We start from the raw sequence: 144,179 nt of genomic DNA, 5'->3' as shown, positions 1-144,179 counted from the left end.
TTTTTCTTTACTGCTTTATTTCTCTGCTGATAGAAATTCAGTTTGTAACTGGTTTAGAGGGAGTCTTAAATTGTTGGGTATACACATGAATGATTATATTTTTCCCACGTGTTGCTTCCAAACTCTGCTATGATGATTCCTTTCTCTCAATGGGTAATGGCTCCCTTAATGGCATCTTGGCTAGATTACTTAATTTTCAACAACTTTTGACTAATAGCACAGTCTAATTCTGTTTTTAAAAATGTAGTTCTGTTTATTTAAAAACCAAGTTTCTTTTTCAAAGGCATACCTTTCATCTATAAAATTTTTAGTGGAAATTTTCAAACAGGTACAAAACACAGGGAAATTCTATTCATTTAAAACCTCAATCTTATATCAGTTTCAAAGCTCTTATCCTCTGGAGGCTAGGTGGGGACAAGTGGGGGACCTATGGTGTCCTGCTGGCAAGGAGCTCATTCCTGAGCTGTGTCCTCAGGGCATTTGTGCTCCCTTTGGAGATTTGATTCTGTCTCTGGCCCCTCCCCACTTGGTGGCGTCATGCATCCCTCTTGATGCCTGTGACTCTCCATTCTCCACTCTTCCCTGGCACTGGAAACACCACCCCTCCCCCCTCCCTGCCATATTATCTCTGAGCCCATCTTCCATACTTCTCAGGGACTCGGATCAAAGTGAGGACAGCACCGCCTGACCTCTCCCCCCCACCCCATTACCCTCTAGTTCTTTCTTCCTGCTCCCTTTACCCCCTACCCCTCTGATTTCTAACATCATTATACCTTGTTTATTTATTGATTTATTCCTTTGTTTATTCAACAGTGTTTATCAAGTACCTACTATGGGTCAGACACTTGCTCAAAGTGGTGAACAGGTAGACATGCTTCTGCCTCGATGGAGCTCACAAGTCCAGCAGGGAAAACAGACAGTATGGTACTAGCTCCAAAACAGAAATATAGATCAATGGAACAGGATAGAAAGCCCAGAGATAAACCCACGCACATGCACATATGGTCACCTTATCTTTGATAAAGGAGACAAGGATATACAATGGAGAAAAGACAGCCTCTTCAATAAGTGGTGCTGGGAAAACTGGACAGCTACATGTGAAGGAATGAAATTAGATCACTCCCTAACACCTTACACTAAAGTACGTAATGATACTAAAGTGTGATGCTATATTACACATTTTACACACATAGATGTTCATCTTTTAAATTCAGTTTAGACATTACCTCCTTTGGGCGGTCTCTCCAGATTCTCCTGGCTGGGCTAGGCACTCTCCTATGTGCTCAGTTGGTATCCTATAAATATCTCTCCCATAGCACTTCACACACTGCCCATCACTGTGGACGGGCCCGTCTTCCCCACAGTAAACGGTGGGTGTCTTAGGCGCAGGCATTGCCTCATTTACTTCTTAATCTCTAGTTCAGTTTCAGTACATAATAGATTCCAAAAAATGCTAAGTTAAAGGCTGACTGAATAAACATTTCCATCAGATCCTTCCAAGGAGAGTCCCAATAAATAACTCTCTGAACAACTTGAGAAATAAGTCAAGAGTAAAAACACAAGCCAAATATCCCCTTTAGTAGTGCTAGATGCTCTGCTGGAGGACGTAGCTTAGTTTGAGAGCCAAGTCGGTCTGTCAGGGAACCATAGTATTAGGCATTTGCCCACCCAGGTGAGGGGCCATCAGGAGCCAGTAGGCAAGGTTAACATTCCTTCTTAATCTTGCAAAGAGTCAGAATGACCTACTACTTGGTAACTCCTTAGGAGATAACCTTCCTTCTTAACCTGGTAAGGGGTCATGATGACCCACTACACACTTCCTACATGCTGATCTGGATTGCGTAAGCTGGCAATATGTCATTTGACCTATAACCCTTTGTCTCAAAAACTTACATAACTGTGCTTTGACCTCTAATGGGCGGAACAGTCCTCAGAGCTTTCTGAAAGACTGTCCTGGGTTATAATCCTCAGGTTGGCAAATAAAAGTTTCCATTTCTTTCTTAGATCAACCGTTGATGAATTTTTTTCATTGACAGTATCAATCATTTTGCTAGACCCTTCTGCTTATGTTAGATTGTTCAATCCATACAGAGGCAGAGAGAGGTAGGTATTATTCCCATTTTGCAAAACACGAACCCAAGCATCATATTGGCTAAGTCACTTACCCGACAATGCAAATCAAGGAAGTGGTAGAGAGAGCCTGGATTCAACTGTATTATTAATAATTATGGTTGAGACTTGTTTAGGTGCTTATTATGTGCTAGGCTCTGGGATAAGTACATCAACACATCTAATCCTCACAGCAACCCTATGTGGTAGGTTTTTTTTTTTTTAACTCAGTTTTGTAGAGGAGGTAATTTAGGCCAAGGTCACCAGCTCAGGGCTGAGATTCAAACCAGGATCTGTCCTCCAAAGCCTCGGTTTGCTTCCAGACTCTCAGGCCATTCCTGCCTCAGGTAGAACACATAAGAAAATCCACAGATTACCCCAAACCACAGGACAGACGGCATCCCCTAAGGCAAAAACTCATTTCTAGGATGGAAGTCAAATCTCCAGGGTCTGGGTTTGAATCTTGCCACTTGCCGGCTGTGGGTTTCTGGGCCAAGGCCTCAGTTTACTCACCTACCAAGGGAAATAATAACACCCCCATCACAGAGATGGACAGACACAGGAGAAGGGGGTGAGCTTCCCAGCTGGCACACAAGGCACCTGGTTAAGGATTTGGGTGAGTGCTGGCCCATGCCTTAGGCAGGAAACAGGCTGACGGTTTATCTCGCCTCCTTGGGAGCTTGGTTCCTCTCTCTGTGCTTGTTTGGCCCAGTCAGGTGCCTTGCCCGTGTCTGAGCCTGGAAGGGATGCCAAAGGGGGAAGGAGGGTTCTCTTAGCAGAGGTGACACTGGGGTCCTGTGATAGAGAGCAAAGGACAGACCCTAGACTGGGAAAGGGGCGCGCGATGGAGTGGCTGAGGCGGGTTGAACTTCTTCCTGGAACCCCGGGGATGTGGCCCTTAGTCCTCCCAGCAGACCTGAAAGGCAAGCGTTAGCTCTGCTCTTCAGAGAAGTGAAGGGAGGGTACTGAAACAGAACCAAACCGAACAGGCGACAGGAGGAGCTGAGTAGGATCTGGGGCTGGTGAAGGAGGATTAAGGAGAAAGGGTGAGGGAAGCAATCACTTACCCACTCTGCCGGCACCCTCTCTATACCAAGGGTGTCCTGTCTTCTGTCCCACAAGGAGGAAGGAGGTGAATTCTGGTTGTTGGAGGTCTGGGTGCAAATCTGGTATAAATGAGCAACTATTTGCTCATTTATGAAGAGCCCTTGGCCCTGTCTGAGGCCCACAGCTGGGGGGTGTGGATGAGGGGCTGGCACTCAGGCTGGCCTGACCCCTGCCCTCGTGGGGTCTGTTTCCCATATGCTCGTTACTTAAAGTGTCACCAACATTAGCAGCTTCAACCTCACCTGGAAGTTTGTTAAAAAGGAGGAATCTCAGGCCCTGCCCCTGGCCTCCTGGCCAGAGTCTGCCTTTCAGCCAGATTCCCAGGTGATTTGAATGCCTTTACATTTGAGAAATCCTGTCCTACACTGCCTCTAGGTTATCCCAACATTCCTTCACAGCTGCTGTCCACGCAGCAAAATCAACCCCTTCCATTGCTCTACTGCTGTCTGCAGACCCCATCTCATTCTGAGCTTTACAGCAACTCTTTAAAGTGGGTTTTATTATCAAAGTCAACAAGAGACTTGCCCAAGTTTTCAGAGCTAGTTTAGATCAAGATAAGAAGCCCTCCCAAGCCTCCTGTCTCTTCACCTCTTCCCCCCAAAAGAAAACTGCACTGCCAGCTTGGAGGTACTGAGACATGAGTATAGTACATATATTTTAAAAAGAGGACATGAGGGGGGACTTCTCTGGCGGTCCAGTGGTTAAGACTCCGTGCTTTCACTGCTCAGGGCGTGGGTTCCATCCCTGGTCCCCGAACTAAGATCCCGCATGCCACGTGGTACGGCCAAAAAAGAAAGAAAAAAGAAGGCATGAGGTTATGGCTAGTATCAATCTTCTGGAATCCCTGCTAGCCTGCACAGATCCCAGTGCTCCCAGGAGAGCGGCCAGTTCCGAGGCAGGCTTTCCTCTGCGCGCAGGGATCTCTCATCACTCCAGCTGAGGAGTCCTGAAGAAACTAGCAGCCTTGGCCTCCGGCCTCAGCTGTCACTCACTGGCAGACTAGGGTGAAGTGAGCTTACGTGTGAAGCACTCAGCTCTGTGCCAGACACAGAGACACTCAGCGGCAATTCCTGTTGTCCCCGGGGCCTCCGTTTCCTCACCTGGAAAATGGTGTTCTCCTGGAATCAGTTGTTTTCAAACTGTGATCCAAAGAGCTTTGGGGCTGTCAGTTTGCATCTGCAACCGGGTTTGGGTTGAGATAGAAAAGAGAAAGCACACAGATTCCTGTGCTGCCCCTGATTTTAACCAGAGCACCGTGACTTTTAATCCATTTTACCTACAAGTTTCCTAGTGAGACTTCCTCTAAATATATATATATATATATACTCTTCGGTCTAAAATAATTTTGGAAACCATTGTGCTGAATATACTGGGGTTCCTTCCAACTAGTACAGATTCTGATTCCAGGCCTGATTGGGATTTATTAAGTCAGCCACTAAAATACTTACTGAGTGCCATGACATCATTCACTGAGTGCTGCTCTACCACGTTCACTTTGGCTGCTGTAGGGAAAACACACCATAGGGGTATGTGTATGACAGAAACCCCAACATCCACTCAACCTTCCTTCTGCAGCAACAGAGCCCTGATTTTAGCTGGACACCTGGCTGCGCAGAACAAAGCCTGTGTTTCCCAGACTCCCAGGTAGCTAGGTGTGGCTGTTTGACTAAATTCTGACCGATGCGTTTAAATGGAAGTGGGCACAATGTGTGGGTCACCCAGTTAAAGAAAACGGGTGTGTCCTCCCCTTCTCCATTTCTTCCTCCCAACTGGAGGAACTGAATGTGAACAGGGCGGTGAGCCATGTCGGGTCAAAGAATATGCCCCATGGAGGGTGGGCCACAAAATCAAGGAGGCTGGCACCATGGGGCTGCCACACAAGCCCTGGACCGCTTCCACCCAGGTGGCTACGTGAGTGAGAAACAAAGCCCTGGCTTGTTTAAGCCACTGTTTATTTGGGTCTCTGTTACAGTAACTAAATATATATACATATACCAGCTATGTACTATATGTGCTTATGTATATACTAACCATAGGCCATACGATACATGTATAAACTTACATGTATAAACTATGGGGGAGGAAAAACATAATTTTCTCTTTACCCTTTTAGGTTCTTGGCTGAAATACCACCTGTAATAAAAGACAGATCAACAGAAGAAAGAGAAAAAAGAAAGTTTAATAATGCATATACTTCCTGTATACATGGGAGAGACCCAGGATAACTGAGTAAAAACTCACTGAAATGGCCCAAGCCAATATCTTAAATACCATCTTCAGCTACAGACAAAAGATGTTAAGGGGAAGGGGAAGACCAGTTATTGGAGGTTACCAGGAAAGGCACAATAAACAAGGATATGGTTGTTATGCAGACTTCAGTTCTTACCTTCTCCATTGATGAAGAGTTTCTAGTGATTTACAGTCATCCTCCTCTTCCAGGTACAGAGAGGGAGACACCCTTACAAACAGAGATCTCCCCTGTAAATGTAGACGCCTTTTACAAAATGGCTAACTTATACTTGGTTTTCAGAGCTTCTCCTCTGTCTGCAATTTAAGAATAACCAGCCTAAAATAATCCTTAAGCCAAAGAGGCATATTTTGCGGTGACAAACTGCTCCCCTTCGATACTACCTGATACAGTGGGGAAAAATGGGAACAGAGAGACCAATTAGAATTTTACCAGCAAAACTGGTTTATTTGGGAGCAGAAAAGAACTGCAATTGAGGACATGCAACTGTAAAATGACATGCAAGTCCAGTAAAGCAAAGGAGAGGAAATTCTTTTATTTTATAGAGGAGGAGGGGGAGATGGGAGGGGCTGTTATAAACAAAAAGTCTTTTGGAGGAAACTGGGAGTTTGAAGTATAGTGGCTTTTCATTGGCTGAGTAGTGACAGTCTCATTGGCTGAGCTATGCCAGGCAAGGAGAAAATCTTTCTTCTTCCTGCTGGCAGGAGTAAAGCAGTGTCACTTCCTGTCGGAGATGCAAGATATGTCTCTTCCTGTTGGGTTCTGTATTGATACCAAGTGGTACGTGTGTGAGAGCTCCTCCTTCTGGCCTCCGACTCCACTTTAGTGAGGTTTCCCTTTATTAATTTTCACAGAGGTGATGAGAAGCTCAGGTGGTTCTGGAGATATTACAGAGATAAAGGAGATGCCATTTGCTGGTCTAGTAAATGTGAGGTATGAGAGAAAAATAGAATCATGGATGATCCCAAGATTTGGAAGAATGTACTGCCAGATGGAGAAGGCTAGGAGAGGAGTATGAAGGAGGCTGGAAATCAGGAGTTCAGCTTGGACATGTTAATTCTGACATGGCAAGTTGACATCCTAGTGTTGACTGAGCATTTGGATTCAGGTATCAAGATTTCAGAAGAGAGGGAATTAATCATAAAAACAGAACTTTGGGGCAAAAATGTAGAGAATAGAATTCCACAGTAAAACTCTGATCCAGCTGCTGCCTTGTCATTTTCTGTAATTGCAATATGGCTTTTAATTAACTGGCTCTACAGACCACTGGGCACTGGGAAACCCAGAGGACAAATTACTGCTCTGTGCACCTTGGAAAGTGTATCCTTACATCTGAACAGCTCAGTGTTCCCAAGGCACATAATTATCCTCTGAAAGCTTTCCAGGGTGAATGGAGTTTGGGAAAGTTGGGAAGTTGGGAAACTGGATTTTCAATACAAAAGACACAATGGAAAGAGTGGTCAGAAGATCTGGCTTGGAGTCCTTAACTCTGTATATAAAGAGCTGATGATATGGGACAAGTCATCTACTATCCAACCATCCATCTATCTGTCATCTGAACAGACTATCTCCAGTGTCATTTCTTTTCTCTTGAATCGCCCACATTCCTACACCATATGGTTGGGCGGTGCTGCTTATTGCCCAAGTAAGATGAGAGATGAAACCACCTGGAACATAAAAGGCTATAGAGTACACACACACAAAAAAAAGGGAAACTAGAAATAAAGGGATATCTGTCCAGAAACAAATGGGTAATGGAAACCTCTTCTGGCATCAGAGTTTGGGGCAATAGACACAGAGGGAGAAGAAGAAAGCCCATCCCTAGGGCTGAACTCTCTGAAGTAAAAGCTGTTTTGTGAGAGAGGTTTAGGGACAACAGTGTGGAATAGTTTGCGCCTTGCTTCTCAGGGTCTAACTCTGGGAAATTCCAAGTCTCAGCTTCAGTGTGGCGCCACGTCCAACACAGCTATGGATATATAAGCAGTAATGGACAAGGAGGTGTCTAAGGGCAATGCCACAGAGGCTGCGCACTAGCTTGAGGGAGATAGAGAAACAGGGCGTTCCTGGATCCCAGGGCTGGGGTCAGGAGCTAGATGCCACAGAGAACAGGACTCTAACAACTTACAGAGTAAAGCAGGGACAAAGCCTTCAGCATCAGGGGCCATAAATGGTTGGAGGACACCCAGAAGATCACAGGTGTTCTGAACGCCTGAACAGTCATCCACTCAGAGTGCCCCAACCCACCAGCCCTCTGGATGACACAGAGAATTACAGGAGCTCTTGGACCAGGGTCCCTCCCCGTGTGTAGTCTCTTCCCTGCCACCTCCATGACCATGGAGATGTATTAAACTCATGCCTGCACCCAGACACCATCTTGGGAAAGAAGGAAAAGCGGGGTGGGCTTTTTGAATGAGGAGAGAAGCAGTATTGTTAAAAGGCTTGAGTTTAAATTACCGACTCCAACATGACTGGACTTGGCAGAAAAAGTAAGTCCAAAACAAACTGATTTGCCTTTAATTGGCAAGTTTAAGGATTATTTTCCACTATCATTAGCAGTGTGGGTGCAAGAGCAAAATAAGATCAGTTATTGCCAAAGGAAAGGATGTTATTTTGCACATCAGCGTTGTGTACAGATTTTTAATTTTCTGCTATCATTCTTTCATTCATTCTTTCTTTTATTCATCCCACAAACATTTGCTGAGCACTTACTTTCTGTCAGGCACTGAGAGATAGGTGAATAAGATTTTTCTGATCTCAAGAAGCTTAGAGGTTGGGGTGGGAACCAGTGCCCAAGGTCTCAGTTCAGGGTAAGAAGGGCTGTAATAGAGGCCAGCCCAGAAGAAAAGCAAAGGGTGCTCAGTCCAGCCTGGGTGGACAATTAGGGAAGACTTGCTGGAGGAGTTGGTGCCTGACCTAAGTCTTTAGGATAAGTGGGCGTTCACCATGTGAAAAAAGACAGGTAGGAATGGTGACATTCATTTCTGTGTTCATTCATTCATTCATTTAATTAATATTTATTGGGTGCCTACTAAATTAAAAAACAGATCTAAGCAATGGGGCTACAGCAGGGGAAAAAACAAATGAGATCCCTCCTTTTGTGGAACTTATATTCTAGTGAAAGGAGAAAGAGACAAAAAACAAACCCAACAGAATAAATATGTAATATAATATCAGATAGCGATAAATGCAATGAAGAACAAATGAAGTTGAATAAGGAGATAGAGGGAGGCTCTAGTGGGAAGTGAGAAAGGGATCAGAGTAGGAATAGGCTGAGGGGAGGACCCTGATGAGGTGAGATCTGAATGGAGCTCCAAATGAAATCAGAGCCTTAACCATGTGACATCTAGAGGAATAACATTTGAGGCGGAGGGAACAAGTGCAGAAGCCCTGAGTCTGGAGTTTCCTTGACAAATTAAGGAACAGCCAGTAGTTCAAAGTGGCTGGAGCAGAGAAGGAGGGGAAGAGCAGTAGGAAATTAGGCTGGGAAGGTATCCAGGGCCAGTTCGCACAGAGCCTTGCAGGCTACGATTAGGCGTCTGGATTTGTTCTGAATGTGAAGAAAAGCCACTGGGGTTTCAAGGCATGAGATAGTAGGGAGCATTCGGGGACTTACACGTAATTTGTGGTATGATTAGACTATAAAGTACAAAGTAGAGATGGTAAAGGATTGAGCCAGATGCGTAGGCTGGAGGCCGAACACAAAAGTCCTAGCCAAATAGAGCAAGAGAGTTGGGATCTATCTTGAGTGCAGTGGAAGCATTGAATTGACATGATCAGATGAGGGTTTTGGAAAAATGATTTGTGGGCATTTTGGAGGATGGACTAGAACAGGAGAGTAGTATAGGAGCGAGGGAGCAGAACGAGGGCCCGGAAAACCAATCAAGGTGGCTGGTGTAGTCATGCAGGTGAGAGTTGTTGACAGAACAGGTGTGGCAAAACTGGAGATGAAGAGAAGGAGTGGGGTCCAGAGATAGAGAAGTGGAACCAAAGCTTCATTGGATTTGGGAGGTGAGGAAGGAGGAGGAGTCTGGCTCTCTCTTCTCCCTTCAAGTGATCTTGTCTGTTCCCATGAACAGCACCACCATCCTTATAACTCTCAAACTTGTATCTCCAGCCCAAATCTCAGTCAATTGAGGTCCAGAAGATACCAGAACTTCTACTTATATTTATTACAGCATATCCTTTGTAATTTCTTTTTCTTTTTTATTTCATAATGTACATTCTATATTAGGATGGAAATATTGATAATAGTCAACGACTAATGAGCACCTACTATGAACTGGACCCTGTTCTAAGCACTATTCATTAATTAGCTCATGTAATTGTCCCAGCAACCTGGTGGGGTTGCTATTATTATTATAATACTTATTTTGCAGATGAAAAGACTGAGGCACGGAAGTTATAAATACCACAAGATCACATAGTTCATAGCTGCTGGTGGCAGACAGAGATGGGCTACATTTTTCCTCCTTCAAGAAAGGATTCCTTGCCCAGCTGCGAGGAGGTGATAAGCTGACAGCCTCTGTTTGTTCATTCTTTATGGAGCTCTTAGCTCTTCTCAGTGTGGCCCCAGCCAGTGACTGAGCAAGATGGTGGCACGAGGGCCTCAGCATTTCCACCCAAAGTGGGATTCTGCTAATGGACTCTCTCCTCCAGCGCTCCGCTTTGGGCCAACAGAGATGGTGCCAATCTGCTTCACAGTCTAGCAGCTTCCTCTGCCCAGTCCTTTCCTTTCACCAGGTTGCTCCTCTGGAAACCTCTTGGTCCCAACTGCATCTCAGCATCTGCATCCCAGGAGACCGTCCAGACTCGGAGACAGAGCCAGGACCTGATGGCTAGGCATTGTAGACAGATGAGCCTGTGCACCCCAATACCCTGTTCGTCCTTCTGTCTTTGCATCTGCTGCACTGTGTTGACATTTTTGGCTTCTCAGTTTGGTGTGTGTGTGTGTGTGTGTGTGTGTGTGTGTGTGTGTGTGTGTGCATGAATTAGGCAACATAAAGTTTATCATTTTATCCATTTTGAAGTGTGCAATTCGGTGGCGTTAATTATATTCACATTGTTGTGCAACCAACCCCATGTTCATTTTTCCAAAACTTTTTTTTATCACCCCAAACAGAAACTCTGTACCCATTAAATAATAATCTGAGTCTGCTTTTTAGACACCAAAAATAAACTGAGCTCTCAGGACAGCAATGCTATCTTACTCACCTCTATCTGTAGCTCCCAGTCAGACAGAGCATCTACTAGGCATCCAAGATATTGCTTATCAAACTCAGGAATTAAAAGAAAATTCCTGCTGAAATTATCTGGGATGGCTTCCTGGAAGAAGTTAACATTTCATTGGCATCCTAATTCGGTGGAAATGTGGGAAGCTCATCCCAGGCAAAGGGAAGACGAGGAGGGGGCAAACTTTGCTGATTGTCAACCCAAAGTCAGTGCTCCCCTACTGCAATTTTGTTTAGGGTTGCAAAGTACACAACTAAGATATATATATATATATATATATATATATATATATATATATATATATATATATATATATATATATATATATATATATATACATTTCCTAGCCTCTCATATCAAGATGGCCATTTGACAGTTGTGGCCAGTGAGATGTAAACAAAAGATTCACATTCCTGAAATGAGTGCTGCCACTTCCTCTTTTTTTCCTCCCTTCCACTTCTTGTCTGGAATGTAGATGTAGTGGCTGGCACAATATTAGCCATCTTACAACCATTAGAGAGGTGGCAAGAAAATTGTGAAATCCTTGGTCCTGACATTGAGGCACTGAATCAGCAACTCTAGACTTGTGTGTGTGTGTGTGTGTGTGTGTGTGTGTGTGTGTGTATAAAACTCTTAACTGAAAAATTTGGTTGAGATTTTTTCTGTGCAGTCAATATAAGTCTTAACTGACACAATGGTTAAAGGCATAGAGGCTTGTATCTGAGACTGAGGTATCAGAGACAGTGTGATGAGGAAGAATGTCCAAACAAAGGAAACAGACAGAAAGTACTCGCTGAACACCTGCAATGGCCTGGAAATGCCAGCCTGGAAGTTTTAGGTGTTCTCTGGTTGTTACAGAACGGGGAGTGAAGGACATCTAGTCACATGGTCACGAAACTGCAAAAAACCAGAGAGAACATCTTAAAAGTAGTTCCTTGGTTGATGAGGAAAAGTTCTTTATTGAAGAATCTCAGCAAATCAATGTAGGAGGAAGGATTGTATTAGAAAGTCACCATTTTACAACTCCCTAATGAAATAATGGATCTAGTCAACAACCATCCATGGCTGCAAAAAATCATAAAGTGAAAAATTGTTGGGGAACCTCATAAAGGATCAATAAGACAAACACCTAAACCCATGGATCAATCTTAACATCAGATTTTTGCTTCCCAGTCTATACACACTAGAAGGAGGTTAGAGTAGATGTTGACTGCTGATGGACCACATCTGCCATAGCCTGAAACACTCTGTTCTTCTCGCCCTGGCCCAGTATTACTCATCTTTCAGATTGTGAGTTAGACTTCACTTGCTTAAGAAAGCATTCCCTGACCCCCAGTCTATTTAGATGCTCCATCTCATCTCAACCTCTTGCTGAAAATATCCATATTGCTTTGTGATTTTCCATTACAAATTGTACATTCACCATACTTCTACTCCAATAACATGTCCATCTTCCCTGCTAAGCTCCATGATGGCTGACACCACATCTATCTGGTCTACCTTAGTATCCTCAGTAGCTTGCCTGCTGCACGGCACATTTTAGTCTCTTTATATGAAATGAATGAATTTACTGAATGAATAAATAAATGAATACACAAAGGAGAGGATGGAGATAATTACTGTGGAACAGCTTGTAATAAGGCAAGTACAGACATCAGTTGGAGGAGAGTTCCTCTGATGTGGGAGGGGGTGTCAGTCTCTTATAATTTGTTTTGCAGAAGTGGTTACACTGGTAAGTATAAAATATGGCAGGCCTGGGACTTCCATTGGTGGTCCAGTGGTTAAGACTTCGCCTTCCAATGCAGGAGGTGCGGGTTCAGTCCTTGGTCAGGGAGCTAAGATGCCACATGCCTCGCAGCCAAAAAACCAAAACATAAAACAGAAGCAATATTGTAACTAATTCAATAAAAGAGTTTAAAAATAATGGTACACATCAAAATATCATTAAAAAAAGACAACTAAAAAAAAAAAGATGATTTAAAAAAATATATATGGGGACTTCCTTGGTGGCACAGTGTGGTTAAGAACCCACCTGCCAATGCAGGGGACACGGATTCTATCCCTGGTCCAGGAAGATCCCACATGCTGTGGAGCCACTAAGCCCATGCACCAAAACTACTGAGCCTGTGCTCTAGAGCCCTCGAGCCACAACTATTGAGCCCACGTGCCACAACTACTGAACCCTGCACGCCTAGAGCCCATGATCTGCAACAAGAGAAGTCACCACAATGAGAAGCCCGCGCACCACAACGAAGAGCAGCCCCCGCTTGCTGCAACTAGAGAAAGCCTGCACGCAGTAACGAGGACCTAACACAGCCAGAAAGAAAGAAATACCTCTTTCCTTTAAAAAAAAAACCCAAAACATGGCAGGCATGGATAGCATCTGGAAAAATCCACCACACTCTAAATGATTTTCTTCAGCAGCCTTGAATGGAACCAGATTCTCCTAAAAGAACAGCACTTCCCATTCACTGGCATCTGTCTCCAATAAGGAACATGGTCCCTGGAGCACTTGACTTTGAGGAGGCTGGAGATAATGAGATGCTCAGGAGCTTAAAAGATGCAGGAATAGTCTTTGTCAGAGGTTGTCCATTGGCCAGTCCTCAGAACAAACTGCATCTCAGAGAAGGAACATTTCCCATGCAGCTCCTGGATAGGTCTATTTGGGATACAGACTCACTTCTCCAAGGATTTGACCAGACAAATTGTTTGCCTGTAAGGATTGGATATGTGTGAAAGCCTAGCCATAATACTGAAAAGTTTTACTTCTCTGAAGAAAGAGCCTGCCTGGCAGCTATGCGTTTGGCATGGTAATACTAAGGTTTTGGCATAACATCAGTCTGTTGGAAACTCCTTTCCCCTACACAGAGGGACCAGTGACGTTGGATGGACCAAAGTCTTGTCTCAGATGAATGCAGAGCCCACTTCAGAATTTCCAGCCCCTCAGTCTCTTGCTACAAAGAACTGACTTTACCATTGAAATTGCTAGTGCAGTGAGTTCAGTGATAGACCAGGGGGAGGAAAGCCCAGGAGAGGATGAGCTAGTCGAGGGGGAGCCACGTGCTCTGGAGCTTGGTTTTGGCACCTGTTGTCTAGGTCACGCTTCCTCCAAGATACACTACCATAGTCAGAAGAATGACAGTTTGCTAGATTGAGGTCACACATGAAAGAAGTATTAATAAGAAATCCATAATATATGTGTGTGTGTAAATATGTAATATAGCTACTTATAAAACATCAGTGAACTATGGCCATGGGCGTGTAAGATGTTGAGAGTTCACTTGTGCCTCATTCTTCCTAGATCTCATGATTGATCCCTTCACCCCCAGTACAGCCCACCTATGAATCCTCATTCCTTACTAACAAATCTACAAAGCCAGTGCTATTATTTTCTTGGTTTAGAATAGTCATTGAGAGACAGCACTCTGAAGTCAGACTTTCTCAGTTTGAATTCCAATTCCACCACTTGCGGCTGTGTGACCTAGAAAAATTAAGCTAATTTTTCCGTCTCAGCTTCCACTCTGTAAAATGGAGTTTAAAATATCTCTAACTACATGGAATTGTTGTGGGAATTAAATAACATTTAAAACAATGCTTGGCATATTGTAACTCCTCAATGATATTCATTATCCTTCTTATAATTATTAATATTCATTTGTAGGAGATTGGTTCAAGATGGTGGAGTAGAAGGACGTGCACTCACTCCCTCTTGCGAGAGCACCAGAATCACAACTAACTGTTGAACAATCATCGACAAGAAGACACTGGAACTCACCAAAAAGATACCCCACATCCAAAGACAAAGGAGAAGCTTCAGTGAGACAGTAGGAGGGGCGCAATCACAATAACATAAAATCCCATAACAGCTGGCTGGGTGACTCACAAATTAGAGAACACTTATATCACAGAAGTCCACCCACTGGAGTGAAGGTTCTGAGTCCCATGTCAGGCTTCCCAAACTGGGGGTCCAGCAACAGGAGGAGGAATTCCTAGAGAATCAGACTTTGAAGGCTAGTGGGATTTGATTGCAGGATTTCGACAGGACTGGGGGAAACAGAGACTCCACTCTTGGAGGGCACACACAAAGTAGTGAACACATCAGGACCCAGGAGAAGGAGCAGTGACCCCATAGGATACTGAAGCAGACTTACCTGTTAGTGTTGGAGGGTCTCCTGCAGAGACAGAAGGTGGCTGTGACTCACTGTGGGGACAAGGACACTGGCAGCAGAAGTTCTGGAAAGTACTCCTTGGCGTGAGCCCTCCCATAGTCTGCCATTAGCCCCACTAAAGAGCTGAGTAGGCGCCAGTGCTGGGTCACCTCAGGCCAAACAACCAACAGGGAGGGAACTCAGCCCCACCCATCAGCAGACAAGTGGATTAGAGTTTTACGGAGCTCTTCCCACCAGCAAAACACCCAGCTCTACCCACCAGTCCCTCCCATCAGGAAGCTTTCACAAGCCTCTTAGATAGCCTCATCCACCAGAGGGCAGACAGCAGAAGCAAGAAAAACTACAATCCTGGAGCCTGTGGAACAAAAACCACATTCACAGAAAGATAAACAAGATGAAAAGGCAGAGGACTTTGCACCAGAAGAAGGAACAAGATAAAAGCCCAGAAAAACAACTAAATGAAGTGGAGATAGGCAACCTTCCAGAAAAAGAATTCAGAATAATAAGAGTGAAGATGGTCCAGAACCTCAGAAAAAGAATGAAGGCAAAGATCTAGAAGATGCAAGGAATGTTTAACAAAGACCTAGAAGAATTAAAGAACAAAAAAACAGAGATGAACAATACAATAACTGAAATGAAAAATACACTAAAAGGAATCAATAGGAGAATAACTGAGGCAGAAGAACAGATAAGTGACCTGGAAGCCAGAATGGTGGAAATCACTGCTGAAGAACAGAATAAGAAAAATGAATGAAAAGAAATGAAGACAGCCTAAGAGACTTCTAGGACAACATTAAATGCAACAACATTCACATTATAGGGGTCCCAGAAGGAGAAGAGAGAGAGAAACGACCTGAGAAAATATTTAAAGAGATTAGAGTCAAAAACTTCCCTAACATGGAAAGAAAATAGCCACCCAGGTCCAGGAAGCACAGAGAGTCCCAGGCAGGAAAAACCCAAGGAGAAACATGCCGAGACACATAGTAATCAAACTGGCAAAAATTAAAGACAAAGAAAAAGTATTGAAAGAAATGAGAAAAGAGGCAAATAATATAAAAGGGAACTCCCATAAAGTTAACCACTGATTCCTCAGCAGAAAATCTACAAGCCAGAAGCAAGTGGCATGATATATTTAAAATGATGAAATGGAAGAACCTACAACCAAGATTACCCTAGCCGGCAAGGATCTCAGTCATATTCAGCAGAGAAATCAAAAGCTTTACAGACAAGCAAAAGGTAAGAGAATTCAGCACCACCAAACCAGCTGTACAACAAATGCTAAGGGAACTTCTCTAAGCGGGAAACACAAGAGAAGGACCTACAAAAACAAACCCAAAACAATTAAGAAAATGGCAATAGGAACATACAGATTGATAATTACCTTAAACGTGAATGTATTAAATGCTCCAACTGAAAGACACAGGCTCATTGAATGCCTAAAAAAACAAGACCCCTGGGCTTCCCTGGTGGCGCAGTGGTTGAGAATCCGTCTGCTGATGCAGGGGCTGCGGCTTCGTGCCCCGGTCCGGGAGGATCCCACATGCCACGGAGCGGCTGGGCCCGTGAGCCATGGCCGCTGAGCCTGTGCATCCGGAGCCTGTGCTCCGCCAATGGGAGAGGCCACAACAGTGAGAGGCCCATGTACCCAAAAAAAAAAAAAAAACACAGAACAAAACAAAAAACAAGACCCCTACATATGCTGTCTACAAGAGACCCATTTCAAACCGAGGGACACATACAGACTGAAAGTGCAGGGAGGGAAAAAGATATTCCATGCAAACGGAAATCAAAAGAAAGCAGGAGTAGCAATACTCATACCAGATAAAATAGACTTTAAAATAAAGAATGTTACAAGAGACAAGGAAGGACACTATGTAATGATCAAGGGATCAATCCAAGAAGAAGATATAACAATTATAAATATATATGCACCCAGCATAGGAGCACCTCAATACGTAAGGCAAATGCTAACATTTATAAAAGAGGAAATCGAGAGTAACACAAAAATAGTGGAGGACTTTAACACCTCACTGACACCAATGGACAGATCATCCAGACAAAAAATTAATAAGGAAACAGAAGCTTTAAATGACACAATAGACCAGATAGATTTAATTGATATTTATAGGACAATCCATCCAAAAACAGCAGATTACACTTCTTCTCAAGTGCACATGGAACATTCTCCAGGATAGATCACATCTTGGGTCACAAATCAAGCAAATCACAATTGGTAAATTTAAGAAAATTGTAATCATATCAGGCATCTTTTCTGACCACAACGCTATGAGATTAGAAATCAATAACAGGGAAAAAAATGTAAAAAACACAAACACATGAAGGCTAAACAATACGTTACTAAATAACCAAGAGATCACTGAAGAAATCAAAGAGGAAATCACAAAATACCTAGAGACAAGCTACAATGAAAACACGATGATCCAAAACCTATGGGATGCAGCAAAAGCAGTTCTAAGAAGGAAGTTTAGAGCAATACAATCCTACCTCAAGAAACAAGAAAAATCTCAAATAAACAATCTAACCTTACACCTAAAGGAACTAGAGAAAGAAGAACAAACAAAACCCAAAGCTAGCAGAAGGAAAGAAATCATAAAGATCAGAGCAGAAATAAATGAAATAGAAACAAAGAAAACAATAGCAAAGATAAATAAAACTAAAATCTCGTTCTTTGAGAAGATAAACAAAATCGACAAACCTTTAGCCAGACTCATCAAGAAAAAGAGGGAGGGACTTCCCTGGTGGCACAGTGCTTAAGAATCTGCCTACCAATGCAGGGGAAACGGGTTTGATCTGTGGTCCAGGAAGATCCCACATGCTGCGGAACAACTAAGCCTGCGAGCCACAACTAATGAGCCCCTGTGACATAACTTCTGAAGCCCACGCCTAGAGCCCATGCTTCACAAGAAGAGAAGCCACCGCAATGAGAAGCCCGTGCACCACAACAAAGAGTAGCCCCTGCTCACTGGAACTAGAAAAAGCCTGCGCACAGCAACAAAGACCCAATGCAGCCACACAAAAAAAAAAAAGAAAAGAAAAAGAGGGAGCAGACCCAAATCAATAAAATTAGAAATGAAAAAGGAGAAGTTACAACGGACACTGCAGAAATACAAAGCATCCTAAGAGACTACTGCAAGCAACTCTATGCCAATAAAATGGACAACCTGGAAGAAGTAGACCAATTGTTAGAAAGGTATAACCTTCCAAGACTGAACCAGGAAGAAATAGAAAATGTGAACAGACCAATCACAAGTAATGAAATTGAAACTGTGATTAAAAATCTTCCAACAAACAAAAGTCCAGGAACAGATGGCTTCACAGGTGAATTCTATCAAACATTTAGAGAAGAGATAACACCTATCCTTCACAAACTCTTCAGAAATTTGCAGAGTAAGGAACACTCACAAACTCATTCTACAAGGTCACCATCACCCTGATACCAAAACCAGACAAAGATACTACAAAAAAGAGAAAATTACAGATCAATATTACTGATGATTATAAATGCAAACATCCTCAACCAAATACTAGCAAACAGAATCCAACAACAGATTAAAAAGATCATACACCATAATCAAGTGGGATTTATCCCAGGGATGCAAGGACTCTTCAATATAAGCAAACCAATCAATGTGATACACCATATTAACAAATTGAAGAATAAAAACCATATGATCATCTCAATACAAGCAGAAAATGCTTTTGACAAAATTCAACACCAATTTATGATGAAAACTCTCCAGAAAGTGGGCATAGAGGGAACCTACCTCAACATCATAAAGGCTATAGATGACAAACCCACAGCAAACATCATTAGCAATGGTGAAAAACTGAAAGCATTTCCTCTAAAATCAGGAACAAGACAAGGATGTCCACTCTCACCACTATTATTCCACGTAGTTTTGGAAGTCCTAGCCACAGCAGTCAGAGAAGAAAAAGAAATAAAAGGAATACAAATTGGAAAAGAGGAAGTAAGTCTGTCACTGTTTGCAGATGACATGATACTATACATAGAGAATCCAAAAGATGTCACCAGAAAACTACTAGAGCTAATCAATGAATTTGGTAAAGTTGCAGGATACAAATCAATGCACAGAAAACTTTTGCATTCTTATACACTAACAACAAAAGATCAGAAAGGGAAATTAAGGGAAAAATCTCATTCACCATTGCAACAAAAATAATAAAATACCGAGGAATGAACCTACCTATGGAGGTAAAAGACTGTACTCAGAAAACTATAAGAACCTGATGAAAGAAATCAAAGAAGACACAAACAGTTGGAGAGATATAACATGTCCTTGGATTGGAAGAATAAATATTGTGAAAGTGACTATACTATCCAAAGCAATCTACAGATTCAATGCAAACCCTATGAAATTACCAATGACATTTTTTACAGAGCTAGAACAAAAACTCTTAAAATTTGTATGGAGACACAAAAGACCCCGAATAGCCAAAGTAGTCTTGAGGGAAAAAAACAGAGCTGGAGGAATCAGACTCGCTGACTTCACACTATACTACAAAGCTACAGTCATCAAGACAATATGGTAATGGCACAAAAACAGAAATACAGATCAATGCAACAGGATAGAAAGCCCAGAGATAAACCCACGCACCTGTGGTCAACTAATCTATGACAAAGGAGACAAGGATATACAATGGAGAAAAGACAATCCCTTCAATAAGTGGTGCTGGGAAAACTGGACAGCTACATGTAAAAGAGTGAAATTAGAGCACTCCCTAACACCATACAAATAATAAACTCAAAATGGATTAGAGACCTAAATGTAAGACTGAACACTATAAAACTCAGAGGAAAACATAGGAAGAATACTCTTTGACATGTCACAGAAAGATCTTTTTTGACCCACCTCCTAGAATAATGGAAATAAAAACAAAAATAAACAAATGGGACCTAATGAAACTTAAAAGCTTTTGCACAGCAAAGGAAACTACAAACAAGACAAAAAGACAACCTTCAGAGTGGGAGAAAATATTTGCAAATGAATCAACGGGCAAAGGATTTATCTCCAAAATATATAAACAGCCCATTCCTCTCAATATTAAAAAAAAAAAACAATCAAAAAATGGGCAGAAGACCTAAATAGACATTTCTCCAAAGAAGACATACCGTTGGCCAAGAAGCACATGAAAAGCTGCTCAACATCAATAATTATTAGAGAAATGCAAATCAAAACTACAATGAGGTATCACCTCATACCAATTAGAATGGGCATCATCAGAAAATCTATAAACAACAAATGCTGGAGAGGGTGTGGAGAAAAGGGAACCCTCTTGCACTGTTGGTGGGAATGTAAATTGATACAGCCACTATGGAGAACAGTATGGAGGTTCCTTAAAAAACTAAAAATAGAATGACCATATGACCCAGCAATCCCACTACTGGGCATATACCCAGAGAAAACCATAATTCAAAAAGACACATGCACCCCAATGTTCATTGCAGTACTATTTACAATAGCCAAGTCATGGAAGCAACCTAAATGCCCATTGACAGATGAATGGATAAAGAAGATGTGGTACATAAATGCAATGGAATATTACTCAGCCATAAAAAGGAACGAAACTGGGTCATTTGTAGAGATGTGGATGGATCTAGAGACTGTCATACAGAGTGAAGTAAGTCAGAAAGAGAAAAACAAATATCGTGTATTAACGCATAATGTGGGACCTAGAAAAATGGTACAGATGAACCAGTTTGCAGGGCAGATGTAGAGAACAAATGTATGGACATCAAGGGGGGAAAGTGGCGGGGGGGGGGCAGGTAGGGGGGTGGGAAGAATTGGAAGATTGTGGTTGACATATATACACTAATATGTTTAAAATAGATAATAAGAACCTGCTTTATAAAAAATAAAATAAAATTCAAAAAAAAATTTAGTTCTTGATGATAGGAATATAGGTATTTATTGTTTTATCCTTTGTGTTTTTCTGTATTTTAAACAGTTCTAGAAATGTAAATAAAAGTAAAATGCAAACATCCAAAAAATATTCATTTGTAGCACTCTTTTATTGTTTAAAAGCATGGTGTTCACGTATTTTATGTAGTTAGTCAAATTTATGGTTTAAATGACAACTGGATGAAAATTATTTCTCTCCCTTTCTCCAGTCTAGGCCTTTAAATATAGCAAGTGAGCCTAGGTTGCTCTCAGGATGAACTGGAACTGAGGAAATTGAACTTACCCATCAAATGTCCATATTTTAGAGAAAAGAACTATAGCATTAATCAGGTTGCCTTGGGCAGCAAGCAACAAATCATGCACAAACTGGCTTAAGCTGGAAACCAATGAATTAATTCACATGGCAGATGTCCAACAGTAGGGTGGGCTTCAGGATTGGATTATCAGAGATCTGATGATGCCGTTTTGGTCCTAGATTCTTTCCATCTCTCCCCTCTGTCTTCCATAGCATTGGCCTCATCTTAAGTCTGGTATCCCTTGTGTTCATATGGTGGCTGCCAATGGCAAGCAGGACACATGTCTTTTTTCCCATCCAGTAAGGGAGAAAAAGAGGCTAAATACCCATGAAAGATTGTCTACTGCCATCTCCAAGAGCCTCTCCTCATGACTCAGGGAACTCCCCATATCTACCTAGGAAGGAAGATGGTACTACCATGGTTTTCTTAGACCCATCAGCTGGGGTGGAATAGATATTGGAGACTCAGTCTGTGGCTTTTGTAGGTGTCATGTGAAGAGGCTTTCAGATGGTGCTGGGGCTTACCTGCTTTTAGGGTCCTTGAGTGTCAACAAGTAGGTCTGTTCTGTTTATCTATTGCTACACAAAAAATGACCTCAAACTTAGTGCCTGAAGGTATAATCATTTTATTATGTCTCACAAGTTACAGGTCATGAATTCAGGTAGGGCTCAGCTGGGAGACACTTCAGCTTCACATGGCTTCAGCTAGGGCCACTCAGTGGTATTTGGCTGGAAGCTAGGCTGGTCTGAGGGTCCTAGGATGTCATCACTTACATGACTGGCACCCTGGGGACAGCTAGTGGTTGGGTTCAGCTGGTACCTCTCCCTCTCTGTGTAGTCTTAGGGCCTTTGCCTGTGATCCCAGCAGAGTAGTTGGATCTCTCACATGGTGACTCACTTTGTTACCCAGCCGTAAGTGATGGAGAAATTGTGAAATAAAAAACGGTTCCAGAGGATCTGAAATGTTATCTTTGATACGCATAATAAAGGTAAAGAAATAGACATACGATTTTTAATAATGGATACTTTGTTTCTTTCCATGCCTACGAAATAGATGTGTCCATTTAAAAATTATTAGTTCGAAAAAGTGCTGCTTTGTCATACTGCCCCAGGCACCAGTGTCACTGGCTAGATCTGTGCTGTGTGAGCTGTGGAGCTCTCTTTACTTCTCATCAGCCCTGCTTGGTCTAGGGCACCAGCACATCTCCCCTGTGGTATCCCAGTAGCCTCCAGCCTGACCATCCTGCCTCCAGACTCATCCCTTCCATTCATTTCCCCCTATTGTTTTCCAGTGTGATTTTTCTGAAAATTAAATCTGCTAGCAGCACAACTCTTGTGTTTTGGGGGGCCATTATTAAGTAAAATAAGGGTCACTTGAACACAAGCACTGAGATACTGTGACAGTCAATCTGATAACAGAGATGAGTACTAAGTCTGATGGGTGGCATACACTGGACAAAGAAATCATTCACATCCCAGGAGGAACAGAACAGGAGAGCACAAGATTTCATCGTGTTATTCAGAACAGTGAGCAATTCAAAACTTATGAATTGTGTATTTCTGAAAGTTTTCATTTAATATTTTCAGACCACAGTTGACCATAGGTAACTGAAACCACAGAAAGTGAAACCACGGATAAGGGGGGACTAGTGTATTCAGTTCTTTTTTACCAACCAAATAAATTCCATTCTTCAGTATGGCTTAAATATTCTTTCACAGGTAGCTCCTGTCCTGGGTCAGATCCCCCAATTATCACTGGAATGTAAGTCCCAGGAGGTCAGGGATCTTTTCTCTCTTGCCCACTGCTTTACCCTCAGCACCAAGACCAGACCTGGCACATAGGTGCTTAATAAGCATTTGTGGAAGGAAGGGAAGAGAGGGACTGAGGGAAGGAAAAGAGGAAGTTAGTTCCGACAGCTTCCTGTACTCCACTGTCATAATGTTCATTTCCAGTTTAACGTCTGGTTTCCTCACCAGATTGTAAGGTCTCAGGAGGAAACGAACATACCATATTCAACACTCTTAGTACAGTGCCTAGAACAAAGTCAATGCTCAAAAAAATTTCTAAAATAGATGAATTAATAATGTGATAAATGTTTAAGGCACATACACAGAGGGGTGATAGCCTGAAGGAAAGGCCAGTTGATCCTCTCTCTGGAGTTTAGGGGTGGAAATGAGAAGGGGTAGATTGTGAATGAGCCCTTGGAGGACGATGACCTTGGCTTCTGCCTGGGGGCCCCAACTTATGGGATTCCAGCTGATTGGTTTTCTTTAGACCTCTGGCCCTGAATTGTTGGGTTCCTTTGCTCAGTCCTCATAGCCCTTTTGTGTATTCAGTTTTTTTATTTGGCAAATATAACCAACCCTGCTAGTTTTTTTCCAAGAGAGTGGGGCCTTTGAAGTGATGCATGTACTGCCTTGCCTCAGCCTCCTGGAATGTAACCTCATTCCTTCCTCAGGTCAGTACCCTCATTAAGCAGCCTGCTCAGTCCTGCTCCAGCAGGCAGCCTGCCAGGCATGCACTTGGCATTAGGAGTCCCAGTTCAGGGGCTGAGGCAGCCATTACTATTCAAAAGCATGTACTTCAAAGTCAAATGGACCCCAGAGGCAGACAGCAGAAGTAAGAAAAACTACAATCCTGCAGCCTGTGGAACAAAATCCATATTCACAGAAAGATAGATAAGATGAAAAGGCAGAGGGCTATGTATCAGATGAAGGAACAAGATAAAACCCCAGAAAACAACTAAATGAAGTGGAGATAGGCAACTTTCCAGAAAAAGAATTCAGAATAATGATAGTGAAGATGATCCAGGACCTTGGAAAAAGAATGGAGGCAAAGATTGAGAGATGCAAGAAATGTTTAACAAAGACCTAGTAGAAAAAAAGAACAAACAAACAGAGATGAACAATACAATAACTGAAATGAAAACTACACTAGAAGAAATCAACAGCAGAATAACTGAGGCAGAAGAATGGATAAGTGACCTGGAAGATAGAATGGTGGAATTCACTGCTGAGGAATAGAATAAAGAAAAAAGAATGAAAAGAAATGAAGATAGCCTAAGAGACCTCTGGGACAATATTAAACACAATAACATTTGCATTATAGGGGTCCCAGAAAGAGAAGAGAGAGAGAAAGGACCCGAGAAAATATTTGAAGAGATTATAGTTGAAAAGTTCCCTAACATGGGAAAGGACATAGCCACCCAAGTCCAGGAAGTGCAGTGAGTCGCATACAGGAGAAACCCAAGGAGAAACATGCCGAGACACATAGTAATCAAACTGGCAAAAATTAAAGACAAAGAAAAAGTATTGAAAGCAGCAAGGGAAAAATGACAAATAACATACAAGGGAACTTCCATAAGGTTAACAGCTGATTTCTCAGCAGAAACTCTACAAGTCAGAAGGGAGTGGCATGATATACTTAGAGTGATGAAAGGGAAGAACCTACAACCAAGATTACTCTACCCAGCAAGGATCTCATTCAGATTCGATGGAGAAATCAAAAGGTTTACAGACAAGGAAAAGCTAAGAGAATTCAGCACCACCAAACCAGCTCTACAACAAATGCTAAAGGAACTTCTCTAAGTAGGAAACTCAAGAGAAGAAAACGACCTACAAAAACAAACCCAAAACAATTAAGAAAATGGTCATAGGAACATACATATCGATAATTACCTTAGACGTGAATGGATTAAATGCTCCAACCAAAAGACACAGGCTCACTGAATGGATACAAAAACAAGACCCATATATATGCTGTCTACGGGAGACCCACTTCAGATCTAGGGACACATACAGACTGAAACTGAGGGGAGGGAAAAAGATATTCCATGCAAATGGAAATCAAAAGAAAGCTGGAGTAGCAATACTCATATAAGATAAAATAGACTCTAAAATAAAGAATGTTACAAGAGACAAGGAAGGACACTACATAATGACCAAGGGATCAATCCAAGAAGAAGATATAACAATTATAAATATATATGCACCCTACACAGGAGCACCTCAATACATAAGGTAACTGCTAACAGCTGTAAAAGAGGAAATCGAGAGTAACACAATAATAGTGGGGGACTTTAACACTTCACACCAATGGACAAATCATCCAAAATGAAAATAAATAAGGAAACACAAGCTTTAAATGACACAATAGACCAGATAGATTTAATTAATATTTATAGGACATTCCATCCAAAAACAATAGATTACACTTTCTTCTCACGTGCACATGGAACATTCTCCAGGATAGATCAGGTCTTGGGTCACAAGTCAAGCCTCAGTAAATTTAAGAAAATTGAAATCATATCAAGCAACTATTCTGACCACAACGCTATGAGATTAGGAATGAATTACAGGAAAAAAAGTAAAAAACACAAACACATGGAGGCTAAACAATACGTTACTAAATAACCAAGACATCATTGAAGAAATCAAAGAGGAAATGAAAAAATACCTAGACAAATGACAATGAAAACATGACGATCCAAAACCTAGGGGATGCAGCAAAAGCAGTTCTGAGAAGGAAGTTTAGAGCTATACAAGCCTACCTCAAGAAACAAGAAAAATCTCAAATAAACAATCTAACCTTACACCTAAAGGAACTAGAGAAAGAAGAACAAACAAAACCCAAAGTTAGCAGAAGGAAAGAAATCATAAAGATCAGAGCAGAAATAAATGAAATAGAAACAAGGAAAACAATAGCAAAGATAAAAAAAACTAAAAGCTGGTTCTTTGAGAAGATAAATAAAATTGATAAACCATTAGTCAGACTCATCAAGAAAAAGAGGGAGAGGACTCAAATCAATAAAATTAGAAATGAAAAAGGAGAAGTTACAACAGACACCGCAGAAATACAAAGCATACTACTACTACAAGCAACTCTATGCCAATAAAATGGACAACCTGGAGGAAATCAACAAATTCTTAGCAAAGTATAACCTTCCAAGACTGCACCAGGAAGAAATAGAAAATACGAACAGACCAATCACAAGTAATGAAATTGAAACTGTGATTGAAAATCTTCCAACAAACAAAAGTGCAGGACCAGATGGCTTCACAGGTGTATTCTATCAAACATTTAGAGAAGAGCTAACACCAATCCTTCTCAAACTTTTCTAAAAAATTGCAGAGTAAGGAACACTCCCAAACACATTCTATGAGACCACCATCACCCTGATACCAAAACAATACAAAGGTACTACAAAAAAAGAAAATTACAGACCAATATCACTGATGAATATAAATGCAAAAATCCTCAACAAAATACTAGCAGGCAGAATCCAACAACACATTAAAAGGATCATACACCATAATCAAGTGAGATTTATCCCAGGGATGCAAGGATTCTTCAATACACGTAAATCAATCAATGTGATACACCATATTAACAAATTGAAGAATAAAAAGAATATGATCATCTCAATAGATGCAGAAAAAGCTTTTGACAAAATTCAACACCCATTTATGATAAAAACTCTCCAGAAAGTGAGCATAGAGGGAACCTACCTCAACATAATAAAGGCCATATATGACAAACCCACTGCAAACATCATTCTCAATGGTGAAAAACTGAAAGCATTTTCTCTGAGATCAGGAACACAACAAGGATGTCCACTCTCACCACTATTATTTAACATAGTTTTGGAAGTCCTAACCATGGCAATCAGAGAAGAAAAAGAAATAACAGTAATACAAATTGGAAAAGAAGAAGTAAAACTGTCATGTTTTCAGATGACATGATACTATACATAGAGAATCCAAAAGATGCCACCAGAAAACTACTAGAGCTAATCAATGAACCTGGTAAAGTTGCAGGATACAAAATTAATGAACAGGGCTTCCCTGGTGGCGCAGTTGTTGAGGGACTGCCTGCCGATGCAGGGGACATGGGTTCGTGCCCCGGTCTGGGAGGATCCCACATGCCACGGAGCTGCTGGGCCCCTCCTGAGCCTGCACATCTGGAGCCTGTGTTCCTCAATGGGAGAGGCCACAACAGTGAGAGGCCCGCATACCGCAAAATAAATAAATAAATAAAATAATAATAATGCACAGAAATCTCTTGCATTCCTATACACTAATGATGAAAAATCTGAAAGAGAAATTAAGGAAACACTCACATGTACCATTGCAACAAAAAAAATAAAATGCCTAGGAATAAACCTACCTAGGGAGACAAAAGATCTTTATGCAGAAAACTATAAGACACTGATGAAAGAAATTAAAGACGATACCAACAGATGGAGAGATATACCATGTTCTTGGATTGGAAGAATCAATATTGTGAAAATGACTATACTATCCAAAGCATTCTACAGATTCAATGCAATCCCTATCAAATTACCAATGGCATTTTTTTACGGAACTAGAACAAAAAATCTTAAAATTTGTATGGAGACACAAAAGACCCAGAATAGCCAAATCAGTCTTGAGGGGAAAGAAAAGGAGCTGTAGAATCAGACTCCCTGACTTCAGATTATACTACAAAGCTACAGGAATCAAGACAATATGGTACTGGCACAAAAACAGAAACATAGATCAATGGAAAAAGATAGAAAGCCTAGAGATAATCCCACACACCTATGGTCAACTAATCTATGACAAAGGAGGCAAGGATACACAATGGAGAAAAGACAGTCTCTTCAATAAGTGGTGCTTGGAAAACTAGACAGCTACATGTAAAAGAATGAAATTAGAACACTCCCTAACACCATACACAAAAATAAACTCAAAATGGATTAGAGACCTAAATGTAAGACTGGACACTGTAAAAGTCTTACAGGAAAAACACAGGAAGAACACTAGTTTACATAAATCACAGCAATATCTTTTTTGATCCATCTCCTAGAGTAATGGAAATAAAAACAAAAATAAACAAATGGGACCTAATGAAACTTCAAATCTTTTGCATAGCAAAAGCAACCATAAACAAGATGAAAAGACAACCCTCAGAATGGGAGAAAATATTTGCAAATGAATCAATGGACAAAGGATTAATCTCCAAAATATATAAACAGCTCATGCAGCTCAATATTAAAAAAACAAACAACGCAATCCAAAAATGGGCAGAAGACCTAAATAGACATTTCTCCAAAGAAGACATACAGATGGCCAAGAAGCACATGAAAAGCTGCTCGGCATCACTAATTATTAGAGAAATGCAAATCAAAACTACAATGAGGTATCACCTCACACCAGTTAGAATGGGCATCATCAGAAAATCTACAAACAACAAATGCTGGAGAGGGTGTGGAGAAAAGGGAACCCTCTTGCACTGTTGGTGGGAATGTAAATTGATACAGCCACTATGGAGAACAGTATAGACGTTCCTTAAAAAACTAAAACTAGAATTACCATATGATCCAGCTTTCCCACTACTGGCCATATACCCAGAGAAAACCATAATTCAAAAAGACACATGCACCCCAATGTTCATTGCAGCACTATTTACAATAGCCAGGTCATGGAAGCAACCTAAATGCCCATTGACAGATGAAAGGATAAAGAAGATGTGGTACATATATACAATGGAATATTACTCAGCCATAAAAAGGAACGAAACTGGGTCTTTGTTGAGACGTGGATGGATCTAGAGACTGTCATACAGAGTGAAGCAAGTCAGAAAGAGAAAAACAAATATCATATATTAACGCATGTATGTGGAACCTAGAAAAATGGCACAGATGAACTGGTTTGCAGGGCAGAAGTTGAGACACAGATGTAGAGAACAAACGCATGGACACCAAGGGAGGAAAGCGGTAGGAGGTGGGGATGGTGGTGTGATCAATTGGGCGATTGGGTTTGTCATGTATACAAAAAAAGAAAAAAGTCAAATAGACCAGGATTTGGATCCTGAATCATCACTTACTATCTGCATGGTCGTGAGCAATTTATTTATCTATCTGAGCCTTGACCTTATCATCTATAAACTGGTACTAAAAATAAAGCCTAATTCATAGCATATTGGGGAGGATTAAATTAGATAATCCATGAGCGTATACCACAGAGCCTCAATAAATATTATTTTCCTATTCAAGGACTACTCTTGCCCTTTGGTAGGTCATACGTTTCTCTGGGATGGAGCAGGGGTGGAGGGGGAGAGAGGGAAGGGGAATTAGTATGTATCAAGCACCTATAATGTACCAGGCCCTGTGCTGGCATGCCCACCAAGCTACATGACAACCCATGTCATTGTGTGTAATATTAGCCCCATTTTCCTGTGAAAGGAATGTAGATTGTAGAGTAGACAAAGCTGGGTTGGAATCCAGGCTCTGAAACTCACTTGTGATATGAGTCTGGGCAAGGTCCTTCCCCTCTGTAAGCCGTGGGTCCCCACCAGTACTGGCTGTTACTATATGACAGGCTTGCTGTGCAGACTGTATGAGCTAACACTGTGTAAAAGATGCTGATGGTACTCAGTAAATGTGCATTCTTTCATTCCCATGGGGTCCCTGGTTGAAAGCAGAGCTTGAATGGAGAGAGGAGAACATGGGGCATGCTAGGAAAAGACACTCCAAGGCATCAGGATTCTGGGGGGACACACTTCTCTTACTCCCCAGAGAACAAGCCTGCTATAAACACCATGAGTGGACCTCCCTGCTGGACTAGCAAAAAGACTCAGGTGGCTGGCCATCTCTTTCCCTGACCTTTCTGGCCCCAGGGCTTGGTAGGAGTGGTAATGATACAGCAGGAAAGAGTTCAAACAGCAGTTCTAAAAGTCAACACACCTGGGTTTAGCTCTGGCTCTGCCACTTATCAGCCATGTGACTTTGGTTAAGTCGCCCTAATCTCTCTGAGCCTCAATTCCCCATACAAATAGGGATAATATCACATGTTCTGGCTATCTATTGTTGCGTGACAAACCATTCCAAGACACAATGGCTTACAATGGCAATTATTATGTCTCAGGGTTTGGGGCTGACTTGGTCCAGCTAGGTGGCTCCTGCTGGGGGTCTCATGCAATTGTAGTCAGATGGCAGCTAGGGTTGGAGTCATGTGAAGACTAGACAGGGCTGGATGTCCAAGGTGGCTTTTTCATTCACATGTCTGGCACCTGGGCTGGGAGGGCTGGAACAGCTGGGGGCTGGGTGGGCACCTCTCTTGCCATTTGGCGTCTCCACATGGCTAGCTGGGACTTTTTCACAGCATGCTGGTCTTAGGGTAGTCAGACTTCTCTCATGGCAGCTGGCTTCCCCCAGAGCAAGCATGCCAAGAGATCAAGGCAGAAAGGGAAACGTTGCATCTCACCTAGCCTTGAAAGTCCCTCTGTGTCCCTTCTGCTGCATTCCATTGGTTATTAGTGGGACACGTGGCCAGCCCAGATACAAAGGGAGGAGATGGGAGGGGTGTCAAAGATGGGCTGCCATCTTTAACTCATCACCCCACATATCCCATCCTCACAGGACTGTTGTGAAGATGTGGAAAGAAGGCATGCATGAAAGCCTTTAGTGTAAGTGATTAAAGAGACATGAGGTTACTGTTTCAAATCCATCCCTTCCTCTCTGCCCTAAATCAGGCCCTCATCCTTTCTATTCTGCACTACGAGCTTTCAGAGCCATTTCTCTGACTCCTGTGTCTCCCCATCAAATGTATCCTTCATAAATGCCAGCCTCAGTGATCTTTCCAAATCAAAAATACATCTATGTCTGTCCCCAGGGGAAAACTGTCATTACACCCAAGGCCCTCTGTGATGTGGCTCTCACTCCCCTGTGCAGCCTTGGCTATAATCTGGACACCACAGCCATACTATTCTGTTCCCCTCTGCAGAATCTCAGTGCCTTGGCCTACACCATTCTTTCTCCCCACGACTCCCTTCTCTTTGCACCTCCGTCCAAAACTCCCACCTTTCTGGTAAAAATTACTCCTATTTTTAGGATTCCCTGCAAAGTCGTCTCCTCCAAAAAGACCGCCCCAACTCTTTCCTTCTACTACTGTCCCATGTACCTGTTGGATTTAAGCATCCCTTCTGTGAGCTTCCATAAAACCAGCGCTCACTGCAAACTGGCCTTCTTGCCATTGCCCAAGCAGGTCAAGCATGTTCCTGACTCAGGGCCTTTGCACATGCTGTTCCCTCTGCCTGGGATTCTCATTTCCTAAAAATTCACTAGATAACTGGCTTCCTCATTTCAATCTGGTCCCCACTCAAATCTCACCTCCTCAGAAAAGCCTGCCCCTAACAGCCTGTCTAAAAGAGCAGGCCCTCCATCCCTCTCCATCTCCTCAATCTGCTTCTTTCCTTTCAAGGTACTTATCATCTGTTGCAGTGTCTATGCAGTGCTGTGCTGCAGCTGGCTCGCACCAGTTTGCAGGAGGCAACTGTGTGCATCACTCCCAAATTGGCATTCAGTGATGCCGAATTGGTAGCTTGAAATTAGCCACAGGGAGAGTATTTTCACCAAGAATATCACCAAATACTGCAAATGATGGTACTCTCTCTTTTTCTTCTTTTTCTGGAGAACTTGTTGTTAAACATCTACCAGCACACTACTGTGTATATATTTTTGTTTATTGTTTATCTCCTCCACTAGATTAGAATTTCTGTAAAGGTAGAGCCTTTATTAATTCCGTATGCCCAGCATCTACTGCAGTGCCTGATACAACATGCATATTCAGTAATGTTTGTTGGATGAATGAACAAATGCACAAACCAACAAATGAGTAACAATAATCACAATGAATTGTGAGCTGAGGTCCTTGAAAGCAGAAATTGGCTTTTTTTTCATCTTTTGCACCCAGCACAGAGCCTCCCATAGAAGGAGATCAGGAAATGTCGACAAACAAGTGAATACACTCTGCAAAGGGCTAGATCCAGGTTGAACCCAGCTGCATCCTGAGGAGCACCAAAAAAACCGGACTCGACAACTGCTCTGGTAGTTTCCATTATGTGCCAAAGACAGAAATCTGCACTAATGCAGGCAGGGAAACACCACTGACCTGGAAAGCAGGGGCCAAGGTTTCTAATCCCAGTCCAGCTATCTGATCTCGGGCAAGTCAATTCCCCAATCTGGGCCATAGTTTTCCTAACGGTAAAATGAAGCATCTGGGAATAGCTGACGGGGTCCCTTCTAACTCACAAATTATGATTGAGTTTGTGTCTGGAGCTACCCCAGGAAAGGTTGCACTAAAGTAGGGTAGGTGTGGGAAGAAGGTGGCTGACCTGGCAGAGTTGCTTAGAAACAAAGGTCTGTGGTCCCCATTCCAGATCCTCCCACCTGTCTCTGCCTCAGGATGGTGGCACCTGACTTGAGGCTTCCCTGAGAATAATTATAGAGCTTTGGTCACTTTGCCTACTTAAGTTGGACATGGATGGGAAGGCTTCTGCCCCAGGGAGGAGCAGGGAGCCTCTCCACACCCTGGTAACTTGGGTTTATTTGTGACAAACAGCTTGGCTGAGTTGGTCAGCCAGCACCTTGTTTCCTGTTGTTAGTTATGCTATATGGAGGTGACCCTGGCAGCTGAAAGAGAGCAAAAAGCTAGCACTTATTGAGCACTTATTGTGTACTAGGTGCTGCTCTAAGCTAAGGGCTGGGCCGAACTGCAACTGCTTGTTCTTGTATGGTCCATGAGCTAAGAACTTTTTATTTTACATTTTTAAATAATTCTATAAATATCTCCAAAATAGCCTTGAACTTTGCTCCTTAGTCCACAAAGCCTGAAATATATACCATCTAACCTTTTACAAAGACAGTTTGCTAACCCCCGCTCAAAGTTTTAACCTGGATGAGCTTTCAATCCTCACAATAACCTTGTGAAGTAGGTTACAGTAAGTCCCCTGCATACAAACCTTCAAGTTGCAAACTTTCAAAGGTGCGAACATGAGTTCCATCAGCGTCAGGTGTGAATAAAGTTGCAGCTTGCCCTCTGTCTCCTACTGCTGATGATCCTTCAGCTCTACCATCTCCCACCTCTTCTCCCTCCTCCAGTCAGTGACTCTTCTTGCCTGTTCACTCAGTGCCAGCCCCTGTATGCCGGCTGTTGTACTGTACTACTGTACTTTTCAAGGTACTGTACCGTAAGATTAAAACTGTTTGTTCTTTGTGGGGTTTTTTGTTGTTTTTTATGTATTATTTGTGTGAAAAGTATTATAAACCTATTACAGTACAGTACTATATAGCCAATTGTGTTAGTTGGGTACCTAGGCTAACTTTGTTGGACTTACGAATAAATTGGACTTACGAATATGCTCTTGGAACAGAATTCGTTTGTATGTATGGGACTTACTGTACTATTATCCCCATTTTACAGATGAGAAAACAGAGGCATAGAGAAGTTAAGTGGTTTATTGAAAGTCAAATAGCTGATAAATGCTCAACCTAAAAGTTGAGAGTTATGTTTTATTTAGGAACCTTACTGAGGACTATAGCCTGGGAGACAGCCTCTCAGATAGCTCTGAGGAACTGCTTCAAAGAGGAAAGGCAGGAGCCAGGATATATAGCAGTTTTTGCTGAAAACAAAACAAAACAAAACACAGAACCATGTAGCTGAACATCAAAAGATTACTCTAATCACAAAAAGCAGGCACCTGGGAATTCCCTGGCGGTCCAGTGGTTAGGACTCTGAGCTTCCACTGCAGGAGGCACGGGTTTGATCCCCGGTCGGGGAACTAAGATCCTGCATACCGCGCAGTGACCAAAATAATAATAATAATAATAATTTTAAAAAGCAGACACCTCGAGTTAATGATTTTAGTGCTTTTCTGTGTATGGGAAGATATAAGAGTCTGGGCTCATTGAAAGTATTCCTTAGATATGCATCTTAACTATCTAGGGCCAGTATTCAGGGCACAGAATGCTTCCTATTTTTTTCCTTCCTGAATTCCCCTCAGGGTGCACTGTGGGTGTGTGGGGGATGGCCATAGTAGCTGGTGGCTTGATGCGAGAGAGGGGCCTGCAGGGGCAAACATTCATTGTTTCGTGGAATGGCAGGCAACATTCCCTTTCCAAGTGGTGAAATCAGGATTTGAACTCAGACAGCTGGTTTTTAAGTTCCTTCTTCAAACCAAACTGCCTCATGTTTTCACTAACTGGCTGTGTGACCTTGAAAAAAATCATTCCACTGTGTCTGTTAAATGAGGTGAAAGCAATGAACTCTATCAGAGATTCTAAATTGGGAGTGGGAGGATCCTTGAGATGGATAAACTTCAGGGACTCCACGACCTCCACTGGAAGCTACAAAGTTTAGTGTTTGTGCACAGTTGCATTTATTTGAGGAGAGAATCCATCACTTTCCTCAGAAATGGATGCCATAACTCAAAATAGATTGGAACTACTGGACTAGTTTTCTTGGAAAGTCATCTCTAACTTTAACATTCTTTGATGTTACTAGGTTGGGTTGTCATCTTTGTGCCTCACATGTTATCTCTTCAGTTGTCTTTTCTGCCCAAATATTTCAGTTGCCTTTTTAATGCAAATGTTATCTATTGGGTTATATTTTCCTCTGCATCCCTAAAGCATTACATACTCATCATCGACAAAAATGAGAAAAACATACACACTTAAGAGCAAGTTAGGTTTTTCTACTGCTGTATTCTGCAACTCTAGGTACATAATCCGTATTAGTAGGGGAGGACAGGAACAGCACTTTATAACCCTTTATTGTAATTATTCATATGTTTCTATGGTATTTATCCAACATATTTGTATTGAGACCCCACTAGGCAGCCACTGCTGTGTGGACTGTGCGCCCCTGAGAGACAGGGCTTAGGTGTTATTTGTCTTTCATCCTCTCAGCCTGGTACAGAGATGGTACATGGTGGGCACTCAGAAAGGGTTTGGAGTGACTTAATGATGTCTGGCTGACTGGCTGAACGGATGTACGGGAGACTAGTCACGTGGATAGGGAAAGGAGGTGCAGGGTGCTGAGCAGGTTGGTTCTGTTGGCTCCTGGTTGCCTTCTAATCAGCAGACTCCGTGTTCTTGGAGAAGCCGCTGAAGGCAGCTAATGGGAGAATGGGAGGGCAGTCCTCATTTTCCCATCAGTCCAGTCCTGGTTTGAAAGGTTATGGCTGAAGGTTAGCTGATGGAGTCAGGACTTCCCACATGAATCCAAAGAAATGAGTCCAATTTCTTGCATCCTATTCAGGCCATAGGAACAATGAAGGCTTTCTGGCCCTTTGTTCCCACATTAGAGAACAACGAGTTCTCCTCTCTCCCGCCTGGCCTGCACATTCTCCCTAGACTTCTGAACTTTTCCTCTGTCCCACTCCTCCTCGCCACGACATCTGTCCCCAGTGTGAGTCTAATGACTCAAAACTGCTGAGACGGGCTTCCCTGGTGGCACAGTGGTTGAGAGTCCGCCTGCCGATGCAGGGGACACGGGTTCTTGCCCCGGTCCGAGAGGATCCCACATGCCGTGGAGCAGCTGGGCCCGTGAGCCATGGCTGCTGGGCCTGCACGTCCGGAGCCTGTGCTCCGTGACGGGAGAGGCCACAACAGTGAGAGGCCTGCGTACCACAAAAAATTAAAAAAATAAATAATAAAAAGAAACAAACAAAAAAAAAACTGCTGAGAGCAGTAGTGGAGCACAAACCCCTCAGCACACCTGGCACTTGGGAGAAGATATTTGCAAATGATGTAACCCCTGATAAGAGGTTAATACCCAAAATATACAAAGCAACTCAACATCAAAAAGACAAAAAACAAAAGAAAAAGCAATTAAAAACTGGGTAGAGAACCCGAATAGACATTTTTCTAAAGAAGACGTACAGATGGCAAACAGACACATGAAAAGATATTCCACATCAGGGAAATTCAAATCAAAACCACTATGAGATATCACTTCACACCTGTCAGAATGGACGTCATCAAAAAGATGACAAGTGTTGGTAAGGATATGAAGGAAAGAGAACCCTTGTGCACTGTTGGTAGGATTATAAATTGGTATAGCCACTATGGAAAGCCGTATGGAGTTACCTCAAAAAATTAAAAATAGAACTGCCAGATAATCCAGCAGTTTCACTTCTGGGCATTTACCCATAAAAACAAAAACACTAATTTAAAAAGATATATGTATTCCAATGTTCATCGCATTATTTACAATAGCCGATGAAACAGTGCCCCTCAGATCAGGACTTGAACCCACGGTCTTTTTTTTTTTTTTTTTTTTTTTTTTGCGGTACGTGGGCTTCTCACCGTTGTGGCCTCTCCCGTTGTGGAGCACAGGCTCCGGACGCGCAGGCTCAGCGGCCATGGCTCACGGGCCCAGCCCCTCCGCGGCACGTGGGATCTTCCAGGACCGGGGCACGAACCCGTGACCCCTGCATCGGCAGGCGGACTCTCAACCACTGCGCCACCAGGGAAGCCCTCCATGGTCTTTTAATTAGAATCACTCACTTGGTGTCTGGACTTACTGAAGCTCAGGTTCTTTGTGTCTCAGCACAGAAGGAATTCAGTGAGAGGCAAAGTGATAGGCAAGAAGTAGATTTATCAATGTAGGGCGCTTGTAAGAGATGTAAGCGGGCAGGCGGGGGAGCTCTGCCCTGAAGATTAAGTGGGCTACAATTTTATAGTCAAAGGAGAGGGGGAGGGGAAAAAAGTCTTCTTCAAATAGACATGAGGTTTACATCACTAGTTCCTCCTTCTTATCAGGCAGGAGAGTGTCTGACCCTATGAGGTCAAACTAGGATTATCATAGCTCTTATTCAAATCAGTAGAAGGGTGGTGACATTTTTCTTCCACCTAATGGCCTGGGACATATCTCGTGCTTTTATTTATGGCTTTATAGTTAAGCAAGCCTGCTTCATTCCACGACGTTCCGATAGCTTTCTTGAGTGATCATTTACTTACAGTGGTCTCCTAAAGTTTCCTAGGATTCCTTCTCCATCTATAGTCCCCTACTGGGACTTCCACAACTACCTATATAACTAGCCTATTCTATCCCTATCACCAAGATATAGAAGCAACCTAAGTGTCCATCAATAGACAAATGGATAAAAAAGATAGGTTTTACATATATATATATATGGGTATATATATAATAGAATATTACTCAGCCATAAAAAAGAATGAAATCTTGCCACGTGCAACAACATAGATGGACCTGAAGAGTATTATACTAAGTGAAATAAGTCACACAAAGACAAATACTGCATAATCTCACATATATTTGGAATCTAAAAAAAATAAAACAAAGCACAAAACAAAATGAAAACAGACTCATAGAATCAGAGAATAAACAAATGGTTGCCAGAAAGGGGGTGGGGGGCAGGTGGATGAAATAGGTAAATGGGATTAAGAGGTACAAACCACTAGTTATGTAATAAGTTATGGGGATGTATAAGAAATAATACTGTAATAACTTTGTGTGGGGGCAGATGATTACTAGACTTATCATGGTGATCATTTCACAATGTATGCAAATGTAAAATCATTACGTAATATAGGTGAAACTAACATAATATTGTATGTCAACTATACGTCAATTAAAAAAATTTAAAAAGACACACAGTCACAGAGGCAGGGAAGAGCAGAAGTGCAAACAACAGAGGAGAGATGACTTTGATGCCCCGATTTGGCAACTATAGAAGAACAAGAGGTTGGATGTAGTCTGAACTTGTACACTAAGTGTGGTGGAGTTGAAAACCTGTGGGTTTGGGAAATTCACATGGTCTGTAACAGCGTGGTGTAACAGAAAGAGCAGAATCTCAGAACCAGACAAGATGAATGTGAATTCCAGCTCTGCCGTTTACTGTCTATGTGTTCTTGGGCGAGTGCCCTTTTTCCTGAGTTTTCGTAAGTGAGAATAACAGAACCTAGATGGTGCAAGGATAAAGATAACACATGTTCAGAAGCTGACCCATAATAGGCTCTCAATAAATTGCAGATATTATAAGCGTTGCCCAGAAACCATGTGTTTCTAGAAAAGAGGAAATTGGTAGCTGGGTAAGGGATACTTTGGATTACACCTACCTTCCTGGGCAAAGGAGTAGAGAGGTGAGACAACAGGAACAAGCCCTCCTCCACAGATTCCTGGGGATCCTCTGCTGGCAGCCTCCCGGTTACACACATCATTTGCTGAACAGGGGCACTGGTGGAAACGCCGCAACCCAGGGTGTGAGGTCGGCACAGGAGGAAGGATGAGGGAATAGTGATGTCTCACCGAGACAAAGGCAAGGGAAGAGGCAGAAGGAAACAGGAAGAGAACTGGGGGACAGGAGAGCTGGCTTCAAATATATACCTGAGGAACCATTGAGTGGAGGGTGAAAATCTTACTATTTAGTGCTCTAAGAATGGAAATTCGGATCAGTTTGTAAAAATTACAGAGGCACAGAATTTTCCTAAATATTATGATGAACTTTCTCATAAAGCTGTTCAGGTCTGGAGTGAGTTGTCTTGTGGTGAAGAATGGATGATTCATCAGCCCAAGTAATGCTCAAGCACCTGTTTAGGATTTGGAGAAAAGATTCCTCTCTTTGGGTGGGAGACTGGGATAAATGACCTCCGAGATCCTTTTCAATAATTCTAAGGAGCATCACTTGGACCAGGACTGCCCAGAGGAGCAGGTTAGTGTGGGGTGCTCTCATCACCTGCCCTCACCTTTGAAACAGCGAGAAGTGCTAAGAAACAGCACACACCTTCACTCCCCTCTATGGGGTATTACACATCACCTGGCCGGCTCAGGGAAAGGGAAGACCATGACTCATAAACATGGGGTTCAAGAAACGTGGCTGCCTGGGGAACGTTGTGTTAAGATTTCCCAATCTCTCCTCATTTGTTGCCAAATCACTCTGGAAACTGATGGGCCCAAGAGCCAGTTAGATGATGATGATGATGATGATTTTAACCTTTTTTTTTTTTTTTTTGGCTGCATTGGGTCTTCGTTGCTGCGCGCAGGCTTTCTCTAGTCGCCACGAGCGGGGGCTACTCTTCATTGAGGTGCGTGGGCTTCTCATTGCGGTGGCTTCTCTTGTTGCAGAGCACAGGCTCTAGGTGCGCGGACTTTAGTAGTTGCAGCACGCGGGCCCTAGAGCATGTGGGCTTCAGTACTTGTGGTGCACAGGCTCAGTAGCTGTGGCTCGTGTTCTTAGTTGCTCTGCGGCATGTGGGGTCTTCCTGGACCAGGATAGAACCCGTGTCCCCTGCATTGGCAGGCGGATTCTTAACCACTGCGCCACCAGGGAAGTCTGAGCCAGTGAGATTAATTACAAAGTTACTGGGTATTTTATTAGCTTTTCCCCAGTCATAAAGCCCTGGGGAAAGAAGCAAATTACCCCGACAGGAAGAGACCAGAATGAGAGGGGAGCCACTTATGGTTTGCAATTCATGGCAAGGAGATCATGACAAGATCATGACGAGAAGATCATGGGCAGAAGATACTGAAACGACCATGACACAGACTTTCAGGTAGTCTGATGAACTACAAAAACCAAGCACAACCATAGACGTCACAGCCAACCTCCCCTAAAAACAGAAGTCCCACCAAAATGAGCAGGTGCAAAGAGACACATGCTGTCTTGCCAGAAAAGTGAAAAGATCAGACTTTCCATTCCCTAGGCAGCCAGGTCCCAAAACACACCCAGTCTGCCATCCCGGCGTCTTTAAACTATTCTCACTCATTCAACACTTTTCAGCAAGAGACCAAACTGTGCCATGGAAAAGTGCAGATGATTGTGTCACCAGACCTGGGTTCAAATCCCTCCTCTACTGATTCCTCGCTGAGTGATCTTAAACCTCAGCTTCCTGATCAGATGAATGGGGACAAGAATATTTATTTTGTAGAATTGTTGGGGGGATTATATGGAATGTATTTATAAAGTGCCCGGCACAATGTTGGTGATCAATAAATGCTAGTTCGTATTAAGAGAAACTATGGTCATGGGGAAAAAAAAAAGTAGAAGTAAAACCAGAAACTTCACCCCACATATTTCCTCTAAAACTTAATTTGAGGGATTAACTTGATTTAAAATTTTTTATTATAAACATTTTCGTAATAGCAAACAAGGAAATACAGAGAGTGTTCCCGTCGCCTGGCTCTTCTGAATTCTAATAGTTTGTAATACTTGAGTCACATTTTTAAAGAAACGAAACATTGAAGACAGAGTCCTGTACCTCTTGTCTATTTGATTCTCTGCACCCTTGTCTCCAGCCCCTGGGCTGACTTCCCATTCTTTCTGTGGTTTGTTTCTTGGGGCCTCTGTCCTCTATCCCGAGCCAATGCTCACCAGAGCCACCTTCTCTCTCTGCATTTTCTACATTCTGGCTGAAGGATCACCTGATTCCTCCAGGGCTCCAAACTCCCTCTGAGGAAGAAGGGAAACCCTCACCAGCCTTCAAGCACTGTCCACTGTCTCAATGGCTGCTCCTTACAGAGCCTGAAGCTGGCCCTGGCCAGGCCAGAAAGAAGAGTGAGTGCTCTTCCCAACATGGCCCAAGGCAGCTTCACAGACATTACACGGCTGAATCCCCCACAACATCCCTAAGAGGTAACCATTACCCCTCTTCTACAGAAAAGGAAACCAAGGTGAAGAACCTGCCCATAGCCAGGCAGAATTCTAATGTAGGCTGTTTTTTCAGCAAAGCAGAGACATCAGGGACTACTTCCACTCCAATATGAGAGGACCTAGTGGTTAGTGGCGTTAAGTCCCAGCGTTTTCAGATGTGAGCTCACTGGTGCACCTTACACAATTAGTTATTTTGTGTTCTTCACAGAACCAGAACTTTCTAAAAAGCATTTGTACAATTAAGGGAAAGAAAATTAGTAAAAGACAGCCCAAGGAACATGAGATGAGAGTCTCACCTCTCCATTCCTTCAATCCTCTTCCATCTTAATTTATATGTATATCTTCAGTCAGGAGACCTGGATTCTAGCCCTGGCCTCTCCACTTATAAACCTGTGACCATGAACGAGTCCTTCTCTTCCCCTCCACAGGTCTCTGTTTCCACATCAGTAAAATAGGGATAATAATATCTCCTCTGCCTACACCCAAGGGTGTTGTAGGTATTCCAACAGAAAATGGGAGTAGAAATGCTAAACCACTATCTGCCTCTAGATATTCTCCATATTCCTGTATCCAGTGGGGGCGGGGGAATGATAAGTGTTCTTGGGCAGCTACCCTCCCTAACACCCAGCCCCTTGGACCATATGGTCAGCAATCCGCACAATAACCGGCTTTGTGCTTTTATGATCTCAAAACAACCTCACATTCCTGAGACGGCTGATGATGACAGCTAAGATTAATTCCATTTAGTATATGCTAAACACTCTGTTGCGTATTTTATATTCTTTATCTTGAATCATTCAAATAATTATGGATGGTAAGTATTTTATTTTTATTAATCAAATGCACTTTTATTTTTGCATTTTGTTTCTGTGAATCACCTCCTTAAATATAAAACTGATGTGATGGTATTGGTCTGATACCAAGGAAAATCAGATAATCAACACCAGTTTAGAAAACAGAGCACAAGAATAGATGAAGTCCAATGGGAGAAAAGCATGTTCTTAAGAACAAGGTGAGAAATCATCCTTTTCACAGATGTTGGGGAAATGTAGGCCTTATTATCCCCATTTTATAATTAAGGAAATTGAGACTCAGAACGATGAAGTAACACACAGGCAGTGAGGTGATATAAAACCAGAAATTGAGGCAAAGTATTACTAGACCCAAAGCTCATTTTCTTTCAGCCACACTACACTGCTTGCCTCCAGAATCCCTGTCTGCTCTAACCTTCATCAGACTACATCCTTCCTCCCTACAGCTAATAAAATCTAGGAACATGCATAAGAGCAAAAATAACACTCATGTATCATTACCCAGTCTTCCTTGAAACTGGGTGTTTGAAAGGTGGGTTATGGTGGGGATAGAGGTTCGTGGCTGGGGTAGGTGATGAGAATTGCACTAGAAGGGAACTATTGAAATGGTCAACTTGAACATTCCTAGGAGCGTATATTGATACTACAACACTCTGGGCACAACTCAATGTTAAACCAACAAATATTACTGAATGCATAATATATGCTGGTGCTGGGGCTACAGTACTCAGATGTGGTTCCTGCCCTTGATATACAGTTGAGAAGCCTGAGTTCATGGCATGCTTTTGTTAAATATTTAAAAATTAAAAAAAAAAAACACCACAAAAACACGTGATATTTTGCAGACCTAGGCAGGAAACTGACAAAGGGAGAAGGGAGAATCAGAGCCGGGGCTGCTCTTAATAAACTCATCTTGGTATTTGTGTACCTGTTGGAGAAAGTCTGCCAGAACCACAAAATTTAAGAAAGTGTGTGTGGGGGGGAGGGGAGGTCATCTTTGCTTCTCTCCATCTTCCACATAAGATAGTGAGGACGAGTTCCTTTTATCCCCTTCTTCCCAACGCATAACGTGGCTAGAAAATCCAGAGGTTTGGAGACCGCGGAGCACAAGCCCAAGTAAGGCCCAGGCACTGGGGCTGTCCTAGCTAAGTAGACACCACTGTATACGTTCCTCATCCCTGAGACCCCTTCCCCATCAGCTTTCCTTTTCCTTTTGCTAGGACCCATTGGAATATCAATCAGGTGGCTCTCAGTTATAGAGGATTGTGGCTACCTAGTCAGTAGCTGGAAGAGTGAGAAGATAGGATAGATATTTAAAAAGTAAAAAGGCAACGTATTATTTTTACAGTGTCTTACAGTTTACAAAGATTTGCCATCTACCATCTCATCTATTTACATTTGATTCTCAGAATGACTTATGAAATAGAGGATTACTATTATCTCCATGTTAGAGGGGAGGCCAGAAGCCCAGAAAAGTTGGTGTTGTCATTCTGGTGTTATAGGAATTAGGATAGCACAGAGAAGGGGCATTGCCCTGAGTGCAATAGGAGGACCAATCAGGGAAGGCTTCCTGGAGGTGACCCAAGAGCTGAGTGAAAAGCACAAAATTATGCACTATATAGGTGAAGAAGGGGAGAGTCCAGGTAGACGACTTTACAAAGGTTTGAAAACATGACGAAGACTGGAGAGGCAAGATGAAGCCAGATAAAGATGGTGACGATGGTGGTGACCAAAACAGTTAACACCTATCTGCGCTTACCAAGTGCAGATACTATTCTAAGCGTTTTATTTAGGTTCATTTACATGGATTCTAACACCTACCTTGTTAGGTAGGTACTTTTATTATCCCATTTTATTTACAGATGAGGGTAGGAAACTAAGGCACAGAGAAGTTAAGTAATATAACTTAAGAAGTATGCCCAAGATCACATACGATCTTGTGTGCTAACTTAACAAATATGAATTTTATCCTAAGAGCCAAGGGCCCCTCTGACTCTGTGCCTGAAATGTTCTCAGCAGAGAGGAGATGGGCACAGATTTGTGACTTAGAAGTCCTCCTCTCATTCAGGGTGGACTGTGTGTTGGAGAGGGGAAAACTGACTAGGCTCCTGGTTCAAGAACCTGAATAGAGACAGTGTGGGTAGACAGCAGAGGAGGGTTCCCACAAGGCCTGGTGCTTGTGGGTAAGAAATTGCCCCCCACGTGTCTCTGCTTTCTCTGCCTGTAAAGGCGGAATGATATATATCCACCTACCTGCCTCAGGAATTGCTAGAAAATTAATGGGGTAGAGGCCTGGCTGGCTTTCAGCTGTGAAACAACACCCTTGAACCACTGCTGGTGTTCTTTAAATGCTGAACATATAAAATGTGCTTTCACCAGGAATAATTATATCTTGCTATTTATTGTTAATTTCACCACAGCTTTGAAACCCTGGACTTTCTCGGTGAGTCAAAAAAAGAGATGGCAACTCCTCCATCCCATGGAAGCAGCCACACAGAGGCAATTTCCCACGGGCTCTAGCCTTTCATTGTTTGCAGTGGTTCAGCTACTTATATGGGTTACAGTGAAAGAAAGCAATGACTTGCTCTTTTAGAATCAAATTGTACAAAGAACTCCTTATAGCCTTGCTGATTCTTTGAAAGAATTTGTTCCTTTTCATCTCCCTATACTGAGTACATGCGTAAATATTCCGGGTTTGCGTGTGTGAAGGAGAGGGGAAGAAGGTGTTTAACAGAACTTCTAATACATTGGGCACCAGGCCACCTGGGTTTTACCCATGCTATGGTAACAGCAAGACTCCCTAACCTTTCTTCAGATTTTGCACCACTCCGTTTCCATAAGCATTTGTTTAAGGTCTCAGAACAGCCAGGCGGAGTCCCAACCGCGCCTCCGAGGAATCTGAGGAAATTGATGGCTGGGAGACTTTAAAGTTTAACCACACCACTTTTAAAATGGGTCTGATAGAGAGTGCATACCTGTCGGGACCTGATGTGAGGGTGAGATAATATTTGCAAACGGTAAACTATATAAATGTGTGCTATTACAGGAAGTAGGGAAAGAGGCGAGGAAGTGAAAGAACTTAAAGTAGGGACAAGGGCTGGGAAGCGGGGAGAGAAAAGCGGGGGAGGGGGACAAAAGAGTGACAGTCCCACGCCATATCTCTCAGTAAAACTTCTGAGAATTCCAGCCCCGGAGAGAGGCCGAGACGCCCAAGGTCCTCGGCTGGAGGCCGCGCCTAGGGCGGGTCGCTCCGCAGGTGGGGCCGGGTGGGCCGGGGGCGGGTCCTCGCAGCCCTCAGTTGAGTATCGGTTTTCCGTTCCCGGGCTTTCGGTCCACAGGAGACGGGACAGCCTCCGCTCTCCTGATCCTGCTGCAGGCTGCGCAGGGCGGGTTGGGCCTTCCGTGGGACGGAGACGAGGATGTGGGGCGGCGGGATGTATCACCCAAATACCAGCGGGTGAGTCGGCGGCCGAACCAGCCAGGCAGGTCCGGTGGAGTATAAGAGCGGGAGGGAGTGGCGGGCGGCAGACGCCTGGAGACCGTCTCAGACGGCGGAGCCGGAACCCAGCGCAGTCCCCAGCCCTCGCCAGCCCGCGCCCCGTCCGCGCTCCTCCGCCCCACCATGGCCCGGGGTCCGGGCCTCGCGCTGCCGTGGCCGTCGCTGCTGCCGCCGCTCCTGCTGCTGGCGGCGGTGATCGGCCACGCGGCCGCGCAGGACAACTGCACGTGCCCCACCAACAAGATGACCGTGTGCAACCGGAGCGGCCCGGACGGCCGCTGCCAGTGCCGCGTGCTCGGCTCGGGCCTGGAGGTCGACTGCTCCACGCTCACGTCCAAGTGCCTGCTGTTCAAAGCGCGCATGAGCGCCCAGAAGAGCGGCCGCGCGCTGGTGCAGCCGAGCGAGCACGCGCTCGTGGACAACGACGGCCTGTACGACCCGGACTGCGACCAGCAGGGCCGCTTCAAGGCGCGCCAGTGCAACCAGACGTCTGTGTGCTGGTGCGTGAACTCGGTGGGCGTGCGCCGCACGGACAAGGGCGACCTGAGCCTGCGCTGCGACGAGCTGGTGCGCACCCACCACATCCTCATCGACCTGCGCCGCCGCCCGGCCGTCCGCGCCTTCAACCACTCAGACCTGGATGCCGAGCTGCGGCGGCTTTTCTGGGAGCGTTACCTGCTGCACCCCAAGTTCGTGGCGGCCGTGCACTACGAGCACCCCACCATCCAGATCGAGCTTCAGCAGAACGCGTCGCAGAAGGTCGCCGGCGATGTGGACATCGCCGACGCCGCCTACTACTTCGAGAGAGACATCAAGGGCGAGTCGCTGTTCCCAGGCCACAGCGGCCTCGACGTGCGCGTGCGCGGAGAGCCCCTGCTGCTGGAGCGGACGCTCATCTACTACCTGGATGAGAAGTCCCCGCAGTTCTCCATGAAGCGCCTCACCAGCGGCCTCATCGCCGTCATCGTGGTGGTCCTGGTGTCCCTGGTCGCCGGCGTGGCCGTCCTGGTAATCACCAACCGGAGGAAGTTGGGGAAGTACAAGAAGGTGGAGATCAAGGAACTGGGGGAGATGAGAAAGGAACCGAGCTTGTAGGTACCGATGGGGCTGGGGTGGGGTGGGGTAGGGTATCGGATTTCAGCAAGGTCCCAGACCCAAGTGAGTCACGCTTCTTGATTCTTGGCCCCAAGGAGGCCTTTCTCCCCCCAAATTCCTGCCTCCCCCCACTGCCACCAAATTTAATAGATCCTGTTCTCTGGGTCACCTCTTTCTGACTTCTGTCCTGAAGGAAGCATTTCTAAAATTCCTCCCCTTTCTGTCCAACCAGAAACCTGACTCGAAGGGTTAAGGGAAGTTTGGCATCGGGTTATGTATAAGGGTCAAGTGTTTGTATGACAACTCAGCATCGTTTACAAGTGATGCAAAATCAATGCTGAAGGCTAAATGTGTCGAGATGGGAAACAGCGCTTTTACTGTCTTGGGTTTAAGTTATTTGATTAGCGCCACTTGTATTGTGGCTTTCCTGATGAGGAGTTCGCAACTTGGCCCCGTGTAGTATCCTCATTTACCATCGTTTGTACTGATATTACCGACCACACATGCTTGTCATCGGGAAAGAAGCCTGTTTCAGCTGCCTGAACACATTTTAGATGTCTTTGTTTGCCGGCAGACTTTGGCCCAGAAACTCAGCATCTGTTCTTCAACTTGCCCTTATTACAGCTGATACTAGTAATGTTTCTTCTGTAAAATGTTTGTATATAGGTTGTCTTTGATAATGCTGTTGTGATTTTTAAAATAATAAAAAAGAATGTAATAAAATATAAAAAAGGCACAAACCAAAAGATGGAGTTTGTGAAAACTTGCTCCAGGTTTATATCACTTTGGTCTCCTCTAATTTCCCACTACTCAGATTTCTTATTTCAAATTCTAACACTTTTTAGCAGGATGGGTCATTTCCTATAGCCACTCTGGTGTTTCTGAGGTCCCTGAACTGGCAAGGGTAAACACAGGTCTTTCTAAATAAGATTGTTTGGAAACCCCCTGCAGGAGGGTGGGTCTGAGGGAGGAAGCTAGAACTAGCTGCTGTTGTTGGGAAAGGGGACCAACTTTAGGTTATCTCTAAATGAGAATTCTCCCTTGGAGAGGGAAAACTCTACCTTTGTTTCAGGAGCTGTATCTCCTTTGAATCCCTGCCATACTTGGAAGTAGCTGTGCTATTCCCATTTAGTCCTTGGCAATTGACTTAATCCCAAAGTATTGCGGCTCTGAGTTAAATGACTTTCTCACATAGTCATAGCCAGTCTGTAGACGGCTTATGCTCTGGCTGTGTGTGCATATGTACACAGTCTGTTTTCCTAAGATTCTACTAGTCATGTGCTTTAAAAACTTTTACTTCATTTTAGCTTGTCTCCTTCACATTTATCTCCTTGTTTTCACTCATTTATGTGAAGCGGGGTGTGTTAGAAGGTCACTGCGGGGTAGCCTACAGGTAAACAGATTACTGCAATTCCTGGGAAATTGCTGCAACAATGGGTGTGCGCAAAGGACAGGGTGGTCGGTATATCCAACCCCAAATAGCTAGATCCAGGATATCAGTTTCTTCCCTGGAATCCATCCCACGTTCCTCCTCCCACTTCCATTGGGTGGTCTATGCCGACCACTCAAGAATGAAGCACCAGTAGGAACTGGGGCGAGGGAGCTCTCAGCTGCCGCCTTGGCAGCTTGGGGCTGTGGCTGGTGTGTGCTGGTGGAGTGATACCTTACGATCGCCAGAGTCTCTAACTCTATAAGCATTCCTGCTAGGGAGAAATGGCCATCAGGCTCCAAACATCCTCTCAGGCTACAATGGGGCTTAACAAGGGGAGAAGGCTGATGTGGGTTGGCTTCCCCAAAGTGGAAAGGACAGCTTAAGTGCCTGAGGATAGAACGGGAAACTTAACAGAGTGAAACCACTCTCAGGCAACCCCCCCCACCCCGCCCCGCTCCCACCCAGGTCACTGAATTCCTTAGCTAAAGGGACCTTGGCAATCACCTCTAACCTAGCCTCTCATCTTACAAATGAAAGGGTTAGTGACTTCTCAAGATTAATGTTTCTGTGGCACAGCTGAAACTAGACAGTCCCTTGATCCCTCGTCCAGTATTCTTTTCTTTACATCACACTGCCATTGTTTCAAGAGTCACTGCAAAAAACTATCACTTGGGACTTCTCAGGCAGTCCAGTGGTTAAGACTCCATGCTTCCAGGGCAGGGGTCATGGCTTCGATCCCTGGCCAGGGAACTAAGACGTGGCCAAAACAAAAAAAACAAAAAACAATCACTTGACTGCCCAGAAAATAAACAGATTAAGGATTGAGTGGGCAGCTGAACAAAGGAAAAAAGTCCTGAGAAAGCCCATTCCTTCATCAGAATGTCACTTCTGGATAATTTCTAAATTTCTGCATTAATTCTGGACTATGAGTCCTTGCACTTTATTGCACTTCATGGTTCTAAAAGCACTTTCACATGTGTCACCTCTGAGTCATTGGTTTACTGGTAATAACCCAAGTGTTGACAAACCTGAGTTCAAATCCTGCTCTACTGGGCAATAAGTCACTTAACTCTCCCGAGTTTCCTCATCTGTTGAAAACTACAAATCTCTATTACAAAAAATTAAATGAAGGTAATTGATAGGAGTGCCTAGAATGATCTGGGCACTTAGAGTTCAGTATATCTTAAATTTTTTCCTCTCCTATAGATTACATCCATTTCACATGGCAGAAAACTGAGGTCCAAATAGGCTGAGTAACTCATGATCACACATCCTCCATGTGCCAAAGCCAGAGGTTAGAACCTTTGTTTTGGCTTTCTGGCCCAGGTTGCTACCCCAGATACCAAACAGGTTGAGACACCTTTCTTATTCATTTCTTCCAAGGAAGAGCCCCTCATGCTCTGTTCTGAAACTCAGCTTGCCTCTGCCAATCACAGGATTATATTATCCAGAACGGGCTATCTGTAGGGGTTTAGTCTCCACCTCCAGATTTCCAGCCCCGCCCCCCAAATTAACATTTACTGTTTTGGGCACAGGGCTGGGGCTGCCCTTGGAAGGAATGTAAAGAGCAGGTGTGACCCACCTAGCATGTCACAACTTGTCTTCTGAGCCCTGTGGGAGGCTCATCTGATTTCCTTGTTTGGGTCACACGGGGCTTTCTCCACTCTTGCTATTTCCTTAATTGGAGCAATTCTTTTTTTTTTTTTTTTTTTTTTTGGCCACACCTTGCAGCTTATGGGATCTTAGTTTCCTGACCAGGGATTGAACCCAGGCCCTCGGCAGTGAGATCACCAAGTCCTAACCACTGGACTGCCAGGGAATTCCTGGAGCAATTCTTTAAATCATGTAATTTCTCCCTGCTTACATAGTTTTGGCTTCACTGTTTCTCAAATAGAATCACAGAATGTCAGAGCTGGAAAAAGGATCATTTAGTCCAAGACTCCATTCTACGGATGAAGAAACTGAGGCCCAGAGAGGAGAATAGATTTACCCAACCTGAATTTTCAACCTGAAGGTTCCTTTTCAACCTGAATTAAATATGTCCTGCCACTCCCTTCTGGGAGTTTCTGCTGAAAGATCAGCTGTTAACCTTATGGGGATTCCCTTGTGTGTTATTTGTTGTTTTTCCCTTGCTGCTTTTAATAATTTTTCTTTGTATTTAATTTTTGATAGTTTGATTAATATGTGCCTTGGCGTGTTTCTCCTTGGATTTATCCTGTGTGGGACTCTCTGCACTTCCTGGACTTGATTGACTGTTTCCTTTCCCATATTAGGGAAGTTTTCAACTATATCTCTTCAAATAATTTCTCAGTCCCTTTCTTTTTCTCTTCTTTTTCTGTGACCCCTATAATTAGAATGTTGGTGCATTTAATGTTGTCCCAGAGGTCTCTGAGACTGTCCTCGATTCTTTTCATCCTTTTTTTTTTTTTTTCCTCTGCTCTGCGGTAGTTATTTCCACTAATTTATCTTCCAGGTCACTTATCCATTCTTCTGCCTCAGTTATTGTGCTATTGATTCCTTCTAGAGATCTTTAAATTTCATTTATTGTGTTGCTCATCATTGTTTGTTTGCTCTTTAGTTGTTCTAGGTCCTTGTTAAATGTTTCTTGTATGTTCTCAATTCTATTTCCAAGATTTTGGGTCATCTTTACTATCATTACCCTGAATGGTTTTTCAGGTAGACTGCATATTTCCTCTTCATTTGTTTCGTCTGGTGGGTTTTTATCTTGCTTCTTCATCTGCTGTGTGTTTCTCTGTCTTCTCATTTTCCTTAACTTACTGTTTGGGGTCTCCTTTTCACAGGCTGCAGGTTCATAGTTCCCGTTGTTTTTGGTGTCTGCCCCCAGTGGCTAAGGTTGGTTCAGTGGGTTTTGTAGGCTTCCTGGTGGAGGGGACTGGTGCCTGTGTTCTGGTGGATGAGGCTGGATCTTGTCTTTCTGGTGGGCATGACTGCATCTGGTGGTGTGTTTTGGGGTGTCTGTGACCTTATTATGATTTTAGGCAGCCTCTCTGCTAATTGGTGGGGTTGTGTTCCTGTCTTGCTAGTTGTTTGGCATAGGGTGTCCAGTACTCTAGCTTGCGGGTCATTGAGTGGAGCTGGGTCTTAGCATTGAGATGGAGATCTCTGGGAGAGCTTTTGCCATTTGATATTACGTGGGGCCAGGAGGTCTCTGGTGGTGCAATGTCCTGAATTCAGCTCTTCCATCTCAGAGGCACAGGCCTGATACCCGGCCAGAGCACAAAGACCCTGTCAGACACACGGCTGAGTTAGAATTCAGGCTTCTTTTATACTACAAGGGGAGAGCATATGGCTGGTTGTTGCAAACTTCTTGGTGCTGGGATCCCTTGCAGCGGTCCTCCTAGGTCTGGTCACAATCGTGCATGTATTATTTAGCACACTCAATAGGGTCTGGAGCAACGTCATCAACACATCCAGATTTCTGCCATGAAACTTATTAGTAGCCACACTAATTGGTATAAATAGACCATAGATAGCTGTAGGCCACTTCAGGTCAGTTTTGTCATCAAATGGGTTGGCACCAAACTTTCAAAACAGCTTTCAGTTTTCAGAGCATTCTGAATTTGTGGATAAGGGATTGTGGATCTGTATAAATTATGGTTTAATTTTTGAGGACTTTTTAATATGGGAAAGTGCTCACAATATATTGTTAAGTGAAGGGCAGGGGGAATAGTACCAAAGTGACACAATGACCCCGCTCCATTTTTAAAAAGAAAAATGAGAACACATTTGTAATTTAAATGCAAAATTGGCTGTTTTAAATCCAAACTGACCGTAACTGCTTTTGTTTTCCTCTTTTTCTCTTCTTTCTGTTTTTAATCTTCAAGTGCAATGGTATAATTTTTATCAGTGTAGAAATCAATCATTATTCCACTTGGTTTTCTTTGAACAGTCTACTGGGATGGGAGAAAGGGAATCCCTCCTTGGCCACCGCCCATTTGGTGAAGCAAAGGATAAGCCTTTGGATTTACAAAGGGAGGCCCCTTGCTTGGGGAGCAGGAGAAAGACCCAGACTGATTGGTATTAAGAAGTGGGAGGATATTTTTTTGGAGTTGGGTAGAAGCTGGGGGATGAGGGTGAGGAGAGGATGGAGAGGCAAGGAGGAGAGATCATTCAGCATGGGGTTGACCCCTGTATTAGTTTCGTGGCGCTGCCATAACTATGCACAACAAATGTAGTGGCTGAAAAATAGTAGAAAGTAATTCCTCACAGTTCTAGGGGCTAGAAGTCTAAAATCAAGGTGTGAGCAGGGCCACATGCTCTCTGAGGCTCTAAGGAAGCATCATTCCTTGTATCCTCTAGCTTCTTGGCGCTCCTTGGCCTGTGGCAGAAAGTTTCAGTCTCTCCTTCCTACGGCTGTCTTTCCTCTGTGTGTGTCTATGTCCAAATTTCCCTCTTCTTATAAGACACCAGTCATTGGATTGGGCTGCACTGTAGTTTAGTATGACCTCATCTTAACTTGATTGCATCGGAGAAGAACTTATTTCCAAATAAGATCACATTTATAGGTTCCAGGTGGGCATATATTTTGGGGGGATACTATTCAACTCCATCCAGACCACTAGTGTGTGATTTGACTAAGCAAAGGAAATTCTAATATTTCATTTCTTTTAAAGGCAATGCCTGCCGAATGAATGAATGAACGATGAATACGGAACTGCGATGTAAATTTCCTCCTTGTCTTTACCCCCAGATTTTCAGGATAAGTCAGCTATGCAAGTGTGGAAATCAAGGAAAAGGCATCTCTTTGTTTCTGTGGGATAAAAAGGGGACACCCGTGGTAAGTGAAATCAGGAATCCCGGAAGAGGGACCCTGAGAAGGTAAAGCCAGGAGTGTCCCTGGGGGCAAGAGCCAGGATCTGAACTGACACCTGATTACAGATACACACAAAATAAAACACAAAGATTCATCAGTGGGGATACTGGGGCTTTCCATTTTCTCCAAATATACTTTTACATATTTTCCAAATTTTCTATGATGCTTATAATTTGCTTCAATAATCAGGGGGAAAAACGTTATTTAAAAGGAGGACAATTCAAGGTGATGTATTATTTAGATTTAAATCCAGATCTTCAGAAAATCTTCCTAAGATCTTCCTAAGGAGCTGGCAAACTGAGTTCTTCCTTTCTTTAGTCTCATCAGACCACTTAATACTATTAAAGCAATAATCTTCATCCTCCATGAGTATAATTATCCTCTTCAAATTATTCCCTTTGATCAGCCTGTGTGTTTTCAAAAAATTATTATTATAGTTTTATTAAGAAATCCCTAGGTAAAAGTAATTACCAGTGTCTCTACTAAAAATTAATCAGGACATATTACAATTGTCCAGTAGCCACACACACACACACACACACATACAGCAGCCATAACTTATATTTGGTCATAGCCTACTTTACCACACTTTGAAAAACAAATGAAGATTCAAAGTTGTGAATGAACAGACATTTGACATCTACTACTTTTCATCACTATGCTAGAAACCAGAATAGAGCAATAAACAGAATTTTTTTCTGTTCTCAAAGATCTTACATTTCAGCACAGAGGTAGTGTTGGGATAGGGGAATAAACTAAACAGGCAAGTACAATCATGTGAGATAACTGTTGTGATAAGGGAATGCTGGGCTATGAGAACATCCATCAGGTAAAACTGATGTAATCTGGGGTGGAGGTGGGGATCAGTTTAGGGAAGGTCTACTTGAGAAAGTTTAAACTGAGACCTGAGGATAAGTAGGAATTTGTCAGGTATAAGAAGAGAAGGGGAAATGGATCAATCAAGGAGGAAAGCAGGTATGTAATACTTGATTGTATTATTAAGAACTATTTCAGGTGCAAGTGTTTGTTAGCAGCTAAACTCAAACCAGTTAAGCAAAAGGAATTTGTTGACTCATGTAACTGGAAAGTGAAGGACAGGTATTAGCTTTAGGCATGGCTGGGTCCAAGGGCTCAGATAATGTCAGGTTTCTGTTTCTCTCTTTATATCTTTATTCTGCTTATGGCTTGGCTTTCATTTTCTAGGCCAACTTCCTCCTCATCTAGGGCAATAGGGCCACCAGCAGCTCCAGTCAAGTATTTTATTAATTTAAGAACCACACAGAAGAACTTTTTCTCCTTCAAATTCCCATTGGAAATAGTTTTTGTAGATCTTAACTAAGCTAAGGATCTTGAGAGGAGATCATCCTGACTTAGGATGGGGCCTAAATCCAATAACTGGTGTCCTTATAAGAAGAGAGGACACAGAAACACAGAGAAGATGGTGATATGAAGACAGAGGCAGATAATAAGAACCTGCTGTATAAAAAAATAAATAAAATTCTAAATTTCCAAAAAAAAAAAAAAAAGACAGAGGCAGAGACTGGAGTTATGCATCTCCAAGTCAAGGGGCTCACCTGTACGGGAGCGTGTTAGTGGTTTCATTCTGGGATTTGGAGTCAGGAGCCAGCTTGGGTCTCAGAGCCACCACTTACAATCTCTTAGTAGGAAAAACATAAGCATGGAGTGCTGTTGGTACACAGAAAAGTGGGGCAACTCACCAGGCCTGCTGCAGATGCGTGCAGGACTCGCCGGAGGGTGTGATTTCTGCCCTGTGTTTTGAAGAATGCATTAGCCAGGTGACAGTAGAAAAGGCATTTGTAGTAGATGCCAGTGGTGCCCACACATATCTCCCTGGATGTTGGTGTCTGGCCCATAACTCTGCACACGCTGGTTCTACTTGCAACAGCCAGCATCTGCATCCCTCTTCTTGAGGCTTTTGGATCCCTCAGAAGCATATGCAAGATGCCGCAAGTGCAGAGAATTAATCATCCCCAGGACAGCACTCAACCAATGACTGGCTGGAGTTGGTAGATAAATAGCCAGGCGACTTTCTCCTCCAGTTAGGAAAACTCTGTGTGTTACATAGTCTCCCCACACTCTTCAGAGAGACTCCACTCCCTTTGACCCCGTCTGTAACTAGTCGGTTAACGCATCATGTATTGGCTTGTTTCCTTTTCCTGTCTCACTTCTCTGCTCCTCAGCTGGTGCTTCCTGGGATCATCTCCCAGATCAATTACTTACATTTGATTCCTTGTCTCAGGGTATCCTTCTGAGGGAAACCCAAATTAGACAACATTCCACATAGAAAAGACAGCATGTGCAAGAGCATAGGAATATGAGCATGGACATCTCACAACACATTTAAGGGATTATCCAAATTATTTGAGAATCTGCTGCCTGGTCTCCTGGTCTAATGGGTAAATAATTATCCAGGGCTTAGAAATAAATGGGTACCATGTTGTAATGATCCCTCTTTTATTTTGGGAATTGTTGGAGTCCGGAAGAATGGCTGGGGATTGTTAATTTTCCCTGGAGCCCTCACACCTACACAGTGCCTGGTGAATAGTGTGCACTCAGCAAGTATTTTTTTGAAGTAATGGATTGTATTGTGTTGAAATTGGGGTATTACAAAACTCCAGGGCTCACTCTACAACACCCATTCATTAAATGTTTATTGAACAGAACTGAAGGACACTGGAGAGCCAAAGGAAAGCCTTTCTTTGAACAGGCATTGTGCCACCTGGAGGAGGGGGCCTTTGCAGGCACTGGTTGTGTGCCATAGAATTTTGAGAACTTTTAGTTAGGGTGCAAGGTTGTAAGCTGAGTTCTTTGTAAGAACAAAACAACAGAAATAGTTTAAATGTCCACAACAGGGGAATAATAAGTTAAGTGATGCAATATCATTTCCACAGAACACTAGGCAGTGACTAAAATGAATTAAGTTATCTCTATACATTGATATGTAAATTTCTCCAAGACTTGCTGTTCAAGCGATAAACTGAAGTCACAGAAAATACATATAATATGATGTCATCATGTCAAAAAAACTCACGAAAATACACCCCATATCTTTGCTTGTTTGAGAGGCAAACTCAGCTACAGATTGAGTGGGGTGCTGAGATGATTTTTAAGTCCCTTCCAGTTCTGATATTCTGTAATTTTAAGATGACAAGTCAAAGTTTATAGTTCCTTTAGAAAGTATACTGCTTTGACTCATATAAGAAAACTGTAAAACTTTATGGAGGGACGTAAAAGAAAACCTGGATAAATGGAGACACGTGCCAGCTTCCTGGACTGATAGAGTCAACATTGCAAAGATATAAATTTCTTCAAAATTAATCTAAGTTTAAAAACAACAGCAATAACAAAATCAAAGTCTCAATGCATTTTTGGTGGGGGAGGACTTGAAAAAATTTCTGAAGTTCATCTTAAAGGTGAAATGTATAAGAAGAGCCAGAAAATATTTGAAAATAAAATCTATATTGTGAAGTTAGAATAATTAGAATCTTGTACTAGTGCCAGAACAGACAGACAAAGGAAAAGATGTGGGTATTTATGAGAATTTAGTATGTAACAAAAGCAACACTTCAACTGAGTCAGGAAAGGATGGGCTGTTCAATAAATTGTTGGGACAGTAGTTACCTTGGTGTCCTCACCATGGGAAGGGCATATGCGTGTGTCTTTTGGAAAAGCTCCACTGGCCTAATCATTCAGAAAATATTTTAGGTTATATTTTTCTATTCTACTTTGCACCAAAATAAATTCCTAGTAGACTAAAGATTTAAGAACAAAGTCGTTAAATATTGATACTAGAGGAAAATATTGGTAAATGCATAATTTTGGGATTAAGGCAGACTATAAATATGACCTCAAAGGCAAAAACCAAAATGAAAAGATGGATAGATTTGTCTATACCACAATTTTAAAAATTATTTATATATGCAGACATGAATTAAAATTGAAAAGCAACTGTCAAGCAGGGGAAATGTTTGCTACGTGAAGGACAGTCAATTCTTAAATATATAAAATATTTTTACCAGTCGATAAGATAAAAATGAATGTTTTTATAGAAAAACGGGTTAAGGCATGAACAGACAATTTGCTAAAGAAGAAATCGAAAGAGCAGATAAGCATAAAAAATTGCTTACATTGTTAGGAATCAAAGGAATGCACATTAAAACAACAGTAAGAAATGTTTTATCCTATCAAAGTTTTAAGTATTTAAAGTAATTTTATTTTATTTTTTTAATTCTGTTTTTTTTTAAACATTGCTTCTTTTTTTAAATTATTTTATTTATTTATCAATTTTTGGCTGCACACGGGCTTCCTCTAGTTGTGGTGAGAGGGGGCTACTCTTCGTTGCAGTGTGCGGGCTTCTCATCATGGTGGCTTCTCTTGTTGCGGAGCATGGGCTCTAGGCACGTGGGCTTCAGTAGTGGCTCGTGGGCTCCAGGGCACAGGCTCAGTACTTGTGGCTCACGGTCTCAGTTGCTCTGTGGCATATGGGATCTTCCCAGACCGGGGTTTGAACCCACGTCCCCTGCATTGGCAGGTGGATTCCTAACCACTGCGCCACCAGGGAAGTCCTAAAGTAATTTTAATTTTGCTTTTCAAGAAGGTTACGTATCAAAATGTTAACCGTGATTATCTCTGGGTAGTGGGGTTAAGGGTACTTTTTTTTTTTTTTTTTGCTTTTCTGTGGTGTTACTTTACTTGTGCAGTAAAGAAATAGTAGTTTGCACTGACTCTTAGAAAAGTGCTCAGCTGGGATCTCTGGAGAACTAACCTCTGGAGAGTGAGCAAGGACGTGTCCAAGCTGTGGCTTCCTCCCGGGCCCAGCCTGGAGCTTGCTGAGCCATACTGAACCCTCTTGGCCCCCAACTTCAGGAAGTGGGTCTGGTTGGCTGCTGTTTATACAAGGGGAATGAGACAGAGGTAGGGAGAGCAGTCAGCAAGCTAGTGCAATGACAATCCATGTGGCCATTTATAAAAATAACACACTGGAATGTGGTGTGACAATTCTATTTGGGCAAAAGAAAAAGAAAGAAAGAAAAAGAAAAGGGACTTCGCTGGTGGTCCAGTGGTAAGACTCCCTGCTTCCACTGCAGGGGGCACAGGTTCAATCCCTGCTTGGGGAACTAGGGTCCTGTATGCCACGCGTCACGGCCAAAAAAAAAAAAGAAAGAAAAAATTATAAGTTATAAATTTAAAAAATGAAATGGCCTGCCTGTTCATGCTATATGAGAAGAAGAAGGTAAAAAAGGAGAGGAAAGTTAAAAAGTCAAATGTGGATGGAGAAAATACTAAGCTAATTTTTGTTGGAGTGGAATATGCAAATGAAGATGCGGCAACTGTCTATGTGGGGGGGCATTTCAGATGCAGAGCCAGCCATCTCCAACATCTGGAACAGTCAGGCCTAGCACGTATTCAAGAAAAAGGAAAGGCCACTTTAAGTCAAGACTGCCCGTGCCTTGCAGACAATCAAATATGTGACCCTCATCAAATCCTGTGCTCATCTCACCTGGCTGTCAGCCCGAATGTAGATCAGCAGAGTCCTCTTGTCTGTTGAGCTTCTGTCTACGCCTGGTGCTAAAACAATTCATCCCTCATAATTCTTCAGAGTTAGTCTCTCCTTTAATTCAGTATTCAGTTTCCAGTATTTCCTTTAGGAGGTGAGATTGAAAGTCTTTCTGTATCAAAGCAGCTTCTACTTCCGGAGAAAACTGAGTTGCCTTCGGTTGGGTTCCCCAGAAACAGATTCTGAAAGAATTCTTTGTGTGCAGAGTTGCTGGAGAGGAAGGGAAAGAGGATTGGGCAGAAGAAGTGGGGCTTCTCCGCCAGTCCCATGGAGACCTGGGATGGCCCTGCAGGGTTGTCCTCAATTAAAATCCAAGGGTCAGGCCTTTGTCCCCCCAGATTAACCAGTCATTGGATGTGCACTGTCCCTGGAGAGAAGGCATATTCTTGGATGAGGCAGGTGTCTTCATCCAAGGGAAATCTCCTTAGAGGAAGCCATCTGAATTGCTCTGGCAGACTCTAGAAGAAGGAAAGAAAAGCCCAAGGGAAGTGGGCTTGCTGGAATGATTTATTTTGTGGAGCCAGAAGATCAGACAGAGGATTATGTTCCACTGGAGGCCCAAAAGACAGATAGTATACAAAGACGGCAAGGAAGGCACTGATGAGAGGAGTACCAGCTAGGGATGATGGTAAGAGAAGCAATCACAGGGCTGGGCTTGATAATATCCAGGAGGATGATAGCATCCTGAAGTAATAGAAGCCAGGTGGTGGCTTTAACCACCAGAAGTCTGGGGGCTGTGATTACTATAACAGCTGGCAAGGTCAAGGGAGCAGCCTTAGGGGGCTTGATCCACAGAGGTTGTGAAGGTATTTAATAATACAAGGTGTCCCTAGGGGAAAACATAGATGGGCCGCCAACTGGTTCTGCTTAACATCTATGACCAGAAAGACACAGGAATGGAGGAACAGGGCTTCTCTGGTGGTGCAGTGGTTAAGAATCCACCTGCCAATGCAGGGGACATGCGTTCGAGCCCTGGCCCAGGAAGATCCCACATGCCGCGGAGCAACTAAGCCTGTGCACCACAATTACTGAGCCTGCGCTCTAGAGCTCGCGTGCCACAACTACTGAGCCCGCGTGCCACAACTACTGAAGTCCACGCGGCTAGAACCCGTGCTCTGCAACAAGAGAAGCCACTGCAGTGAGAAGCTCGCACATCACAAGGAAGAGTAGCCCCCGCTTGCCGCAACCAGAGAAAGCCCGTGCACAGCAACAAAGACCCAACACAGCCAATAAAATAAAATAAAATTAAATTAAAAAAAGAAAAGAATGGAGGAACAGGAGGCTCAGAGTTGTTACCCCAATAAAAAGTCATGTTCTTTGCTTAATTCTCACATCTGAGTCAATTTTCAGACCCAGACCACAGAACCCATTGACCAAAGAGGTGGCTGGGTCCCTAGGAAGAAGAACCCTAAAACACTGAAACAAGTATTTACAGTAATGATTGCTCCATGGCCTATGACCATTTTCTCAGCTGACTATATATTGGGAAAAGAGGAATACCCAGACATTTCCCAGGGTCTGAAAGGATCTTGTTACTCAGAAATCCAAGTGTTATCAAGTCCTCTCTCTAAGACTGGGGACTTCTAGGGGTCAGGTAATAAGCGGAGTCCTGGATAACATCCAGCTTACAGTGGGTCCCTGGGCCTATAGACCCACCCAGTGGCCATTTCCCCAGACTCTGAGTGCATAACTGGGAGTATATATATTGGGAAGCTGAAGGAAGCCCCACATTAGGTCCTTGGCCTTGAGTTCTCATGTGGGGAAGACCAAGTGAAAGCCTCTGAAACTGTCCCCTCCCTATCAAGTCGAGATAGTAAATCAAAACCTGTATTTCATCCAAGGAGAAGTGGGGGATGATGGTGGAGTTAATGCCCATGAACAACCCAAAGGATGGTCGTCCCTGTCATATTTCCATTTAGTTTGCCTGTCTGGCCCCTTCAGAAACCAGGAGGATGGCTTACAAACTACTGCAGACCTAATCATGTAATAGCCCTGATCACAGCTGTTGTGTCAGCTCTGTGATCCATCATAGTACAGGATCTGGACCACCTGGTCAACCCACAGAATGTCACACCTGTTTCATTGATGACATCATGCTAATCAGGCAGGATGAGCAAGAGGTGGCTAGTATATTGGAAACCTTGGTAAGAAACATGCACTTCAGAGGGTGGGAGATAAGCCCATGAAGATTCAGGGAACTGCCCCTTCAGTTTTTAGGGAACCAGTGGTCAGAGATATGCCAACATAGTTCCTTTAAAGCAAAAGGCAAATTACAAAATATAGACAAGCAAGATAAAAGAAAAAATTACTTTAAAACGCTCTAAAAGTGATACCTAAAAATAGTGTTTACATCCTTTAGGATGTTCTTCATTGTGCATAGAATATAAATATAACAAACTGACTTTGAAATTATGGGATCATGTCAATATCTGATATTTATTTACTTGTTTACTTGCTTGTTGTCTCGTTCTTCACTATGATATAAGCTCCATGAAAGTAGGGTCTGTCTTGCTCTCTGTTTCCCTGGCACTTGGAAGGCACTTGGTGCCCAGTAAATACTTTTTGGTGGAATGAATGAAGTGTACTATACACATCACTTTGTAGCCAGCTATTTTCAACTATCTTCCAGATGCTTCAGGTTATTCTTCATCTTCCTTAGAATGTGCCATGTGAAAACAGTTTTCACAGCCCAAAGACTACTATCAGTGCAACTTCTGAACCAAAAAACCTTAGCCTTTTGGCAGCCCTCGAATCCCCTTCCTTTTGGTCAGCACTGCCTTAGAATCTACAGCGGGCACAGCCTTGCCTGGATCACTCATTAGATGGACCCAAGTCAGGTTCCAAGACCTGAGCAAGTGAAGATGTTTCCAGGCGAGCAGCTCTGCCTGCAGCCACGTCCCTCCTCCGGCCACGCGGGGGCGCTAGAGCGCCACAGTTCATAAGGGATCGGGTCTCTCTGGGAGGAAGACTCTGGGCGGGTGTATTGACTACCCGGTGTGGGCGGAGCCAAAGGCGTCCACGTCCGAGGCGAGGGCAGGAAGTGAGGAGGCCGGGCTTCTTTGGCGGGGCGTACGCTTGCGCGTAGGTCGGGTCAGAGGAACCTTCGCTTTCGCGACTGTTAGGGTCTGTCCTGGTTGGGGACGCCTTTGCATGGCTGTTAAGAGTGGGCCGGGCCCAGGGGAGGGGGCAGAGTACGGGAGTTGGGGTGGAGGGAGCTTGGAGGGGCGCTGGGGTTAGGAGCGGGGACACTTGGGGGCTCGTTTGGGTTGGGGTGGCGAGGCCTGGGGTGGAGGAGGGACGACGGGGAGCCGGGCTGGAGTGAAGCACGAGGGCGGCGTGTGGAGTCTGGGGAGAGGGCGAGTGGGAAAGGAGGACGTGGCAGTAAAGTCTCCTTTTCCCGCCTGATCCCGTCCTTGTGTTGAACTGCGGGGACCCCAGGGTGTTACCCTGGCAGCGCGGGAGTTGCAAATAGGCAGGTGGCTGCATTTTTCAGGGAAGATAAGCTCCCTCTCCTCCCAGCCTTCTCATTAGCGGCGCTTTTTTAAAAGTTGTGGTTCTTTTTACCGCAGTATCGTATGCGTCACAGTGACACCTTCACCCGTAGAAGACCTCTTCCAGCCGCTTTTGGCATCTTGAGACTCAAACCATCTCTTTTACGTGTCCCTCTTAAAGCAGAGAAAGTAAAAGTTTTCCTACCCAAACCCCGCAGTGAAAAATGGGAAATTACCTGTCTCAACAGTTGTAGGGTATTTGAATAATTTCTTCATGAACTTGTCTACAAATTCACTTTTTGTGCTCCTTAAATAATGTCACTTGGCTGTGTAAAGTGGAACAACAGTTGTGTTGCTCAATGAGAAATTTTAGTCCAGGGAGATGAAAATACTTCATTGGGAATTCAGGGATTGAACAACTATGGTGACTCTGTGACCAATGCCATGTAACCCTCACGAAAAGGATTTGGGTTCATATCCATCATTCTCAGCTGTGGTGAAGGGGTGCAGTCTGGCATTTGGAAGCTTAAGAACCAACTCTGTTGCCTTCTAATTTATTATTATTTTTTTAAGCCTTCCATCATGTGTGTACTTTGCTTGAATGATTATTTTAAAGTACATGTGCTATTTTTGCCAATCTGACAGCTGTTTCCATAGAAACTAGGGAAGAAATAGTCACTTTCAGAAGAGTTGTTAAAACTGTCTTCCAGGCTTCAGCTGTGAGTGCCAGTGAGCGCTGTACTTGCTCATTGTGAGATGGTACTTAAAGAATTAAGGATCTGAAATGTTCGTAGAGGCTAACAGTCCAAATTGTTTAGTTTTCTCACATCATTAATTTAGTAATCCTGGAAGTCTGCCAGCTATGTTGACCTGCTACAGTTCTTTGAAGAGGATGTGTCAGCCCTGATTCTTTCTTCTGCTCTGTGTAGTCTAGTGATTGGATCTTTGAAAATGTATAGTTTTCTTCTCCCATTCTTTACCCTTTCTTAAGGATACAGCAGGGATTACAAAATATCAGGCACTATTTCTGTTTCAAGTGACACTTGTAGGTGATATAAATGATAGCGTTTTTGCTTATATATGTACTACATACAGTGTTTGGGGCTTTTGCTAACTTCTGTGTCAGTAGAATACTTTAAATTTCACGTTAGTTGTGAGCTGTGAGCAGGAGTTTGCTTGACATGTGAACAGAGCTAAGCAGTGTAAATAGACCTGCACAGACAGATGAGAGCTTTTCTTTTCTGAGAGGTGTAAGTAAATCAGTGGGTCTGGAGCTTCGGAATGGGTGAAGGAGGGGTAGGGAAGGTGCCTGGAGAAACAGTGGGAGGTGGTATTATGAGGGGCTTGGTCTGCAATATGCAGTTTATTGAAGCCCGTGGAAATCAATGGTAATTACAAATATAGTTGCCTTTATTGATTTGGGGCTTACAAAAGTAATAACATATCCTGTAAAAGTTTAAACAGCGCGGAAATATATGAGATGGAAATACTGAATCCCTTACGACCATCATCCTGCCACCCCAAATAACCACTGTGAATGGTTTGGTGTGTATTCCTTTAGATTTACTTATATTTGTATATACTAGTGTGTTTTAAGCATTACTGAGTATGTAAAAAATTTGAGTAATTTTCGAATAATTTGATGTATAGATAATACTATTTATGAAAATTGATGTTCTGAAGCATCTTTCCAGATAATATTGTATTAGCCTAGACTGAGTTAGATTTATGTATTTTTCCCTGCAACTTTTATTATGAAGATTTGAAACACTAAAAAAAAACTGAAAAAAAATTTAATGAGCACATACATAACCACCACTTAGATACAAAGGTTGTTAGTATTTTTCTGTATTGCCTTTATGTCCTGTGTGTATGTCTGAATGTATTTTTATTATAAAATTTGAAAGTTTTATTCATCATGAAAAGAGAGTTGAGCAAGCATTTCAGGTATAAGATATCCACCTACATAACCACATCTTTATCACCTAAGAAAATAAGCAGTACTTATCTAAAATAACCTAAAAGCAAATTCATATTCAAATTACCCCAATAGTTCCAGTTGTCTTCTAAAACAAATTTTTTTCTTTCAAATTAGGATCTAATCAGAGTTCACACATTGCATTTGGTTGTCTCTTTTTAGTACCTTTTAAAAAAATAGCTTAATGTATAGTTGATATACAATAAGTTGGACATATTTAAACCGTGCATGTTTTGACTTACGTGTATATCTATGAAACCAACAACACAACCACAATAGTGAACATTTTAGTTGCCCCCCAAACTTTGTAATCCCTCCTCTTGCCCCTCTTTACGTTTCCATCCTCTGATTTCTCTATAAGTATAAATTAGTCTGCTAACTATATATTGTTATATATAGTGAGTTTATATATATATAAACTTCAGTTTATATTATAAAGCTGAAATCGTAGAGCATGATTTTTGGAGAGAGTAGTGTCCTTTCCTGTGTATTTTTTTTCCTGTGTATGAGTCTGACTTCTCTCACTTGCTAGTGTTTTTGTGTATTGCTCTTGTATTCTGCCACCTTAAACTCATTCTAATAGGTTTTTTTTGTAGATTTCTTTGGATTTCCTGGATAGACACTCATGTTATCTAGGAATAAAGATCATTTTACTTCTTTATTATCTGGATGCCATTTATTTAGTTAGTTATGTATCTATTTATTTAATTCTGTTGCACTGCCTAGCATCTCCAGTATAATGTTGAGTAGAAGTGGTGGGAGCAGACATCTTTGCCTTGCTCCTGATCTGAGGAGGAAAGTATAATCTTTCACCAGTAAACGTACTGTTGCCTATAGGTTCCTGTAGCTGTCCTAGTTACTGAGTTTTTATCAGGGTTGGTTGTTGGATTTTATCCATTGCTTTTTCTGTGTCTTTTGAGATGATCATGTAGTGTTTCTTTCTTCAGTTAGGGTGAATTACATTGATTGATTTTTGAATTTTTATTCAACCTTGCATTCCTGAGACAAACCTCACTTGGTCATGAGGTATTATCTTTTTAATATATTTTTGAATTAGATTTCCTGAATATTATTAAGAATTTTTGTATCTATGTTCATGAGGGATATTATTCTATAGTCTTCTTGTAATTTTTTTTCTGTCTTTGGTATCAGGGTAGTGCTGGTCTTATGGAAGGAGTTGCAAACTATTCCTTTTTAATTTCTTGGAAGAGTTTATATAGAATTATTATTATTTCTTCTTTAAATGTTTGGTAGAATTCCCCAGTGAAGCCTTTTGGTTCTGGAGCTTTCTTCGTGGGAAGGTTTTTAACTATAAATTCAATTTAAAAATTGGGTATAGGGCTCTTCAGGTTGTTTATTTCTTCTTGAGTGAGCTCTGGTAGTTTGTATTTTTCAATGAATGTATCCATTTAATCCAAGGTGTCAAATTTAAGATTTTCTCTTTCATTGGTTTTAAGAAATTTGATATACCTTGAAGTAGTTTCTTTTGTGTTTCCTGTGTGTGTGGTTTGTTAAACTTCTTGGATTTGTGGGTTTACAGTTTTCATCAAATTTGGAAAATTTTGGTCATTATTTTTTCAAGTTTTATTATTTTTTTTTTCTGTCTACTGTCCCTCTCCACTTTTCAGGGTCTCCATTTACACATATATCAGGTCACTTGAGTTATCCCACACCTCAGTGATGCTATATGCATTTCTTAAAGTCTGTTTTCTCTCTGCATTTCATTTTGGATAGTTTTTTATTGATACGTCAGTTCATAAGTCTTTATTTATACAATGTCTAATTTGGTGTTAGTCTCATCCAGTGTAATTTTTATCTAAGACATTATAGTTTTCAAATATAGAAATTCAGTGTCCATCTTTTGAAAAAATATATTCCATGTCTCTACATAACATGTCCAAACTTTCCTTTAACTTCTTAAACATATGCAATATGTATAACTAGTTTAATATCCTTGAATTCCCAGCTTCATCTCTTTAATTTAGGAGGACCATTGGGCTGCGCTAGGTTTCCCCTCTTTGCATGGTGGCCTAGAAACTCTCTCCAGGCAGAAGGCTGGGGCAGTTGTAGGGCTCGCCTAATTTGTTTCCCATTTCTCAGGGATGACTGTTCTTCATTGCCTGATGTTCAGTATGTTGAAACCATTGTTTTACTTATTGTCTCTGTTTTTTTTTAAATTGAAGTATAGTTGATTTACAATATTGTGTTAGTTTTAGGTGTACAGCAAAGTGATTCAGTTTGTGTGTGTGTATATATTTCAGATTATTTTCCGTTATAGGTTATTTCAAGATGTTGAATATAATTCCTTGCGCTATACAGAAAGTCCTTGTTGCTTATCTGTTTCATGTATGGCTGTTTGTAACTGTTAATCCCATACTCCTAATTTATCCTTCCCCCCTCCCTTTCCCCAACAACCATAAGTTTGTTTCCTATGTCTGTGAATTTGTTTCTGTTTCGTATATAGACTCATTTGTATTATTTTTTTGGATTCTAAATATACATGATATTATATAATATTTGACTTATTTCACTAAGTATAATATTCTCTGGGTCCATCCATCTTGCTGCAAATGGCAGTATTTCATTCTGTTTTATGGCTGAGTAATATTCCATTGTGTTGATGGGCACTTGGGTTGTTTCCATGGCTTGGCTGTTGCAAATAGTGCTGCTATGAACATTGGGGTGCATGTAGCTTTTTGAATTAGGGCTTTCGTCTTTAATGAATATGTACCAAGGAGTGGGATTGCTGGATCATATGGTAGCTCTGTTAGTTTAAGGAAGCTCCATACTGTTTCCCATAGTGGCTGTATCAATTTACATTCCCACCAACAGTGTAGGAGGGTTCCCTTTTCTCCACGCCCTCTCCAGCATTTATTGTTTGTAGACTTTTTGGTGATGGCCCTTCTGACCAGTGTGAGGTGATGCTGGATGTGGTTTTGATTTGCATTTCTGTAATAATTAGCAATGTCAAGCATCTTTTCATGTGCCTGTTGGCCATCTGTGTGCCTTCTTTGGAAAAATGTCTATTTAGGTCTACATATTCTTTCTGTTCTTTTAGTTATTTTCAGTGACAGGATAAGTCCCTTTTACTCTGTATTGACCTGAATCAGAAGTGCCAGTATTATATTTGAAAGGAACAAATTTGTATTTTATTTTTATTTATTTATTTTTGCATATATTTTTTTTTAGGTTTTTTAAAAAATATTTATTTATTTAATTTATTTTTTTGGTTGCGTCAGGTCTTAGTTGCGGCATACAGGGTCTTTGTTGAGGTGTGCAGGATCTTTTGTTGCAGTGTGTGGGCTTCTCTAGTTGTGGCGTGTGGGTTTTCTCTCTCTAGTTGTGGTGCTTGGGCTCCAGGGCACGTGGGCTCTGTAATTGTGGCACAGTGGGCTCTAGTTGAGATACACTAGCTCAGTAGTTGTGGCGTGCGGGCTTAGTTACCCCACGGCATGTGGGATCTTAGTTCCTGGAGCAGGGATCGAACCTGCTTCCCCTGCATAGTAAGGCGGATTCTTTACCACTGGACCACCAGGGAAGTCCCACAAATCTGTATTTTTAAAAATGCATTTTATGTTAGACTTTACTATTCCATTAAATACTCTTTCCCCCCATTACTGCCAATTGCTGAAACTTCATGCTGTTTTTGTTTAATCCATTTCTTATTCCCCAACTAATTTAGCTGTTAAAATAAAAATAGACTCCCCCAACTAAAATTAAAAAATGAAACGAAGAAAAAAATCCAGATTTTGAAAGTACATGTTGTTGAGTTAAAAGTTAGTAAAACCTCTTTGGTTTTTATTGTTAAGAGGAGTTGCTGCAGGGGGCAGTGAGTTGAAACCCAAGGTAATTTAGTCAGAGATATGTTAAAGGAAGAACACCTTTTTCATAAGTGTTATATTCCCAGTTTCGTAATAAGTATTTTGCTTAGATATTTATAGTTTATATTTTGTGTTCCAGATAATCAAGCAAAACAAAGATGAGCTTCATCTGTGGACTGCAGTTTGCTGCTAGAAACTGTGTTTTCTTCCGATTTAATTTACTGACCAGCTGGAGAAAATGTAACACACTAGCTGTAACCTCACTGGACTGTCATCAAGTGAAAATTAACAATATAGTAAATAAGTCTCTGGGCCTGGGAGTAAATCAGGGTGATAGATGGACATTTTTGCCTGAAAACGTTCATTTCTGTAGGACTTTTAATAACAAAAGAACAGGCTTCCTCTTGAGCACCAGAAGTAAGGAAACTTGGATGATTCCCCAAAAATGTACTGCGTGGAATAACTCTTTCTCAAGACAGCTACTGATGAAAGACGTTCTAGTAGTTCCTGCGCTTTCAGTGGTGCATCCTCTAAACTGTTTACCCACAAGAGACATCAGGAGTTTCCATACTTCTCCACGGTTTCAAGCTGCTCCGGTTCCTCTCTTGTTGATGATTCTTAAACCAGTGCAGAAGCTACTGGCTATCATTGTGGGCAGGTAAAATGCCCTTTAAAATATAAACTCTTATATTAAAAAGTATCTGTAAAACTCACTTTTAAAGAAAACTTGATAGATTTCCTTCCCATAATTAGCTCAGAATTCAGTTTCTAAACAGTTGGTTCTACTCAGTTTTTTTATGTATGCCTTAATAATCTTAAAATCATCTATTGCATATTATAGTACAGAAATGTGATCTTTAAAAATTATTCTTGTATATTTTATATAGACACTATTTAAAAGGTCTTATATTTATGATTACAAGAATCAGAAATGTTTGTTACAACTCACGTATAAGAACTGTACTGACAAGCATTCCTTTTTAGTTCATGGAATTTGAGACAATGGAGCATGAAACTGAAGAACTTTGCTTACTTAAGAAAGGGCTCATTCCTAGCCACGTTAACTCTTAATTAGTATTTTTTATTTATTTATTTTTCTATTCTGTTTCCGACAAATCTTTATTTTCTTTGTGATCCTTTATAATACTTAATGTTTTTTTTCAGCTAAGTAATACTTCATATTTAATTTAAAACGCCCCCTCATAATTCTGTTTTCTCTTATTTGCTCCATGAAGATTGAAGAAAGGTAAAGTTAAGTATTGTCTCATTATAAACTTTTCTTATGTTTGATAACTATGAAGTGCCTTCTAGCCTTCTTACTTCCATACTAACCAACCCAGTTTTCTTTTTATCAAAAATCAAGGACCTGTACTCTGTAATTTATTGTGTTCTTTATGACTAGGCTTTGGCACTCAGAAAATATTCAGCTAATTTAGCTCTCGATTTAAGTAACGACTATCAAAGAAAGCCAGAGCTAGACAATAGTTAAAGAAGTAAAAACAGATTTTATTCAGAACTTCTGCAGTAGGAGAAAACTTCTTCTGCATAGAACCAGAGTCAGCTCTGAATACACCATGGGCTATGTGGGCAGGGCGGGGGTTGGTAGATGGAAAACTACAGAGAGGAAACATCAGGAGCAAGGGGGGATTCCACCCGAACTGACCTACTAGAGTTATTGCTGAAGGCAGGTGAGGGTGATCAGATATCACCTGGGGGATGATGAATGGTAAGGACAGATTGGGTATTGTGATGCGATATGGAGGATGAGGGATTCTGACTTAATTGACCTAGCAGGATTCTTGCTAAAATTGGACAATGCAGAGATGAACACAGTAGTCCAAAAGACAAGGCCTATTTGAAAAAGAGTTCAGGGGAGTCTGAGTAGAGTTCAGGGTAGGAGAGAATCTTTGTCACAACTCAGCCCAAGTTCTTGGGCCAATAACTCTTTTTCATCCTTTTAAATTATTTATTTATTTTTAACCTTTTGTTGATATTACTGTTGTAAATCACCTAAAATTTTATTTTGGGATATGTTTTCATACATTTTAAATGATAATGTCATAAACTTTTAAATTGGAAATAAGTATACTTCATAGTTTGATCTGAATCTTTTTAGGTTGAAACACTTTAAAGGCATTTTAGGTGTGTCACTTAACAAGATTAAGATAACTCAAAGAAGTTATTTTATAAAATAAATTTTGTCAAGAGAATGATGTATATATTTTAAATTCTTGTTGTAATTTCACAGATGAACTCATAGGGAAAAAGTTCTGTTCCAGCGCTGAAAACATTACTGGTTGTCAAAATGTCCATGAACCCTAATAAGCAGCAGAGAGTCTATTGTTGCCTGGTAGAATTGGACCTCCCCAGATGTTATCTATAAAATCTCTCATTTCCGTATTTACAGTGCTTATGCTCTTTTTATTACCTCTCCTTTGTCATGTTCTTGAGGGGTTAGTAGAGTTTCTGCTACTGAGCAATATTAGTTTCTAAAATCAGTGCTGAGATAGTTTCCCTTGTACCTTACTGAAGTACTGGCACATTGTGTCAGATGTCTGACGAGCATTGGGGGCAGTGGTGGTTAAAGGTATAGATTTGTTGTACCATAACGCCTTCAGATGTTTATCTGGGCAATTCATCCCTATTATATTGCCTTCCTTGCCTCATTTTCCTCTTATTAACTCTACAACCTTGTATAAATTGTTTAACTTCTCTTAAGTCTCAATTTTCTCTTCTGTAACAGGATTATTATGAAGATTAAATGAGGTGATATACGTATAGCATTAGAAGAGTACCTTGAATGTGCTGAACAGTCAATAAATGTTAATGGTAGTTATAGTAAAACAGCTTCTCATTTAGCGTTTACCTTTAAAATAACTGAAGAAAATTCAAATGAGCATTAGAATTTTTAACTATAGCTCCATATAATTGATTACATTTTCATCATTTAGCTAAGAATTTTTAAAAATTGAAAAAAAACATCTATACAGAAAAATATAAAAATTCGAGTACTTGATGACAGAATTTTAGCATAAGCATTAAGTTTTGGTGATATGTACTGATTCTATTATCAGAACTTTGAATTTTTCTTTTTGCTCCAGGGGCATAAGGAAATGGTGGCAGGCACTTCCTCCTAACAAGAAGGAACTATTTAAAGAAAGTGTAAGGAAGAATAAATGGAAGTTATTCCTTGGTTTGAGTAGTTTTGGATTGCTTTTTGTATTATTTTATTTTACACACCTGGAAGTGAGTCCAGTCACAGGAAGGAGCAAGCTTCTGTTACTGGGGAAAGAACATTTCAGACTTTTATCAGAACTGGAATATGAAGCAGTAAGTAGAAAGAATTGTTTTTAACTACATTGCTTGATGTAATACTCAAAGGAGGAACGTTTCTTAAATATGAAAGATGCACTAGTTTTTAATTTAATCTCCGATAGCAAATTAGCATTTTTTCCAAAAGGCCTCAGACCTTTCATGCTTAGTATTCCTACTGCCTACATTGCCTTTCCTTGTATCACCCAGCTAACTCCTGTTCATCACATGTCACCTTAAATGTCACTTTCTTAGGAAAGCCTTCCTTGATTATCCTGACTGGGTTAGGCAGGGTGGCTACGTTAGGCTCTAGGGCGTATCCTTCATACAGACTGCGTTATGAATTAGTCATTTGTAGCTATGCTCTGTGCTTGGCTATATTGGGGCTAGGTCTCCTACTTTTCTCTTTGCATACTGTCTTTTTCTTTTAAAACACTTATCGTGAGGGTAACACCATAATTATTTGCATAATTATTTATCTATTGATCTGTCTCCCTTTCTAGACTAGCTCCAGGGGGTCAGAGACCCTGTCTATTCTGTTTATCATTTCATCTTAAGTACTGGCACAGTGTACAAGGTAGTGCTTAGTATATATTTTTTGAATAAATAGATCTGTAATTTGAATTTTTGTACCTTGAAAATAAAGTAGAATAAGATATTCTCTCCCCCCCCGCACATCAATTTTGGCTATTTATTATATTTTTTGAATGCAAAATAAAGTTGGAATTCAGAAGTCTTAACCTCCTTGGAAAGTATAGTCACTCAAGTAGTTAAACATTTTATACCACTAGTGAGTTCCTTGAGGACGGATCATCTTTCTATCTCTCGTGCTTGGCACATAAACAGTATAGACAAACCTCATCTTATTGTTCTTTGCTTTATTACACTTTGCAGATGTTGCATTTTTAAAAATTGGAGGTTTGTGGCAACGCTGTGTCAAGCAAGTCTATCGGCGCCATTTTTCCAACAGCATTTGCTTACTTCGTATCTCTAGGTCACTTTTCGGTAATTCTTGCAATATTTCAAGCCTTTTCATTATTATTGTATTTGTTAGGCAAAAAAGATTATGACTTGCTCAAGGCTTAGATGATGGTTAGCATTTTTTAGCTATAAGGTGTTCTTTAAGGTATGTACATTGTTTCTTTTAGACATAATGCTGTTGCACACAGTATGTACTGGGAAACCAAAAATTCATGTGACTCATTTTACTAAGATATTCACTTTGTGGTGAATATCTCATTAAAGATATCGAGAACTGGAATTGAACCCACAGTGTCTCTGAGGTGCGCCTGTATATGCTCAATTAATATTTGTGGAATTTATAACCTCACTTGACAGCTTTGTCATGGTTAGATTTTTATTTCAGTTGAGCTTCTGAGTTTGTTAATGGAAAGTTACCATAAAAAAGGAAATAACAATGGTTTTTCACTAAAAAGATTGTTCTTAATAAAGATAAGACCAATCTCTTCTATACAGTTTATACAGAGATTTGAGATGTTTCTTAGAATAGTCTAGTTAGAAGCAAGTTTGAGGAAAGTGTTCTGTTAAGATTGAGAAAGGCCTAGTGTTAAATTAGTGTTATCTTCTACCATTTATATCACTAAGAAGCTTTAAAAAATTATATACATGTACATATATTTTTTTTCTTATTTTTTAGCCTACAAATGTAATACCTGTTGGTTATGAAAATTCAAACACATGCTCTTATGGGATTATTATAAAGTACTGTAATTACATATAATTTTGTTTGTTGTATCTACTTCAGTGTTTTTCTTTGTTTCAGACAGTTTACACTGGTGACTTGTGCTTTTAAAAAATGCTATATAAAGACTTTCAAATTCACATTCTATAAAATCATGTTTTTAATGCATCTCAAGGAGGAAGGTTACGAACTTCTTGATTCATATATGAAAGAAATTATACATTTTATGGAAATTTAATATTTTAAGAACATCCTCACTTTTCAAAGTACACTTGAAAGAGTCTCATGAATATAGCTTCAGCAAAAGTGTCTTCATATGGTGGTTAGTCTTAATTAGCATAATATAGAGAAAATGATATGCCCATTAGTTCTAAAAGTTTAGTAATTTCAATCTATCTGGCTAAAGCGCTTTAAAATTAATGAAGTGTCCTTTTTTGGCAGAAGTTTAACTTTCTTAATAAGTATAGGGTGTTTTTCTATTCAGTATGTTATGAAAGTAATTTTCTTTTGTATTTTACTTTCTTATATGAAATCTTTCTGTTCTCTAGGCAATGTTTTGTTTTCTAAAATATTTAGGAAGTTAGAAATAATATTTAAGCATTTTATTTGTTTATAGGCTAATAGAAAAGATGAGTGAATTTTTATTTCAACCAATTTATATGAAAAATCTTAGTTATTAGAATTTATTCTCTTTGTGAGAAACCAGATTGCCTTTGCATAAATAATTCAAATTTGAAATTTTTTGAGTATTTAATATGTGCATATTTTTACATATTTAGAAATTAAAGTGTTCAACAGTAAGTGCCATATAGCACTCCTTAAAGCAACATAAAAATTTTGTAGAGCTAACACTCTCTTAGAGACTACTTTTCTTTTTAATCTTTCAGTGGATGGAAGAATTTAAAAATGATATGCTAACTGAGAAAGACACCCGATACATGGCTGTTAAAGAAGTGGTTCATCATTTAATTGAATGCAATAAAGATATTCCAGGGATCTCTGAGATCAATTGGATAATTCACGTGGTTGATTCCCCAGATATAAATGCCTTTGTGCTTCCAGTACGTAAATGTTACCCAGCCTAATTTTTAATTGTTAAATTTAACGTCCTTGTTTTTTATGTTGTTCTAATTCCTTACATTATTTTCATTATGGTGCAGAACGGACAAGTGTTTATCTTCACTGGGCTTTTAAATAGTGTGACTGATATTCATCAGCTGTCCTTCCTTCTGGGCCATGAAATAGCACATGCAGTACTTGAACATGCCGTAAGTACCTAAAATGAATGTTCAGTTGTTGAAACACTCCTTTGAAATTAGCAAGTTAAATCTTTTAGAGAACTGAATCTTTTCAGTTATTTTTTATGATGGAATTTTAGTTTTTAATAATTGACTTATTCTGTTACCTGAGAAAGTATGATTGGCTAATTTTGAGAATTTTTATCATCTTTAGTGTTTTATACTGAATAATTAGTGTTTCTGTTAAATACTATTTTTATCATCTGTCTTTTTTGCTAAGAAGTGATTATTCTCAACCTGTAATTATTTCAAATTAGATTTTAAACTTTCCATAATTATTAACATACTTAGAATCTAGTCAGCAAATCAACTGTAAGAAAGTGATATTACTATTCAAGTGGTAAATGTTTTCTTACTTCTTTATTCATTCTCAGAGGATAGCTTAGAGCATCTTTGAAAATGTCTAGAATGATATGCCATGTATAATTAATGCAGAGTAATAATAATGATACCTTGCCATTTTACAGTTTACTGAGTTTTTTAATACCTTCTCATTCATAATTTTAATACTATCCTCATGAGGTAGGTATTTAATATCCCTATATTACAGGGGTCCTCAAACCCCGGGCCGTCTACTGGTCCTGGGCTGCACAGCAGGAGGTGAGCGGCAGGCGGGTGAGCGAAGCTTCATCTGCCGCTCCCCATCGCTCGCATTACCCCCTGAACCATCCCCCCACCCTGTCTGTGGAAAAATTGTTTTTCATGAAACCGGTCCCTGGTGCCAAAAAGGTTGGGGACTGCTGCTATATTATACACGAGGTCTCTAATGTTTAAAAACATGACTAACGTGACAAACTGGCGGAATTGGAACTTTAATCAAGGTTTTCTGTTTGCAAGTCTGGCACTGCTTCCTCTTCCCACAGTTACCCGGCTGTTGGCAGCACTTTCCTCATACATCATAGAATTCAGGTAGATTTATATCCCCTTGTGAATATACATCTGTTTGACTTGGTGTGAATCTAGAAAACTAATATGTTTGTTTACTCATATTTTTATTTTTATTCATTAAAAATTGTGCATGGCTCATTTGTTTACATGATTAGAGAGAGGTGTATTTTTTAATTGAAAACACAAAGGTAAATAGTGGAAGGATTGTGAATATATCAGAAATGCAAGTGGAAATGATAATGTTATTAATTCCTCTAAATGTCATCTCAAATTCTGTCTTTTCCTTAGAGTATCAATAAGATGAGGTGGACCAAAGTTGTGCTATTCTAGAGCGCAAATAGTAATTATCTCCTTTATTTCTTCTGAGTTACAGGAAAATAGAAAAAAATTTCTTCCTCAAACGCATACATACAAGAATAAATCTAAGCAGTTGAAATACGTTATATCTTTCTAGAAATGGCTTTATAACTGCAAAATCAATCAATTTGGGCCATTTTTAGTTTTTAAAAGGTGTTCATTTCAGCACATTAGTTTTTCTGGCATCTGGGTCAGTGCCTTGTTCAGCATAATGTTGTCATCTCTATCGGTGCAAGAGCAATAATTAGACGAGACATAAAAAGCAAATGGTCTTAAAAATAGGAAATAGTTATTAATATTTCTTTGTTAGAGGTCTTAGACACTGTCAATACTATGTTTTCTCTTTTAGGAGTCTCCATTTTGTGTTTTCATTATTTCACAAATACAAATTTAAAAAAATTTTTAGTTTTCTAAGATTATGTAATAACAATTATATTCTTTAATAATTAATTACAAGGATTTTCTCTTCTATAATGACTTCATCATTTAGTGCTACAATAATTCCATAATTGTTTTTCATGAGTCTTACAATGAAGCAAAGAATGCTTTGTGAAGGCAGATTATATTCAGAAGTAGTCTAGGTGATTATTTTTAGTTGTTAGCCATGTTTCATACATTCAAGTAATGATTCCTATATTATCAGTATCAGCACTACAATAACATTTATTCAGCAACTTTAGTGAGGAACAATGAACAGTCCAGTGCAGTAAACTTATATTTAGATATTACTACTCCAAACAACTATTTTAAGTAAAACATTTTTTGGTTACTGCTATAAGTAAATACAAAAAATCATATAACTAAATTTCCTGGTGGGAAATACCAGGCTGATAAAGTTGCAGACTTGCATGACTCTTCACATATTAGGTCATGAAGTCAAAAGACTTTTATTTAAAAAATAAATTTCTAATATTTTCCTGAATTGTTCCTTGTTTTAACTGCTTCATATGTTTGGTAGTGTTTGGTCTCTGTCTAAAAGTATAAGCATAATAAACATATTTATTTGATTTTTTAAAAAGATTTAGTGACTGTATTAGAAACTATAACTTCCTGGGTTTGATTCCTTGTTCTTTTACTAATTGCTTTTTGAATTTGGGCAACTCTTTTAATCTCTCTTCATCTTAGTTTACCTATAAAATAGGGAACAATTGTACCTATTTTACAAGATTATTATGCTTGTTAATATAAGACACTGTAGGTTAATGAACCTGTCATTGTATCTGAATGGTGGTAGTGGCTCAAGTAGTTATTAGTTGAATGAATAAATGAATGCATAAGTATGTACACAAGAGATGGGAAAAACAGACTGGGAAAGGATAAAGTGCACAGAAGAAAACGAATTTGCAGTCTTACGTGGCAAAGTTCAGTTAAACACATGTAATTATTTAATGTGATTACACACGATGAACTAGAAAATGTTAGCATGTACTATCTGAATTTATTAAGTGTAATTTTCATTATTTTGATTTTTCTCAGGCAGAAAAGGCTAGCTTGGTTCATTTCCTGGATTTCCTAGGTCTGATTTTTCTCACAATGATTTGGGCCATTTGTCCTCGAGATAGTTTGGCACTTTTGGGCCAGTGGATTCAGTCTAAATTGCAGGAGGTAAGTCTGAAACAATAAGTTGAATTTGCAATGGCCTGTGGTGAGGACATTTTACTGTAAAGGAAAAAGTACCAGAAATGTTTTCATACCTTATCATGAGTCTTGCCACGAAAAACGGGTGCTAATTTTTGGCGTCTTACGTCTTCTTATTTTTAGGGGATATTCTTCTTTTATTTTTTATTTATTGTTTCTGGCTGCATTGGGTCTTCGTGGCTGTGCACAGGCTTTTCTCTGGTTGCGGCGAGTGGAGGCTACCCTTCATTGCGGTGCGTGGGCTTCTCATTGTGGTGGCTTCTCTTGTTGTGGACTACGGGCTCTAGGCGCGCGGGCTTCAGTAGTTGTGGCTCGCGGGCTCTAGAGTGCAGTCTCAGTAGTTGTGGCGCACGGGCTTAGCTGCTCCGCGGCACGTGGGATCTTCCCGGACCAGGGCTTGAACCCGTGTCCCCTGCATTGGCAGGCAGATTGTCAACCACTGCGCCACCAGGGAAGCCCTTAGGGGATATTCTTAATAGTGAGCATTCAAATTAGAAAATATTACATCTCTTTTATGATGGAGATAGATGGATTAGAAGGGCTTGGCAACTTTTGGCTAGCTTTTTTTTTTTTTTTTTTGCATAGTTATTGTTCTTACAGAGAGAAACCCAGTCACAACCCTTTCTTTCCTTCTGTTGCTTTACCTTCAGACGTTCCCCTTTTGTCTCCTAGTAACAGTGGTGTACTCACTGGATGACTCTCCCTTCCCCCAAATATTTGCATTTTAATGGGGAACTCTTAAAACCTGTAAACTTTTATGGACGCAGGGTTGGCAGAAGCTGCTTGACTACCCTCATCTCCTCATTCCCAGTTAAATTAATGTTGCCTGGAAAATACTGAAAGGACAGTCTTAATAGGTGTTTGTTAACTTTTGTTTTTAGTACTTATGCATAATGATAGTCATCTGATAAAATTTTTTGAGTCCTCCATCTTGTTCAAAACAGTACACTACTGAAAGGAGGTCTTGCAATCTTAATATCTGCTTTGTTTAACTATGATTAGCTATTTTATTTTATGTCTTTCATCAGATATTTCTTCTTGTCCTGGGAGGTTTGGTTATTTAGGAACAATCTGTTATTTGTTTATTCAATGATTTGTGGAGCACCCATCAGAGTGCCATCTGGGTGCTGTTTAAATCCAATGTGTAAAATTCTTTGAGACAAATTGCTTTAGAAATTGAATAACTAAGTCTTTTATTCAGTGTTAGCATATCATTTGGTTTCATTTATATTGAAATAAAGGTTCTTAAACGGAAAAAGAAAGAATGGTTATTGCTTAGATTATAGAATCTCATATTTTGAATTTTATTTTTATCATTGATGTGCTGGGAAGTCAGAGAAGGTAATGTAGTTTTCCCCCCATTTATCAATAAATAGCTTTTTCTGTAATGGAATCAGGAGATTAAGTCATAAGAAAGATAACTGGAAGCTGTTTGTCCCTTGAAATACTTGATGATCCTGCTATTTGAGTATAATTCTCTAATAATTAAACTGAAAACGAAGTAAGGATTACTTCTGTTTGAACTCTTTTTCCCTAAATCAGGACCCCCTCCCAGTAGTTTTGGTGACAAGGAAATATTTCTTTCTCTGGAAGCTTGCTCATTGTCATTGGAGAGCAGAGGGGAATGCTGATAGTGAAGTTCTTGAGGGGGAATTGCTGACATTTTTTGGTCAGAGAAAGGAAGAGAGGAAGGAAGAAGTAGGGGGCCCTCACTTAACTGTCTGGGTACAATGTAGCAGCCCTCATAGAGCGCTACCAGGTAGGGTTTTGAGAGCTATTAATAATGATTATAGTAGCTAACATTTATTGAGTACTTACTGTATTGTAGGCACTAGGATAAACACTGTAGATTAATTTTGTACAGGGGTTAAGAATACAGGCTCTGATCAGATGGATCTGTGTTTGAATTTAATCTCTATTAGACCTAAATTTTATAGAACTTCAGCAGGTTACTTCACTTATTATAGGTTTCAGTTTCTTTATCTGTAAGTTTAGATAATAGTAGTGGCTAACTCAAACATTATTGTGGGTTTAATTATACATTTAAAACAGCATTTCTCAATATAGGCACTGTTGACATTTTGAATTGACAAAGAATTGACAAGATAATTCTTTGTTGTGGGGAATTGTCCTCTGCATTGCAGAATGTTCAGTGGCTTCTACACGTCTAGATGCCTCTACACATCTGGCCTCTACCCACTAGATGCCAGTAGCACTCCCCCCTTTCTTCCCAGCCCCAGCTGTGACAATCAAAAATATCTCCAGACATTTCCAAATGTCCCTGAGGGACAATATCACGTCCAGTTGAGAACCACTGATTGAAAGCATTTAGCACAGTACCTGGTACCAAGTAAGGACTCAACAAATGGGAGTTATTATTATTAATTATTATTTGCTCATTTTATTCTCTCTGCAACTCTAGGAGTTTGGTACTGTTACTGCTCCATTTTACATATGATGCTATTGGGCTTAGAGGCGTTAAAAAATTAGCCCAGAACTAATAGTTAATACACATCAGCATTTGGGCTTGAACACGTTTCTTTCCTTTTAAAGCCAATGTTTTTAATTGGTTATACTACCGGCAGATTCGTTGGGACACCTGCAGACTGCTTATGGAAAGTGCAGACACTATATAATATAGTTCAGCAACCTAAAACAGACATGATCGAGAAGGAAGCAAGTCATATCTAATGGTCATATACAATGGATTAGATTGATTTTACTATTTCTAGCCATTACTGACATGCAGCTACCTCTGAAAAATTGCTTCCCCAATTAATAGCTCTTCTCTCAAAAATCCTGCCTATTGATCCATCTTCTACAAAGTTTTAGTACTTACTGAAAATTAGTATTTAAGTGGAAAGCATTCACATAAATACAAGTAATTAGGAAAATTACAGTTATAATATCTATTTGTATTCTTTTATTGAAGTTGGAAGAAAAGTTCATTTTCCTAACTAATCGATACTTAGAAAACAAAGAGGAAATTAAGATAATATGTCAAAGAAAGAACATTCTGCTATATGGTTAATTTTCTAACTGAAATAAATCCTCTAGTAGTGTCACTGGCTATTATATAGCTATAGTTTTTCAATTTTCTTTTAAAACTGCAAGATCACAATGTTCCTTGGTCATATTAAAAATCCTGCATCAATAAGCTTTCTTAGGGAATCCTCTACATAGTAAGTAGAGATTATAATTGGAAAAATACAAGTCCACTGTATGACACTGTGGACTCTCCAAAAGTTTGCAGGCATGGTTTTTTCCTATTCTTTCCATGTTTTAAAAATATTAATCTCTGGGCATCCCTGGGGGCGCGGTGGTTGAGAGTCCGCCTGCCGATGCAGGGGACACGGGTTCGTGCCCCGGTCCGGGAAGATCCCACATGCCGCGGAGCGGCTGGGCCCGTGAGCCATGGCCGCTGACCCTGCGCGTCCGGAGGCTGTGCTCTGCAACGGGAGAGGCCACAATGGTGAGAGGCCCGCGTACCGCAAAAAAAAAAAAAAAAAAAAAAATCTCTGATGGAGGAAATAAAGGCTGCACTTTGTTTTATACCATGGTGTTCTTTAAATGTTTATCATGGAGAGCATAAAAGCTATATCCTAGGTACTTCATGAAATTAATTTTTAAAATCTCATTTTTTGCTCCTTTTGTTATGAAATAGCCTTAATGGAACTTTTCTTTCTTATTTCTTCTTAGTTTATGTTTGATAGACCATATAGTAGAACACTGGAGGCTGAAGCTGACAAAATTGGACTACAACTTGCTGCAAAGGTAAAATATTTAGTAGCTGAGAATACACAGTGTCCTTCACATAGTAAAAGATAAATGTGTGTCATCTTAATGAGGTTTGGCATGGGCATAGAATGAAGGTTGGGCTATGTATAATTTTTCATTAATACCTTTTTAAGTCTGTGCCCTCTTTGCTATCTTTATTTTATTCCTTTCCCTTAGTTTGCTGATCTAAGGAGGCTTTTTGAGTAAGTAAGATGATGTGTAGCTGTTTTTCCCCACTTGGAGAAAGGTTTACCTTACTGTAGCTGTATTCCTGGCTAAGCAACCTGAATTTTCACCATTTAAATAAACGATAGAAGAGCAGGCTTATTACTCTGTATCTTTCAGACTATTTTTGTTGCAGCAGATGGCTTATTTTTGCTAGCCACAGAGAGCAGCTCTGGGCCTTTACTCTGGTTTACGTTGGCTTTGTTCATATCTACCTAACAGGTCACTTCATGCCTGGCTGCTGTTTTTAATCACCTGTGATAACTGCATATTATTAGTAGGATTTAGCATTAAAAGTAAAACTGTATTTTTAAAAATGAATGAAAACAGTGCCACTTCACATATTAAATTCAAATTGTATTTGATTCTTTGTTGAGTTTTCAGTAGTTATTAAAAGTCCTAACTATTGAAAATTACTATTATCTGAATTTCTCATTATGAGTTTTGTGGATTTAATTTCATAAATCAAGATATTAGTCATTCACAAAACCAGTGTTCTTTGAATGTTACATAAGTAGAATTAAGTGAATTATCAGACTGCATAGATGAAGAGGTTCCCAAATGATGGGCCACAGATTGGCTCTATCAAGAATTTCCTAATTTTAATGTACTACAGTCTGAAATTTTCCCTCTAGGTAAGTGCATTCTGTGTTCTGATTAAGAAATCTTTGCTTTTTTCAGTAAATTGTTCCTGTTTTATTTCCAAGAAGTTTTATTGTTTTGTTAAATATAAGGAGGAGGTCAAGATAATTTTTTTCTCATGTGGATATCTAATAGACTCAGCACTATTTATTGAAGAGTTTATCTTTTCTCCACTATACTTCAGTGTCTCTTTGTCATTTATGTGGGAGGCTATATGTAAGTCTGTTTCTGGACTCCCTGTTGTATTCCATTGGCCTGTTATTTGTCTTTGAGCCAATACCACATTGTCATTGTAGCTGTGTAATAAGTCTCGATATCTGATATCTTGATGTCTTGATTTCTGTCCTCCAATGTTGTTCTGCAATATTGACTTGGCTATTCTTGGTCCTTTGCTTTTTCATATAAATTTCAGAATCAGCTTGTTAAATCACATACCTGTACAAAACCATGCCTGGGATTTTGATGGGAATTGTGTGCCTCAAATATAGATCAATATGGGGACAGCTGACTAGTGTCAACAGTATTGAGTCTTCCAATCCATGGATGGTGTATTTGTCCATTTGTTTAGATGTTCTTTAATTTCTTTCAGTGATGCTTTGAAATTTTTTTTTGTGTGTAGGACTTATACATCTTTTGTTAGATTTATTGCTTAGTGTTTGACATTTTTGATGTTATAAACAATGTCATTGAAAAAACAAATTTGCCTATATATAGAAATACAGTTTGTTTTTATCATTGACTTTGTATCCAGCAACCTTGTTAAATAAATTCACTTAATTCTAATAGTGTGTAGATTCTTTTAGATTTTTACATATACATAGTTATGTTGTCTGGGAATAATAACAGCTTTATTGCTTCCTTTCCATTCTGTATACTTCCTTTTTTTTTTTACCTAATTGCAATGGCCAGAAACTTCAGCACAGTGTTGATGGTGGACACCTTTGTTTCTTCATGATCTTAGTGGAAAAGTATTCAGTATTTCACCATTAATTCTGATGTTTGTTGTAAGCTTTTTTTAAACCTGACTTTTGTCAGATAGGAGTTTCCCGTCTATTTCTAATATGCTAAGAGATTTTTAAAAATTATGAATATTAAGTTTTTCAAATGGCTTTTCTGCACTTATTGATGATTTTATAGTTTTTCTCCTTTAATCTGTTAATGTGGCAAATTACAATAATTTTTTTTGTTTAAAAAATGACAATTTTTTATTTTTGAAATAGACCAATTTTGTCAATTATATTAACCTTTTAATGTATTGCTGGAGTTGGTCTGCTAATGTTTAGTTTAGAATGTTTCTGTGTTCATAGGAGGTAGTAGCTTGGAATTTTCTTGTAATGTCTTGTCAGGTTTTGGTATCAACATTATGCTGGTCTCATAAAATGCATTGGGTGGTGTTCCTTCTTCTTTGTAAGAGTTTCTGTAAGAAGAGTGATATTTATTTTTTCAGTGTTTGGATAAAGCCATACGGGCCTACACATTTCTTTGTGGAAGGGTATTTAATTATGGATTCAATAGATGTGTAACTACTCTTTAATAGATGTAAAACTATTCAGATTTTTATATCAGTTTTCATAAGTTTTGTTTTTCTAGGAACTTAGGTTTTGTTTAAACTTTCAGTATTATTGGTATAAAGTTGTTTTGATATACTCTTCTTATATCTTTAATGTCTCAAGGATTCCTGCATTCTACAGATATAGTTTTAAAATGTCCCCTTTGTTCCTAGTATTGGTGATACATGCTTTGTCTCTTTGCTAGATTTTATTACATTCATTAATCTTTTCAAAAAGATGTTTTGGCTTTGCTTATTTTCTCTATTCTATGTTTGTTTTCTATTGTTTCAGTTACTGTTGTTATCTTTATTATTTCCTTCTGCTTTGAGCTTTATCTGCTGTTCTTCCTGACTTCTTTAGATAGATACTTAAGTCATTGATTTGTCATTTTCTTTTCTAATGTATCCATTTATGCCTAGCCGTTTTCTTTTCAGAATATCTCGTCATATTGCAAGTGTTGATATGTTTTTGTTTTTTTCAGTTTAAAATATATTCTTGTTTTCATTGTAATTTCTTCTCTGACCCATGGGTCGTTTAGAAGTATATTCCTTAGTTTCTAAACATTTGTTGGTTTCCTTAGTTTCTAAACATTCCTTGATTTCTAAACATTTACCTTTTGTTTTTGATGTCTAGCTTAATTACAGTCTGATGGGAGAATATACTGAATGGTGAATTCTTTAAAATTTGTTCAGTTTTGCTTTATGGCTCAGCATGTTACCAAGTTTGTTAAAAAGGTATGCACTTGAAAGTGGATTCTGCCATTGTGGATGCAGTGTTCTACGTATGTCCATTTTGTCAAGTTTGTTAAATCTGTTGTTTCAGATCATCTATATCCTTGCTGAATTTTTTTCTCTGCTTTTTTTTTTTCTAGTTACCAAGAGAGGTTAGTCTCTCGTGATTCTGAATTTTTCTGTTTTTCCTTTTAGTCCTATTAATTTTTACTTTTTATATTTTAATACTATTTTTAGCATACTCATATAGGATTGTTAGAGTTTACTGGTAGCTTGATCCTTTTATCAATATGTAATCCCTCTTGGGCTCTAGTAATGCTTCTCGCCTGCAGTTCTCTTTTTCCTTTATTAGTATTGTCGTGACAGCTTTCTTTTGGTTAGTGCTTGCCTGTCATATCTTACTACATTCTTTTATTTTCAAGTTTTCTGTGTTCTTATGTGTGTGCCTCTTATAAGTAACACATAGTTGTTTTCTCGTCCTTGCTGTATTTTGGATGTTTTTAGTCTGTTTATATTTTTAATTTGTATTTCTTAATGACTAATGCTGTGGAGGATATGTTTATGTGTGTACTGGCCATTCATGTACCTTCTTTTGTTAACTGTCTTTTTAGATATTTTACTCAGTTTTAAATTGAGTTGTCTTCTTATTCTTACATTGTAAGAGTTCTTTATACATATGCTGGATATAAGTCCTTTGTCAAATATTTGTGCAAATATTTTCTCTTATTCTGTGACTTGCTTTATTTTTTTATAGTGTGTTTTGAACAATAAAAGTTTAAAATTTTTATGAAATCTAATTTTTCTACTTTGTGTTTAATTTACTCTTTCTCTAGTTTTATAATGTAGGTGCTTAGATCATTGGTTTAGACTTTCTTCTTATTTAGAATAGCATTTAAAGCTCTAAATTTCCCACTCTGCATTGTTTTAGCTAGACACAGATTTTGATATGTTGTATTTTTATTTTCAGTTACACAGATTTTGATATGTTGTATTTTTATTTTCAGTTAAGTCAGAATATTTTCTAAAATTTCCATTGTGATTTCTTCTTTCATCCATGTGTTGTTCAGCAGTGAGTCATTTAATATCCAGGTATTTGGAGTTTGTCTAAACGTTTATTTCTAATTAATTATTTCATGGTCAGAGAATATACTTTGTGAGAATTTAATTTTTTCAACTCTGTTGGGACTTGTTTTATGGTGTATCATTTGGTCTATTTTGGTGACTGTTCCATCACTTGAAAAAATGTGTATTCAGTATTTGCTGAGTGTGTACTCTATAAATATCAATTAAGTTAAGGTAGTTTATAGAGTCATTAAATCTTCTATATCTTCTGATTTTTTGTCTACTTGCTGTTGAGTAAGGAGTTTTGAAATCTTTAACCGTGACTGTGGATTTGTCTATTTTTTCTTTCAGTTCTGTTAGTTTCTGCTTCCTGAATTTTGAAGCTCTCTATTAGGTGCATACACATGTGGGATTATTTTATCCTCTTATTGAACTGGTTGATTATTGTGAAGTATTTTTTTATTTGTCTCTAGCAATACTCTGAAGTATTTTTTGTTTGGCATTAATTTTTTTAAATTTATTTTTTATTGAAGTATGGTTGAATTACAATGTTGTGTTAATTACTGCCGTACAGCAGTGACTCAGTTATAGATATATATGCATTCTTTTCCATATTCTTTTTTTTTTTTTAATTTATTTGGTTGTGCTGTCTCTTAGTTGTGACCTGCAGGCTCCTTATTTGCGGCACATGGGCTACTTAGTTGTGGCATGCGAACTCTTAGTTGTGGCATGCATGTGGGATCTACTTCCCTGACCAGAGATCGAACCCAGGCCCCCTGCATTGGCAACGTGCAGTCTTAACCACTGCACCACCAGGGAAGTCCCTTATTTTTCATGTCTTTTCCATTATGGTTTATCACAGGATATTGAATATAGTTCCCTGTGCTACACAGTAGGACCCTGTTGTTTATCCATTCTGTACATACCAATTTGCATCTGCTAATCCCAAACTCACGATCCCTCTCCCACCTCCCTCCCCCTTGGCAACCACTAGTCTAATCTCTATGTCCCTTTTTCTGTTTCTGTTTCATAGATAGGTTTGTGTTGCATTTTAGATTCTACATATAAGTGAAATCATATGGTATTTGTCTTTCTCTTTCTGACTTACTTCACTTAGTATGATAACCTGTAGTTGCATTCATGTTGCTGCAAATGGCATTATTTCATTCTTTTTTATGGCTGAGTACTATTCCATTGTATATATGTACCACATCTTCTTTATCCAGTCATCTGTCAATGGACATTTAGGTTGTTTCCATGTCTTGGCTATTGTGAATAGTGCTGCTATGAACATAGGGGTGCATGTATGTTTTTGAATTATAGTTTTGTCTAGATATATGCCCCAATCGAAAAATGCTCAGAAGACCTAAAGAGACATTTCTCCAAAGAAGACATACAGATGGCCAATAGGCACATGAAAAGATGCTCAACATTGCTAATTATTAGAGAAATACAAATCAAAACTAGAGTGAGGTACCACCTCACGCTGGTCAGAATGGCCATTGTTAAAAAGTCTACAAATAATAAATGCTGGAGAGGGTGTAGAGAAAAAGGAACCCTCCTACACTGTTGGTGGGAATGTAAGTTGGTGCAGCCAGTGTGGAAAACAGTATTGAGGTTCCTCAGAAAACTAAAAATAGAATTACCATATGATTCAGCAATCCTACTCCTGGGCATGTATCCTGGAATTAATTTTGTTTGACATTATTTTGCTTGACATTAATATAGACCCTCCAGCTTTCTTAGGTGTTATTGTTCACTTGGAATATCTTTTTCTGCCCATTTGTTTTCAAACTCTTTCAGTTTTTGTATTTAAAATGCATCTCTTACAGATGGCATAAACTAGGTTCTTGCGTTTTTGTTGTTTGACAATCTATGCCTTTAGTTTGAAGTGTATAGTCAATTTAGATTTAATGTAATTATTGATATGCTTGTATTTAGGTCTGCCATACTGCTATTTCTTTTATCTATTTTTTTGGTTGCTCTGTTCCTCCTTTTATTCCTTCTTTGAGTTAATCATACTTTTTAGTATTCCATTCATTGGCTTTTTAGATATAACACTTTGCATTATTTTTAATGGTTCCTTGTGGGATTACAATATGCATCTTTAACCTTTTGAAATCTACTTCAGGTTTTGTTTTTTTTTTATACAGCAGGTTCTTATTAGTCATCAGTTTTATACACATCAGTGAATACATGTCAATCCCAATTGCCCAATTCATCACACCACCCGACCCCCTGCGGCTTTCCCCCCTTGGTGTACATACATTTGTTCTCTACATCTGTGTCTCAATTTCTGCCCTGCAAACCGGTTCATCTGTACCATTTTTCTGGTTCCACATATATGTGTTAATACACGATATTTGTTTTTCTCTTTCTGACTTACTTCACTCTGTATAACAGTTTCTAGATCCATCAACGTCTCAACAAATGACCCAATTTTGTTCCTTTTTATGGCTGAGTAATATTCCATTGTATATATGTACCACATCTTCTTTATGCATTCTTCTGTCGATGGGCATTTAGGTTGCTTCCATGACCTGGCTATTGTAAATAGTGCTGTAGTGAACATTGGGGTGCATGTGTCTTTTTGAATGTGGTTTCTCTGGGTATATGCCCAGTAGTGGGATTGCTGGATCATATGGTAATTCTATTTTTAGTTTTTTAAGGAACCTGCATACCGTTCTCCATAGTGGCTGTATCAGTTTACATTCCCACCAACAGTGCAAGAGGTTTCCCTTTTCTCCACATCCTTTCCAGCATTTGTTTGTAGATTTTCTGATGAAGCCCATTCTAACTGCAGTGAGGTTATACCTCATTGTAGTTTTGATTTGCATTTCTCTAATAATTAGTGATATTGAGCAGCTTTTCATGTGATTATTGGCCATCTGTATGTCTTCTTTGGAGAAATGTCTATTTAGGTCTTCTGCCCATTTTTGTATTGGGTTGTTCATTCTTTTAATATTGAGCTGCATGAGCTGTTTATATATTTTGGAGATTAATCCTTTGTCCATTGATTCGTTGGCAAATATTTTCTCCTATTCTGAGGGTTGTCTTTTCATCTTGTTTATGGTTTCCTTTGCTGTGCAAAAGCTATGAAGTTTCATTAGGTCCCATTCATTTATTTTTATTTCTATTACTCTAAGAGGTGGATCAAAAAAGATCTTGCTGTAATTTATGTCAGAGTGTTCTTCCTTTGTTTTCCTCTAAGAGTTTTATAGTGTCCAGTCTTACATTTAGGTCCCTAATCCATTTTGAGTTTATTTCTGTGTATGGTGTTAGGGAGTGATCTAATTTCATTCTTTTACATGTAGCTGTCCAGTTTTCCCAGCACCACTTATTGAAGAGACTTTCTTTTCTCCATTGTATATCCTTGCCTCCTTTGTCATAGATTAGTTGACCATAGGTGCGTGGGTTTACCTCTGGGCTTTCTATCTTGTTCCATTGATCTGTGTTTCTATTTTTGTGCCAGTACCATATTGTCTTGATTCCTGTAGCTTTGTATTATAGTCTGAAGTCAGGGAGTCTGATTCCTTCAGCTCCATTTTTTTCCCTCAAGAATGGTTGGGCTATTTGGGGTCTTTTGTGTCTCCATACAAATTTTAAGGTTTTCTTTTTCTAGTTCCGTAAAAAAATGCCATTGGTAATTTGATAGGGATTGCATTGAATCTGTAGAATGCTTTGGGTAGTATAGTCATTTTCACAATATTGATTCTTCCAGTCCAAGAACATGGTATATCTCTCCATCTGTTGGTATCATCTTTAATTTCTTTCATCAGTGTCTTATAGTTTTCTGCATACAGGTCTTTTGTCTCTCTAGGTAGGTTTATTCCTAGGTATTTTATTCTTTTTGTTGCAATGGTAAATGGGAGTGTTTCCTTAATTTCTGTTTCACATTTTTCATCATTAGTGTATAGGAATGCAAGAGATTTCTGTGCATTAATTTTGTATCCTGCAACTTTACCAAATTCATTGATTAGCTCTAGTAGTTTTCTGGTGGCATTATCTGCAAACAGTGACCGTTTCACTTCTTCTTTTCCAATTTGTATTCCTTTTATTTCTTTTTCTTCTCTGATTGCTGAGACTAAGACTTCCAAAACTGTGTTGAATAATAGCGGTGAGAGTGGACATCCATGTCTTGTTCCTGATCTTAGATGAAATGCTTTCAGTTTTTCACTGTTGAGAATGATGTTTGCTGTGGGTTTGTCATATATGACCTTTATTATGTTGAGGTAGGTTCCCTCTATGCCCACTTTCTGGAGAGTTTTTATCATAAATGGGTGTTGAATTTTGTCAAAAGCTTTTTCTGAATCTATTGAGATGATCGTATGGTTTTTATTCTTCAGTTGTTAATATGGTGTATCACATTGATTGATTTGTGTATATTGAAGAATCCTTGCATCCCTGGGATAAATCCCACTTGATCATGGTATATGATCCTTTAAATGTGTTGTTGGATTCTGCTTGCTAGTATTTTGTTGAGGAGTTTTGCATCTATATTCATCAGTGATATTGGCCTGTAATTTTCCTTTTTTGTAGTATCTTTGTCTTGTTTTGGTATCAGGGTGATGGTGGCCTCATAGAATGGGTTTGGGAGTGTTCCTTCCTCTGCAATTTTTGGGAAGAGTTTTAGAAGGATGGGTGTTAGTTCTTCTGTAAATGTTTGATAGAATTCACCTGTGAAGCCATCTGGTCCTGCACTTTTGTTTGTTGGAAGATTTTTAATCACAGTTTCAATTTCATTACTTGTGATTGGTCTGTTCATATTTTCTATTTCTTCCTGGTTCAGTCTTGGAAGGTTATACCTTTCTAAGAATTTGTCCATTTCTTCCAGTTTGTCCATTTTATCGGCATAGAGTTGCTTGTAGTAGTCTCTTAGGATGCTTTGTATTTCTGCGGTGTCTGTTGTAAGTTCTCCTTTTTCATTTCTAATTTTATTGATTTGAGTCCTCTCCCTCTTTTTCTTGATGAGTCTGGCTAATGGTTTATCAATTTTATTTATCTTCTCAAGGAACCAGCTTTTAGTTTCATTGATCTTTGCCACTGTTTTGTTTCTATTTCATTTATTTCTGCTCTGATCTTTATGATTTCTTTCCTTCTGCTAACTTTGGGTTTTGTTTGTTCTTCTTTCCCTAGTTCCTTTAGGTGTAAGGTTAGATTGTTTATTTGAGATTTTTCTTGTTTCTTGAGGTAGCCTTGTATAGCTGTAAACTTCCCTCTTAGAGCTGCTTTTCCTGCATCACATAGGTTTTGGATCATCGTGTTTTCATTGTCATTTGTCTCTAGGTATTTTTTGATTTCCTCCTTGATTTCCTCAGTGATCTCTTGGTTATTTAGTAACATATTGTGTAGCCTCCATGTGTTTGTGTTTTTTACATTTTTTCCCCTGTAATTGATTTCTAATCTCATAGCGTTGTGGTTAGAAAAGATGCTTGATATGATTTCAATTTTGTTAAATTTACTGAGGCTTGATTTGTGACCCAAGATGTGATCTATCCTGGAGAATGTCTGTGCGCACTTGAGAAGAAAGTGTAATCTGCTGTTTTTGGATGGAATGTCCTATAAGTATCGCTTAAATCTATGTGGTCTATTGTGTCATTTAAAGCTACTGTTTCCGTATTTATTTTCACTTTGGATGATCTGTCCATTGGTGTAAGTGAGGTGTTAACGTCCCCCACTCTTATTGTGTTACTGTCGATTTCCTCTTTTACAGCTGTTAGCAGTTGCTTTATGTATTGAGGTGCTCCTATGTTGGGTGCATATATATTTATAATTGTTATATCTTCTTCTTGGATTGAACCCTTGATCATTATGTAGTGTCCTTCCTTGTCTCTTGTAACATTCTTTATTTTAAAGTCTATTTTATCTGATATGAATATTGCTACTCCTGCTTTCTTTTGATTTCCATTTGCATGGAATATCTTTTTCCATCCCCTCATTTTCAGTCTGTATGTGTCCCTGGTTCTGAAGTGGGTCTCTTGTACACAGCATATATAGGGGTCTTGTTTTTGTATCCATTCAGCGAGCCTGTGTCTTTTGGTTGGTTCATTTAATCCGTTCACATTTAAGGTAATTGTTGGTATGTATGTTCCTGTGACTATTTTCTTAATTGTTTTGGGTTTGTTTTTGTAGGTCCTTTTCTTGTCTTGTGTTTCCCACTTAGAGAAGTTCCTTTTGCATTTTTTGTAGAGCTGGTTCGGTGGTGCTGAATTCTCTTAGCTTTTGCTTGTCTGTAAAGCTTTTGATTTCTCCATCGAATCTGAGTGAGATCCTTGTTGGGTAGAGTAATCTTGGTTATAGGTTCTTCCCTTTCATCACTTTAAGCATATCATGCCACTCCCTTCTGGCTTGTAGAGTTCCTGCTGAGAAATCAGCTGTTAACCTTATGGGATTTCCCTTGTATGTTATTTGTCATTTTTCCCTTGCTGCTTTCAATAATTTTTCTTTGTCTTTAATTTTTGCCAATTTGATTGCTATGTGTCCCAGCGTGTTTCACCTAGGGTTTGTCCTGTATGGGACTCACTGCGCTTCCTGGACTTGGGTGGCTATTTCCTTTCCCATGTTAGGGAAATTTTCGATTGTAATCTCTTCAAATATTTTCTCGGGTCCTTTCTCTCTCTCTTCTCCTTCTGGGACCCCTATAATGCAAATGTTGTTGCATTTAATGCTGTCCCAGAGGTCTCTTAGGCTGTCTTCATTTCTTTTCTTTCTTTTTTCTTTATTCTGTTTCGCAGCAGTGAATTCTACCATTCTGTCTTCCATGTCACTTGTCCCTTCTTCTGCCTCAGTTATTCTGCTATTGATTCCTTCTAGTGTATTTTTCATTTCAGTTATTGTATTGTTCATCTCTGTTTGTTTATTCTTTAATTCTTCTAGGTCTTTGTTAAACATTTCTTGCATCTTCTCGATCTTTGTCTCCGTTCTTTTTCCGAGGTCCTGGGTCATCTTCACTATCATTATTCTGAATTCTTTTTCTGGAAGATTGCCTATCTCCACTTCATTTAGTTGATTTTCTGGGGTTTTATCTTGTTCCTTCATCTGATACATAGCCATCTACCTTTTCATCTTGTCTGTCTTTCTGTGAATGTGGTTTTTGTTCCACAGGCTGCAGGATTGTAGTTCTTTTTGCTTCTGCTGTCTGCCCTCTCTCTACTTCAGGTTGATAGTGAGTAATTTCTGGCAAAATGTACAAACTTTGCAATAGTGTATTTGTCAGTCATCATGTATTTAAGCCAAGATGTAGTTCACCCTTCATGTTGTTTTCTTGATTCTGAGGATTTCCTCTTAATTTCCATTTGTGCTACTCACTTCCAGTGTTTTTTTTTTTTTTTTTTTTTTTTTTTTTGTGGTATGCGGACCTCTCACTGCTGTGGCCTCTCCCGTTGTGTAGCACAAGTTCCGGACGCGCAGGCTCAGCGGCCATGGCTCACGGGCCCAGCCGCTCCATGAACCCGTGTCCCCTGCATCGTCAGGTGGACACTCAACCACTGCGCCACCAGGGAAGCCCTCGCTTCCAGTTTTGTTAATGACTTGAAGCCCATAAGGCTTCAGCTTTTTGTCATCCTAATTGCTCATGGTTGAGGAGTACACTGAGTTTAAAAAAAAGAAAGAAAGAAAGAAAGATAAAAGGCAGCAGACTTACAGATTTTGCCCCCACAGTTTTATTTTTCAAGAGTATCTTTGTGTCTGGTCTTTGCTTGCTTTTCTACAACTCCCACCCACCCTCCTTGTATCTCCCTGCCTTAAATGTAGTTTAGGTGCCAGTCAGGGATTTGGGTGGAGTTGACACAGAGTTTCTCATTCCTTTTGTAGTTCCCTCATTGTCAGAATTCCCCCTTTAGGTTTTGTCTCTGCTTTAACATCCCTGAACTATGATCTCTGGCACTTTGGCTGATGAGCCTGTTGCCATTTTCTGTAGCTTTGTCAGTGGAAGCTGGGCAACACCTTCAGGCCAGAAAGCAAGAATTCTTGTCTTATCTCCTGTTGAAGTTTTTCAAGATTAAATTCTCTTCTGGCTTCTGTTTTTGTACAGTTTCCATTATCTTTAAATAGTTATTTTAAATCACGTTTTTATAATTGTTATCTGCTGGAAGGTTCACATGTTTGCTTCCCTTTTCTTGCATTAGTCAAAATTTCACCTTTCCTAAAATAATATTTTTGCAGGGCATAAAATTTTTAATTGGCAGTTATTTTCTTAGAGTATGTTAATGATGACATTTCAATTTTCTCTAGCTTATTGTTCCTGTTCAGGTTTCAGCTGTCAGTCTTTTTCTGTTCCTTTGAAGGCAGTGGGTCTTTTTCTTCCATGACTGCTAAAATTCTCTGTTTGTCTTTGCTTTTTTATCGTTTGTGTGTCTAGGTGTGCTTTTCTTTGTATTTATTGGGCTTGCTGTGGCTTATAATGTTTCACTAGTTTGGGAAATTCTCAGGCATTATTTTTTAACATATTGTTTTAGCAATATTTTTCTCTTTTCCCCTGTAGCTTTGGGATTTTTATACTTTCATTTGTCTCTTGAATTTTTTTTTTTAATTTTCTGTCCTTATCTCTCTACATTTCAGAATGTTTTCCACTTCTGTCTTGTGGTTCACTGATCTTATTTTCAGCTGTGTTCATTCTGCCATTAAACTCATTTTTGAGTTTTAAATTTCAGTTATATTTTTCCATCTAGAGTTTTAATTTGATTCTCTTTTATAAATTTCAATTATCTGGTAAAAGTCTCCATTTTGTCATAATTTTCTTTATATTTTCTTGAATATGTTAATCACAATTTTCTTTAAACATTCATGTTTGTTAACTTATTTTTATTATCTCTGAATCTGTTTCTGTTGCGTGTTTTTGCCTTTGGTCTTGTTCTTGGTATGCTTGCTTATTTGTTTTTAATTATGACTTTATATTAAGTCTTTTTTTAATGAAGTATATTTATGGAATATATGTATTGTCTTTCAGATTCTTTTCCATTATAAGTTATTACAAGATACTGAGTATAGTTCCCTGTGCTATACAGTAGATCCTTGTTGCTTATCTATTATATGTATAGTAATGTGTGTCTGTTCATCCCAAATCCCTAATTTATCCCTCCCCCTCCCCTTTGGTAACCATAAGTTTGTGTCTGTGAGTCTGTTTCTGTTTTGTAAGTAAGTTCATTTGTATCATTTTTTTAGATTCCATATATAAGTGATATCCTATGATATTTGTCTTTCTTGGTCTGACTTCACTGAGTATGATAATCTCTAGGTCCATCCATGTTGCTGCAAATGGCATTATTTCATTCTTTTTTATGGCTGAGTAATATTCGTGTGTGTGTGTGTGTGTGTGTGTGTATGTGTATACACCACATCTTCTTTATCCATTCATCTGCTGGTGGGCATTTAGGTTGCTTCCATGTCTTGGCTATTGTAAATAGTGCTGCTGTGAACATTGGGGTGCATGTATCTTTTCGAATTATAGTTATTTCTGGATATATGCCCAGGAGTGGGATTGTTGAATCATATAGTAACTCATAGTTTTAAAGGAACCTCCATACTGTTCTCCATAGTGACTGCACCACTTTACATTCCCACCAACAGTGTAGGAGGGTTCCCTTTTCTCCATACCCTCTCCAGCATTTATTATTTATGGAATTTTTGATGATGGACATTCTGACCAGTGTGAGGTGGTACCTTATTGTGCTTTTGATTTGCATTTCTCTAATAATTAGCAATGTTGAGCATCTTTTCATGTGCATTTTGGCCATCTGTATGTCTTGTTTGGAGAAATGTCTATTTAGATCTGCCCATTTTTTGGTTGGGTTGTGTGTTTTTTTGATATTGAGCTGTATAAGCTGTTTGTGTATTTTGGAAATTAATGCTTGCTTATTTTTTATTAAATACTGGGCATTTTATATAAACGGTGCTGTTGACTCTGAGTGGTGATTTCTTCTGTCCTCGGGGATTCTCCTTGTAGTCTGGTGGACAACTAGAATAGAGCAGATCACTTCAGTCAGTCAGAGCCTGAGCTGAGTCTTTATAAGTTTCAATTTACCTCTAGTTCACCATCATTCATAAGGGTATTACTGTCTAGCAAAGCCTATTGAAGGCTTGGAGTATATACTGAGTTCCTTCTCTGTAGTGGTTTCTGAACTTCAGTTTTTGTTCTCATGGCGCCATAAGACAGTTGAAATCTTTACTCAGTTTTTCATCTACTTTTTGTTTTAAAAAGTGCCCTGTGCAGCTACTTTGGTGAACTGGCATCAAGTGTTGCCTCTGTCTTCATACTTTCAAATATTGACTTCTCAAATTTGGCTGCCTTGTCAATCTGGACTTCTAAATTTTGGCTCTCTAACCCTGATAGACAGTCAAAAGCTCTTAGTCACCTCCTTCTGCTTCCGCTTGGATTTCATTTGATTTCTGCTTGTATTCTCAGTTTCTTGCTCTTCACTGCTTAAAATTGAATAGATTTGCTGGATGGCATTGTGAAACAGAAGATCAGACTCACCTCAGTGAGTTTTCCTTCTTTCTGGGATTTTGTCTTTTCTCATCTTGGTTGACTTGGTAACTCTTAAATACCTTTGAACAAATATTATTTATATTTTATCCAGATTTTCTAATTTTTTCTGACAGGAACGTCAGTGTGCTATAATAAGCTACTTGACTCCATCACTGTTAGGAGAGGAAGTCCCTAACTTAGTCTTTTGAATAGCTACCTAATATTCTGTAATTTGGATAACTCATTTAATTAGGTATCTATTAATGAACTTTTGGGTTATTTATTGGTCTTTTTTTTTTGGTGGTTGTTTTTATTGCAAATAATCCTGAAATCATCAACCTTATACTCATATCCTTCTGCTCCTTGGGCTTTAATAGCTATAGGGTGGGATTACTGGCATTTCAATTTTTATTTTAAAAGATACTCCCAATTATTTCAAAATGTTAATAGCAAATCTTACCAGTGACAACTCAGGATGCCTTTTTTTAATACCCACTTCAGTACTGTTTTCAATCTCTTTTTGTTAATTTGGATAAAAAATGAAATCTCATTGCTTTTAAGACTTAAATTTTCTTGCTTAGCAGTCAGGTTGAACATAATGCTTCATTTTCATTGGCTCCTTTATTTCTTCTTTTGCAGATGGCCTTTTATTATGTTTTGATTAGTAGATTTTAAAAATACATATTCTAGGCTCCCCGTTGGCAGTTCTGATTCAGTACCTAGATGATGAAGGTCTGAATCTGAAAATGTTTAGGAGCTGCCAAGTGATTCTGATATCCAGGCAGATTTGGAAATTACAACTTTGAGTAATCAAATGCCTGTTTTGTGTTTTGAGGTGACTTGGTAAATTTCCTGTTTTATTAAAAAAAAGAGGAATGAAATTAGAGAAGTTATTAAAGAGATATTGATATTCCTTTGATTATTTATAAATGCAAGCCATATATATTTTTAAAAGTATATCTTGATAGATGAAACTATGATCTTATGTTCTAAAGCACACCAAATATTGTGTTATGGACTAGTGACCTTTTGGTATTACGGTTTATTTAGTTCAAAGGAGAATATGATATTGCTACAGATGTAAAGTCATGAATATATATATTCAATTCAACATCTTCAATATAAGATGTTATCTTATATTGATAAGATAACATCTTTGTTATGGAGCACTTAGGATACAAAAATGCAATCTCTGAATACAAGTATTTCTTTCCTGCCAAAGGGAGAAATAGTATGAAAACCTGAAATATTATATTTATACTACCGCTTACTCTGTCACCTTTTTAGATAATAACACTGTCATCTGCCGTTTAATACTTACTATGTTCCAGTACTTTGCTTAGTATTTTATATGCATTGCCTAATTTAAGCCTTACAGTAACTCCATGAAGTAGTTGTTATCATTACCTCTATTGTGTAGATAAAGGAACTGAAGCCCAGATATGTTACTTTCTTGTTCTCAGGTACAAAATGGTAAAGCCATGACTCAAACTTGAGTGTGTTTGATTTCAAAGTCCATGCTCCAGTTTGCTATCCCTCTACCACAGTTACACTTCTCAAGGTCTGCTTGTCTACCTGTATATTGTTGTATCCCATGCTTACTTTGCCACGTTTATCATGTTCTTCTCCTTAGTAGCATTTGATACTATTAACCGTACTCCCCTTTAAAAAATATATGTATCTATTTGTGTAGCCCACATTTCATTATAGCATGGAAAGTAATTTAGTGTTATAAACTCATAATGGGAAATAACAGCCTTCACTGCCCCCTGCCTTATACCCCAGAGGTGAAAATCACCTTAACTTCTTTTTGCTATTTACCTCTATATTTCTACATAATGAGTTTATTTTGTAATTTCTTGACTCATTAAGTTTAGACATGATTAGTTTCTTGTTATAAAAGATTTAGTCTGATTGTTTTCTTACTATTGACTTTAGAGTGTTCTTTACATGTTCTGGATACAGTCGTTTGTTGGATATGTGATTTGAAAATTGTTTTTCTTCATCTGTGGGTCATCTTTTCTTAACGGATTTTTTTTTTTTTTTTTTTGTAGAGCAAGCATTTTTAATTTTGATGAAATCCAGTTTAAGGAATCTCCAAGTAAACTCCACACCAGTTTCTGGGGAAAACTCTTTCTGACAGCTTGCCCCACAGATTCTTGCAACTTCTGCAGCTTTAAACTCCTGTCTTCTAATACCTTAGCTCAGTCAAGCTCACCATTCTCTGCTTGGGTTCTACCTCCCTGTGGTGTGGTCAGGAAACTGCCCCTAGGCAGAGAACAGGGGTAAATCTTGGAATCACTCATGTTTTTCTCTTCTCTCAAGGATCATAGTCTTGTCCTGTCTGTTGTCTATTACTTGAAAACGTGTGCCTTTTAGATTCATTCCATTTTATGGTTATTCATTTGGGGAGGACAGGTCCAGTACTAGTTACTTTGGTGGATGGAAGTGTAAATCCCCAAATTTGTGATTCGTGATTTTCTGTCCGTATTTTGTAAGAAGGCATTAAACTTTTCAGAAGCTCTGTATGCAAAAGTTGGGATAGTGGACTTCACTGTAAGGTTATATAGCTCTTTCTTTGGGAATTTCCATATGGAATTTATATATATATATATGTCTTTTCTCTGTGGCTATTCAGGTGTCTTTGCAGAAGAATCTTATAAATTGTTTAGGAGTTGAGCCGGGAGGGGAGGTGGGCGTTTTCTCGTTCACTGTGGAGACTTTTACTTAATTCTCTACTTGAGTCTTTTTATGTCAACCCTTCTCTCCTGGATGCCAAGTGCTGAACCGTTCTGGAGTTCCTGCGGCGTGGGGCTGTTGGTCAGCTGCCGTGGAAGCAATAATAGCCTAGTGATAATGAGTGAGCTCTGGGGCCAGAATTCCTAAGCTTGAAAGTCTGCTTTGCCAGAGACACTACTAACTCTGTGATCTTGGGCAAGTTATCTTCCCCTTCTGTACTTCAGTTTTCCTTATCAGTATGAAAGGAACAATAATAGGACCTAGATCACAGAGTTAATACAGTTAAGGTCCTAAGAGCGTGAATCTTCTAATTATTTATATTCAAATGTCTGCTGTTATTTTCTCTTTCTATTTCACAAGTATCTCAAACCTGATATATTCAATGTTAAATCCTTGATTTCTCCTCACACCTATTTCTCTTCTAGTCTTCCTTTCCCCCAGATTATACCACCGTCTATTCAGTTGCTTTTGGAAAAAATCTGGAGTCCTCCTTAGTACTTCCCTCTTCTTTATCATTTGCATGTAATCTTTCACCAAGTCCTGGTTGTTCTATCTATAAAATATATCTTACTATGTTTCCATTTCCGCTGTCAGCGTCTGCACAGCCTCCTTATAGCTTTCATTGACTCCAATCATACTCACCTGCATTCTGTTCTCCCGCATGCCACAAATAAGAGGTAGGTTCAGTGAGCTAGGATGCTCACTTTCTCAAGGTAAGACTTAGATGGTCATTGGCCAGCATTTCCACCAGATTCTTCAGTTTCTGGGCTGAATAACCTCCTACTTCTGACTGGCACATTCTCTTTCCTATTTGTTAATACAAGCAAGTAGAAGACAGATCTTTGAGGCCCAGATGTCACTCTCTTTAAGTGATGTACATAGCTTTTCTCTGACCTATTGGGTTAATTTTCATTTATTAGATCAACATATTTAGTGTGTACCTATCATTTACTACAATGTAGGGATACACAATAGTTACATAAGTGGTAATTAGCCTGGTGAAGATGTTGACGGGTGTGTTTTTGGCATGGCAGGCAGCATGTTCAAAGGCAACAGAAATGATGGTCTAGTCCAAGGGTTGAAAATTCTGTATGGCTAAAATGTAGGTAGTATTCAAGAGCACCAGTGTCAAGAGATAAAACTGAAAAGTAGGTAGAGACTTCTCGTTAGCAATTTTAGGATTTTATACCTTATCCAGCATGACGGTCGGGACCTTGGACTCCAGAGTCAGACCTGTGGTTTGAGCTCTTGTCTCCTCGACATGAGTAGGTAAATCCTTTAACCTCTTCAAGTCTATTTTCTACTCTGAAAAATAGCAATAATGATCACATTTACCTCAAAGATTAATTTGAACATCCTGAATTTGATTCTTATTTGTGGCTTGTGTCCTCTTTTTGGACACTGGTGCATCAGACTCTTTTGACTTCTTGCCATTTAATATTCAGATCACATAATTCTCTTATTCCTAATTCTATCCTTATTAGGCAACCGTCTGATTATAGTCTGGCTTCCTTTGTACCATGCCTACGAGGGAGAGAACATGCTGACTTGAGGACACAAATGCCCTGTGCCCTTGTAGTTTGGGCAGTTATAGTTACTGCTGTAAACTAGTAAGTTGGCATTCTTATTTTATGTCAATCTTGTGAGCTTGATTAAGGGGAACTGTTCCTGAGAGATGGATCTATTGGTCATGTGCTGTCCCACTGGTTTATGAGATTTTAAGGCCAAGAGCTAAACAATATGGAAAATTCATTAAAATCAAGTTACTCTGAGGCCTCTTTCAAAATATACAGCTTGCCTCCTCTAGAGATACTCTATATCTGCTCTGCTGTTGGCTGTGAGTTTATTTTGTATCTTTACATTTTTATAGTTGTAGTTTTAAATTTTCATTTATGAGATATTTTATCATTACATAAATAATCAGAATGAAAAATATAGTTATAAAAACTGGTAGGACTGAGGTGTCCCAAGTGCAGAATAACAGCTAGCTGTCCAGTTATCAGCTGACAAAAAGGTGTCCCGTGAAGTATTTGATTTTGTTGTGTGTGTATTCATTTGTCACTGTAAAGAGAATTTGACACTTTACAGTCATTTACAGAAATGACTTTTGTTGATTTGATTTCACAGAAAACTATAATTTTGAATATCTGTTTCTTAAAGATGAGAAAGAAAACTAATTTTCTTTTAGTGGTCCTACGCTTAGTGCCTCTTAGGGCACTGTATATGATTGTTATTGATTGTCACAGTGACTGGGAGGTAGGATTACTGGTGTTTAATGGGCATGGAGGGGGCAGGGATATTAAATATACTATGGTGGCCTGGAGAGCTCTGCAGAGAGAGGAGTCTAGCCCCAAAAGCTTGTAAGTGCCCCTCTTGAGATACATAGCTGGGTTATTTCTTCAAGTAACCTGAATAACTATGCAGGTAGCACCATCTAGTGAGAGAAATAGGTAATAAGCAAAATCTACTTTCATCATAGAATAAGAGAAAATTCAAAATTCTAAATTTTCTGTAAAATAATAGGTTATAGAATCACAGACTTTTAGAGCAGGAAGGAAAATTGGAGATCATCTGATCCACCTTCTCCTTTTACAGATTAGGAAATTAGGTTCCAAAGAGTTGCAGTGATTTGTCTGATAACATACAGCTAGTTAGTAGCAAAAGCCAGGGCTAGAATTCAGGTCTCCGAGTTTTCCAGGTTAGTAATCTGAGCCTTCTTCATAGCAGACTATCTTTGTGTTCTATTTGGGTTAATATCTTAGGTTCTTTTTCAGTGATTCATTTAAGAAAGAAAAAATAATAAATGAGAACATTTCACTTACTAGGTGTGTTATGAAGTAAACTTTCATAATGCAAATATTATGCATTACATCTCATTTTGAACCTAATTGTTCCACCTAGAGAAATGAGACAAGCTTTTGTGTTTAATTTTTTTAGTTGCTGTGATTTCAGCACTAGTATTGAATCTTATGATAAAACTTCAGGATAGAGAAAAAAAATAAATACATGAAATTTATTAAAATTATGTTGATGATGAACTGACATGTTGGAAATCAAAAGATGCAGAAAATTTTAAAATGAAATGAATTATAAAATAATGGCAGTCTCATTTTTCCTCTTTGTTAGGGTACATAAAATAGTTTTGATAAGTCAAAGTTTTTTCTTTCTTTTTAAATAAGAGAGATTGGCATATATTGAGGATGGTTTAGCTGTAACCATCCCAAGACTATATCACATTTAGTTGGAAAAGAGCTTTTTTAAATTATTGACTAGAAAAATATTGTTTAGACAAGAAGTGGGTTATTAAGTAAAGTGAGCTTTACCAGGCAATGTCATCTATCAGCAGTATTGGGAAAATGAACCTGTTAAAGTGAGAGACTGAAATAAACTAGTTCCCTGGTAGATGATGATGACAGTGATGACAGTAGTGCTGATAACAGTGATGATGATTTTGACAACAATGATAATAGTTATCATTTCTTCATGTGCTGCACATGCTCTGAGTGTTTTAAATGTGCTAACTCTCTTAATCTTCATAGCAACCCTGTGAAGTTTAGGTTCGTTTTTACGTATGAAACTGTGGGATAGAGAAAGCAAGTAACTTGTCAAAGGGCTCACATATAGTAAAGTTTTCCCCTTCTATTTCTGAAATGGAACTTTTTATCATACTTTAACCTGTTAGGAACAATTTTGGCCATCTGCAGTATTGCCCCTAAGATGACCATTTCTCTATCTGTTTTAGTTCCTTTAAGTCTAATTTTAAAATAGCCTCAGAGTATTCTTCTACATCTAGGAGTCCAGTTACCCTTCTCCCACAGTCCTTTGTAGTATTATTTCAGATGGCTATTTTATTTACCACATGTCTACATGGAATAGAGGAGAGAATGCCAGAATGACTGGGACAAGTGTAGGGTGTTAATGCCATTCCAAAAAAAATTCAGGACTGCTAGTGTCAGAATTTACCTCTTGGAGAGGGTCGTGGCTGGCGTGAGTTTGGTTGGAGAGTCTAGGTGAATAGAGAGAGCACAATTCAGAGACACTTTTCTTCTTTGTACTTCTAATGAAAATTTTGGCTACAGGTAGGGTGTACTAGGTCTAGGTCTAATCATATATTTCTCTCTAATATTGTTTTGACCTTGGGAAGTGTTCAGATTATAAGAATAGCTCTTATACTATTGTACTCTTATGAATATGAGTTTTTAGTTGAATAGTAGCAACTTGTCAATTAATATATCCCCTAATGCACATTCTTGCATATTGATATTATAGGCTAAATTAACTAAATCCTTCTTTAGTTGTAAATTCATGACATAATCACTTATGATCGTATTGAGGATCCTGCAATAACCATAGGCCTGTGGTTGCTCACCAGGGGAAAAGAAGAGTAAAAATAGTGTCTACTATGTTCTAGATTCTGGGCTTGGTGCTTTACAAGAGTTACCACATTTAATCCCAATGATCCACTGCTTTAATTTCATTTTTACAGATAAATTTGAGACTCCTGCAGACTAAATTATTGGCCCAAGTTCACACACTCTGGAATCGGTCTCCTTGGGTTCAAATTGTAGCTCTGTCACTTACTGGCTGTGTTACCTTAGCAAATTATTTGACCTCTGTGGGCCTTGGTTTCTTTGATCTATAAAATGAGCATAATTATAGGATTTACTGCATGAGGTTGTTACGATTAAATGAGTTAATATAATGAATTAATATCTGTAACATAGTATCATGTAAGTGATTATTATTTAAATAAAATAAATAACTGGTATTTTGAACCCAGTCTTTCTGGTTCTAACACCCAGTCTCTTCCCATTACCCCAGCATAATGTCTCAAAAAGTATTCCAGGACCAATGTATTTTACTAAAACATATTTTATGTTTCTTTTGAACAGCTGTGGCCATTACTAGTTCTCTTTTAAAAAGGAAATGTCTAGAAAGTCTCATTCTTTCTGTCTTTATGTACTTACAGACACTTGATAAACACAAATTCCTTACTTTACCATAATTTTTACTGAGGCAAGTGAGTTATGCTTGTGATAGGCTAAATATTTATTTTTAAAATATTTGTATTTTGATCTATAATTATCACTTTTTTCTTTTTTTATTGTGGTAAGAACATTTAACATGAGCTCTACCCTCCTAACAAATTTTTAGGTATATAATACATTACTGTTAACTATAGCCATGATGTTGTACAGCAGATCTGTAGAATTTATTTATCTTGCATAACTGAAAATTTATGCCTGTTGAATAGGAACTTCCCATTTCTCCTTACGCCTAGCTCCTGGCAACCACCATCTACCCTCTGCTTCTGTGAGTTTGACTGTTTTAAATACCTCATTCATATAAGTGGAATTGTGTAGTATTTGTCCTTCTGTGACTGGTTTATTTCACTTACTGTTTTTTTTTAATTTTATTTTTAATACAGTAGGTTCTTATTAGTTATCTATTTTATACATATTTATGTATATATGTCAATCCCAATCTCGCAATTCATCCCCCCACCCCCCTCTATCCCCCATGCTTTCCCGCCTTGGTGTCCATACGTTTGTTCTCTACATCTGTGTCTCTATTTCTGCCCTGCAAACCGGTTCATCTGTACCATTTTTCTAGGTTCCACATATATTATGCGTTAATACACGATATTTGTTTTTCTCTTTCTGACTAACTTCACTCTCTATGACAGTGTCTAGATCCATCCATGTCTCTACAAATGACCCAACTTCGTTCCTTTTTATGGCTGAGTAATATTCCATTATATATGTGTGCCACATCTTCTTTATCCATTCATCTGTTGATGGACACTTCGGTTGCTTCCATGCCCTGGCTGTTGTAAATAGAGCTGCAATGAACATTTTGGTACATGACTCTTTTTGAATTATGGTTTTCTCAGGGTATATGCCCAGTAGTGGGATTGCTGGGTCGTATGGTAGTTCTATTTTTAGTTTTTTAAGGAACCTCCATACTGTTCTCCATAGTGGCTGTATTAATTTACATTCCCACCAACAGTGCAAGAGGGTTCCCTTTTCTCCACACCGTCTCCAGCATTTATTATTTGTAGATTTTTTGATGATGGCCATTCTGAACAGTGTGAGATGGTATCTCATTGTAGTTTTGATTTGCATTTCTCTAATGATTAATGATGTTGAGCATTCTTTCATGTGTCTGTTGGGATCATATGGTTTTTATTCTCCACAATTTGTTGATGTAGTGTATCACATTGACTGATGTGTGGATATTGAAAAATCCTTGCATCCCTGGGATAAATCCCACTTGATCATGGTGTATGATACTTCTAATGTATTGTAGGGTTCAGTTTGCTAGTATTCTGTTGAGGATTTTTGTGTCTATGTTCATCAGTGATATTCATCTGTAATTTTCTTTCTTTTTGATATCTTTGGTTTTGGTATCAGGGTGTGGTGGCCTTGTAGAATGAGCTTAGGAGTGCTCCTCCCTCTGCAATTTTTTGGAAGAATTTGAGAAGGATAGGTGTTAGCTCTTCTGTAAATGTTTGATAGAATTCACCTGTGAAGCCATCTGGTCCTGCACTTTTTGTTTGTTGGAAGATCTTTAATTACAGTTTCAATTTCATTACTTGTGATTGGTCTGTTTATATTTTCTAATTCTTCCTGGTTCAGTCTTGGAAAGTTGTACCTTTCCAAGAATTTATCCATTTCTTCCAGGTTGTCCATTTTATTGGCATATAGTTGCTTGTACTAGTCTCTTATGATCCCTTGTATTTCTGTGGTGTCAGTTGTAAATTTCTCCTTTTTCATTTGTAATTTTATTGATTTGAGTCCTCTCCCTTTTTTTCTTGATGAGTCTGGCTAAAGGTTTATCAATTTTGTTTATCTTTTCAAAGAACCAGTTCTTAGTTTCATTGATCTTTTCTATGTTTTATTTTTAGTCTCTATTTTATTTATTTCTGCTCTGATGTTTATGATTTCTTCCCTTCTACTAACTTTGTTTTTTTTTTTTTTTTAAGAATTCAAATTTATTTATTTATTTAACGTTTGGCAGTCTGTTTTTTTCACCAAACAGAAAGTCACAAAAATTATAATCATCCTCATCAGTTCACTCAATCCCATGTAATTAATTTTTTTTCATCTTGATCTTTTGTTAGCACTTTTATGAATTCATCAGTTTTCCATTAACTTTGGGTTTTGTTTATTCTTCTTCCTCTAGTTTCTTTAGGTGTAAGGTTAGGTTGTTTATTTGAGACTTTTCTTGTTTCCTGAGGTAAGAGTGTATCACTATAAACTTCCCTTTTAGAGCTGCTTTTGCTGTGTCCCATAGGTTTTGGATCATCGTGTTTTCATTTTCATTTGTCTCCAGGTATTTTTTTATTTCCTCTTTGATTTCTTCAGTGATCCATTGGTTGTTTAGTAGCATATTATTTAGCCTCCACTAAACAATATACTTTTAAACAACCAATGAATTCAAAGAAGAAATCCCAAGGGAAGTTAATAAATACTAGAGATGAATGAAAATGAAAACATAATATACCAAAAGTTATAGGACACAGTAAAAGCAGTAGTAAGGGTGACTAGTAATTAGATTGAGAATCAGTAATCAAAATCTTCCAGCAGAGCAAAGTCCTGGATCTGACAGCATCACCAGTGAATTCTGCCAAGCATTTAAAGAAGAATTAATACCAGTCCTTCTCCAACTTTCCCATAAGACTGAAGAGGAGGGAACACTTCCTAACTCATTCTGTGAAACCAGTATAATTCTAATACCAAATCCAGACAAAGACACTACAAGAAAAGAAAGCTACTGACCAATATCCCTTAAGGACATTGATGTAAAAACTCTCAACAGAATACTAGCAAATATAATTCAGCAGCCTATTGAAAGGATTATACACCATGGCCAAATGAGATTTATCCCTGGAATGCAAGAATGGTTCAACATATAAAAATTAATCAAAGTGATATGCTGTATCAACAAAATGAAGGAAGAAAGCCACATGATTATCTTAATTGATACAGAAAAAGCATTTGGCAAAATTCAACACCGTTTCATGGTAAGGAACATGCAACAAAATAGAGGTAAGGAGAAAACTCCATCACTGCAATAAAAACCATATATGAAAAGCCCACAGCAGCAAAGACTGAAAGCTTTTCCTTTAAGATAGCGAACAAGGCAAGAATGCGCACTTTCACTTCTATTCAACAAAGTACTGGAAGTTTCTAGTCAGCAAGAAAAAGAAATAAAAAGCATCCAAATTTTAAAAGAAGAAGTAAAATTATCTCTCTTTGGAGATGATATGATCATGTATGTAGAAAATCCTAAAGACTCTACCAAAAAAGTTGTTTAAACCAGTAAACAAATTTAGCAAAGTAGCGGAATATAAAGTCAGCACACAAAAATCAGTTGTATTTCTATACATGAACAGTGAACAATCTGAAAAGGAAACTACAAAAATAATTCCATTTACAGTAGCGTCCACAAGAATAAAAGACTTGGGAATTAACCAAGGAGGTGACAGGCTCGTATGGTGAAAACTACAAAACATTTCTGAAACAACTTACAGAAGACATAAATGAATGGACAAACATCCTGTGTTTATGGTTTGTAAACTTAATATTGTTAAAATGTCAGTACCCAAAACAATCTACAAATTCAATGTAACCCCTATCAAAGTTCCAATGACTTCTTTTTTGCAGAAATAGCAAAACCCATCCTAAAGTACATATGCAATCTTAAGGGACCTGAATAGCCAAAACAATCTTTTTCAAAGAACAAAACTTAGAAGGCTCACACGTCCTGATTTCAAAACTAACTACAAATTTGTAGTAATCAAAGCAATGTGATATTAGCATGAAAGGCATATAGACTAACAGAATAGAATAGGTAGCCCAGAAATAAACCCTCACACATATGGTCAAATCATTTTTTTGTTGAGGGTGGAAAATGGGTAAAGGACAATCTTTTCAGGAAATAGTGCTTGGGAAAGCAGGATATCCACATACAAAAGAGAGAATATGGACCCTTACATAGCACCATATACAGAAAATAACTCAAAATTTTTTAAGGACCTGAGTGTAAGACCCAAAACAATAAGGCTGTTAGAAAAAAGCATAGGGCAGAAGCTTCACAACATTGGTTTTGTAATGATTTCTTAACTGTGACTCCCTAAGGTGCAGTTGACCGAAGAAAAAATGGACAAATTGGACTTCATGAAAAAAGAAAAAAATTTGCATCAAAAGACACCATCCACAGAGTAAAAAGAGACAACTCACAGAATGGGAGGAAATATTTGCAAATCATATATCTGATAATGGATTAATATCTGAATATATAGAGAACTTCTAAAACTCAACAACAACAAAATCCTGATTCAAAAATGGGCAAAACTGTCTTTCTTTATATTTATTTGAGGTATTTTCCTAATTATTCTAGTGGTATAGATGAAGAGTAAAATTTCTTTAGTACAGTTTAATAGCAGATTAGACTTCAAAATCTTTATATGAAGTTTTTTTTTGAGTTTTTTTTTAAAGCAATGAGCATATTCTACTTTTATTAAAATGATAATGGAAAATATTTTTAAAACATGTAATGACATAAAGGTAAATTTAAAATAATGTCCTCATAACTAAACTTACTTTGTGCTTTTATTAATTTTGATTTTAGGCTTGTGTGGACGTCAGAGCCAGTTCAGTGTTTTGGCAACAGATGGAATTTGCAGAAAGCCTCCATGGTCTTCCCAAGTTGCCAGAATGGTTATCTACACACCCTTCTCATGGAAATCGAGCTGAGCACTTGGATAGACTCATACCTCAGGTAAGCTAACACTGCGTAAGGCAAGACATTATTTTTATTGTATCATTTATTTTTAATACTTTACTTCTTGTGCTTAGAAAAAGAGCACTAGAAAAGAAATCGTTTGTATTAGTTTGCTTTCTGCTAATTCTGCTAAAAACATAGAATAAATAATCACCTATTTTGATTACCATCAGTTTTCAAAGGATTTGACTGAAAAGTAAAATCCTGCTAGTCCGCAAGTCTTAGTGAATAAATTGGTGTGTATAGTTGACTTTTCTTTTCTTTTTTTTTTACATCTTTATTGGAGTATATTCCTTTACAATGGTGTGTTAGTTTCTGCTTTTTTTTTTTTTTGCGGTACACGGGCCTCTCACTGTTGCGGCCTCTCCCGTTGCGGAGCACAGGCTCCAGACGTGCAGGCTCAGCGGCCATGGCTCACGGGCCCAGCCGCTCCATGGCATGTGTGATCTTCCCAGACCGGGACACAACTTCCAGCAGGCAGACTCTCAACCGCTGCGCCACCAGGGAAGCCCTAGTTTCTGCTTTATAACAAAGTGAATCAGTTATACATATACATATGTTCCCATATCTCTTCCCTCTTGCGTCTCCCTCCCTCCCACCCTCCCTATCCCACCCCTCCAGGCGGTCACAAAGCACCGAGCTGATCTCCCTGTGCTATGCGGCTGCTTCCCACTAGCTATCTACCTTATGTTTGGTAGTGTATATATGTCCATGCCACTCTCTCACTTTGTCACAGCTTACCCTTCCCCCTCCCTATATCCTCAAGTCCATTCTCTAGTAGGTGTGTGTCTTTATTCCCATCTTACCCCTAGGTTCTTCATGACCATTTTTTTTCCCTTAGATTCCATATATACGTGTTAGCATACGGTATTTGTTTTTCTCTTTCTGACTTACTTCACTCTGTATAACAGACTCTAGGTCCATCCACCTCACTACAAACAACTCAATTTCGTTTCTTTTCATGGCTGAGTAATATTCCATTATATATATGTGCCACATCTTCTTTATCCATTCATCCGGTGATGGACACTTAGGTTGTTTCCATCTCCTGGCTATTGTAAATAGAGCTGCAATGAACATTTTCGTTTATGACTCTTTTTGAATTATGGTTTTCTCAGGATATATGCCCAATAGTGGGATTGCTGGGTCACATGGTAGTTCTATTTGTAGTTTTTTAAGGAACCTCCATACTGATTTCCATAGTGGCTGTATCAATTTACATTCCCAACAGCAGTGCAAGAGTGTTCCCTTTTCTCCACACCCTCTCCAGCATTTATTGTTTCTAGATTTTTTCATGATGGCCCTTCTGACTGGTAAGAGATGATACCTCATTGTAGTTTTGATTTGCATTTCTCTAATGATTAATGATGTTGTGCATTCTTTCATGTGTTTGTTGGCAATCTGTATATCTTCTTTGGAGAAATGTCTGTTTAGGTCTTTGGCCCATTTTTGGATTGGGTTGTTTGTTTTTTTGTTATTCAGCTGCATGAGCTGCTTGTAAATTTTGGAGATTAATCCTTTGTCAGTTGCTTCATTTGCAAATATTTTCTCCCATTCTGAGGGTTGTCTTTTGGTCTTGTTTATGGTTTCCTTTGCTGTGCAAAAGCTTTGAAGCTTCATTAGGTCCCATTTGTTTATTTTTATTTTTATTTCCATTTCTCTAGGAGGTGGGTCAAAAAGGATCTTGCTGTGATTTATGTCATAGAGTGTTCTGCCTATGTTTTCCTCCAAGAGTTTGATTGTTTCTGGCCTTACATTTAGAACTTTAATCCATTTTGAGCTTATTTTTGTGTATGGTGTTAGGGAGTGGTCTAATCTCATACTTTTACATGTACCTGTTCAGTTTTCCCAGCACCACTTATTGAAGAGGCTGTCTTCTCCACTGTATATTCTTGCCTCCTTTATCAAAGATAAGGTGACCATATGTGCGTGGGTTTATCTCTGGGCTTTCTATCCTGTTCCATTGATCTATATTTCTGTTTTTGTGCTAGTATCATACTGTCTTGATCACTGTAGCTTTGTAGTAGAGTCTGAAGTCAGGGAGCCTGATTCCTCCAGCTCCGTGTTTCTTTCTCAAGATTGCTTTGGCTATTCGGGGTCTTTTGTGTTTCCATACAAATTGTGAAATTTTATGTGCTAGTTCTGTGAAAAATGCCATTGGTAGTTTGATAGGGATTGCATTGAATCTGTAGATTGCTTTGGGTAGTAGAGTCATTTTCACAATGTTGATTCTTCCAATCCAAGAACATCGTATATCTCTCCATTATTTGTATCATCTTTAATTTCTTCCATCAGTGTCTTATAATTTTCTGCATACAGGTCTTTTGTCTCCTTAGGTAGGTTTATTCCTAGATAATTTATTCTTTTTGTTGCCATGGTAAATGGAGTGTTTTCTTAATTTCATTTTCAGATTTTTCGTCATTAGTATATAGGAATGCCAGAGATTTCTGTGCATTAATTTTGTATCCTGCTACTTTACCAGATTCATTGATTAGCTCTAGTAGTTTTCTGGTAGCATCTTTGGGATTCTCTATGTATAGTATCATGTCATCTGCAAACAGTGACAGCTTTACTTCTTCTTTTCCGATTTGTATTCCTTTTATTTTTTTTTCTTCTCTGATTTCTGTGGCTGAAACTTCCAAAACTATGTTGAATAAGAGTGGTGAGAGTGGGCAACCTTGTCTTGTTCCTGATCTGAGTGGAAATCGTTTCAGTTTTTCACCATTGAGGACGATGTTGGCTGTGGGTTTGTCATATATGGCCTGCCTACTTTCTGCAGGGTTTTTATCATAAATAGGTGTTGAATTTTGTCGAAAGGTTTCTCTGCATCTATTGAGATGATCATAGGGTTTTTCTCCTTCAATTTGTTAATATGGTGTATCACGTTGATTGATTTGCATATATTGAAGAATCCTTGTATTCCTGGAATAAACCCCACATGATCATAGTGTATGATCCTTTTAATGTGCTGTTGGATTCTGTTTGCAAGTATTTTGTTGAGGATTTTCGCATCCATGTTCATCAGTGATATTGGCCTGTAGTTTTCTTTCTTTGTGACATCTTTGTCTTGTTTTGGTATCAGGGTGATGATGGCCTTGTAGAATGAGCTTGGGAGCGAGTGTTCCTCCCTCTGCTATATTTTGGAAGAGTTTGAGAAGTATAGGTGCTAACTCTTCTCTAAATGTTTGATAGAATTCGCCTGTGAAGCCATCTGGTCCTGGGCTTTTGTTTGTTGGAAGATTTTTAATCACAGTCTCAATTTCAGTGCTTGTGATTGGTCTGTTCATATTTTCTATTTCTTCCTGATTCAGTCTTGGCAGGTCATGCATTTCTAAGAATTTGTCCATTTCTTCCAGGTTGTCCATTTTTATTGGTATAGAGTTGCTTATAGTAATCTCTCATGATCTTTTGTATTTCTGCAGTGAAAGTTGTCACTTCTCCTTCTTCATTTCTATTTCTATTGATTTGAGTCTTCTCCCTTTTTTTCTTGATGAGTCTGGCTAATGGATTGTTAATTTTGTTTGTCTTCTCAAAGAACCAGCTTTTAGTTTGATTGATCTTTGCTATCGTTTCCTTCATTTCTTTTTCATTTATTTCTGATCTGATCTTTATGATTTCTTTCCTTCTGCTAACTTTGGTGGTTTTTTTGGTCTTCTTTCTCTAATAGCTTTAGGTGCAATGTTAGGTTGTTTATTTGAGATATTTCCTGTTTCTTAAGGTAGGATTGTATTGCTATAAACTTCCTTCTTATAACTGCTTTTGCTGCATCCCATAGGTTTTGGGTCATCGTGTCTCCATTTTCATTTGTTTCTAGGTATTTTTTGATTTCCTCTTTGATTTCTATAGTGATCACTTCGTTACTAAGTAGTGTATTGTTTAGCCTCCATGTCTTTGTATTTTTTACAGATCTTTTCCTGTAATTGATATCTAGTCTCATAGCGTTGTGGTCGGAAAAGATACTTGATACAATTTCGATTTTCTTAAATTTACCAAGGCTTGATTTGTGACCCAAGATATGATCTATCCTGGAGAATGTCCCATGAGCACTTGAGAAAAATGTGTATTCTGTTGTTTTTGGATGGAATGTCCTATAAATATCAATTAAGTCCATCTTGTTTAGTGTATCATTTAAAGCTTGTGTTTCCTTATTTATTTTCATTTTGGATGATCTGTCCATTGGTGAAAGTGGGGTGTTAAAGTCCCCTACTATGAATGTGTTACTGTCGATTTCCCCTTTTATGGCTGTTAGTATTTGCCTTATGTATTGAGATGCTCCTGTGTTGGGTGCATAAATATTTACAATTGTTATATCTTCTTCTTGGATTGATCCCTTAGTCATTATGTAGTGTCCTTCTTTGTCTCTTGTAATAGTCTTTATTTTAAAGTCTATTTTGTCTGATATGAGAATTGCTACTCCAGCTTTCTTCTGATTTCCATTTGCATGGAATATCATTTTCCATCCCCTCACTTTCAGTCTGTATGTGTCTCTAGGTCTGAAGTGGGTCTCTTGTAGACAGTATATATATGGGTCTTGTTTTTGTATCCATTCAGTCAATCTGTGTCTTTTGGTGGGAGCATTTAATCCATTTACATTTAAGGTAATTATCGATAATGTATGTTCCTATTCCCATTTTCTTAATTGTTTTGGGTTTGTTATTGTAGGTCTTTTCCTTCTCTTGTGTTTCTTGCCTAGAGAAGTTCCTTTAGCATTTGTTTTAAAGCTGGTTTGGTGGTGCTGAACTCTCTCAGCTTTTGTTTGTCTGTAAGGGTTTTAATTTCTCCATCAAATCTGAATGAGATCCTTGCTGGGTAGAGTAGTCTTGGGTGTAGGCTTTTCTCCTTCATCACTTTAAATATGTCCTGCCAGTCCCTTTGGGCTTGCAGAGTTTCTGCTGAAAGATCAGCTGTTAACCTTACCGGGATTCCCTTGTGTGTTATTTCTTGTTTTTCCCTTGCTGCTTTTAGTATGTTTTCTTTGTATTTAATTTTTGATAGTTTGATTAATATGTGTCCTGGTGTGTTTCTCCTTGGATTTATCCTGTATGGGACTCTCTGTGCTTCCTGGACTTGAGTAACTATTTCCTTTCCCATATTAGGGAAGTTTTCAACTGTAATCTCTTCAAATATTTTCTCAGTCCCTTTCTTTTTCTCTTCTTCTTCTGGGACCCCTATAACTTGAATGTTGGTGCGTTTTATGTTGTCCCAGAGGTCTCTGAGACTGTCCTCAGTTCTTTTCATTCTTTTTTCTTTATTCTGCTCTGCAGTAGTTATTTCCACTATTTTATCTTCCAGGTCACTTATCCGTCCTTCTGCCTCAGTTGTTCTGCTATTGATCCCTTCTAGAGTATTTTTAATTTCATTTATTGTGTTTTTCATCATTGCTTGTTTCCTCTTTAGTTCTTCTAGGTCCTTGTTAAATGTTTCTTGCATTTTGTCTATTCTATTTCCAAGATTTTGGATCATCTTTACTATCATTATTCTGAATTCTTTTTCAGGTAGACTGCCTATTTCCTCTTCATTTGTTAGGTCTGGTGGGTTTTTATCTTGCTCCTTCATCTGCTGTGTGTTTTTCTGTCTTCTCATTTTGCTTATCTTACTGTGTTTGGGGTCTCCTTTTTGCAGGCTGCAGGTTTGTAGTTCCCATTGTTTTTGGTGTCTGTCCCCAGTGGCTAAAGTTGGGTCAGTGGGTTGTGTAGGCTTCCTGGTGGAGGGGACTAGTGCCTGTGTTCTGGTGGATGAGGCTGAATCTTGTCTTTCTGGTGGGCAGGCCCACGTCTGGTGGTGTGTTTTGTGGTGTCTGTGGCCTTATTATGATTTTAGGCAGCCTCTCTGCTAATGGGTGGGGTTGTGTTCCTGTCTTACCAGTTGTTTGGAATAGGGTGTCCAGCACTGTAGCTTGCTGGTCGTTGAGTGAAGCTGGGTGTTGGTGTTGAGATGGAGATCTCTGGGAGATTTTCACCATTTGATGTTATGTGCAGCTGGGAGGTCTCTTGTGGACCAGTGTCCTGAGGTTGGCTCTCTTACCTCAGAAGCACAGCACTGACTCCTGGCTGCAGCACCAAGAGCAATTCATCCACATGGCTCAGAAGAAAAGGGAGAAAAAGAAGAAAGGAAGGAAGGAAGGAAGAAAGAAAGAAAGAAAGAAAGGAAGGAAGGAAGGGAGGAAGGGAGGAAGGGAGGAAGGAAGAGATAGAGGGAGGGAGGGAGGGAGGAAGGAAGAGAGAAAGAAAGAAATAAAGAGGAAGGAAGGAAGGAAGAAAGAAAGAAAAAGGAAGGAAGGAAGGAGGAAAGAAAGAAAGAAAGAAGAAAGAAAAAGGAAGGAGGGAAGAAAGAAAAAGGAAGGAAGGAAGAGAAAGAAAGAAAGAAAAAGAAAGAAAGAGGATAAAATAAAATAAAAGAAGGTTATTAAAATAAAAAATAATTATTAAGAAAAAAAATTTTTTTTAAGAAAAAAAGAAAAAAAAAATGGACGGACAGAACTCTAGGACAAATGGTGAAAGCAAAGCTCTACAGACAAAATCTCACACAGAAGCATACACATACACACTCACAAAAAGAGGAAAAGGGGAAAAAATAATATATCTTGCTCTCAAAGTCCACCTCACCGCCTCAGTTTGGGATGATTCGTTGTCTATTCAGGTATTCCACCGATGCAGGTACATCAAGTTGATTGTGGAGCTTTAATCCGCTGCTCCTGAGGCTGCTGGGCGAGATTTCCCTTTCTCTTCTTTGTTCTCACAGCTCCCGGGGTTCCCCTTTGGATTTGGCTCCGCCTCTGGGTGTAGGTTGCCAGAGGGCGTCTGTTCTTCGCTCAGACAGGAGGGCGTTAAAGGAGTAGCTGATTCGGGGTCTCTGGCTCACTCAGGCCGGGGGGAGGGAGGGGCATGGATGCAGGGCGAGCCTGTGGCTGCAGAGGCCAGCATGACGTTGCGCCAGCCTGAGGCGCGCCGTGCGTTCTCCCGGGGAACTTGTCCCTGGATCACGGGACCCTGGCAGTGGCGGGCTGCACGGGCTCCCGGGAGGGGAGGGGTGGATAGTGACCTGTGCTCGCACACAGGCTTCTTGGTGGTGGCAGCAGCAGCCTTAGCGTCTCATGCCCGTCTCTGGGGTCCGTGCTGATAGCCGTGGCTCGCGCCCGTCTCTGGAGCTCCTTTAAGCAACGCTCTTAATCCCCTCTCCTCTCACACCAGGAAACAAAGAGGGAAGAAAAAGTCTCTTGCCTTTTCGGCAGGTCCAGACTTTTCCCCGGACTCCCTCCCGGCTAGCCGTGGTGCACTAACCCCCTGCAGGCTATGTTCTCTCCGCCAACCCCAGTCCTCTCCCTGCGCTCCGACCGAAGCCCAAGCCTCAGCTCCCAGCCCCGCCCACCCCAACAGGTGAGCAGACAAGCCTCTCGGGCTGGTGAGTGCCAGTCGGCACCGATCCTCTGTGCGGGAATCTCTCCGCTTTGCCCCCAGCACCCCTGTTGCTGTGCTCTCCGCCACGGCTCTGAAGCTTCCCCCTCCGCCACCAGCAGTCTTCGCCCGCGAAGGGGCTTCCTAGTGTGTGGAAACCTTTCCTCCTTCACAGCTCCCTCCCACTGGTGCAGGTCCCGTCCCTATCCTTTTGTCTCTGCTTATTCTTTTTCCTTTTGCCCTACCCAGGTACGTGGGGGGTTTCTTGCCTTTTGGGAGGTCTGAGGTCTTCTGCCGGCATGCAGTAGGTGTTCTGTAGGAGCTGTTCCACGTGTAGATGTATTTCTGGTGTATCTGTGGGGAGGCAGGTGATCTCCGTGTCTTACTCTTCCGCCATCTTCCCCCTCACCCCTAGTTGACTTTTCTTGATGGTGAAGCTTTACTCTTTTTAGGTTCATACTTTTTAATTTTAAAAAATTTGGTGAAAGTCTAAAACTCAAGTTGTATTTTTCATCATACTGATCATAATCTTTTCTTAGTGATTTAAGCTTATCATTAAACACACCAGTTAATGAGTTGTACAAAAATTTTGGGTCAACTGGATCTTAATTCCAGTAGTGACACTGGAATTTGTTTTCTTAGGGAAAAAAAAAATCCTTCATTATTAGTTTGCTTTCTGGTTATTTCTTTTAAGATAGAATCAAGCATGTGCTGTGTGCTCTTCTTTTTCTCTTTTATTTTTGTAGAATTCATTAATGTATCAAGCTGAAGCAGCTTTCTCCCAACTAGTATTCACTATCTTCTAAAAACCTTTTGATTTAACATCAGTCGGAATGTTTTCTGTGCTTTCCACATAGGTACAAAATGAATGTCAGACATCTTTAAGCCAGGCTACATGCTCCCTTCTGTCTCACTGGCATTAAATTTGCTGGTTGGTTATAAAAGCAGAATATTCTTTACCAATTTAAGAATTGGTTTTGGGCTTATTTGCTAAAGGATAACACAACAGATACAGCTGTATTATAAAACTATCTTTAAATATGTCTTCAAATTCAGATGAACAAACATTGACTACCTATTATAGGAAAGATACAAAAGAAATAATACGTGGTCTTGATATTTGCAGATGCTAAGGTAAGTACAAAATGATGCTTAATATATTAAAGAATATGAATTATCTTAAGAAAAGTAGAAATACAGTGGTATACATTTTGAAGGAAGAATAGCCTGCATCTCATTTGGGATAAGAAATTACCATAAGGTGCATTAATTCATTCGTGAATATTTATTCATGTTCATTGCTAATCTACCGTTCTGTGTTCTGTTGCTGGGGAATGAGCAAGGAGCAAAACAGTCTCTGTTTTCTTGGAGCTAACTTTCTAGTTAGGTAATGCAAACAATAAACAAGCAAACAGACATACATACAGTATGTCAAACAGCGATAAGCACATTGCAGAAAAACAAAGCAGGTTAAAGGTAGGAGAGAAGGCTGGGAAGCAGAGGATGTGTACTAGTCATTGTTCGTTTGTCAAGGAAGACCTCACTAAACAGAATCTGGAAAGAAGCAGGGGAGCAAGTCCTGTGGGTATGTGGAAGGAGAATCTTTTAGGCTGAGGAAGCAGCAAATCACAGGACCTGAAGTGAAAGTATGCTTGATGTGTTCAGGGAATAGCAAGGAAGACATTGGGGCTGAATGTAGTAAGGGAGGGGAGAATGATTGAGGTGTACGGGGGCCAGGCGGTAAAGGGTCGTCTAAACCATTGTAAGAACTTGACTCTTATTTCAAGTGATATGGGAAGCTAAGAGAGGGTTTTGAGCAGAGGAGGGACTTGATCTGACTCAAGTGTTTTATAGTGATAGCTGGAGCTCCTGTGTGGGCTGTAGTGGGGCAAGGATGGAATCAGGAAGACTATTTAATAGGCTCTTGAGATAATCCTGGTAAGAGATTATGGAGGCAGAAGAGAGGGAGAGAAGTGGTCAGATTTTGGATTTATTTTGAAAGGAATAATGACAAGATTTGTTGATACTTTGAGCATACTTTGTGCCTTTTATGAACACTGGGGACAGCCAGACATATCTTCTTGAGACCTATCCTAAATATATTTCATTTATACTCTTAATTTGAAGAAAAAATATGTGAGAAAGAAACAGCAGTGAAATTTACTTGATATAATGTGTAGTAATTATTCGTCTTAAAAGACAACATAGGACTGGGACAATACATGTTTCATTAGTAACTGGTTTGTATTGAAGAGCACTGACTCTGAGAGTCTTCTTAGTGCCATCCAACACCCAGGGACCTCATACTACCCTGGGAGGCTTAACCTATCTCTAAAGCCGTAATAACCACATGGTTTTCTCTTAGAATTTCCTTTCTTTTTTATGTTTGCTTAGTGAAATTCTAAAAATATATGGTTCGCTTAAAATGGATAATAAGTTCTACCCAACTTTTATCTGATGCCTGTCCTAAATTCCAGGTTTTCATTTCATTATCAGATAACTAAGGATCTTTAAAGAAGTAATAAATGTGCTTTGAAAAGTCTTTAAAATAATAATGAATTGATTAGTGAGTATGAAGAAAAATGGTTGGAGAAACTGATATGTTATTTGGAAGCCAATGGCAAAGAAAAAAACTGAGAGATATTTTTCTTCTAAAAATAAACTATGCTAGTTCAGAAACTTAATTTGAAAAACTCATATAATTTCTTGTATTTTCCCCCCAAGTGATAAAATTCAATTTGAAAGTAATAAAGCTCTACTACAATATTGGGAATAATTCAGTGGTTGAAGTGAAACTGATAGTTAAGGCGTGAGTATATTGTTAATTAGAACACATAGTCATAATTCAGAGATTGGAATTCCCTACTATCATAGGTCTAATTTCTGTAATGGAAGAAAGTGATTCCTCAGGCAATATATAGAATTATGTGAGTCTGTGTACTACTAAAGACTTCCTATTTTGAGTTAGATTTTATTTAAGGTTTTTTCCTACTTAAGTGAGGACAATGTTATATTCTACCTAAAGCTCATGTCCTTTGACATTCCTGACAGTATGCCTGAAGTAATGTATACCTCTAAGGCAGTTGGGAATCTAGCACCATAGTACAGAGGTGTCTAGGCCAAAGATGAGGATTTCAGAGTCACCAAAAAAAGGTGATAGTTGAAGCAGTGAGAGCGAGTTCACTTAGGAAATAAGCAAAGAAAATAATCCTAGACAGTTAGCAGTATTAGGTGGATTTCACATTTAATTGGTAAGAGGAAGACAGAGCCTGTAGTAGATGAGGTCCATAGGAGGAGAAAAGATCAAGAAAATTAGGAAAGATTCTTTGGTCCTCTGAGAATACAAATCTTGGTAACTTTGATTTTTTTTTTAATTTAACTTATTAAAGATTGCATATTTTTATTTTTTTAATGTTCTCCTTGAATATCATCACAGAAGTGTATTATTTCTTACCGTACCATATCAACATTTAAGATGTTTTAAATCTGTATTTTATGCATTCAACAGATATTTATTGATTACTTGTTATGTGCCAGATTGTAGGAATTGTAGGTTCAGTGACAAAATAGACAAAAAACCCTGCCTTAAGGAAGCTTATTCTGTAGTAAAGGGTGACAGACAATGAATAGAATAAACTAGTACTGTACAGAATAAATCACCAATATATTGTATGTTAGTCAGTAATAAGTGTTAGGGAGGAAAATAAAGGAGGAGGAATAGTGTATTATCTTGGGCTGCCATCACAAAATACCATAGACTGGGTAGCTTAAGCAACAGAAATTCATTTCTTCACAGGCTTGAAGGCTAGAAGTACAAGGTCAGGGCTCTGGCTTAAGCAACAGAAATTCACTTTTTCTCAATTCTGAGGGCTGGAAGTCCAATAATAAGGTTATGGCCGGTTCAGTTTCTGGTGAGGTCTCTCTTCCTGGCTTTCAGACAGCTAGCTGCCTTCTCCCTATGTCCCGCTTGGTGGAGACAGTGATTGCAGTAGTGTCTTTTCTTTTTATAAGGGCACTATTCCATCATGAGGGCCACACCCTCATGACCTCATCTAAACATTACCTCCCAAAGGCCCCATCTCTATAAATACTATCATATTGGGAATTAGAGCTTCAACATATGAATTTGGGGAGGACACAGTACATTCCATAGAAGATAGGTAATGTGTGAGCAGAGGTGATCATGGTGCTGGAATAGCTGTTTGAAATGGGGTTGGGAAAAACAGAGCTGGAGGAATCAGGCTCCCTGACTTCAGACCATACTACAGAGCTACAGTGATCAAGACAGTGTGATACTAGCACAAAAACAGAAATATAGATCAATGGAACAGGATAGAAAGCCCAGAGATAAACCCATGAACATATGGTCACCTTATCTTTGATAAAGGAAGCAAGAATACACAATGGAGAAAAGACAGCCTCTTCAATGAGTGCTCCTGGGAAAACTGGACAGTGACATGTAAAAGAATGAAATTAGGACACTCCCTAACACCTTACACAAGAATAAACTCAAAATGGATTAAAGACCTAAATGTAAGGCTAGACACTATAGAACTCTTAGAGGAAAACATAGGCAGAACACTCTGTGACATGAATCACAGCAAGATCCTTTTTGACCCACCTCCTAGAGAAATGGAAATAAAAACAAAAATAAACAAATGGGACCTAATGAAACTTCAAAGCTTTTGCACAGCAAAGGAAACCATAAACAAGACAAAAAGGCAACCCTCAGAATGGGAGAAAATATTTTCAAATGAAGCAACTGACAAAGGATTAATCTCCAAAATATACGAGCAGTTCATGCAGCTCAATATCCAAAAAACAAACAACCCAATCCAAAAATGGGCAGAAGACCTAAACAGACATTTCTCCAAGGAAGATACACAGATTGCCAACAAACACATGAAAGGATGCTCAACATCACTAATCATTAGAGAAATGCAAATCAAAACCACAATGAGGTATCACCTCACACCGGTCAGAATGGCCATCATCAAAAAATCTACAAACAAATGCTGGAGAGGGTGTGGAGAAAAGCGAATACTCTTGCACTGTTGGTAGGAATGTAAATTAATACAGCCACTATGGAGAACAGTATGGAGGTTCCTTAAAAAACTAAAAATAGAACTGCCATATGACCCAGCAATCCCACTACTGGGCATATACCCTGAGAAAACCATAATTCAAAAAGAGTCATGTACCACAATGTTCATTGCAGCTCTATTTACAATAACTAGGACATGGCAGCAACCTAGGTGTCCATCGACAGATGAATGGATAAAGAAGATGTGGCACATATATACAGTGGAATATTACTCAGCCATAAAAAGAAACGAAATTGAGTTATTTGTAGTGAGGTGGATGGACCTAGAGTCTGTCATACAGAGTGAAGTAAGTCAGAAAGAGAAAAACAAATACCGTATGCTAACACATATATATGGAATCTAAAAGAAGAAAAAGGTTCTGAAGAACATAGGGGCAGGACAGGAATAAAAACACAGACGTGTCTTTATTCCCGTCTTACCCCTAGGTTCTTCATGACCTTTTTTTTTTTTTCAGCTCGGTGCTTTGTGATCACCTAGAGGGGTGGGATAGGGAGGGTGGGAGGGAGGGAGACGCAAGAGGGAAGAGATATGGGAACATATGTATATATATATATATAACTGATTCACTTTGTTATAAAGCAGAAACTAACAAACCATTGTAAAGCAATTATACTGCAATAAAGATGTTAAAAAAAAAACAGGAAAAAAAAACAAAGAACGCAGATGTAGAGAATGGACTTGAGGACATGGGGAGGGGGAAGGGTAAGCTGGGACGAAGTGAGAGAGTGGCAGGGACATATATACACTACCAAATGTAAAGTAGATAGCTAGTGGGAAGCGGCTGCATAGCACAGGGAGATCAGCTCGGTGATTTGTGACCACCTGGAGGAGTTGGATAGGGAGGGTGGGAGGGAGATGCAGAGGGAGGAGATATGGGGATATATGTATAGCTGATTCACTTTGTTATACAGCAGAAACTAACACACCATTGTAAAGCAATTATACTCCAATAAAGATGTTAAAAAAAGAAATGGGGTTGGGTCAGAGGAGGTTTCACTGGGAAGATGGTATTTGAATGAAGACTTGAAATAAGTGAGAGAGTGAGCCATGTAGCTTCCCAGGAGGAAGAACCTTGCAGGCAGAGGGAATAGTAAGTACAAGTCCCTGAGGCAGTAGTGAGCCTGGTATTTGACGACCAGCAAGGAAATCAGTGTAATTGGATGGGGTAAGCAAGGGAAGGTGGAGGGTGCAAGGCTCTACAGCCCCGCAAAGAAAAAAAAAGACTGGCTTTTGTCAGAGATGGAACACCACTGGAGGGTTTTGAGCTAGGACTAGAGGAGTGACAGGATCTGAATCATGTTTGAAAAGAATGTGATCTACGGCTCCTACAACGCAGTACAATCATATAATTTTGGAATACTTTAGTATAGTATATTGTTCAGAAAATAGACTAGTTCCTTTATTGTTTTGTTTCTAAATCAAGAAAACACCCCCAAATTAGAAAAAAAATGCCCTTTTTTTTTTAAATGTGAATTCTGAGATAAAGCATGTGTAAATGCCTAGTTAAATATAATCCTGTGATCCACTAGCATTTAAAAAGGATAAAAATAGGGTTATAGTAATAATATTATTTGTAGTTAATAATATGATGTGTTATAATTTTATTTACTTGAAATAATCAGTTAAATTTAGGAAACACATGTTCCACATATTCGGTTACCATAACAACTTGGGAGAAAAACTGAAGAACAGATGTTATATCAACCTGTTGATGTTTAATAGTATGACAGTTTTGAAATTATAGTTACAATGTTCAGATTTTAAATTTATATGTATATACCATACGTTGTCCTCGAAAGACCTTATTTAATTTTCCTTCTGTAAGTATCATTATACAATATGAATAGGTGTGAATAAGAGAAACTGTATGATAACCCAGGGTAGAAATTTACTTGAAAGATTTATTTTACAACTGAAAGCATTTATACTGAATTTTGTATTATTTCTTCTCTCACCAACTCTATGCCATCCTTTCCTTGGTGAGGGGGAAGAGGATGGAGAATAATAGAATATGTAGGAAAAATGATTAATTTGGACTTACTAGTTGTCTGGGGTTATGTTATTGTAGTCATAATTTTGAACAGGATTTATTTTTTAACGTTCTTAGAACTTGCAATGTCAGCTTTATTTGTAAACTATTTTTTAAATCTTGAGTTTCAACGTTACTACATTTAATATTTAGACATGAGAATCAGTGGCAGACTACAAATGCATTCATTTTAATCTCATTTTATTTCAAATTCTTTAAACTTTAAGGAAGCTGGGGATTTTAACTCGTGTGTAAATCATTCTTACACATTTATAATTGGACAAAGTAAATGCATAAATCATTAATATTATACATCTCATAAGTAGAAAATGTGAGTGTGTTTAACATTGAAGTGAAATGTCGTTGTTGGCCAATGTACACAAACATACACTGTTCACCTTGCAGAATTTCATTTTGTCTGACAAGAAGAGTGTTGAGGAAAAGGCAAATATCATAGCAGCTACTGTAATTGAATTGGCCTCTGAATCATATGAAGCCAGGAAGCCTGACAGTAACATTGTCTAAAACCTTAAAAAAATATTATGGTGCATGTGATGTGTATCTACTTGAGGCTGAAATGAATGGGCTATTAGAAAAAACTTGCTTTTATAGGGAAAGGGGAGAAAAGTAATGATATTTTTAGAAAAATATGTTTAAAATTTGAGGTGATTTTTTTCCTTGAAATGTCTTGGTTTCTTTTTCAAAGGAAGCTTTTAATCTAATTATGAGGCTTCTTTGGCTTTAATTTTTTTTCCTGTCTTTTTTCCTTTTTTGAACTTAATTATTATAGTTTATATTTTTATGCATAAATAATTGCTGTTTTACTTGATATGTAGTACCTAGAAGAATCCTGATATATGCCAGCAGTTGTTTTATAAATATTTCTATTATTACTGGGAATAAATACAGCCATTTCTTAATACCCGATTCTCATATGTTAAGAGTGGTTGATCATAAAATTTTATTTGAAAACTTTTCCATATTACTTTATCATTCCAGAGGATAATTGACCCGTGTCAAAGTGGCCTTAATTTTTAATATCTATTCAAAGTTTTAGTTATTTATACTTAATTAGACCACTTAAAAAATTAGTCAGACTCCAATTTCCATTGCAGTTTATGAAAGGAAATGAGTTAGAGGAGAAAAAAAAAATTTTAAGGTAAAATCATGACTTACACAAATATAAAATGAACCACATCTGAGATTTTATTTAACTTATTATTAATGAGGGAGCCAGTAATATCTTACAACTAGTTCAGATGACTGTACAAGTAGGTGCAAAACTGATGCATTCATAAGGAAATAATCAGTTGCATTTCACCAGACATAGTTCATTTCCTTTTCTGTGGACAAGTATCATTTACATTGTTTTAAGTTTTCTACAACTTACAGAGTGGTAAAATCTCTCTAAAGCCATGAAAGGCTGGGATAATACCAAAGGATGCATTTGACAGGATACCAAATGATCTTCTAATGCCCATTTCAAATTCTTTCACAGTTTTCTCTGTTTTTATTTCCTGTTGTCTTCCAGTAGCCTTTCAAGTTGATACCAAATCGAATCATCCTGTCAGACTAATAATAACCAGAAGTTTTGTCTTGTTATTTTTAAGTAGTCACATAGACATTATCCTTGTATTTTCTGTCTCTTAAAGTGGTAACCTACTATTCTCATTATTTTCTGTTAAATTTGTTTCTAGTGAGTTTTTGCATTGAGATTATTGATGCTAAAATTTCATATCTTTTGAAAAGTATATGCTTAACCTTCAGAAATCAAGGGGAAGAGTTGGAGATTGAGAGGGTGTAAAGAGACTGCTTTCATTTTTCAGAAGAAACATTTAAACCTCTCATGAGCCATTTAGAACTGAAGATGTAGATGTAAAATCAAGAATGAAGTTATAGAAATGCAGAAATGACAGAGGAAAAGGGAAGCTGCGGAGGAAAAAGTTTTGTTCTAAAGAAGAATTTTTTAGTTTACCTTTTGATAATAAAAATTTAAAAGCATATGTAAAGATAGAGAATAATTTGAATAATTTAATAAACCCCCGTTTTTCACTTACATTCAGTAGTAGCAACCTTTTTATACACTTGCTTCATCTGCCTTTTCTCTTATTTCTTTCCCCAGAAGTATTTTAATGCAAATCCTAGACATGAGGGCTTTCCCTTCTAATTACTTCAGTATGTATTTTAGAAAGTAGTATCATTTTCTTTCATAATCATACCATTATGATAGCTAAGAAAATCAAGTAATTCTCCTCAACACAGTTAAGTATCCTGTGCATATTCAAATTTCTCTGTCTCAAAATATAGTTTTCTGATTGTTTTGTTCAAATCATAATCCATCAGTATCCATATACAGCATCTGGTTGCTGTGTCCCTTAAGTCTGGCTTTAGAACAGTGCCCCTCCCCTCTGTTTTGTTTGTTTTTAAACATGTTGACGTGTTGAATAGATCTAGTCCCACATTCTAGATTTATCTGATTGCTTCTTGGTGATTTTGAGCAACTTGTTTCTCTGTATACCTATAAGTGAAAGTTACGTTTTTGGCAAGAATATTTTATAGGTTGTGCAACTGTGCTTCATATTGCTTCACATCAGGATTCTCTTAATCTGGCTGCTCCATGTTTAGTGATGTCACGTTTGATCAGGGGCGTTGGATGGTGATGGCCTTAACGCCTCCTTTGGAAATGTGGTTTTCCCCCTTATGACCAGCAAGTGATTGTGGAGTGGTGATTTGGCACTCTGCAAAAGATCCAGTTCTTTAGCAACCTGAGAAGTGTTTTGATTAAGGAAATATCATCCTCCTCTGTCTCTAAAGGCTTAGCTAAATGTGTGTCTTCAGGAGGAATTAGAACAGTGAAGAAGGAACTCAGACCAGCCAAGTCAACTCTAACGGAATAAAAGATGTTGCAGCCACATTTTTCTCCTACTCAAGAGTAGATTTAAGATGTAAGTAAGGGCTTCCCTGGTGGTGCAGTGGTTGAGAGTCCACCTGCCGATGCGGGGGACACGGGTTCGTGCCCCATTCTGGAAAGATCCCACATGCCGCGGAGCGGCTGGGCCCGTGAGCCATGGCCGCTGAGCCTGCGCATCTGGAGCCTGTGCTCCGCAACGGGAGAGGCCACAACAGTGAGAGGTCCGCATACCGCAAAAAAAAAAAAAAAAAAAAAAGATGTAGGTAAGACAGATTTTTAAAAAAAATCAGAATGATGATGAGTGCATAAGAGTTGGCAAGAAAGGAAAGTTGATCATAGGTAATTGTATTTAAAAGACTAGGTAGTGTCTGAGTGTCCTTAACTAATACCACCACAAAGACCCTCGTCTAAACTAAATCCAACAATAACGACCAAAAAACAAAGCCCCTGAAATGCCCATTTCCCCCCAGTAAGATAAGCTTCAAAGAGTAGAAAAATCTTAAAAACAAAACCAAATCTCAAATCTCAGTCTAATTTAAAAATGTTACTTCATTGGAGAGGACAGCCTAGGTGATGAAAACTACAGAAGCAGCCCCACGTGAAGCTGGCATGATAAGGCTGACTTAACTACATTGAAAGTGACAGAAGAAGAATGACTTTACAAATGTAAGATACATCCATTTCAAAAAATTGCTAAACTTGTGAATACAGCAGAGAAGCTTGTAAAACTTTCATTGGAGGTTGTAAAGAGAAGATCTGATGCTCCAGAGCAAAGACTCATTGATGCTTGGAGATAGAGGAACATAGCACAACCAAATTAAAACATCCAAAGCTAAAAAGTGTCTAAACAATGGAAGCATAGTGAAGACACAAGGAAATCCAAACTGCATTAACAGCGGTAAGGATTCATTCATGTCTTTATTTCTTTGACTTTGGTTTCTATATCCATTTTTTGATTTAGATAACATTTCTAAAGATAGGTTTTTAGAAGAATCCCAGAGCATCATGCATGAGAAGCCTGATATGAACATCCCTATATAGTTAACTTTATCAAGTGTTTAATCGTCATTGCAAAGATAGGCTCTTAAAGATGCCAAGGTATAAAGAGAAAATTTAAAAACAATAGTAAGAATGACTTTGGATCTTACTTTTCAGACTTTGGAGAACTGTAAGGGTTTAAGGGGGAAAGAAACAAAACCAACCAACCAAACAGAAACCAGTGGAGCTAATACACTTTGCTATGGTATCTAGCCAAACCAACTTTTCTTTCTTTTAAGGTGGAAGATCCCTTAATAAATGAAACACATAAAACAATATGTCAGTGAAGTGCTCAGTAGCAGTAGTGCTCTTTACAGAATCCACTGACTCTCGAGAATTAGATAAAATATATAGTTTAGTTTGTTTATATATGATTGTGATTATAGCTTGCACCCTGCTGTTCTTAGAAAACCACAGATCATGTAAAGGAATTAACAAAGAAATGAGTTGATTAGGACAAAAATAAGATTTAACCGACATTAGAGACTAAATGCTTGGAAATAGATGTATATTTTCTTCTTAAATGTGCGTAAATCTTTTATAGCAATATTGGTCATACAACTTTTTTGGACAAAAAATATGTGTATGTAATATAAAAAATGTTATGGTTCAAATTGTCAGAACACAGTACATTAAAATTAGCATAACAAAAATAAAAGATGGGTGAAAGTTAAAATTGTGTATAAGGCAAGAGAGAAATCCATAAACAATAAGAGCAGTGATATAGCTATGTTTTCATGGGTTGCTGTGAAACTGATTTGTAAAGGAAATTTTATCGATTTAAATGTCTATATTAATAAGACAGAAGAAGAGAAAAGAAATAGAGTAATGTGTCCCAGATAGGGAAAATACCATTAATAAAATTAAGCAGAAATAAGCAAAATTACAATAGTTGTTTCTTTGGAAAATTTAGTCAAAGTGAGAATCATTGGTTAGTTAGACAAAGAATGAAATGTAAATATGATCAGGAGAGGAGCTACAATAATTAACACACAGGAGAACCAAAAATACTTCGAAGAATGTTATTTTTAGTTGGATATTAGTTAATGGGCCAGGTCAAAATCAGAAATGAAGTGTGTACATGCATGAGTGTGTGTGTGTTTGTGAGTATTGCCAAAATGGATGCAGCTAGAAGTAGACATTATAACTAGAATGAACCTCCTCAAATTAAATTTTGAGGAAAGTGGTAAGGTGTAATTAAATTAAATAAATGAAAACAACTGTATTAGAAACCCAAAGAGTCATAACAAATAAGTAGAGAAAAGGACACCTAGCCCTGATGGGGATTAACTTTGGAGAATTTTTTTAAAAGTTCAAAGAACAAATATTCGGTGAATAATTAATTCTAGCTTCAAAATATAGAACGGGGCATTGTTAATTATTTGAAGAGCAAAATGTTAATCATTTTGTGAGTAAAAAGATTTTGTTTTGACAATTTGATAAGAACAACACCTTTAAAAGAAGTTATGGACTGGTGTCATTAACCAGCCAACCATACAGTACTGCTTAACAATAATGATTTACAGTGAGCAAGTAAACTATCCTCAGATGCATGGGCAGCATAATAAAGGAAGCTATTAACACAGAGGAGGAAATTTAGGACTCATCTTTAATTTCTCTCTTCCCTTCCTCTCTGTATCTTGCCAACTAGAAAATTTTGTCGACAGCTTCCACAAGGCATTAGGGATGTATTCCCTTCTCCATCAGCATTGCTACTGCCCTAGTAAAAGTCACCATCATCTCTTCCCTAGGTTAACTGCAGCCATCTCCTATTTTAATCTTCTTGTTCCACTTTTCACCTCAATCCCTAACAACGTATTTTCAATACAGTAGCCAGAATGCTCTTTTTAATGTCATTCCCATGCTTTCAGTGGTTTCTCATTTAACTTTGAATAAAAATCCAAACTCCTTACTTGGTCTTTAAATCATGTAATTTGGCCACTGCCTGCCTCTCCAGCTTTTTCACGTGCCACTCTCCCCAGGTTTTCCTTGATTCCAGCTATTTCACGTGGAGCCTCTTTCCTCCTTACAACCCCTCTACTTGCCGATTTCTCAGCCTGGAACATTCTTCCCTCAGCTCTTTACACAAATGTTATGTGCCTAGGGAGGCTTTTTCTGATCCCCCCATCTCCAATAGCCTCTCTTCCATGCAGTCATTCTGTAACGCAGTTTACTGTTTGATTTCTTTGTGTACTTAACTAAAGTTCCCTTGTTTACTTATTATCTGTCTCCTCCCCCAGAATGTAAGGCCCCTTTTCACTGCTATATCCGTATGCCTGAGACCATTTCTGAGATACTTAGCGAATATTTGTTAAATTATTGCATGATGGTAATAATAGGAAAGGTAAGTAATAAAATATTGTGTTAAAAATAGAAAAATTGGGCAATGCAGTTGAATAACAGTTACCTTCTCTCAGAAGTTTAGCATGCAGCAGATTAATAGTCCATGATGGGAAAAGAATGCTTATAGGAAGTAGTGAAAAAATAGCAGTGGTCTAAGGAGTTTGGGGTTTTAATCTGACCCACTCACCTAACTTTGAGGTAGCTACCTAATCTAGCATTCAGCTTTCTTCATCTGTAATATTAGGATAGCAATAAGTCCTGGATGTTTTATGTATGTACTTGTATGTTTGTGGGGTAAGGTCCTGCCTCCTTCCCTCCCTCCCTCCCTTATAAGACACTTTAATGATAAGTATTCAACACTGAGCCCAAGATTTCAAAAGTGGTTCATATCATAATACCAATTTAGATAACAGGCAAAATGCCTGGCACAGTGCCAGGTACACAGAAAATGAACAGTAAATGTTAGTTCCTTTTACTCCTAGTTGGAATCTTTAGGCTGGCTAATCCCATAATCCCATATTTAACTCTAGATCTTACATGGGATTCTTTTTTTTTTTTAATTAATTTATTTATTTGTATGTTTATTTTTGGCTGTGTTGGGTCTTCGTTTCTGTGCGAGGGCTTTCTCTAGTTGCGGCAAGCGGGGGCCACTCTTCATCGTGGTGCGCGGGCCTCTCACTATTGTGGCCTCTCTTGTTGCGGAGCACAGGCTCCAGTTGCGCAGGCTCAGTAGTTGTGGCTCACGGGCCCACTTGCTCTGCAGCATGTGGGATCCTCCCAGACCAGGGCTCGAACCTATGTCCCCTGCATTGGCAGGCAGATTCTCAACCACTGCGCTGCCAGGGAAGCCCTACATGGGATTCTTAGAATTGTATATTCTTATTATGAGAGTGTGTTCCTGTTTTCTCTTAGAATGTAAACTCGTAAGAGTGTTTTTCTTATGACATTTATCATAACCATTTATTCATAGCTTGTGTTCTATAAATGTTTGTTTAAAATTCAGCCTGCATTTATTAAGTACCTATTATGTGCAGTGCATGAAGTTAAACACAGAAAACAAAGGAAATAGAAAGGCATATTCTAGCTGTAGAGTGGGAAAACATTGCTTACTTTAAAAGAGATGAAGGCATATTTACTAAGATTTGAATTTATAAAAAATAAAAGATGTTGACACGGCAAAATGTAATAAAATTAATGTGGAAATGAAAGTGAGAAAAGAATATTTTACCAACATATGCAATAAAATCTTACTATGCAAAGCAGGTGAAGATTTGGTGGAAATATGTGTGGTCTGTAACAGGATTCTGCTTGATGGGTAGAGGAGAAAAACAGTTCACAGATGAACAAACAGTAACAGAAAACCTTTATAAAGTATGTATAGTTTTTCTAGCAATTAAGGAAATGTAGCTCAGACATCTCCAAAGTGCATTTTATTCAGTAAAAGATTTACTCAAGAAACATGTAATGTGGTGCAAAAAAAAAAAAAAACCCAAAAAACAAAAAACCCCATTAGTACATGTAATGCAAAAGTATTAAAAACAACAAAAGTGTGTTCTAATCCCTTTTTTCTAAGCCTTTTTATCAGCACTTCCATGCCAGCTTTATAAAAAACAGACTTTATTTTTAAGAGCAATTTTAGATTCATAGCAAAATTGAGTGGAAGGTAGAGATTTCCCATCTACCTCTTGCTTCCATATGGAAACAGGCTCCCCCCACTATCAAAATCCTGCACCAGAGTGCTACATTTGTTACACTAGTTGAACCTACATTGCCCCATTATTATGACCCAAAGTCCATAGTTTACATTAGGGTTCACTCTTAGTGTTGTACATTCGATGGGTTTTGACAAATGTATAATGACATGTGTTTATCATTATAGTACCACATAGAGTAGTTTCATTGCCCTAAAAATGCTCTCTGCTCTGCCTCTTCCTCCCTGTCTTCCCCCCAGCCCCTGACAACCATGGATCTTTTTAGTGTCTCCATAGTTTTGCCTTTTCCAGAATGTCATGTATGTAACTAGGGTCATATACTAGGTAGCCTTTGCAGATTAGCTTTTGTTTTTTCACTTAAAAACATACATTTAAGGTTCTTCCGTGTCTTTTTATGACTTGATAAAAGCCATAAAAGTAGCCAGCACTATTTCTTATTAGTGCTGAATAATATTTCATTGTCTGCTCGCATCACAGGTATGCAGTAACCTACTAAAGGACATCCTGGTTGCTTCCAATTTTGGCAATTACAAGTGAATAAACAAACGCTAAGCAGTTTTTTGTTTCCTACCAGTCACTTAACCTCTCTAGGGCTCAATTTCTTCTCTGTAAAATTTAACTGATGATTTCTAAGGATTCTGAGGTTTGAAATTATGTGGTTATCTAGATAGAAATCATAAAATCTTATGTTCTGTTGATTATGAATAACTCAGGTATGTGTGTACACCGATGACATTATAAGGTGGTAAAGCCTTTCTGGTGAAAGCAGTCTGGTCCTATATAACAAAAATTATACTCTATTCTTACTCTTTGATTAGATCATTCTATTTTAGGGGGTCTCCCTCAAGTAAACCCAAATGGAGGTTAGAAAAATAACATCTTTTTTTTAAACAAAGGTTTTCATAGCAGGGTAATTTATAAAACTATGGAAACAATTCAAATGCCCAGTCGTGGGGAAACGCAAAGTAAATTGCATGAGGGCAGGGATCATGACTTCGTTCTGAGCAATGTGTACCTAGCACCTTACTCAGTGTAACGTTCTAAATATTTGTTGAATGTGAAAGTCCTGAATAAAATAATTTAAGGGAAAGAGAAGAGCTTTTACTGAACATAAAAGGTTGTAGGATATGGCACTCTTCTCTTTGTTTGCTGCTTTGCATCTCTCGTTGCTAAAGTCAGCTGTGCCAGCTACTACCTGCTGAACTCCACACCTGGCCCTTTACTGATACCAGGGAAGGCCTTAGGCATGTGATGTAGCAGCCGTGACAGGTTGGCTTCTCACTTGGAAAAGAACATCAACATGGTTGTAAAGGAGTTAAAGCAAGAGTAAACTGTACGTCCCAGTTTTGACAGGACAGTCTCAGTTTATGCCTGATGTCTCAGTGTAAATCTTATTTTAATAGCATTTCCTTTCACTCCCAAAGGTATCCTTGTTTGGACAGTAGGTCACCATTTAGCTGAGGGTCTGAATTTCTTTTTACTTTAGTGCTATAGCTGGGAAACATTTTCTTCCTCTTTTCAGTTCAATTTACTTTAACATTTATTTAACACTCAATACATATTAAATCTACTGTATTGTGAGATACAAAGAAATTTCAGACAAGGCCCCTATCACCAAAGAATTTCACTTTAATGCTTTTTCCTCTTCAGTTTATTTTGGTAACTTATAGCCTCATTCAGGGTCAAAGGTCTCCTAGACCCAAGCACTTGCCCTGGCCTCGACCATTTAAAAAGACCCTTTTCTGGCTTGCCTCTGGTTGCATGCCCCCTCTCCCATGGGAGCTAAGGGAGTAGTCCGTTTTAAGAACCTGTGCCCTCACCACATGGCACTCTGGTATTTGGGATAGTGGAATTCCTCGCCCAAACACTTTGGAGCCCGCTTTCAGGGCCTGCATGGACCTCTTCCTTTGGACGCACACACACAAGGTCCCTCACTGTGCTAGGTAGGCCAGGGGTGGGAGGAGAAGGGAGTGGACAGCAGGCCAGTGGCAGCAGCTGGGGTAGGCTCCCTGCAACCTTACATGTGAAATTAAAGAATTCTAATTTTGTACTTGGCTGTCCGAGTCATTTTTTTAAAAAAGGTACAGCTACTTTTTTTTTAATATTAATTAATTAATTAATTAATTAATTTCTGGCTGCATTGCATCTTAGTTGCAGCACACGGGATCTTTTGTTGTGGTGCGCGGGCTTCTCTCTAGGTGGGGCATGGGCTCTGTAGTTGCGGTGTGCGGGCTTAGTTGACCCCGCGGCATGTGGGATCTTAGTTCCCCAACCAGGGATTGAACCCACGTCCCCTGCATTGGAACGTGGATTCTCAACCACCGGACCACCAGGAACGTCCCCGTCAGAGTCATTTTGATTGTCTGTTCCTCAAAGTAGAATAGAACATTTTTTTATGTAGTCATTTTAGATGTTTAAATATATGGTATCTGAGCCTCCATTTGCATTCTGACCATGGACCCCACAAATATCAGGAGCAGGCCCACTCAGAGGAAAACCCAAAATCCGCAGCGTGACCTGTGAGATCCCGCAGTCTGCTCCTGCCTCCTTCCCGCCTCTGCTGCAGCTGCCCTGGCTTCCTCCACAGCATTCCAGCCATGCTCCCTTCTCAGGTTCTGGCACTCACTGCTGCTTCTTGGAATTCTCTTCTTCTAGGTACCCATGCGACCTCTTCCCTCAGGTCCTTGTCCTTTAGGTCTTCTCCCCACTGCTCCAAGTCATTATTTTATCAGTGAGAACTTACATTTTTAAAACTTTCCTACTCCCCAAGCACTGACTCTCCCCTCCCCTGCTTTTCCTCCCTTAACATGCATCACTATCAAACATTTAGAAGGAGTAAAAACCTAAACTAGCTTTTCCCCTTAAACATCTTTCTTTTAAAACCCCTTAGGTATTAAGACTTTTTTCCCTTAAAAAAATTGCTATTTTAGTTTTCATGTCTTAAAGTCATTCGTGTACCCGCTTTGAAGAAGCACATAGTTCTCTAAGGCTAGTACTTAAAGCGGCAGTCTCCCTATCCCGCCTTCAGTTTCAAGGGTAACCATTTGCAACTCTATTAAATGATTCTTTTGGTACTTCCCACCTTATCTGTATAACGTGCTTATATTGCTACTTCCTAACTTTTCGGTTTTAGGTATTATCTATTTCTTTTCCCCCATAGAGGATGAGAATTAAGTTCTCCCTTACCACTGTCACACCCTGTGCACACACACACATGTATCCAGCTCTCCCCCTTCCCAATATGGTTAAGTTGTGATTTTGGTTAGATAAAGATGTAGTTTTTAAAAACTGTAAACACTAATCACAGCTGAGCCATGTCGTATACTGTGCTTACTTTTCCCTGCATCGTTTTATTTTTCCTGGAGTTAAAAGTTGTCATGATTTTGATTTGCTTTCTTTTCTAGGTTATTAGCATCATTTCCACCCCAGACTGTCCCAGTCATGTATATCTTCTTTCAGTATGTTCACATCTATTTTCTGTTGTTTTCTCTCTCTTGAAAAAAATCTCTCTGCGTCTTCAGATATTCTCTAATCTGAATAATGTTCTCAGGATTGGCTCGAGTTTGACAAATCGTAGAGATACTTCCAAGAAGCCTTATTTATCCCCAATAGGACAGTGGGCAGCCATTGCTAATACAGTTGTTTTTTGCAGATATCTTATTATATAAACAAATCATGTAGATATAACTGTTTACTATGAATTTATATATGGTTCTCTTTCATATGTTGTAATTAAGATACCTTTTATTGCAAAAATACAGAATGTATTCTTATATTTCATTGTTTCACATAGAGCATATTAGGAATTACTGGAATAACCTTAATTAATTTATATATGTATATATATTCTGTGTTGTATTCTTTCTTTGTAGGCACTCAAAATTAGAGAGAGCTGTAATTGCCCACCACTTTCTGGAACAGACCCTCGATTACTGTTCAAACTCAGCATGAAGAATTTTCTTGAAGAAGCAGAGAAAGAAGACCTAAATATCACTGTTAAACCGAAAATGGATACTCTCCCCATTCAAAACGAGAAGCAAATAGCATTAACGTGTATAGTTGAGAAAAGAACTGGCAGTTGAATTAAAATTTATGAGACACCAGATACATGAAGAATGCAGTAATCCTTATCGTTTTCATGTTACTTTTTTAAAAATATTGTTTGAAATGAAAAAAAAAAGAGGATACTCAGGGTCAAATCATGTATATTACAGGTATTATCTAAATTCTTATACTAGGTATTTATTTTTCATAAAATATTGATATATTTTAATCTATTTTAAAATATCTTCAATGAGGAAGATGTCACAGAATAAATTTATATTACACATTTTACTCTGTTGTATACTTTTTTTTTTTTTGCGGTACGCGGGCCTCTCACTGTTGTGGCCTCTCCCGTTGCGGAGCACAGCCTCCGGATGCGCAGGCTCAGCGGCCATGGCTTACGGGCCCAGCCGCTCCTCGGCATGTGGGATCTTCCCGGACCAGGGCATGAACCCGTGTCCCCTGTATCGGCAGGCGGACTCTCAACCACTGCGCCACCAGGGAAGCCCTCTGTTGTATACTTTTGATTTGGAGGGCAGAACTCTAGTGGATGAAGAATCAGAATATCAGAATGTGCAGTAATTGTTACTGTCGAGAGGGTTCCAGCTGAGCCTAAACTGCATTTCAGAGTCTGGATGGTTATGATGAACTGGGAACCTGACAGTCTGAAATATGCAGAAATTGGTTTGCTTTAGGGTGGGATTATATGGAATAGGGGACCTTGAGATAGAGAGATTCCTGGTCCTTGCTTATGGCCGATGAGGGATTAAGAAGAAGCTGAAGAAGCTTTTTTCATAGGGAGGCACAAGTAGTGCTGTTTGTGGTCCAAGTGGCCAAGGGAGAAAATGGGGAGAGGATCATCTCTGCATACATAGTGTGCTTGTGTTGCACTGAAGTCTTAACAGGAAGTCATGTCACCTTGGCCTCTTGACGGTATTAGTTTGGGTATCTCTAGGGTTCTCAGAGAAAACACAACCAGCGTATTCTCATTGAGGATCACCAGGAGACGCAGGGGCAAGGCGCGGCCCCCAAGTTGATCTTCCTGGGCAGCAGACATCAGCAAAGGGCTGAATGAAGATGAGAGACGCACAAGACACGTCCCTAGTGATACCCAGGAATTACTGTATTGGTTAAATGTGGAAATAGGTTTTAAAAATGTATTAGTATTTATGTATTATTAGTACTCCCATGCTGGTGAAGTCCAGTGATGTTGAGGTTATATTTCTAAGACAGACATTAAATCAAATAAATCATTTCTTAGAATCAAAGGGAAATAAACTACCTTTTATTGAGTTTCTACTATGAGCTGTGCCCGTGTATTACACAACCCTGTGAAGCAGGTTTTATTACAGGCATACCCCAGAGATACTGTGGGTTCGGTTCCAGACCACTGAAAGAAAGCGAATATAGCAATCAAATGAGTCGCAAATATTTTGGCATCCCAGTGCATATAAAAGTTATGTTTATACTATACTGTAGTCTGTTAAGTGTGCAATAGCATTATATCTAAAAAACAATGTACGTACCTTACTTAAAAAGTAATGCTGTTGGGAAACTGTGACTCAGGATTGCCACAAATCCTCAATTTGTAAAAAACATGGTATCTGTGAAGTGCAATAAAGTGAAGCACAATAAAACAAGGTATGCCTATATTTTCATTTTACGATGAGAATTAGGCTTGGAGAGGTTAAATGATATACTCAAAGTCTCTCATCTAGAAAGAGCAAAGCTAGATCTGTCTGACTACAAATCTGTCCACTTCCACACTCTCGGTATCTAAAAACTAAGCTATCAAAAGAAAAAGAACAAACTCTTTTCAGTTGTTTGTTAGCTTCCTCATGTATGACTTCGATACAGATAAAAATCTCCTCAGTACAAAATCAAGGATCGCTTATATTATCTCTAGGACGATTTTCCAGGTCCTCCTCTCAGACCCTTCCATCTAACTTCACATCGAAAGTCTGGAGTGAGGCAGGATGAAAGCCTCTGACTTCTCATTGGGGGTGTGTCCTGACACAATTACATTTTCTTAGACAAAATATTGACCTAGTTGTTAAGAAGACAAGTCCAGAGCCTATTTATGTTTCTCGGGGCTTACTATAGATTGCTTGTAAGGAATTTCCTGATCTGCCCGCAAGACGACACTTGTAAGGCAGAGGTTCAGGTTAACTGTTCTCCATACAGTTGTTCTTTCCTCTCCCTAGTGATTGATGTTCTGTCACGGGCACTCCATGACATGTAAAGACATCTGGAGAATGTCACCTACAGGTAAACAGTAAAACACACCATTAGATTTCCCTGTAGTTTTCCTAAGAAAATAGTGGAGATCCTAAGTCTATTTTTTTTCTTCCATTATCACGTCTAATTGTTCATACTTCCTAGAACCACATACAAGTTCACATCATGTCAGAAAGAGCAGAGAAAATATAGAGATAATACCTTTATAGTACATATGAAAAAGATTTTTTTTAACCCATGAAATCAAATGTAAGAGAAATGTTACATTTTCAGCTCAGCGTTTTAGGAGAAATCAAATAACAATTGGAATGTAATATGTGTATGTATGCTTTAAGTTGTACATGGAAACGACCTCTGTATGTCCTGCATTTAGTTGCATAACTTACTTTTAGTGCTTTATACGTGCCTGTAAGATTTAGATGTTATTGGCTGGTTAGCTTAGTTGTAAGAAACATGATGCTAGTAAATCCAAGGCAATCTAATCTCTTATAATCCAGATAGTTGTAAGACTGTATCCTCTAAAACTAAACTCAAAGAAAATATGTGTATTTACTGCTATGTCCCTAATACCTAACCATTTTTGGCATATTAGCGTTTTACTGATAATGTACACTCAACATCATCTGGTCAAAAGATTTTTAAAAAAAGAAATAATCATACCTGGTGAAATCTCTGCCTCTTGGTGGCATGGGCAAGTCACTTAAACCCTCTAACCCTCATTTCTTCATTTGTAAAATGGGGATAATAAATCCTACCTTATAGGTTGACGTGATGATTAAGGGAAATGATGTACTGAAAGCATTTAGCACAGTGTCTAGAGCTCCAAACATAATAAAAATAGCTCCAATTTATTGAATTCTTACTTTGTACTAAGCACTGTGCTGTGCATTTTTCAAGCACTATTGCACCTCACTGCGGTTGCAGTAATAGATGACAGATGATGGGTATTATATGATCCCCCGTTATAGATCAGGAAACTGAAGTTTAGGGGGTTAATGAAACTTGCTCAAGGTTACATAGTGTATTTCTTAAGATTATTTTACTTGCAAGAACAGAAAAAACAACTCAATCAAGAAAAGTTATTGCCTCACCTAACAGAAAAGCCCCCAAGTGCACTAGCTTTGGACACAATTTGGTCCAGAGGATCACGGTATCATCAGAGCAATGGCTCTCTCCCTGTGATTTTTCTCAGCTCTGGCTTCTCTCCCCTGATGATACCAACATGGCTGTAGGCAGCTGCCAGGTTTACTTCACATCTAGATGGAAAGAGTGACCCATCTTGCAACTCTTGAAACAAAGCCTTCAACACTAACTGCAGCCTCTATAGAGCATCCCAGAAGCAATCACCATGGCAGGGGATGGGATTGTCCTAGCTGGCTGGAGCCAAGGATGGGCACAGTCAACAGAACCTAAACAGAGCTCTACCACATGGTGAGGGACATGCAACCACGAGGTCTGTAAGTAATGAATAAAAACCTGTTACCTTTGTCCTCTTTGAGCAAAAAAAGTAACAAGATGATCCTTTGAATATTGGTCTGAAAGTATATTTAATCTGAACAAAAACAGTGTAGCAAAATTTTACATTGATATGATAGTGGATTTGCATTGACACATTTGCTTTACTATTGACAAGGTATTTTTTTCTGACCTGAATTATATCCTCAACCCCAACCTATGAGATTGGAAGGACAAGTGGCATTTACTCAACAGGGGAGAAAACTAAAGCTTGGAGTAATTAGGCAAATTACCCAAGTATGCACTCCAAGTAAATGGCTGAACTGGAATTGGAAGGAAAGGATTCACTGGTTTGTAATCTTGTGCTCATTCAGCAATACCACATTCTTTGGAGAGAGGCATTACCTCCATTTTTTATCTGGAAACCGAAGCTCAAAGATATTAAGCAACTGTGTGCCCAGCACTACTCAGCAAGTAACAGCAGAATTGAGATTCAAACCCTCATCTTCTGACTCCAGAGTCTGTGCTCATCCATTTACTACTTCAGTTGGCAAATCTCATAAAAGAAGTGGGAATTCAAAGGGTTTCTTTCCCTTTACCCCTCGCCTGTGAACAGTGGGGCAATACCCTCTCTTCCCTCACTTAGAAGCACTCATTGTAATACTCTATGGCAGGTGCTAAAAATTATCTATTTTAAGTATATTCCAATACATGGAGATAAAATTCCTGGTAATTGTCCTATAACGTTTTTTTTTTAATTGAAGTATAGTTGATTTACAATGTTGTGTTAATTTCTGCTGTACAGCAAAGAGACTCAGTTATACATATATACATTCTTTTTTATATTCTTTGCCATTATGGTTTTTTTTGTTTTTGTTTTTGTTTTTTGCGGTACGCGGGCCTCTCACTTTTGTGGCCTCTCCCGCTGCAGAGCACAGGCTCTGGACGCGCAGGCTCAGCGGCCATGGCTCATGGGCCCAGCCGCTCCGCGGCATGTGGGATCTTCCTGGACTGGGGCACGAACCCGTGTCCCCTGCATCGGCAGGCGGACTGTCAACCACTGTGCCACCAGGGAAGCCCTACGTGTAATCTGTTAACATGTACATCTGTTAACCCCAAACTCCTAGTCCATCCCTCCCTCTTCCCCCTCCCTCTTGGCAACCACAAGTCTGTTCTCTTTGTCTGTGAGTCTGTTTCTGTTTCGTAGATAGGTTCATTTGTGTCATATTTTAGTTTCCACATATAATTGACATCATATGGTATTTGTCTTTCTCTTTCAGACTTACTTCACTTAGTATGATAATCTCTAGTTGCATCCATGTTGCTGCAAATGGCATTATTTCATTCTTTTTTATGGCTGAGTAATATTCCAGTGTGTGTGTGTGTGTGTGTGTGTGTGTGTGTGTGTGTGTATACACACCACATCTTCTCTATCCATTCATCTGCTGACGGACATTTAGGTTGTTTCCATGTCTTGGCTATTGTGAATAGTGCTGCTGTGAACATTGGGGTGCAGGTATCTTTTCAAATTAGAGTTTTGTCTGGATGTATGCCCAGGACTCGGATTGCTGGATCATATGGTAATCCTATTTTTAGTTTTCTGAGGAACCTCCATACTGCTTTCCATAGTAGCTGCACCAACTTACATTCCCACCAACAGTGTAGGAGAGTTCCCTTTTCTCTGCACCCTCTCCAGCATTTGTATAACGTGTTTTTATTTGAGACCTAGAGAGTTCCTTAATCTGGTAAGAAATATCTCTCATTTCATTGTGGAAAGAAAACACCATCAGTGCGCTTCCCCTTTGCACCTTACTCCCTAACTTCCATCGTAAAACCAATAGCCTTCAAAGGTAGGCCAGTGACTCTAGCTTTTTAATGACAAAGAACTCCTTTTATATGACCTGGCTGTACGTGCATGGACTTGTGCAAACATGTTCTCTCTATCTTGAAGGGTTGGAGGGTCTAGACACATGACCAGGGCCTCTTGCTGCACTGGCTGTTTAGGAGCTGAGATCCTTGGGCATGGGGCACATAAGTCACAGTGTGGTCCTGCTTCCAGGTCTCAGAGTTGCTATGATGTCATCAAAGACCAATCAGGACCGCTGATCATCATGTGATCTCTGGTGCTACCAAATTCCAACCAAAAGCAAGATTGGTGATTTTAATTAGTCTGAGTGGCCTAATTATATGAGAGAAAATATAACATTTTTAGTTAGGTTCTTTGAAATATTAAGCATAACTGGCAGATTCCAATAACAACTTCACAGGCCCCAAGGGGCCTGGGACTTCTTCCTGGGCAGCGTGGGTTTCCAATCAGATTTGCTTTTTTCTCTCCAGAATATAAAAGAAAGTAAAATTAACATGTATTAATTTTGACCAATATATCAAATTATAACCATATCTTTGTGGGTTAGTGATGATGGATGGTCTACTCAAGGATTCTGTTGTTCCGTATTTAAGGATTTTTTTAAAGTATTATTTTTGCGGAGAAACAAGTGGAATTTAATTTTTTCCACAACTCTTCCCCTCTCATGTTAGAATACCTTGAGAAAAAGCAAGGGCAACATGACTAGTCTTATTTTTAATTTGGGAAGATGGGATGATAACATTTTCCCTGCCTGCTTCCTAGGGTTATTAGGGGTTTTAAGTAAAATAATGTGTATCTGCTTTGTACAACATCCAAAATGCTGTGCCCGGGTTGATTCTAGCATTGTCTTAGCCTGGGTGATAAGATTATTATTTAGGATAGGCCATTTCCAAAAGGATGGCCATTTGCCTGATGTGATACAACCCAGAATTGACGATGATCTGTTCTTATCCAAGGGTGAGAAAAAGGGAAACTTATTTGTAGCATGTTTTGGCTTAGTCTCATTTAGGAGTGTGCATGTGTGTGTGTGTTTAACTTAGTTATTCTATTAATCCTATTATGATTAATGATTAATCAGTGTCCCTGATTTCTGTCAATTTCAACATTCTGATGCTTAAATCTAGAGAACTGAGATCGATGTATTCTGGAAGGGCCAGCCCATTCTCCAGATGATGGATTGGGGAGAACTGAGATCGATGTATTCTGGAAGGGCCAGCCCATTCTCCAGATGATGGATTGGGGAGAACTGAGATCGATGTATTCTGGAAGGGCCAGCCCATTCTCCAGATGATGGATTGGGGAGAACTGAGATCGATGTATTCTGGAAGGGCCAGCCCATTCTCCAGATGATGGATTGAGAGGATGGGGACCAATACTTGCTGAGTACTACTGAGGACAAGATGCCACAACTTTTCCTCCTTTTAATCCTGGCAGCAGCTCTCAAGGCACAGGGTATTCTCCCTGCCTGCGTATAAGGAAACAGAGGCTCCCAGGGCTGGGTAACTGGGCCAAGGTCACACAGATAGTCCAGGAGTTTAACTGGGTTTGTGAGACTCACAAGACTTTACTGCCTTTCACATGCTGTCTCTCACACAGAAAATGAGAGCAGTTGCCAGGGCAACATGGGAAACATGTATTCGGAGCCCTTCATTCTTGCACCCAGGGCTTTTCTCGTGCTCCATAAGCTCTGAAACTTCCCATGATCTCACCTCTCAACACTCATCTCTTGCCAGGAGTCAACCAGCTAACTGAAGGGTGTTCACGACAAAAGCCCAGCAGCCCTCGGGAACACAAACTGGCCCATAGTAAGTGCTCAGTGAATTCAAGTCCAAGGATTGAAAGAATGAGTGACTGGAGGGATGTATAAATGAATCCAAACAAGCAAGCTATAAGAGTCATTTTAATGCTGAGACAGTTTGGGGGTGAGCTTTATTTATAATATAGTGAAGATTTGGAAAGTCTCACGCATGCGCACAGGGGTGTTTCTACTTCACCCCCTCCCAGCCCCCGGGTCGTGTAAGCCTCGGCTCTCCCACAAACACTCCATGGCAGGGGATGGACGAATCCTGCCAGTTCTGCGTGCTCTAATATCTCACGCACCCTCTGCTCTGCTTCATGTGTCTTCATAGGACTTCTCTCCATCAGAAGTGATAGACCTCTTTGACTCTATGGCTACCCAAGGTCATTGGGGTCACCAGGTTTGATCTGAGCTGATCACAAGTAGCTAACTCCTCCTCCCAAGGGAACTGGTTCAGGAAACACTGATGATTCAAGGGCTGAAGATGCGGGTTCAGATCCTGCCTTCCTCACCACTGTGTGACGGCTCGGGTCACTCTGCACCTTTGGGCCTCAGTTCATCCTCACTGTACGTTGTGAGGCTGGAGAGAGCTTTGCCACTGCCCCTGCCTCATGGCACTGCAAGCCTGTCCCATGCCCGGGTCCTCCTCGAGGGCAGGGGCTCCGTCACAGCCTTCTTTTTTATCCTCAAGCCAAAGGTCTGCTCAATACCTGTTTCCTAAATCAGTATAAAGAATAGTAACTAGCATTACCTTTTTTATTTATTGAAGTCTAGTTCATTTACAAAGTTGTGTTAGTTTCAAGTGTATAGCAAAGCGATCAGTTATACACACACACACACACACACTTTTTCAGATTCTTTTCCATTATCGTTTATTACAAGATATTGAGTATAGTTCCCTGTGCTACACAGTAGGTCCTTGTTTATTACCTGTTTTATATGTACTAGTATTAACTCTTTAATGTTGTCTGGCAAATTCCTCACAATGGGAGTCTCCACCTTTCTGTGGAACAGGCTAATTTTCCTTTTAGGTTTGCCCTCACGTTTGCGCACAGGGGTGTTTCTACTTCACCCCGTCCCAGCCCTAGGGTTGTGTAAGCCTTGGCTCCACCACAAACACTCCATGGCAGGGGATGGACAAATCCCGCCAAACCCCACCATAGTCCAGCCTCTGCAGCCAGACAGACCCGGATCTGAAGGTGGCTCATTCTAGGTGACTGACTTTACTCGGTAAGGCTCAATTTGCTTCTTCTGGAAGATGGAGTCGATGCTTCCTGGGGGTCGGTGTGAGGACCACATGTGTGTCCAGTGCTGGGCCGTTTCCTGACATGAAGAAGTCAGCGCCAGCAGTGAGTGTCAGCGTCACAGGTGAGGCCACACCCGTGTGCCCTCAGCCCCCTGGGCTGGCCTGCAGCAGCAGTGGAGAGTTTCTTTTCCACTGCTCTCCTCACCCTCCTGCTTCCTTCTCTCCTGAGGCATTTCTCGGGCACTGCAGGATTTCGCTCAGCCTCAAGCAGGGGCAACCCACAAGTGCAGGGTGAGGGGAGCTCCCCGGGGTATCCCCCAAACAGTGGGGCATCAGAGTCAGTGGATAAATGTCTCATCCTCTGGGGATGATTCTAGGTTGTGTTCCCCAGTCTATCATAGGGTCCCCTGTGGGACTGAGTCCCAGTCGCCCACAGCTTTCACCTGCTCATTAACGCATCCTGCATTGGCTTTCTCCCTCCCCACTCTGTTTGTCCACTTCCTTATGTGAGCTTCCTGAGAGCAAGGCCAGATAAACGACCTGGCGCCTACCTACTTTCCCCTGGTGCCTGTCTCAGGGCCTGCTTTTGGGGGGACCCAAACTGGGAAGTTAGCTATCAAACATTATTATTATTATTGAGTCCCCATAACAATCCCACTTAACAGATGACAAAACTGAGGTTCAGAGAGGTGGGAACTGGCCCATGGTTACGCAGCACATAGTTTTAATAATCCTTACCTCTCAGGGTTGTTATGAGGAAGTAATGAGTCAACTCTCAAATATAAATGGGCTTCATAAACTGTAGTATTGGGCACGAGTTGTTTATTGTCCCTTCATAATGCCACCTCTTCTAATGATGGTGACACGGAAAGTGATCCTCTGATGCCCAAGTACAATAGCTAATCATTCCTCATTCAGGCCCCGTAATCAGTCCCCAGAGCAGCCTCAGAGTTTGAACGTGTTACCTGTGATTCATAGACTCTGGACGTGGAGTGACCCTAATAACCGCCCCTGCAGTGGGAGTTTTGACCTGGAAATCATAGTCCAGGCATAAAGTGGTTTTTACACACCCGCGACAGCCCGCCTGGGGGCAGGAGAAGTTTATTTAACAGCCGGAAGAGATTGCGGAGTAACACTCAAAGGCCTTGTCCAGAACGCAGAAATCTGTCAGGGGTCGAAATGTGAAGGAAACGCAGGCTGGGAAGACAAACCAGTTTGGGGGAATCCTGCTCAGAAGCGCTCCAACTTACTCTGCAGGGGACGTTCAGGTTGGATTGTTCTGGAAATGCGGTCACTAGGGCTCAGCAAGGTCCTGAGTCACTGACAATAAGACCAGTAACCAGAGCAATAACGAGAGCCACCATTCGTGAGTGGACGCATAATGAATCACCCCTTACGGGCCAGGCCCCGAAAGCACTTGACGTGCAAGAGCTGCTTTGATTCCTGCAACCATTCTGTGACGTGGATGTGATCGTCTCACTTTATAGATGAATGCAGAAATCAGAGCCTAGAGAGCTTGGGTGACTTGACCCAGAATCACAGTGTGGACTGTCCCCATCCTCCAAGCTCGTGGGCCCCAGATTGAAGGCCATCTGATGCCATTAGATGAGGGTGGGTTAGCCGTTTGGCTTGTTTATAATGCACAAAAATACAGTGTGATGTGGAGAAGCGTCTTCTGAATCAGACAGACCTTAGACAAATTCCCTCGCTTTCCCAGGACTAATTTCACTCCTACCAAATATTCAGTGAT

The 144,179-nt window shown here is 39.6% G+C and overlaps 2 protein-coding genes across 5 annotated transcripts; both read left to right on the top strand.

Annotated features, from left to right (window-relative positions):
* The first annotated feature begins 44,684 nt into the window (after positions 1-44,684).
* Positions 44,685-46,709, top strand: TACSTD2 (tumor associated calcium signal transducer 2). The gene has a single exon (XM_067726321.1). The coding sequence runs from the start codon at positions 44,969-44,971 to the stop codon at positions 45,938-45,940; it is 972 nt and encodes a 323-aa protein (XP_067582422.1). The 5' UTR covers positions 44,685-44,968; the 3' UTR covers positions 45,941-46,709.
* A 14,086-nt stretch (positions 46,710-60,795) lies between these two features.
* On the top strand, positions 60,796-137,384 carry OMA1 (OMA1 zinc metallopeptidase). 4 transcript variants are annotated; one of them, XM_067726318.1, is made up of 9 exons: positions 60,796-60,869; positions 67,214-67,732; positions 70,176-70,404; positions 72,976-73,149; positions 73,249-73,356; positions 76,108-76,236; positions 79,969-80,043; positions 107,097-107,246; positions 133,654-134,116. In XM_067726318.1, the coding sequence occupies exons 2-9, from the start codon at positions 67,233-67,235 to the stop codon at positions 133,861-133,863; spliced, it is 1,575 nt and encodes a 524-aa protein (XP_067582419.1). In that variant the 5' UTR covers positions 60,796-60,869; positions 67,214-67,232; the 3' UTR covers positions 133,864-134,116. The 4 variants fall into 4 exon arrangements, with proteins under 4 accessions (XP_067582419.1, XP_067582421.1, XP_067582417.1 ...); XM_067726320.1 differs by lacking the exon at positions 133,654-134,116 and adding an exon at positions 137,256-137,384 and having other exon boundaries at positions 60,801-60,907; XM_067726316.1 differs by having other exon boundaries at positions 60,801-60,907.
* The last annotated feature ends 6,795 nt before the right edge of the window (positions 137,385-144,179 follow it).

Source organism: Pseudorca crassidens, chromosome 2 (genome assembly GCF_039906515.1).
Source record: "Pseudorca crassidens isolate mPseCra1 chromosome 2, mPseCra1.hap1, whole genome shotgun sequence".
Lineage (NCBI taxonomy): Eukaryota > Metazoa > Chordata > Mammalia > Artiodactyla > Delphinidae > Pseudorca > Pseudorca crassidens.
This window is presented reverse-complemented; position numbering and strand designations above follow the sequence as displayed.

Coding starts and splice junctions, on each gene's coding strand:
- OMA1 (XM_067726318.1), top strand. CDS start 67,233: ATGAGCTTCATCTGTGGACTGCAGTTTGCTGCTAGAAACTGTGTTTTC. Junction 73,150..73,248: donor TAAATGCCTTTGTGCTTCCA/GTACGTAAATGT, acceptor ATTATGGTGCAG/AACGGACAAGTGTTTATCTT. Junction 73,357..76,107: donor ATGCAGTACTTGAACATGCC/GTAAGTACCTAA, acceptor GATTTTTCTCAG/GCAGAAAAGGCTAGCTTGGT.
- TACSTD2 (XM_067726321.1), top strand. CDS start 44,969: ATGGCCCGGGGTCCGGGCCTCGCGCTGCCGTGGCCGTCGCTGCTGCCG.